Source organism: Panulirus ornatus, chromosome 18 (assembly GCF_036320965.1).
Source record: "Panulirus ornatus isolate Po-2019 chromosome 18, ASM3632096v1, whole genome shotgun sequence".
NCBI lineage: Eukaryota > Metazoa > Arthropoda > Malacostraca > Decapoda > Palinuridae > Panulirus > Panulirus ornatus.
The window spans coordinates 54,267,111-54,411,289 of NC_092241.1; the positions used below are offsets into that span (position 1 = coordinate 54,267,111).

Consider the following 144,179-nt stretch of genomic DNA (forward strand, 5'->3'; position numbering starts at 1 on the left):
ATACAAATATGTAGTTCTAAGTGCTCAGATCGATCTGATTGTTGGTGTACGTCCTGACGTTAACATGTATCAATGATTTTGTACTATGAGGATTTTCTTCACCTGAAAACTTTTAACCACTTTATCGAAAGCTGTTTATCATGCAGTCAGTGATACGAGCACGCACGCACGCACACAGAGTGCTAGAAATCGTTCGCGATTGGTTTAGACTTTTATTTGTATTCGGCAAAAAAACGTACGTAATGAATCCTTCTTCTCCATCATAGATTCACCCTTTTATAAAAGGAAGAATAGTTGATTCGTATCGTTCTATGAGACAGATGGCCGTCATGAACAGCTTCCAAGAATAAGAGCTGATAGAGTTAGGTTAGGCTTGGAAGATTTTTCTCTTTTAATATGTCAACTGGAGTGGAACACTAAGACAAATGTATATTTTTCTCCAATCAGAAGTAAATGGTGCTTGAAAATGAGTAAGCTGATTCATTTTGAACTGAAGTGTTCGGTGATGTCATTCGCTCACCGCATGAGTTCTAAGAAATTATTGATGTGTAGCGGCCACTCTTGCTTCTGACTGATGCTATCAGGAGGATATTAGACGCTATGTTGAGACCCCTCTCTTCTAAATAAATGAAGATGCTGTATCATTTCGGTTTTTTCTTAAAACTTTGTTTCAGTGGACTTATTTCCTCCGAGAACTTTAACTCCAATATTTTATGAGCAGTGGATATTGCTCGGTGTACGTCTGATATGGCCTCGATCGGTAAAAATGACAAATCGCTCGTGCGGGATATTCCTGTGTAACCTGTATAACAAAACCTCAACTTTTATGGAAGAAAATCCCGATCGCGGTTAACAGAACAATACAGCTTGGTATTTTATTGCAGTACGATTACTGTGGTAGTGGACTTCCTGGCGTATTACCATTAAGAGACTTCATTCTTCGTAAATATGATTTGTAGGTCACAGAGCTTAACTTTGTAGCAACCTGTATTGGGCTCAAGAGTTTAACAACAGTCGGATACTGGTTTTCCCTCGTTATTAAGGTCAGCCATGTGATACACGCGGTCCCACGTTGTTGAATCTAAAGCCACAAGAGCCATATTTCATGTCATATCTTGGTATTAGCTAAAGGGCAAATTTGAAGGATGAGGGGAAAGGCCGGAGTGGGCATGTAGGTAGGTAGGTAGGTAGGAATAGGGAGAGAGGATGGGATGGGATGGGGGCCGTTAGGGAGGTCCGTCGTCTGGTCGTGGGAGGATGGGGGGAGGGGGGAGGTAGGCGTAATAATAGAGGGCTGTGGAATGTTCAGGGTCGCAGGGGAGGAGGAAGCTAGCTATCTATGTCAGGGTCACGGACGTGGAGCCTCATTTTCCCACCAGTACAAGCGCGTGTTCAGGATTCAGTTGATGGAAGGAGGGCGATCCATGAACTCGCCAAGATAATGATACAAGATGAAACAAAAGTGTATGTAAGAACACACTGTAACTTAAAGAGAACTCAGCACTTTTTGAATTATGTGGATGATAGATTCAACGACTGTAGTTGTAAAATTCTCATGAAACCAAATACAGCTGTTGCAGAGAAATATTATCAGTCCGGATACCATTTCCATCATAAATTTATGATATTTGATAACAAAACAGCTGATGGCTTTTATTAAGAAAGTTTTGTTTGTTAAACAGATTAACATCAAATAAACACCAGGATTGCAAGAAATGCCACATCAAACTGAATGTAAAGTAAATGTCTAAGCTTATAACAAGTAAAAAATCAAACCCACATTATCCTGATTAGCATAACCCAGAATTATACAATACATAACTAATCTCACTTTATCTCAAATAGTAAAGGATTACAAGCATACTATCCCATGTGAGTAGATCCAGATTATCCCAGACAGTATGATTTTAATCGTACATTAAGCAAATCGAGAAGCGAATAATCAGTTCATATCAAACTACTGAATAAGTTCTTGAATACCCTAAACTTCATAAGATTTTTCCTACGTTACCTCAATTAATTTAAAGTTAATCCAAGATTGCTCCAAACAATACTAGATTAATGCCAATCCAAATCAGTAAGTTAATTAACATCCCAATTAATACGTATTAAAGTAAGATTAATCGAATCAATGCAAAATTAGTCCTAGATCATTACATCTAATGCAAGATTAGTCTCAAAATTTTAAATCTAATACAGGATTCATCCTAAATTTTTCCAGTCAGTACAAAAATAATCTCAGATTATTCCAACTTTATCAACATTGATACCAGACTATCCGAAGAAGTACAAGATTACTCTCATATTACTCCAGTTAATACAAGATTACTCCTAGATAATCCCATTAAACGCCATATCAGTCTCGGATTACTCCAGTTTCTACAGAATTATCGTCAGATTATCCTAATTAGTACAGGATTAATCCTGGATCACCTCACCCAATGCAAGCTTTATCCTGCATTATTCCAGTTTATACAAGGGTTTTTCTTGGGTATTTTATGATTAATTTCAGACTAACCCAACTCATACGAGATTAATACCAGATTATATCAACTGACACAAGCACAATACAAGATTATCCCAGTTAAGACATTAATCCAAGGTTAATCTGAAAATGCAAGATAAATCTTATTGGCTAAGCTTTATTCATAGATCATTCCGATTAATACGTTAATCTGAGATTATCCCAGTTATCAAAATTAATATCAGATTATCGCAGCTATCAAAAAATATTATCAGTTTTCAAACTGAATAGCAGATTATCCCAGTTATTACAAAACTAGAACAAGGTTATCCAAGATTATAATGGATTATTCCCAGATTCTTTCTTAATCCTAATTCAATCCAGATTACTCCAGTTAATACAACATTAAGCCCAGATTATCTCCGTCAGTTCATATATCCCAGATCATCCTTAGTGAGAGAGGACTAGGTTATACCCATACAGGATTAATCAAGGATTGTCCCTGTTAAGACAAGACTAATCCCGAATTATCCCAACTGATGCAAGATTAACCAAGATTATCCCAATTAATACAAGGCTAATCGTAGATTAATCAAAATAACGAGATATTCCCCCAAATTATCCTAGATACTAGAAGATTATCCCTGCTAACACAAAATCAATCCCAGACTATCCTAATTAATACAAGTTTCATCTAGATTAACCCAATCTATACGACTAATCCTAGACTATTTTAGCACACCAAAATATTTCAAATATTCACTCAAGACGTCGAAACTGAACATCGGAAAGTCTTACCTAAAGACTAACACCAAAAAAGTGAACACGGGAAAGTCTGAACAAGTGTTCATATTGAACACCAAGTGAACACCAGGTGAACACCAAGGAACTGAACACGGGAAGATCTAACCTAGAGCATGAACACCGATAAACTGAATATGAAGTTCAAAGTCAAATATATGAACAGCGATACTGAACAGGAAGAGGGTGAACATCAAGTCCCTGAATACGAAATGAACACTGACAGACAACTAAACGCAAAGAAGTTAATGCTAGGAAGCAGAAAAAACTGAACATCGAGAAATTCAACACGGAAGAGTATAAAAGAAAAACTGAACACGATGCTGAACATAAACTGATCACAAAGCTAAACACTGTATAACCAAACACGATGGTGATCGAAAATCAGAACTCCACATGGAATGGACATTCCGCGTCAACACATCAACGTGGACATTGTAATCATCTCCAGAAAAATAATCTTGACATCAGCTTATCTGAAGGAAATTCAAACAAAAATAATTCTTGACTCACATGTGAAACGATTTATTTTTTATTCACATACGAAAAGCTTCATTGACATGCTGCTTCGCCCCCACATATTATGTAAATGCAAACATATCTCAGCATGTATATTTACCTTTTAAAACCAGCCTAGCTAGATTACTCATTACTATATAAAAAAAAAATCTAGCCTAGTGCAGAAGGCCAGCGTTTTATGCAAGCCTAGCTATACAACCTACCTTAGTCGACTAAATTCAAGCTACTCAACTATGACAAGAGTTTTACGCTAGTCTAGCCTGTCCAGGGTTGACGCTTGCACGCAGGGTTTTCCCATTACTGGGGATCAAAGTGACTGGGAGGGGCCGTCTAAAGACAAGGGACCCGTACCACATTATGGCCTGGTGAATCTCTAGTAACGTCTTCCATCAGCTGTGCTTAACGCAATGTTTTCCCTTCATCGTTTGCATATATATATATATATATATATATATATATATATATATATATATATATATATATATATATATATATATATATATATATATATACGAATAAAGTGTATATATATCCCTGGGGATAGGGGAGAAAGAATACTTCCCACGTATTCCCTGCGTGTCGTAGAAGGCGACTAAAAGGGAAGGGAGCGGGGGGCTGGAAATCCTCCCCTCTCGTTTTTTTTTTTTTATTTTCTAAAAGAAGGAACAGAGAACGAGGCCAGGTGAGGATATTCCCTCAGAGGCCCAGTCCTCTGTTCTTAACGCTACCTTGCTAATGCGGGAAATGGCGAATAGTATGAAAGAAAAAAGAAAAGATATATATATATATATATATATATATATATATATATATATATATATATATATATATATATATATATATATATATATATATATATATATATATATATATATATATATATATATATATATATATATATACATATATATATAATCACACTTGAACGCCTTTTCCCATGTACCGAGATAGCGCCAGGAACATCTACTGTCAAGCTGTCATGCATATTTGATACACTGTGCGTGTTGCGTGCATGGTATGTGGAAGTTATCTGTTTCCTATGATTGTTTATTGGAAGCCATACTGATAGACGGTTACACGATTCTGAAACACCGAAAACTCTGGAAAAGTTATATAACTACAATGATACTACGTTGGTAGTATTGTAATTTGATCTATTGATGCAGACCATTTACAACTTTTAACCACGATCAAGCGGTAAATGGCAACCAAGAAAAAAATAATAATCTCCATAGTCACGTTACGAAAACTCTGTCTATCGGATTGTTATGAAATGAATGGAATGTTATTATAATCGACTTCTGTTTAGATCGGTGGAGGGAACTGTGCCTCAAGCTAGACCAAACCGTTGGGCAGTTATGACTGGACAGGTAGAACAAGCCATTTTCTAGCTCTTATCTAACAAGATGATGAGTGAGTAATATTTCCCCCCTGAATCTTCAGCCCTCTACCATGTTGCTACGTGCAGCAGTTTTCGATTAGTCTCCTGGATTCGACTGAGAACAGAACTACTCGGTTGATTAAAACAAGTGGGTCAACAATTTACTCACCATGGGTAGACAACTCCCCCCTGACCTTGGGTCCGCAACTTTACCGCCATAGGTAATCGTCCCCTTTTACTTATCGAAATGTTGTCACACCTGAAAATCTTTGCAGAACCCATCCGTGCGCCTGGGAGTAGTACAAGTGCCGCCGCTGGGGCTTCAGAAAGAACTACTGAACATCTGTAACAATGAAGCGGAGCGGAGTTCTGATGGTGCATGATTAATAATTGATCGTGCGTTTGATTGAGTGGTTACACCTATCGATTTCCGGGGTCAATGAGGCCCTCAGCGGTGTTGTAAACATCCGAAAATCCTGACCATCTCCTTCAGGTGTTTAAGATAATTCTAAGACCGTACACGGTCTCACTGCATATATGACCGTTCGTGCACACAGGGCGGGTATTCATACCACTTTTAAGGTATACCCGTGGGCGGTAGTTTACCAACAAAGGTGATAATTCCGGCGTACAGCATGTTCCGGCATAAACAGTTTTGGGACTAGCTGCATTTTTGTGTGTGCCCTTGAATAGATGGAGTCGCATATACTGCACATTCTTTTGTTAAAGTAGGCTACGCTGTGTGCTTGTGGTGTGCCTAACAAGCGAAGATTTTTGTTTTATGGTGTGTGAATGGTGTGTTTCTTGTGAATGAATGTGCATTTTGACTGTTACTTGCATGTACACCTTGAAATATGTACATGCCGGCACCATGAATAAGTGATTTTATCTATGTTAACAATAACCAACGTGAATGAAAGATTTTAATAACAGTGATTAAAGTCTTTTTTTTGTGTTTATCTTTTTTTCCGACACAGACGTTAACTCATTCAAAAAGCCAGACCTTTTGGCTCCTTGGCCAAGAGCTGAGTTCCGAGAGCGGGACTAGTAACAGCAGATGTTATCTGTTCTACCTTTTCTTGTACCTTCACTTCTCGAAATCCAAAGGATGCCAGACTCGGTCATTTCATATTTTCTACCTTTCTAGGGACGGAACTGAATAATACCATGTAGCTCCGTAACCTTGTTCGACCTTTGCAAAGTGACATTTCCCTGTTACCTTTGCACGGATCGCTTTATCTGGGTGGCCTTTGCACAGTGACCTTTCCATAAGTGATCTTTGCACAGTGACCTTGACCTGTGTGACTTTTGTCTGCTAGATATTCAGCAAGTAATGGTCATCCGCCCTCTGAAGCTTGTACCGCTGATCGAGTGATGAACGAGCGTGTCTACACAGGGTGTCCTAAAAGTCTGGGTTCAGAATTCGGTTTACTTTAGTACAACAAATTGTGTCATGGGCTAGTATGCACATTATCACGAGTACTCCGTCTTATTGTTATTATTTCTATCATTATTATTATTATTATTATCATTATCATTATTATTATTATTATTATTATTATTACTATTATCATTACTATCATTATTATCATTATCATCATTATTATCATTATCATTATGATTATTATTATTATTATTATCATTTTTATTATTATTATCATTATTATTACCCAATGACCCAATTTTTGATAGGGTTCTGCAACTAATTCAAGACCTCTTTTCCTGGACCTCCTATTGCTTCAAGACTGCGCTACTTCCAGTAGCAGGGAAAGGATGGAATCCTATGGAGTAAGAAATTTCTCAGAGACATAATCCCCATCGTCAACAGACGGTGTTAAAGCCTCATTAAATGTGAATTTTCACTCCAGGTATAACCAATAGTAGGTAGAGTTCGGTACCTCCCGAATACTCTTGAATTCATGGCTATGTGTACACTAGTTCGTGATATGTAAAGAATTAACCATAAGTTGAACTAAAGGTAAACTGAATTTTGCATGATTCCGAACTTTTAAGCTACCGTGTGCAGTATAAGATCTTTTATGTCCCGAACCTCTGACTTTTCCCTACAGACCTTGACTTTAGATATTTTAAGCACGCTGGTGTTTGAAAAGCCTCTGAATTCCATGTCTCAGACGCATGGTATAGTCACAACACAATACGGTTTTTACGTGATCTCAACCTTTCGCTTTTGTACTGTGATCTTGACCTTGTAAACCTTGTGCACGTCTGCATTCGATTATCAGAGTTGCCAGGCATCAGTAGTTCAGACCGCAAGCTCATCATGGGATGTAGTTGCCTGGGGCTTGTTTGTTTGGTCACTTTTTTTTTTTTTTTTTGCCTTGGCTCTAGATAAAGATTCGCCAGACTCGAGCCCAGCATGGGCCAGAGGCTTTAAGACGGCTCGCCCTTCCTTAACCCAGTTTTCTTTTGGCCGTAAGAAAGTAACTTTGGCCTCGGAAACCATTTACTGGCTGATACTCAGAGACTAAGAAAATTCAGCGTTTGAAATTCGCATCACTCAGGAGTCTAGGTACGGACACAGTTAAGCAGCAGGGTGATATGTTCAAGTATCCTTAACCTCTGACCTTCACATGGCGACACTTCGCGTCTATATTGACTTCAGGAAGTTAGGTTTCAGTAAAACGTATTTCAAGCTTATCTAAAAACGTAGCTAAGCAACGTGACTTTTTTCCTATTCCTGTCTCTCCCTGAACTTTTTCGCCTTTGCTCGGTGACCTTGGCGTACATAACTGTAAGCGTCATTCCTTGAGCGGGCGACCAGCCTAGCCCCGACTGCAGGGCTGATATGTGGCTGGATATATTACTGTTTTGATTGTCTTACTGTTACCGTAGTTCTTACCTATACTGTGTTTTTTTTTCCCCTGAAAATATAAATGCTACGATCTGACTGAACTTCATCGTCAAACTATTCATCTACGTTATATCATTCTAGATGTATAAATGGGATGTGGAAGATACAGTTGTATATCTAATTCTTTCATTATGAACTACAATTGAAAGAAAACGTTTTAACTAACAGTGTAATTGAAGGAGGTTAGGCAGGTTGGGCAATATTTGCAAAAGAAGTTTATAAACTGATGAGGTGGGCGTGTCCGTCTACTCATTCACAGAGTTTATTTACTAAACAGTACCAGGGCCGCAAGCTTTGAACAAGGCAGATTAACCTGTATTCGTGCCTTATCATAACTTAAGTATTTTCATTCGTTTCATTGGTTTAAACATTTTGAACATTACTAGAAACAATTACAGTACACTGCCACCTGAAATTGTTTGTAAACTATGTGAATGTTAAGCGGTGCGAGCGTAGTAATATGAATATAGTGATATGAATATCGCACGATTAAACCTTTTATCTTGGTGCAGTCATACTCCATATCTCAAACAACGACAAGTATGACTTCAAGAAACAAGAATAGATATACATGTCAGAAATACCAAACAAAACTCTGAAAATAAAAAAAAATAATTCTAGCTCCTTCAAAAACCTGAATAACCATTCATGCAGTTCACTTTCAGCAAAGAACATCAAAGCAAAAGTTTAATACAGATCAATTAACCCGAAAAAAATAGGCAATTAACCCTATTCTATGATGAAGATATCCCTACTAGTAACTCACTTCAGCGGAACTAGTAGCATCAACGCCAGAATCCATGGGGTAATCTATCGTCATGTGACAACACAATAGAATAAAAGTCACATTTTTTACTCAAAATGACTCATACGCAATACTACAGGTGTCCAAAAAGTATTGCTAAATCAGGAGCTACTTCCTACGGTTTACACTCGTGGAAAAGAGAACTAAAGAGATATGAGAGACAAGTAAAAAAAGAAAGAAAAAATGGACTTAATACGATGATTCCACTGGACACACACACACACACACCACAGAGGAATACAAAGACGTTACCACCTAAAAACAGGGGTTCTCTACCTTATTTCTACGACCCAAGGTTATTGCGAGCTCAACCTGGGATAAAATACTTTACCCATAATTACGCATTTATTGAACATGAACACTAGGGTATCTGAGAGTGCTAGTGAGTTTAAGAAGCAGAGCAAAATAACTCAGGCTAGATGATGCTTTCAAAATATACGCTGAGATATGTTTTGACGGCTGTGAAAACGACTCGGTGGCCTTACAACCCCAACAAGCTTATGAACCCATTACCTAAGTCATAGACTTCACCCTTTGGAGAAGATACAGAAGGTCTAACAGCTTCGTCGGATATAAGATACTAGGAAGAGGAAGGGAGGGATTATAGTATCTTTTTACAAATGTTATTTCGTTGAGGCAAGTTTGGATGTAATAAAAAGGCTTTGAAGATGGGGCTGTGCAGAAATTTAAAGCGACCTACTATATAATGATGCCAGGTATGGTATGTTTGGAGTTTTAGTGATGGATCTTATAACAAAATAGAAAAAAATATATAGATGAGATGAACTAGATTAAAAATCATATGGAAAAATTGAAATTAAAGACAGTGTATGTGAACATTAGTGGCTTTTTTTGGTATTAATGATAGGCAACTTTCCAAACTGTCAACGATAGAGTTTCCTTCCGTATTTTTCCTAAGATTAGATTATTTTGGTGCATGAGCTTGACTGAATTTTTAGAAGCTTATGGAAATGAAGGAAGTTGAACTCAATTTTTACAGTGAGGATATCCATCACTTTTGTACTGAAGCTAAGGACTGAGAACATATTCACCTAAAGCCCCGAGCCCAATTGAGACCAGAAAGTTAGTGTAAATAGAGTCAGGCAAGGTCAATAATCAAGACCTACAGAGTTGTAGATAAATCTTTTAGAAGGAGGCTGGATGAAGAGGACCTTATGGTTTTTCAATAGAACAAGATCGGAGATAAGAATATTAATGGATGAAGCACCTGAAACTATGAGTGGGAAAACAAGTACGAGATTAAAAGTTACAACAAATGAGTGACGAAAGTAAGAGACAAGAATCATCTTAAAGATAATGAAAAGTGTCATTAAACAGAAGATGAAATCAAAGGATTAAGTCATATGAACAAAGATCATAAAACAAATTCAAAGAGAATAAAGGAAAATAAGTAAAGGAAATAATGTGCATCTGTTGGGAGGCGTCAGAGGAAAAGGTCAGGAAAGTCTTTTCAGGACATCCCTGAAATATATTTGGAAAAAAAGTTTATAGCACAGACCAGACCTGAATATAGGTGGCTTGAAACGAATAAATCTTAGTGGTGAAATACAGAACCAAAAGGTATTAAATGACGCTAAAGAACAGGAATAGGGACAATGAGATAAAGGGATATAACAAATTATCAAATGGAAGTACAGCAAGGGTAACATACACTGTCACATACAAGACAATCAGGAAAGCATTTGCCTAGTTCGATGGAAGATTCAGAAAGGTGCAGTGTGTTCAGGATCTGTGCATAATAGCGAAAGGAACAGCCCGAAATATGACGGTTGATGTAGCAACAGTGCCGAACTTAGCCGACAAGAGGGTAGCACTTAAATTAAGAGCACTGTTGAAACAAGAAGTAAGTCAATGATTTTTTTGAACTGGAAGACGATAGTACTTCGGCTTATGAAGATAGGTTGGAAAATAGAGACTTGCTGTTTAAAAGACTATAAAAGGCTATAAACATGCCATGAGCAATTCCTGAGATGAAAGGAACAAAGTGTATAGGAAAATATAGCATAGATATACAGGGATGTCCAGTACCACCTTTAACAAAGTGTCTATTAAGCAAAGTTATGAAACTTGGAAGCGAGGAAGGTTTCAGAGGAGTATACACACGACCGAAGGAAATACGCGAAAAAAGTAAGGAATATAGTCAGAGGGGAAACAATAGAGGATATCAAAAGAGGCTTGAGAGGTCAAGAATATTAAGAGAACTTGATGGTGGACTTAAGATGATGTATATGAATGCGAATGGACTGGCAGCAAATAGTAAAGAGCTAGGCTTCAAGGACCGAATCAGGGAAAACAAATCTGACACTGTTGAGAGAGTTGAGATAGAACTTTGCATGAATAAAATATGACATTTTGTCTAGAGGGACAAAGGGAGGGTGGCTGAATGGCCATCTTAACAATACAATATTGTTTCAAGTAATATCTATGGATGATCTATTCAAACAGTACATACATGAACATGTTTGTTGATGAGGGAAGTTGAGATGAAAATTGCATCATCTTACGAAGGGACCTAGACAAACACCAAAGTTGGCCTAATACATGGTTTATGGGATTCAACCCGAATAAATGTAAGGAAGCTGCATAGTGAAGAAGGCCTTGATTCGAGTATCACCAGAGACACACCTATTATTGTAAAGGAGATAAACTGCTTGCTGATAAATATTAGAAGCATTCAGGGGACATGGATAAGCGAGAAATTCAGCAAAATGTACACATCGTATATCAGGCCAGAACTAGAACATGCTTCTCAGGTTTGGTCGCCCTGTTCGGAGCTGTACTAAGAACTATCAAGAGAAGATATACAAGAGGACAACAAAGATGTTACCAGAGATAAGAGAGCTGAGTGACAACGAGAGGTTGAGACCATGGATTTGTTCACCATGGAAAAAGAAGAGCAAGGGATGACTTGTGACTTGTTCTCATTCTTCAAGTCTTTGAACCGATTTGTTGATATCAAATGATCAGGACTACGAAGGATGTAAAGGTAGGACAATCAGAGAATATAACATAGAATCAAGCAAAAACAATTTGTTAGTAACTAAATAGAATACTTTTATAGTATAAGGTGAAGGGTAGGACAAAACAAAGTGATGAAATTGTGAGTGTTGACGGCTTACTGGAGTTGCTAAAAGTTGTTACAGAAAATGGAGCCAAAAAGTATAGAGCACCCTTGCCGTAACATATGTGTAAAGAATTACATGACAATTTAACTAATCAGCTAAGACTGAGGGCATTCAATCAAGGCTGGCGTAACAGGTCAAAAGAAATAAGAAAGAGAGAGAGAGAAGGGGAGAAAGAGGACATAGTGGAGACGAAGTAAGAAAGAACGGAAGATAACAAATCAAAAGACGAGACACCAAACACCAACCACAAACACAGGCTGAAGGGCTCGCGACAGTTGTAGCAAGATTTAATCACCACAGCAGGATGGATGACCCCCCCAGCTTTAATCCTCGCACTCTCCCTTAACCTCGCACTATCTTGCCAAAATGACTAACCCCTCTTCACGCGTTAGCTCCTAGAAAAATATCATCCTTAGTTTTTTTTATTTTCTTTTAACGTTACCCTAGTTATTACTGAACCATCGTCTCAATCAAGTGGACACTCCACCTACTTTTTACTTCCCCGTATTCAGTTTCTAATATTTTTGCTCTGTCAATCTTATTCCTTTACCTTCCAATTTGTCTGAGGGGGCTGCATATTTTCTTGCCTGTGAATTCAGTCAGTCATGGTCATTCGACTGCGTGGAAGCGCATCTGATTTTCTCACTTTTCCTCCACGTTATATCTTTAACACCAACAGCAACGAAGCCTAACGCCTCAAGGTTCGTTCACCTTACAGCAACATCCCACGCTTTTATCTTACATATTCTTTACAGTCCATCCATGCAGCATATACCATTCATTAGGTTAAATGAAACATGGAATGGTTCTGCGAGCCTGTCTCGAAGGAGACAGACGCCAGAGATACTGTCTAAACAACGGACTGGTACCGCACAGACAACAGAAATGTTTAATCTTTCAGATTTGGAGACCAGAGAGAGCTACGCTACACTCAGCCCATCCCTCGTTCAGCAAATTGAGAACAGCAAGACTGCTACGAAAACTACATATCAAAGCACGGCAACCTGCCCACCTATATGCCAGCCACTCCGAGCCTGTAACTGTACAAGGCTGAGTTCTTCACCGTGAACATCGCAGACATCGTTGTCCATGTACTCGCGGCACTGCCTTCTGACTGGAAGACGTCTGCTGTATCACGAATAGTTCACCTGCTATCAACTCGTTCGACACCTCCAAGAACACCCTCTTCAAAACTACGAAGCCGACAGGTACTCAGACACCATCACTAGGAGACGCATATTCCCCAGAGCTCCTCCATATGCAGGGCTTCTGCATACGACCCGTTCCTTCCTGCTACCCTCTGCATGACGTCCTTCTATTCTCGGCCTTCACAGTCAGCGGCGCTTATCGCGACTGACTATTCTACGCGGTTGACAACCTTAGCTGCCTTGGCAGATCGTATCGACCAGATTCAAACGCGCCGCTTGCCACTTTATTCTGTTGAAGGAGCGGATAGCACCTTGGAAGTCACTCAGCGTCAACGCACACAACGAAACGGCTTTCAGTGCTATCAAGGACCCCTAGGTCTACACCCATTCTCAGCTCCAGCAGCAGACTGATGGATCTTCCGCGAAAACGTTTAGCCGCCAGCTTCCATCATGATCCTCTGTTCCGGCCACCAGTTCTTTTGGGATTCCATCCTCACGGGGGGGGGGAACTGTCAGAATTTCCTACTCCGAATACCCTTCCTCCTATCAGCCAGGTCCCCTTTTCTTCGAGTGTCATCAATCTGTTAATCGAACCGCGTTAACTAGTCAAACTAACTAGCGGTTAGTGTTCAATCGACCAACATTTTAATAATCATTATTATGTCCATGCCTGTGGCTACCATAGGCTGATCAGCTTTTAGAAGCATTTTCATAAAAACCTAACCTAACCTAAAGCTAACGTAACCTAACCTGACCTATAATCATCAGCAAGATTAAGTCACCTATCAATTCATATCACCTCAAAATATTGATCAACCTATTACAGCTTAAATCATTGTCATAACAGCGGTTGGTAAAATTTTGGACTGCAGAAGAGTCACCATTGATCAATTGATCAATACCAACTGGTGTACAGAATGGTCATACCTGTTTAAAAGTGTGACTTCTGTTGACTAAACTGTACTGACCAATTGACCAGTGGTGACCGCACTTGATCGAGGTCTCATTGACTTATGGTGTCCATGCTTTTGGATATGGTAGGTTGATAAATGTTTTTGACAAAATGTGTTAAAATTAGTGACTTGCCAAAGTTTCGATATGGTTTTACAGTGCAACAAAATCTTACTGTTTATTGTGTTACTAGTTTTAGTACAACATTCTAACATGAAAGGCAAATTGTGATTGATTAGGTTAGTACTCTATCCAAAGATTTTTTTTTTAGACATCAAACTATCGCATCCTAGGATGAAAATAAATGGTGGATAAAATCTTGGTCAACTGGACGTTGATCAATACAGTATGATCATCAGAAATCACAGCCACTTCTTTTTTTTTATATTTAATCCGCTCATCCGTCTGCTGACCCAACTGGCTCTGCCAGGGCTGGTCCTGCCTTCCAACTGTCGATCCTGTCAAGGTCATGGCTAAAAGAGAGCGTTGTACTCGGCTGTCAACATATTTCATAGTGATGAGTATCTGTGAAAGATGTCTATTTAGCATTACGAGTGTTAAACAATTTCAGTAATATATTGGCTTAGTGAGTACAACGATCGTGACGTAATCAGAATAATACTAGGTGTCTACGATTTATATTCGCTCCCAACACCTCTCTGGCCTTTTTTTTTTTTTTTTCTAAAGCGTAGTGTACTTTGACAAGTAAAACCAGCTATGATACTCCGTTTAAATTTAGTCACTAACGCCGTCTTAATCAAAATTACCTCATATCTTTGTACTCTAACCTTTGTACTAATTTCAAACTTGCTGACGTTATCTATAATGCATTTATATCAAGACTAGGCCTTCCTGTAGCAATGGTGTAGGAAAATATTTAACCCCGAAAATAATATCAACTATCTCAGCTGGAAAATAAATATAGAAGTGAGGTAGACAATGATGTGCTCATAGCCGAGTTCTGAAGTGTGAATATCCTCTCTTGTTTCATTTGAATAGTAGTACTTGGATTAACATTTTTCTTTGATAGACCACCGGAAACAGGAAATTATTGGATAAAAAAACAGGGAAAAGAATATGTTGGAAATGAAATGTTTGAGGACATTTTGTGGTGTGGGGATGGTAAACCGTATCAGGAATGACTGTAAGTGCGAAGTGTGACAATAAATGCAGTTTGAATGAGAAAACTGATCAGGTTGTGTTAAAGTGTTTTGGACTTGAGGAAAGGATGGGTGAAGAAAACTTAAAGGAGCTATGTGGCAAACGTGCAGGGAGTAAGAGGGAGGGGAAAGACTAAGAAAGATGAAAGAGTAAAAAGAGACTTTTTAGGACTGAATATTCAAGTGGGTGAGAGATGTGCATGGGACAGAGAAAATAGGAGTCATGTTGTATACGAGGGTGAGGGGAAATGACGTGCTATCAGTGGGATGAACCAAGAAGACAAATGAAGTGCTGTGGACATCTCTGGTTTCATTTCATTACACATAATAGCTAGATAATGCATGCAAGCATATGAGGTCGTTATTTGGCCTGTTCCCGGTACTAACTCATAAACCGAAAAATGGCGAACAGCATAAATACACATACATACCATGCACACATCACTACATTTTATGATCTATAGTCCCGCCTTGAAGATGTGATCTGCTTCCTGAGTGGTATGTCATCCAACCCCAGAACCCACTGTATGGGGCTCATGCAACAACTTCTAGACTGCACTTCATTCAATGACATGGAGGGTGGAGGCGGGGGGAGGCTATTGTTTTCCACCCGCTTGAGCTATCCATTATATGATATACAGACATATACTAATAATGTTATACTAATGATTTACATTAATAAACAATTTTCTTTATGGTTCTAATCTCTTTAGTAATCTACACTTGTAATCAATAAATGAAACTATGTTATCACCACTTTTCTAAAATTGTTTTCTCTATAAAAAAAAGAATATTGATTTATAACACCGAACAAGATCCCCTTGATTATTGCAATTAACAGTTTTATATTATCAAATACCATTGATATCATTCTATCAAAATACGGTCACTAACTTCTGTACAATGGTTGTGTTAAATTCCATGAAAAATGGTCTAGTATTAGTGATTCAGCCAAACGTTAAAGTAGCCCCAAAAGCACGAAGTTCTGATATGCTCTTACATGTAACACTTGTTGAGATCTTTTCATTACTATCTTGACGAGTTCATCCCCTCCCCCACACACTGAGAAATCAATGATACGCACCCACACGAGATTGTAATCTTTATCGTCCATTGACAATGAATTCATTCACGGTGTAATCTTTTGCAGGGAGAATCCGATAACTATATATTTTTCAATTTATTCCATGACAGGAATTACTGGTCTCTCCATGAAAGTGCAAACATGGCGAGGCTATTTCATGTCAGCAGACGTCAATAAAGATCCAGCGCCGCTCAGGGCTTTGTCGCCCCAGAGGAACTCCTGCGTAGAAAAGTAGACAGAAACACGCTGGCAGGAGCACTACAGAGGGCCTCGGATGATACAATAATATCCCTTAACACTAGTTTGTAGAATTACTTATAATACTTTTGCCGGTTCACATAAATAGAATCGAAATCGGCCAATGACTGCGTCTCCGTAGTTTTAAAGTTTACAGATATTCTAAGTCATCTGTAGGGCTCTGCTACTTTTTCCCAACTAATCTGTATTTTTCATCTCTACTGTTACGGATAATCTCGAAACCACCCTTTGGTCGACTGATGTTTGGATAATATGTATCATATGTATTACGCATTATTTCTTTATATTCTAAGTGAACATCGTTAGTAATAACACAATGAGAAAATAGTTTCATTACATTCATCATAGGTTTAATACTTCCCTCCATTAGATATCTGTTAAACACTAGGATTTCGACCATTCGCGTTATCATATTTGTAAGGTTAAAGAAACTATGTAAGGATTACAGTCATTTGTATGTTAGATGTAAACTGCAGACGGTCTCGAGGTCAGGTTTCGTGCCCTACATGTAAGTAATAAATATATGAATAAAATGAAAATAGTCTACAATCATATTTCAACAAGTTCTGCTTTCTGAGAATGATTTCCATGTATTTTCGAAGGTAATACTGTGTCGCCGCAACACCAATAGACTGGAATATATCGAGATAAAGTCAACATTTGCATGTTATGCTTGATCGCCAATGGGTTAACCATGTTGAACCCGAGAACCTAATTTCCCTCATTTCCACATCTTTTCCCTTATTTCTCCTTCTCTTCGTATTCCCAAGAATTCCCCCTCATTCTTCCGGACACCTACCACACTAATCTAAAATCAATAAACATACCAATGGTTTTAAATCAAGCGACCTAGTTCTGAAACTACAAACAACTTTTGTGCGTTGGAAATGTGGCGAATGCTAAAGATTGTACGAGATTAATGAACTGGAGGTATCGAGAGCCATTAAATCTACCAACAGACACACATGATGAGATTATTGAAAGGTGTGTCGAACACGCATGTGAGTAACTTTGTGTTGACGACCGTCCAACAAATATAGCGACATAGTTATGCAGAAAAAAAAGCAAAAAACCTTCATCTTTACGTTGTCGGACTAGATCTTCACTTAAAAAGATTAACTGCCTCGCAAAACAACTTGAATAACAGCACAACACTATACCATCACAGTAAGTCTACCTTAATCTGCATGTCACAGAGTCGGCTGAATGGCAATACAGACCTGAATAATGTGCATTCAGTCGCAGACAAACACACAAACAGCGAACCATGGCATCAGCCCTCACGGGAAGACGTCACGTCGCCATACACCCTCACCCGAATTTGAATACGAAATACAACAGAAAATCTAACTTGCATTCAGACACGCACCTGAGCTCTCGCACGGAGCCAGACAAATAAAGATATTCGTACATGAATACATATAGACACAGACACACACACACATACACACACACGCACACACAAACACAAGCTGTGTGCGCGTGCGTATATGCGTATTTATACTCACAACTCAGAGACGCACAAAGGTTCACGGATTCTTAGGTACTGTCACTCACACATGCCGGTATCCTGTTCAACAAGACGGCTATTGTCCAGCATACTTGTTTGCTCACGTGCAATTTACCGTGTTGTCCGACTTGCCGGTAATCTTTTACATTAAGACGAAAAGAAAAGAAAAGAAAAGAAAACGGAATAAATGTCATAACTGGATAGGAATTCTATTTTTGAGCATTACAAACACACAAAATATACAATCATTTTAATTATATTTCATAAGTTACCGTACGTCACTTAAAAGAGGCGTAACCTTGAAATACGTAGAGGCGGAAAACTGAAGCAAGCGAGCGATGAGCGAGGAACGTTCTCTCGCTGATTTACAGTTAAAATCAATTATTCTTGTATTGCCACACGTCTCGTAGATAGAATTAAAATGACTTTACAGATATGAAGAAAGGGATTGAGGTATTATGCCGTAGGGTGTGGAGTTAAGATGCTTTGTCGTTTGTGAACGTAACGGTGTGTTATTTGTTATTGTTTACTTGGTGTACTGGAGGCAGGATATGTAAATAGTGCTACGCGTAAGTGATCTGAGCAATATAAAAAGTGATATATATGAAAACATGAACGCTCAAAGTGTGCGAGTATCTTTGAAATACAAATGGCTACTCTCTAGCCCGTGAAGTGTTAAAAATAACATGTTAAATTACATGTCCTGTTGCGATATTAATCCTTCAAAATAAAAATATCAACAATAGTGGCCATAAACTGGTCTGTTTAGCATGTATAACTTTGTTGTGAATGGTGTTTGACATTAGGAAATAGCAGAATGAAAACAATCACATTTTGATTCGTAAATAAACAGGTACCAGTTGTAAAATAGAACCATCAAACCAGCTCATGTCATTTGGGCCCAAGCGTAAATACGTACAACAACAAAGCCAAACAAACTTATTTTTCAGAAATGTAAATGTTTTCTATGGATAGATGCCATTTGTTGAATTTAGTCGAATTATTAAAGGGACATAAATATGGAAAAAATAGAAAATATATCCTTATTCAAGGAGTGTTTGATCATTGTTGTACGCATTCGACATTTGGCCTGAATGTCCGTGACGTCACGATAACTAGTGGAAAAAGTGAAGATGGCTGCCTTGGATGACAGCCTTACAAATTTTGAAGGACAAAAATGGTCCTTATGGGCCGAAAGGCTTGGCATGAATAGCCCCACAAGTAAGTGCGATAGTTTAGATTGATTGTCAACCTATTTTGATGGCTATCAAGGCGCTAGGAACGTCAAATTTTGAGATTGAAAGTGAGTGTTCGCACGTGAAATCTGTGAAAATACGAGGATTGTTGTCCTAATTTTAATGTTATTATTCGTTCTAGGTGACTCAGAAGATGAGGAAAATACGAAAACTAGGCGAGAATCGACGACAACTCGTCTTAAAAAAGAAGGTAAGAGTGTGTCAGCTGTTTAGAGAGCAGGAAAAATAAAAAAGAGTGGAGGTCGGATGCTGGGAGCGAAGCCTGGTCGCTGCGCCCCCCGAACCGCTCGTAAACAACACTAACAAAAGATCACCTTGTTTACCTTCTTCGCCTCTAACATGTTTCTATCACTCCTAGTTTGCTGTGAGCGCTCTTGCCACAAGGGTTGATCAGAGCCGAAGGCCTGTTTGGCCAGGAATGTCTGGGATGCAGTTGAAATGGGGTACACTTTTTTTTATAATGAATACCAACAGTAGAAATTGCCCCATCTGGGTATTTAATGTTATGCCAAGGACATTTTAAGCATCTGTATGTCATTTAGTACAATGGGGAGTACTAGTATTTCCTATTAATAATTGTCAAGATGATTGACACACTGTAGGCATCAGATCATAGGGGTGGCCCAACAATTTGAGCCATGATTGTATGCTATTTTAGTAGTTTCCAAAATAAATCAAGTTGTGTTGTGTGCTATTTAGTTTTGATAGTGCATTTTCTAAGAGAATTGCTAGTGAATGCAGGGTATATTTACTTTTAAGGAAAAATGAAATCAGATGTTTTGCTGAGCACATGGTAATTGTGCCTACAAGGGTATGCTGCTGTGTTTTCAGAAAATTAGTTAAAAAAAAATTGAATGTTTATTTTTCTAGAGAATAAGTAGCAAGTATACATTCAAATAACAAAAGCCTTCCCTTTTTGTGGAAGGTGTGTGATGTACATGAATGAAGATTAAAGAGAATTTCTAGTAATACTCATGGACAGACAGCAATGTTTTTTAAATATGAAAATTTATTATAGTAGTAAAACTTAAAGTCGTGGTGTATATAAAGCAGCTGTATCTGTTTTGTATAACTGAATAGAGGATGCTGGAATGAATATAAAGGGTCTTTGAAAAGCTGGTGTTAGGGATTATTCAAACTACAAAAAAAGAGGAACTCATAGTTTTGCCAGTGATCATAGAATCCAATGACTAGATCTTAGGATGTTTAAGAGTTCATTCTTTTTGGTTTTCAGTTTATTTTGAGGTTCCAGTTGAGAATCTTTTCATCATTCTGAGGCTTTACTCTGTATTACTCACAAGAGTTTATTTGAATATATTTGTCAGGCCTTGTTACTTCACATAGTGTATGCAGGATGTTACATTCTACATGCATATGCTTGTGTATGTGTCTGTCTGTGGAAACATAAGTGTTGTAACATTATTTTAAAAACTATACTTGTCTTAAACTTTATACTGTCATCATAGATACTCCCTGTGGAAGTGATGAACAGATTAGATTTTGGGCTTGTGATTATGTGAATTTGCTTATTTATTAGGAATTTCTTTGTGTAAGTGGTTAACTCAGAATTGCTGAATGATTGGGAAGCTCGTGTTTACAATACACATATATTAAGCTTTGACAAGTATTGCAGCCTACAGTTTTTGCAAATTTGTTTTCTTTTGCTTTATATATATGATTAATGGCAAGACATGAGGCAATATAAGTGCCCTTTGTGGATTCTTATATATTATAGACATGTTAAGCAGTAGTATTTCTTATGAAATGTACATGTATGTGCATTTGTCTTTATGTATGATCACCCAGGACCAATGTTTGGTTTTACCTTTCTAAAGGCTCTAGCTGTTCAAGGCTATGCTACTTCCAGCTGGCATCAGGGAAATGTCACCTCCTTTGGAGAGAGCTTGCAGTAATAATGTCTAACAACCCAACCTTCAGTGAACACAAAAGAATGGTTGTGTCATGCAGTAGGATGGCAGGGTGAATCCTGTGGACATTCAAGACATGGGAAGAAAAACCAGTGATGATATAATTCAATGCACTAATTCTTTCACAAATTGAATATTGTTGCATTCTAACATCACCCTACAAGGCAGACAAAAATGTGGATTTAGAAAGTGTCCAGAGATCTTTCACAGCTCTTATTAATGTGGTAAAGGAATTGAATTACTGGTGATGACTGAAATCACAGGGTATGCTCTCTGGAGCATAGATTGAGTATTTATATCATCATCTATACATGGAAAATCCTGGAAGGTATGTATCCCAACTTACATTTGGAAATAACATCCTTCTAGCATAACAAGCATTATAGACTTTATGAAATACTACCTCTGAAATCCAGTGGCATGATATACATGAAATGAGAGAACACTATAAACATCTGAGGTCCAAGAATCTTCAACGTCCTGCCATCTACTGGTAGAAACAGCATGGGATGCAAGGTACAGAAGTTCAAGAGAGCATTGGATTAGTTAATACCTAATTATTACACCAGACCAGCTAGGCCGAGGGGACTATGTTTGGCTTGAGGGCTGCTGCCTCCAACAGCTTTGCTGACTGGTGACCCAATCCAGCAGCCTGGTTCCAGCTTGTGCTGCTGTCCGGGACAAGATCTCCGAAGACTACTTGGCAGAAAGTTCTTTCATAAGTCAATACTCCTTATGACATATATGCTGTATGTAGCGGATGAGAGGGTCTAAGAAGTGAGTCAGTCATTGTTTGCTGATACAGCACTGGTGGTGGATTCAAGTGTGAAACTGCAGAGGTTAATGACTTAGCCTGGAAGAGTGTGTTTAAGGAGAAAGTTATAAGTAAATGTGAATAAAAGCAAGATTATTAGGTTCAGCTGGGTTAAGGGACAAGTTAGTTACAATGTACAATTAAGTGGAGAAAAATCAGAGGAAGTGAAATGTTTTAGATATCTGGGAGTGGAAATGGCAGTGAATGGAACCATGGAAGTGGAAGAGAGTCATAGGGCAGGGGAGGGGGCAAAGGTTCTGGGAGCGATGAAGAATGCGTGGAAAAAGGGAACGTTATCTTGGAGAGCAAAAATGGGTGTGTTTGCAGGAATAGCAGTCCCAACAATATTATTTGGTTCCGAGGCATGGGCTATTGATATGGTCATGTTGAGGAGGTTGGATGTGTTGGAAATGAAGTGTATGACGACAACATATGGTGTTAGGTGGTTTGATTGAGTAAATAATGATAGGGTAAGAGAGATGTATGGTAATAAAGGCCCCAACTGCTCAAAATCTTTTTCACTCCAACCTTTCACCTCCAGTGTGGTCTCCCACTTCTTGTTCCCTCCACCACTGACACATATATCCTTTTTGTCAACCTTTCCTCACTCATTCTCTCTATATGTCCAGATCATTTCAACTCACCCTTTTCTTGCTCAACCACTCACTTTTTATTACAACACATCTCTCTTACCCTTTCATTACTTACTCGATCAAACCACCTCACACCCCATGTTGTCCTCGAACATTTCATTTCCAACACATCCACCCTCCTCCGTACCACCCTATCTATAGCCCATGCTTCACAACCTTATAATATTGTTGGAACTATTATTCCTTCAAACATACCCATTTTTGTCCTCCGAGATAATGTTCTCTCTTTCCACACATTCCTCATCATTCTCAGAACCTTTGCCCTCTCCCCGACCCTATGACACACTTCTGTTTCCATGGTTCCATTCGCTGCGAAGTCCATTCCCGGATATCTAAAACACTTCCTTCAATTTTTCACTTGCCCCTCAACCCTACTGAACCTAATAACCTTTCTCTTATTCACTTTTACTCTCAACTTTATCCTTTCTCACACTTTCCCCACTCACTCACCAGATTCTGCAGTTTCTCATTCAAATTAGGCACCAGTGCTGTATCGTCAGCAAACAACAACTGACTGACTTCCCAGGCCTTCTTATCCCAACAGACTGCATACGTGTTCCTCTCCCCAAAACTCTTCCATTCACCTCCCTAACCACCCCATCCATAAACAAATTAAAAAGCCAAGAGGACATCACACCCCCCCCCTGCTACAGACTGACCTTCACCAGGAACTAATCACTCTCTTCCTGCTCTTACACATGCTTTACACACTTGATAAAAACTTATCACTGCTTCTCGCAGCTTACCACCTGCACCATATTTTCTTAATACCTTCTACATAGCATCTCAATCAGCCCTCTCATATTCCCTCTCCAGATCCATAAATGTTTTTCTAAGTATTTCTCACACACATTCTTCAAAGCAAACACCTGATCCACACATCCTCTACCACTTCTGAAACCACACTGCTCCTCCCCTATCTGAATCTGTGTACTCGCTGTAGCCCTCTCAATTGATATATATCAATATGTGTTATATTTTTTTATTATACTTGATTGCCATTTCCCGTGTCAGCGAGGTAGCTCCAGGAAACAAACAAAAAATGACCCATACACTCATATACACATATGTAAACTTAAATGCTCGTACATGTACATTTACATGCATATACGTATACATATCAACATATATAGAAACACTGACATATACATATAAATGCATGTATGTATTCATGCTTGCTTTGAGTCCAATCTAGTGCCACCCTGCCCCACAGGAAACAACATCACTACCCCCTGCTTCACCAAGGTAGTGCCAGGAAAACAGACAAAAAGGGTCACAATCATTCACATTCTTCAGTCTAGCTGTTATGTGTAAAGCACAAAACCACAGCTCCCTGTCCACATCCAGCCCTATGGACCTTTCCATGGTTTACCCAAGACGTTTCACATGCTTTGGTTCAGTCCATTGACAACACGTCGTCCCTGGTATACCACATTATTCCAATTCATTCTATTCCTTGCATGCCTCTTACCCTCCTGTATGTTCAGGCCTCAATCACTCAAAATCTTTCCACTCTATCCTTCCACCTCCAATTTGGTCTCCTGCTTCTCCTTATTACCTCCACCTCTGACACATATATCCTCTTTGTCAACCTTTCCTCACTCATTTTCTCCATATGTCCAAACCATTTCAACCCATCCTCTTCTGCTTTCTCAGCCACACTTTTTATTACCACACATCTCTCTCACCCTTTCATTACTTACTTGATCAAACCACCTCACACCGCGTAGTGTCCTCAAACATTTCATTTCCATCACATCCACCTTCCTCCATACAACCCTATGTTTAGCCCATGCCACGTAACCATATAATATTGTTGGAACTACTAATTCTTCAAGCATACCCATTTTTGCTCTTTGAGATAATGTTCTCTCTTTCCACACATTCTTCATCGCTCCTAGAACCTTCACCCCCTCTCCCATCCTGTGACTCTCTACCACTTTCATGGTCCCATTCACTGCTAAGTCCACTCTCAGATATCTATAACACTTCACTTCCTCCAATTTTTCTCCATTCAGACTTACATCCCAATTAACTTGTCCCTCAACCTTGCTGAACCTAATAACCTTGCTCTTATTCACATGTACTCTTAACTTTCTTCTTTCACACACTTTTCCAAACTCAGTCACCAACTTCTACAGTTTCTCACTCAAATCAGCCGACAATGCTGTCTCATCGGCGAACAACAACTGACTCACTTCCCAAGCCCTCTCATCCAGAAAAGACTGCATACTTGCCCCTTTCTCACTCTTATATTCACTTCCCTAACAACCCTATCCATAAACAAATTAAACAACCATGAAGACATCACGCACCCCTGCCGCAAACCAACATTTACTGGGAACCAATCAGTTTCCTCTCTTCTTACTTGTACACATGCTTTACATCCTCGATAAAAACTTTTCACTGCTTTTAGCATCTTGCTTCCCACACCATATACTCTTGATACCTTCCACTGAGCATCTCTGTCAACTCTGTTATATGCCTTCCCCAGATCCATAAATGCTACATACAAATCCATCTGTTTTTCTAAGTATTTCTCACATACATTCTTCAAAGCAAACACCTGATCCACACATCCTCTACCACTTCTGAAACCACACTGCTCTTCCCCAATCTGATGCTCTGTACATGCCATCACCCTCTCAATTAATACCCTCCCATATAATTTACCAGGAATACTCAACAAACTTATACCTCTGTAATTTGAGCACTCACTCTTATCCCCTTTGCCTTTGTACAATGGCACTATGCACGCATTCCGCCAAGCCTCAGGCACCTCACCATGAGTCATACATACATTAAATAACCTTACCAACCAGTCAACAATACAGTCACCCCCTTTTTTAATAAATTCCACTTCAATACCATCCAAACCTGCTGCCTTGCCGGCTTTCATCTTCCGCAAAGCTTTCACTACCTCTTCTCTGTTTACCAAATCATTTTCCCTAACCCTCTCACTTTGCACACCACCTCGACCAAAACACCCTATATCTGCCACTCTATCATCAAACACATTCAACAAACCTTCGAAATACTCACTCCATCTCCTTCTCACATCACCACTACTTGTTATCACCTCCCCATTTGCGCCCTTCACTGAAGTTCCCATATATATGTATGTGTATATATATATATATATTATCCCTGGGGATAGGGGATTAAGAATACTTCCCACGTATTCCCTGCGTGTCGTAGAAGGCGACTAAAAGGGGAGGGAGCGGGGGGCTGGAAATCCTCCCCTCTCTTTTTTTTTAAATTTCCAAAAGAAGGAACAGAGGGGGCCAGGTGAGGATATTCCAAAAAAGGCCCAGTCCTCTGTTCCTAACGCTACCTCGCTAACGCGGGAAATGGCGAATAGTTTAAAAGAAAGAAAGATATGTTCTTTCGTCTGTTTCCTTGCGCTGCCTCGCTAACGTGGGAGACAGCGACAAGGAATGATAAATTTTTTTGCATACTATTCGCCATCTCCTGCATTAGTGAGGTATTGTCAAGAACAGAGGACTAAGCCTTTGAGGGAAATCCTTACTTGGCCCTCTTCTCTGTTCCTTCTTTTGGAAAATCAAAAACAAGAGGGGAGGATTTCCAGCCCCTGCTCCCTCCCTTTAGTCGCCTTCTACGACACGCAGGGAATATGTGGGAAGTATTCTTTCTCCCCTATCCCCAGGGATGATGATAAATAGATATATATATTTTATTATACTTAGTCACTGCCTCTCGTGTTAGCGAGGTAGCTCAAGGGAACAGATGAAAGAATGGCCCACCCCTTCCACATGCACATGTATATACATAAATGCCCACACATGCACATATACATACCTATACATTTCAACGTATCCATACATATACATACACAGACATATACATATAAACACATGCACATATTCATACTTGATGCCTTCATCCATTCCCATCACCACCCAGCCCCACATGAAATGTCACCCCACTTCCCCCACACGCGTTCGAGATAATGCTAGGAAAAGACAACAAAGGCCACATTCGTTCACACTCAGTCTCTAGTTGTCATGTATAATGCACCGAAACCACTGCTACCTTTCCACATCCAGGCCCCACAAAACTTTCCATGGTTTACCCCAGATGCTTCACATGCCCTGGTTCACTCCATTAACAGCACGTCGACCCCGGTATACCACATCATTCCAATTCACTCTATTCCCTGCACGCCTTTCACCCTCCTGCATGTTCAGGTTCCGATCGCTCAAAATCTTTTTTACTCCATCCTTCCAACTCCAATTTGGTCTACCACTTCTCCCCATTCCCTCCACCTCTGACACATATATCCTCTTTGTCAATCTTTCCTTATTCTCTCCATGTGACCAGACTATTTCAATACACCCTCTTCTCTCTCAACCACACTTTTTTTATTACCACACATCTCTCCTACCCTTTCATTACTTACTCAATCAAACCACTTCGCACCACATATTGTCCTCAAACATTTCATTTTCAACACATCCACCCTCCTCCGTGCAACCCTATCTATAGCCCAACCTCACACCTATATAACATTGTTGGAACCATTATTTCTTCAAACATACCCATTTTTGCTCTCCGAGATAATGTTCTCGCCTTCCACACATTCTTCATCGCTCCCAGAACCTTCACCCTCTCCCCCACCCTGTGACACCTCTGCTTCCATGGTTCCATCCGCTGCTAAATCCACTCCCAGGTATCTAAAATACTTCACTTCCTCCAGTTTTTCTCTGTTACCTCTGAATTAACTTGTCCCTTAACCCTACTGAACCTAACAACCTTGCTCTTATTCACATTTACTCTTAGCTTTCTTCTTTCACACACTCTACCAAACTCAGTCACCAACTTTTGCAGTTTCTCACCCAAATCAGCCACCAGCGCTGTATCATCAACGAACAATAACTGACTCGCTTCTCAAGCCCTCTCGTCCCCAACAGATTGCATACTTAGAGGGAATACCTCTCTTGGCCTCATGTCTGTTCCTTCATTTGGAAAAGTAAAAGTTAAAGTGAGGATTTCTGTCCCCCTTGCTCCCAACCTTTTTCGTCGCCTTTCACAACAAGCAGGGAATACGTGGGAAGTATTCCTTTTCCCCTATCCCCAAGGATAAATTTTTGATTTGTAATGTCTAAATTTAAAGATGAACTTTACTACTGATAATCATTTTCACATTAAACTTTTCTCTAAGTACAAAACATAACTACATACAGTATCTATCTCAACACATACAAGAATGAATTATAGTCTAAGAATTGCATTTTGGCAATATGTGAAAATGAAATTAAAATCTACCTGTATATTTACACATGCGCACACACACACACTTACACACAGGCGCGCACGCATGTGCTCACGTATACAGTGGCTGCCAATGAAGTAGGCAGTTTTATTGATGCAAATCACTTTACCTAAAATATTGTTGGTGTCCGTCAGTGCGTCCCTCTGCCACCTGTTATAGTTTTAAATACTCATGTTACATGTGAAAACATAGCTTCTAAAGTTACACTTTATAAGGGAAATAAGCAACTGAAGGAAGTTGCTTATATTACCGGTATGAACTTGAGATTATTACAGTGACTGGTGCAGAACTTTAATGACGATGAAGCCTCTACACTGACCCATGTAAAACACTTGTCAGCTGTTATGGTAGGTGGAAATGCCTTTTCTGGCTCCCTGCATATGTCCTGAATTTTCAGTTTTTTTTTCCTTTCCGTACCTCTGCCACTTACTGTGGTTGGAAATATTCCCCTTGCAAGAGACAAAATAGCTTCTAGAGTTGCATATTACAAGGGAAGTAAGCCACTTAGTGAAATTTCTCTTGGTACTGGTATGAGCATAATATCAGCACAACAATGGATGAAGAAAAGTAATGATAGCAGCGGACCCATTACACCAACCCATATGAATCACCTTTAGAAGGCCAGAAAATACTCGTCACATGCTCAGAATGTTCTTAAAATTCATGTAGATGTAGGGCAGTGCTTGAGTGGAAAAGAATCAAAAGACAGTACCCTAAATTGCTCTGCGCAAAAGAATCAAAAGACAGTACCCTAGACTGCATTATGATATGTCGGTAAGGACACTGCAACACTGCTTGCATGATGACCTAATGTACTGGAACTGCAGGGTGTGTCTCAAGCCACTTGTAACTCATTGGCAGTGGAAGAAAAGTGTCAATTTTTGCAAAATGTAGAGTGCGATACAGCTAAGTTCAGAAGAGTTGTGGAGTGATGAGTCTACCTTTTTTGTGACAGATGGCAGTGGAGGGCATGTGTACAGTTGAACAGGCTGTGATTTATTAGACCCCAAGTACGATGCAAACACTTCAAAGTTCCCTGCTTCACTGATGGTATGGGCTTGTTTTAGTTATTATGGTGATGCCAAAAAATGAAACTATAACAGGCATCATTAACTCGAGCTACTGCCTGACCATCTTCCAGATCCATTCAGAAAGTGTAAGGCTGGAGTGTTTATGCAGGATGGGGTTCCCTGTGACATTTGCCAAACTAGTTACTGATTGGTTTAAGGACTGTGCGGTGCAGTTTTTCAGAGACTATCCTGGGAATTCACCGAAGTAGAATCCAGTAGAAAACATAATAGGGATACTTTATTGTTACTTAAGCTGGAGGCAGCAATTTATGAAATGTAGGCAAAGATGGACTCTAAATGGCTTCAGAACCTTGTTGATTCAGTTCTTGACTGCTTCAAGGAGTGTATAGAGAGGAAAGGGAAACCAATAAAGTGCTAGTTGGTGTTCAATACACAATTTTTATGGCTTTATTTCATGTTTATCCTTGGTTGTACAGCATAGGACAAGAATACCTTAAACATCTTGAGACTAAGACTCTTCAGCACCTTGACTACAATCATCAGAAACATCATAGGACCAGTGGTAAAGCTTAAGAGTGCCCTGAACATGAATTCACAAAGTGTACCAGACCAAGCCTTACCCTTCAGCTCAGCTGTCTAATGCTAATGCCATCATTGTTACCCTTTTCTGGATCTTCTATATTATCTGCTTTTTTTGGTATGGTGATCATACTTATGAAGCATTTCAGATTTTCTATGTAGGATGTGAACGGCATGCTGAATATTTCTGTGTTCATGGATTTAAATGCAGTCGTATTAGTTCCCTGCAGACAGTTGGGACAGTGGCAAGTTTATGACAGTTTTGACACCTGTGTCTGTGCTACATGAAGAGGTCTTCTGCATATTTCTTGCTAAATGATATTCGTTTTAAGGCCCTTCTTTGCTCTTACATATCTTCATCATTTTACATTTATTTGGGTTGAATTTCATCAGCCATATATCAGACCAACTATGGAGTCTGTCTAGGTCCCTTGTTAGTTGCTGCAATCCTCCTTGCAGTTCATTTGCCTCATGGCTTTGCATCATTTGCAAAAATATTATTTCCCTGTGGCTCATGTAGTAGAGGCAGTATTTCCATCATAATTGTTTTTGTATGGGAGTTTGTCTGTCTCCCTGATCATCAGTGTTAGTTATGGTGGTGCTTGTCTATTTATCAGCTGTAATATAAGTGAAATAGCGAACCATGGAAAGTGTGTGGGGCCTGGATGTGGAGAGGGAGCTGTAGTTGTGGTTTCGGTGCATTATTACATGACAGCTAGAGACTGAGTGTGAACGAATGGGGCCTTTGGTGTCTTTCCTAGCGCTACCTCGCACACATGAGGGGGAAGGAGGTTTTTATTCCATGTGTGGCGAGGTGGCGATGGGAACAAATAAAGGCAGACAGTATGAATTATGTACATGTGTATATATGTATATGTCTGTGTGTATATATATATGTGTGTACATTGAGATGTATAGGTATGTATATTTGTGTGTGTGGACGTGTATGTATATACATGTGTATGTGGGCGGGTTGGGCCATTCTTTCGTCTGTTTCCTTGCGCTACCTCGCTAACGCGGGAGACAGCGACAAAGCAAAATAATAATAAGAAATATTAAGGAAATGCACAGGTAGCTTGTCAGGTACCAAGATCTTGAAGATCACCGACCCATTGATCCATCTGTTTCAGATGGAAAAGGTGGGAGTTGACCTAGCATAACAGGCAAGAGGTGTATGGTGTTCAGGTTTAATAAATTTTGTGCAAATTCATTTTCTTCGTATTAGTCTGTAGCCTATTTTGTAAGCAGGACATGATAGCACTTTCTCTCTATTTTACATAGATTACTATCACTGCAATGTCTGTAACTGTCTCCTTCTGCAGGTGTATCATTAATGATTTTTTTTATAGCGTTAGTGCATTTATAATGTTCATTAACGGAGGATGGTTCTATCAGTTTCACAGTTTGTAATGATTATCTTTTCTAGGCAGTGAATCATAGAATACTTAAGATTCATCTGCTTTTGAAGTATGTTTAACTGAATATTATTGCACTGACCATGAGTGTACAAAACAATTTGTCTCTGTTTGCACTCTTGATAAGTAAATCACCGGACTTTACAGTCTGTTGCTGCTGTATTATAATTGATTGTTTTTTGTTGCAGCAGTTCCTGCAAGCCACTAAAACACCAGACAGGCTGTGATATTTGAATATTTTGCTTCCACTTTTAAGTTATTCACAAGAAAAACAAAAAGATGTTCGTGTAATTTTAATGTCAAAGCCCATGTTGCAGGGTTTTGTTATGTTTGATATCTTTAATCATTTCATGTATGTACCTCTGTCATTTCATCTAACATCATAAACCAGACACCACAATGAGAGTTATCACCAGCTTCTTAAAATTCATAGCTCATTTACACCTATTAAGGACCACAACCCATTTGATTATTTTATGTTATTAGGATAGATAACTAGAGTACTCCTTATCTTGTTGTCATGCTAAAGATTAAGAACTAATCATGAAAGAACAAACATAATTGGAGGCAGTTAGAAAGGTGTTAACAGTTGCCTTTAGATCCATTGTTCATTTTACTGAAATACATTATATCAAGTAAAACTTATTTGTTAAGAAAGTAACAAGATCAATAGATTACAATATCGTCACTCCTAAATAAAAGCTATGTTACAGGTGCCAGTGGCTGTTTAGCTTGAACACAAGTGGTGATCATATAAAGTGTAAAATGACATTCACCATAACAGTTTTAGATTATGAGAAAATTCATTTATTTATATATGGATTTTAGTAAAACCTGGAAATAATGGCACTGCACCAATTTAGCTGATGATAAGATGCCAGAAATTTTGATATTGTATTCCTTTTTTTGCATGAGGTAAATGAGTTATTAAGTTGATAGAATAAATCACCCTCTAAATTTTCATTACAAGACTTATCTATTCATTGGAGTGCAACAAATACCCTTCATTTCCCCTGCAATTGATTTGCCTTACTGCTCACAAATGGAACATTGGGTTCATTACAAGGTATTCACTCATATTTGCAAAATTGAATGGAATTGGAAAATCACTTCATGTATATATTCTTTCTGTTCTGTATTTCATTATAAGTATGTTGTTTTTTCACTCAGTTGGGAGAGGGAATTGCATGCTACATCTTTTGAACAATATACTGTATATCCTGTAAATGTCCTCTAGGGTACTACCTCTAGCTATCTTATTGAGGAATTCTCTGATGTTATTGTATTCTTAACATATTTCTACATTTACTATGAAAGAATGAGAAGAATTTTCATGAATTTTGACTGACAGCTTTTTTTTTTTAACATTTCAGAAATGCCCATATATGGATATTGTCCTCGCTGGGAAGACTTCTACTTGGTGGTTTGTGATGTTTGTGGACATGCCATAAAACCACAAGCCCTTAAACAGCATATAGGTAATAAGGAAGATCTCAGCATATTTAGATTTTCCTTGTCAAGAATACAACTTAAGATTTGATTCATATACACTCTTTGCCATGGTGTTAATATTTTGGTGTTGGATTGTTTTAACCTCAGGTAAATCTGATGCAACATCACTATCAGCAGCATTTCCTTTTTTATATTACACAACAGTATATCACAAAATCTGTCATATCCAGGATGTATCCTTCAATCAGAAGACACTAGATATTTTACTCCATAACAATTCCTTCTCTCAACTCTCATAGAAAATCACTCATCATGACCACACTGTTTGACCTGTGGTCCTGGCCATTGGACAAGGAGCTTCTTGTGTGCTGGGTGGGAAAGAGTGCCGAAAGGTGCCTGACAAATATTAGAATATTAGGAGAGATTTGAAGACTTCTGTAATCTTTGGACATATGAAGAGAATGGGTAAGGAAAGGTTGACAGAGAGGTAGTGAAAGCTTTGGGAAAGATGAAAGCCGGCAAGGCGGCGGGTTTGGATGGTATTGCAGTGGAACTTACTAAAAAAGGGGATGACTGTGTTGTTGACTGGTTGGTCAGGATATTCACTGTATGCATGGTTCATGGTGAAGTGCCTGAGGATTTGTGGAATGCATGCATAATGCCATCGTACAAAGGAAAAGGGTATAAAGTTGAGTGTTCAAATGACAGAAGTATAAGTTTGTTGAGTATTCCTGGGAAATTGTATGGGAGGGTATTGATTGAGAGAGTAAAGGCATGTATGGAGCATCAGATTGGGGAAGAGTGGTGTGGTTTTAGAAGTGGTAGAGGATGTGTGGATCAGGTGTTTGATTTGAAGGATGTATGTGAGAAATACTTAGTGAAACAGATGGATTTGTACGTAGCATTTATGGATCTGGAGAAGGCATATGATAGAGTTGATAGAGATGCTTTGTGGAAGGTATTATGAGTATATGGTGTGGGAGGTAAGTTGCTAGAAGCAGTGAAAAGTTTTTATCAAGGATGTAAGGCATGTGTACGAGTAGGAAGAAAGGAAAGTGATTGGTTCTCAGTGAATGTCGGTTTGCGGCAGGGGTGCATGATGTCCCCATGGTTGTTTAATTTGTTTATGGATGGGGTTGTTAGGGAGATGAATGCAAGAGTTTTGGAGAGAGGGGCAAGTATGCAGTCTTTTCTGGATGAGAGGGCTTGGGAAGTGAGTCAGTTGTTGTTTGCTGATGATACAGCACTGGTGGCTGATTCATATGGGAAACTGCAGAAGCTGTTGATTGAGTTTGGTAAAGTGTGTGAAAGAAGAAAGCTGAGACTAAATGTGAATAAGAGCAAGGTAATTAGGTTCAGTTGGGTTGAGGGACAAGTTAACTGAGAGGTAAGTTTGAATGTAGAAAAATTGGAGGAAGTGAAGTGTTTTAGATATCTAGGAGTGGATTTAGCAGTGGATGGAACCATGGAAGTGGAAGTGAATCACGGGGTAGGGGAGGGGGCGAAGGTTCTGGGAGCATTGAAGAATGTGTGGAAGGCGAGAACAATATCTCAGAGAGCAAAAGGGTATGTTTGAAGGAATAGTGGTTCCAACAATATTATATGGTTTCGAGGCATGGGCTATAGATAGGGTTGTGTGGGGGGGGATGGATGTGTTGGAAATGAGATGTTTGAGGACAATATGTGGTGTGAGGTGGTTCGATCGAGTAAGTAATGAATGGGTAAGAGAGATGCGTGGAAATAAAAAGAGTGTGGTTGAGAGAGCAGAAGAGGGTGTGTTGAAATGGTTTGGACAGTGGAAAGATTGAGTGAGGAAAGATTGATAAAGAGGATATATGTGGCGGAGGTGGAGAGAACAAGGAGAAGCGGGAGACCTATTTGTAGGTGGAGTGAAAAAGATTTTAAGTGAATGGAGCCTGAAAATACAGGAGGGTGAGAGGTGTGCATGGAGTAGAGTGCATTGGAATGATTTGGTATTGTGGGGTTGATGTGCTGTCAATGGACTGAACTACGGCATGCGAAGCATCTGGGGTAAACCATGGAAAGGTCTGTGGGGCCTGGATGTGGTTAGGGAGCTGTGGTTTCAGTTCATTACACATGACAGTTAGAGACTGAGTGTGAACAAATGTGGCCTTTTTTGTTTCCTGGCACTATTTATTTATTTATTTATATGTTTATTTTTGGAAATGTCTTAGTAGTATAGTTAGGGGTTGATGATAAGACAAGAACTAAGTAAGGAGTAGCTCTACTCCTGAAGCAGCAGTTGTGGGAGTGTGTGATTGTGTGTAAAGAAGTAAATTCTAGACTGATATGGGTAAAACTGAAAGTGGATGGTGAGAAATTGGTGATTGTTGGTGCTTATGCACCTGGTCAGGAGAAGAAAGATCATGAGAGGCAGGTGTTTTGGGAGCAGATGAGTGATTGTGTCAGCAGTTTTGGTGCATGAGACTGGGTATTAGTGGTGGATGATTTAAATGTGACAGTAAGTAATATGACATTGTGGGTATAACTGGTTTGCTTAGGGTATTCAGTGTTATGAATGGAAATAGTGAAGAGCTTGTGGAATTGCGTGCTGATTAAAGACTGGTGATTAGGAATACCTGATTTAAAAAGAGATATACACAAGTATACATATGTGAGTAGAACAGATGGTCAATGGGCATTATTAGATTATGTTTCATTTGATAGGAATGTTAAAGAGAGGCTTTTGGATGTAAATATTGCTGAGAGGACCAGCTGGTGGGATTCTCACCGCTGTCTTGTGAAGGTGATAGTGAAGATATGTGAAAGTTTTTGAAAAAGAGGAAACAGTGTCAGGGAGAAGAGTGTGTTGAGAGCAAGCGAGCTTGAAAAGGAGACTTGTATGAAGAAATACTAGCAGAGATGGAGTGTTGAATGGGAAAAGATGAGAGTAAATGAAGTGAGGGGAGTGGATGAGGAGTGAGATGTATTTAGGGAAGCAGTGATGGCTGTGGAAAGAGAAGAGAGAGGTGTCAGGGTGATACTTACTGGGAACGAGTGCAAGTGATTGGGAGATGCATGAGAGGAAGCAGCAGGAGCTGAAGAGGAAGTTGCAGAGGTTGAAAAAGAGGGCAAATGAGAATTGGATTGAGAGAGTATCCTTAAGCTTTATGGAGAGCAAAAGATATTTTGAATGGAGACGAATGTGCGAAAGACAATAGAATAAATGGGAATGTTGGTGAAGGGGGCAAAGGGGGTAGTGATGAAGTGAGGAGGCAATGGAATGAGTATTTTGAAGGATTGTTAAATGTGTTTGATGATAGTGTGGCAGATGGAGGGTGTTTTGGTGGGGTGGTATGCAAAGTGAGAGAGTCATGGAAAGTGGTTTCGTGAAGAGAGAAGAGGTGGTGAAAGCCTTGCGGAAGATGAAATGTGGCAATGCAGCTGGAGTGGATGTTATTGCAGGTGAGTTTATTAGAAAGGGGGTTACTGTTGTTGACAAGGATATTCAGAGTATGTATGGATCATGGTGGAATGCATGTATAGTGCCATTGTATGAAGGCAAATAGGGTAAAGTTGAGTGTTCAAACTACAGAGGTAGAATTTGTTAAAGGGGTCAGAGGGATGAAAATTTAGATGGATGATTGAAGGTTAAGAGTTAAAGGGATGAATGTAAATAATACAAGACGTTTTCGGATTGTAAGAAAAGTACCCTGATTATGTTTCTTATATTACCAAATTTTTTAGCATTATATAAACTCATGCATTGCACTTAATGGTATTCTTGTGTTTTTCACATAATGACATAATGGTGACGTGTATGTGAAAGATGAATTTTCTCTCTACATGGCCACATGTATAGCAGGGTGGTTGAAGTGTAGGCTGTGTATACTTATGTGTTGACATCCATCATAACCAGATGGCATTACTCACTGGATGCAATGCAGGGGAAGAAGAAACAAGGTATACTCCAGCAAAGTGATGCACTTTTTGACTGGAATTGACAAAAGTTGGGAAAAACCATCTCAGCTGCAGTTGAGCCTTGCATTTAAAGGTTAAAGGTGATGGGATGGTGCAGGTTGAATGCATGTCTGTATGAGGTGAAAAGAGTAACTAAAGACTACTATGGAAATGTGGACATAATTTCACAGTTGGCCACTTTTCCATTTGTGTTATGTCATGTTTCTGTGGTGTCAGGGTGCTGTGATATGCATTAAGATTCTCTGCATATGAGAGGACCTTCAAACTGTAGTCTACAGGAGGTAATTGCAGTTTAAAGAGGATTGAAGAAAAAACTGCTCCTTGGTGCATTCCATAGTGGACCTGTTTATCTATCTTTGTATACCTGATGCCAATTCCGTCTGGGAACTCCCATTAAGGGGATGGCTACAGCAAAAGAATCTCCAATTATCCCTGTCCTTACATGCCTCCCTTGCATACACTGTTTCATGCATTCTTCCATCATTTCTCTACCTCAGGTAGTCTTCCGATATATATTTTCAAGTTACAGGTGGTCTTCCTCTCACACCAACCATTTTGGTTTTACTGTGATGTACTCTCCTTGTAAACTTTCTCTCTTGCATCCTTTCCACATGTCCATACCAGTTCAAAGTATTGTGTTTCTCCCACTCTGCCATTCCACAATTCATTTCCTTTGCATTCCCCACCATACCACATCTTTCATACACCCCCTCATTTTTTATTCATTCCATTTGGTCCTGCCACAAGCTCCTTTCAAATAGCTCATTTCCACAGCATGGATTCCTTACCTCTGTGACTCATTCCATGTCCATGTTTTGGCTATATTTGTCTGGGTTAGGAGGAATATGTTGTCCCTTAACCATTTCTTTATTTCCATACGTAAACCTCTGCCCTTCATTATTCTATTGAGGGACCCTTTACTGCTCTTTCCCTTGTCTTTCCTTCTATATCACCAAACTATCCCAAGATAACTCCTAAACCCCAAAAATCTTTCACCTCTTCCAGTGTTTCTCCCTTTGTATCTATATCACAGTTTAGTACACTCTCTTTTTTCACTGTGTAGGGTTTGACGAACTCTATACTTTCACTTTGTTTCTTTTCAAACATCATTGCTTTACTTTTACTTGCATTTACTTTCAGTTGCCTATTCTTACACACATCATGAAACAACTACAGCCTTCTGCTACCGTTTTCATTCTCTGGAAACAACACAATATTATTTGCAAACAGACTTGTCACTATATACCATACCTTACCACTGCACTTCTTGTCTGGCAGGAAATTATCATCCAGTCAGCTTATTGTCTGTTGCTGGTAAACTTATGGAAACCACCATTCATATTAAGATTGTAAACCTAAATATTTAGAAGACCGCCACTTGATAAGTGACTCTGTGCATGGTTTTCAGCTAAACCTTTCATGTCTGTCAGATCTGGATTTCTTTCACAATATAATCAACATGTATGATGAAAGTAAAGCAATTGATGTCATATATCTAGATTTTCAAAAAGCATTCTGCAAAGTTCCACATCAAAGGTTACTAATGAAAGATAAGTCACTTTTATGAATGTAGTTGTACTTTGGTGGCTGTAAACAAAGAGTTGTGATTAATGGTCAAGCCATAGAATGGTTAAACACAACAAATGGTGTACCCCAAGGATTGTCAGCAGCTTTGATGCATGAGACTGGGTAGTAGTGAAGGGTGATTTAAATGTGAAGATGAGTTATGTGGCAATTAAGGGTATAATTGGTGTACATGGGGTATTCAGTGTTTTGTATGGAAATGAAGGGCATGTGCATTTGTGTGCTGAAAAAATACTGGTGATTGGGAATACTTGGTTTAAAAAGAGAGGTTATATTTGTATATTTATTACACTTAACCGCCATCTCCTTCATCAGTGAGGTAATGCAAGGAAACAGACAAGGAATGGCCCAACCCACCCACATACACATACGCGTATACATACATATACTTACACAGACATAAACATATATACACATGTACATATTCGTACTTGCTGCCTTCATCCATTCTCGTCATCACTCCACCACACATGAAATAACATCCCCCCCTCCCCTCCAGTGAGGCAGCACCAGGAACAGACAAAAAAGGCCACATTTGTTCACACTCAGTCTCTAGCTGTCATGTGTAATGCACTGAAACCACAGCTCCCTTTATACATCCAGGCCCCACAGACCTTTCCATGGTTTACCCCTGATGCTTCACATGCCCTGGTTCAATCGATTGACAAGGCATTAATGGATTATGTGTTAATTGATAGGCATGTAAAAGAGAGACTTTTGGATGTTAATGTGCTGAGAGGGGCAGCTGGAGGGATGTCTGACCACTATGTTGTGGAGGTAAAGGTGAAGATTTGTTGAGGTTTTCAGTAAAGAAGAGAGAATGTTGGTGAGAAGATAGTAATGAGAGTAAGTGAGTTTGGAAAGGAGTCTTATGGGAGGAAGTACCAGGAGAGATTGAGTGTAGAATGACAAAAGGTGAGAGCAAATGATGTGAGGGGAGTGGGTGAGGAATGGGATGTGTTTAGGGAAGCAGTGATGGCATGTGCAAAAGGTGCATGTGGTATGAGAAAGGTTGGAGGTGGGCAGATGAGAAAGGGTAGTGAGTAGTGGGATGAAGAAGTAAAGTTGTTAGTGAAAGAGAAAAGAGAGGTATTTGGACAATATTTTCAAGGAAGGAGTGCAAATGACTGGGAGATGTATAAATGGAAGTGGCAGGAGGTCAAGAGGAAGATGCAAGGGTTCAAGAAGGCAAATGAGAGTTGGGGTGAGAGAGTCATTGAATTTTAGGGAGAATAAAAACATGTTTTGGAAGGATTCTGTAAGACAAGAGAACAAATGGGAACATTGGTGAAGGGGGCAAGGGGGAAGTAATAACAGGTAGTGATGAAGTGAGAAGGAAATGGAACAAGTATTTTGAAGGTTTGTTGAATGTCTTTGATGATAGAGTGGAAGATGTAGTGTGTTTTGTGTTGATGATAGAATGGCAGATGCAGGGAGTTCTGGTTGGGGTGGTGCGTGAAGTGAGAGGGTCAGGGAGAATGGTTTGGTTAAAAGAGAAGAGGTGGTGAAAGCCTTGTGGAAAATGAAATTTGGTAAGGCGGTGGGTTTGGATGGTATTGCAGTTGAATTCATTAAGAAAGGGGGTCACTATGTTGTTGATTTGTTAGTAATAAGATTTGATGTATCTATGGATAGTGGTGAAGTGCCTAAAAATTGGCAGAATGCATGTATAGTGCCATTGTACAAAGGCACAGGGGATAAAGGCGAGTGTTCAAACTACAAAGGCATAAGTTTGTAGAGTATTCTTGGAAAATTGTTTGGGAGGGTATTGATTGAGAGGGTGAAGGCATGTACAGAGCATCATATTGAGGAGGAGCAGTGTGGTTTTAGAAGTGGTAGAGGATGTGTGGATCGGGTGTTTGCTGTGAAGAGTGTGTGTGTGAGAAATACTTAGAAAAACAGATGGATTTGTGTGTGGCATTTATGGATCTGGAGAAGACATGTGATAGGGTTGATAGAGATACTTTGTGGAAGGCCTTAAGAGTATATGGTGTGGGAGGTGAGCTACTAGAAGTAGTGGAAAGCTTTTGTCAAGGATGTAAGGCATGTGTATGAGTAGGAAGAGAGGAGAGTGATTGGTTCCTAGTGAAGGTCAGTCTGCATCAGGGATGTGTGATGTCACCATAGTTGTTTAATTTGCTTATGAATGGGATGGTGAGGTAGGTAAATGCAAGAGTCTTGGAGTGAGGGGCTGGTATGCAGTCTGTTGGGGATGAGAGGGCCTGGGAAGTGACTCAGTTGTTTGCTTATGATACAGCACTGGTGGTTAAGTAAGAAACTGCTGAAGTTGGTGACTGAGTTTGGAAAAGTGTGTGAAAGGAGAAAGTTGAGAGTGAATGTGAATAAGAGCAAGGTTATTAGGTTCAGCAGGAGTGAGTGACAACTTATTTGCGATGTAAGTTTGAATGGAGAAAAATTGGAGGAAGTGAAGTTTTTTTTAGATATCTGGTAGGGGACATGGCATTGAATGGAACCATGGAAGTGGAAGAGAGTCATAGAGTGGGGGAGGGGGCGAAGGGTCTGGGAGCGATGAAGAATATGTGGATAGAGAAAATGTTAGTTAGGAGGGCAAAAATGGCATGTTGGATGAATAGAGTGTGCAGCGAAAGGGTTAAGTAATGTTGTTCTATACATATATGTCATATGCAGCATGGCAAAAGATTACCTATTGTGAAAAGCTGTTTCAGAAAACATAGGAAGAGAGCTACATTTTCACCTACAACTGGCATCAGCTTGCTACAGAAGTGTGGTGATTAAATACAAAGTATACTGTTAAAGCATTAAGGGATACTATTCTATGCCTGTGTGCCATATCATGTCAGTAGATTACTTGAAATGAAGATATTTATCAGAAAACGTAGCAGGAGGACTACATTTTCACGTACAACTGGCATTGCTAATACTAATTGCATTACAAACACTTCTCCAAGTGTAGGTAGCTTGTTCTTGTGTCTATAAATATTAAAAAATATTGAATCTTGTATTTTTTCCATGTGCAGATTCATTGAATACTTGGCATATTAACACCTGTCTTTTATTTTGAAGTTACCATAGAATACTGTTTTATTTATTGGTGTTTTATTAAAGTAGTCTTATCAGACCAGTATATTTTGTGATGTTGCAAAAATTTCCAACTTAACGTGTTAGCACAAACTCCCTTTCAAGAGTACGCCAGTGATCATTTTTCTATGCTATAGACATTCATGTGATCCTAAGTAATTCAGACCTCAGCATTGTAGTCATGGTTGTGGTCACTGTTTGTCATTATTTGTCTGAATTGGCAGTAACAATTAGTAAATTTTTTAAGCTTAGGTTTGCAATTTAGCTTTACTTCCTTCTGATAGCACACACTCATTGTGTAACAGTCTCATGAATGATCTTTTTTTTTTCCGGATTGTATGCCTTTGAATTTATGACATTTCATAAAGTAATATGATTTTTCTTTGTCACAAATGCAACCAGAATTTCATTTGTTACTAAGATTTGATAGAGTTCCCACTTTTTGTGTATCTTTTATAAGGATTTCATGAATGAAAACTTCTTTTTCATCCTCAGAGCTTCGTCACGGAGGATTGGTCACTCCTGTCAAGTCCTCTGGAGGAGCACGAGCATGTGTGTCATCAGGCAGCAAAGGGTCCAGAAGTAGAAATCGAATTCATGCCACAAATCCTGTTGTGAAGCTTGAAAGAAGAATTGACAGCAGAGATTCACTAGGGGGAAGCCGCACCTCTCATGTTGCTGGCGAGTCTGGCGCCAACAGCAGCAGCAGTAACAGTAGCTGCAGCAGCACTAGTATAAGCAGCAATAGCATCAGCAGTAGTAGCCGGGTTGGGGGATTGCCAGGCTCTCCAGGGTGTGAATTGTTACCCTCCCCTGGTGGTATGCCTGTGACTTCCCTTAAGACTGAGGTCAAGACAGAAGTACCTTCCCCTTGTGGTATATCAATGACTTCCTTCAAGAATGAGGTGAAAATAGAAGATGGTTTAGATAGTGGGTTAGATGTGGTGCCACCACCCCAATCTTTGCCAACAACTTTACCCCCTCCAGCCCCACCTGAGCCTCCACATCACACAGTGATGCACACTCCAACACACTCAGGACCTCCACCTACCATTGGACCTCCAAGTATAGGCCCCCCTAGTGTTGGACCTCCTAGTGTTGGGCCTCCAAGTATTGGCCCACCTAGTGTAGGACCCCCTAGTGTGGGGCCACCCAGTGTATCATGCCCAAGTGTAATGCACCAAGGAATGGTGACTATAAGTGGAACTCCAGCAAGTATGGGAGGAACTTCTGTTGTTGGGGTTCCTCTTTTAACTCAGAATGCATCCACGGCAGAAGAGGAGGTCAACAAGATATCAGCAATGCTTCAAGCAGAGGCAGAGGCTCTTACTGCTTCACAAAACCTTATAGCAAGTTCCTCCATGGAGTTAGATGCAGGACTGGTTGGGTCTCATGACATAGTGGAGGCCCAGGGTCAAGCTGCTGGCAGTGTGACCACCAATAGCACCAGTGTTGGGGGCAGGCAGGGGATGATGGTAAATTCTCAGACTATGGGCTCTGTACCAGTGCCAATGAGTCACATGTCCATGGCAACACTGAACCAGATACAGGCAGACTTGCTAGCCACTGTGAGTGAGTCAGACCTTAATGCTGTGCTCAATGCCACACCAGAAACCTCAGACCTAGCACAGACAGTTCTTCCCAATAATTCTCAGTGCTACATAAATGAAAGTGGTAGCTTGACATATATTGATCAGCAAACTGTAAATACTAATAGTTATGTCGAACCTACTGAACCCCCGGAATTAAGTATTGAGAAGGTGTTACCACAACGGTATAATAGTGATCAGTTATCAATGCCCGTTCTAGAACAAATAACAAATGAAGTTTTTTCTGAAGCTGATGCTTGTGCACACAATCTTGAGGGAGTGACTGATGTACAGGGGCAGTATACAAATAGTACTCAGTCTGATCTTATTGAAGTACCTGTAGAGTCATTTAGTTTTGATGAAATTGAAAAAATATCATCTCAGTGTGATGAATTAACAAATGCAGTGAACTCGATTACTCAGTTATATCAAGGTAGGAACACTGGACTTGAGTCACAGCTGGCGGGTCTGTTGCAACAACCACCATCTACCCCAGCACCATCCCCTTCTGTAGGTGCACCAACGGCCCCCACTGGCAATTCTATCAGTGCTGCTCCCACCTTAGGAACTTCCAGCCAGGGCATCACTGTGGTCATAGGAAGTGGGGCACAGCCAACAGTTAGTACTGTAGCATCTCAGCCCTCACTTTCTATGCCTACTTTAGCTGCCACACTAAAGAAACCAGTGGTATCCACAGGAGGGCCTCATCTTGTGTCCCCAGGTGCTGCTACTTCAACACAGGCACATACCCCATCCCACACACCAACTCATACTCCTGCTCATACTCCAACACACACACCAACACAACACACTTCATCAGGGTCTTCTGCCCTCACGCCTGCCCCTCCTACACCTTCCCCTAAGAAATCAAGTAAAAAGAAAAAACCTGGGGAGAGAAAATTTTTGCCCCTCAAAGACAGAGAATATGACCCTGAGGTTCATTGTGGTGTGGCAGTGGCAGAGACTGGCAAGCCTTGCACTCGTTCCCTTACATGTAAGGCACACTCTCTCTCGCTACGAAGGGCTGTACTTGGACGGTCTAAAAAGTTTGATGATCTTCTGTTAGAGCACCGAGCAGCCAAGGAAGCTCAAACCAGAGCTGCAAAACCACCGGATGCAGCTACAGGCCTCATACAGGTAAGTCACTAGCACTTTATCTCCCTCAGATTGCCCATCCTGCCTGGTGTGCTCAGTGTTTGGTGCTGTAATGAGCCATCCATGCATTGTACCCATCAAAGTTGTTGCCTTATCAACCCCTTGCTAATACAGTATGCGTTGGACATGTTTTAAACATGATGCTCACTGGTTTTGAATTACCTGGGTAAGAAATTATTATGTCTGATTTTCACTGTTTATAAATTTTTTTCTTAATAGGTAATTTCTTCTGCAATTCACAGATAAGAAGTGCCATTGCAGATGTACTTCTCATATTAATACTGATTATTTTTATGTCACAGACAACATTCTCTCTTTTGGTTGAGAGATTGTATGTCAGTTTGTGTTGTGTGTTGTGTTGGTTGGCATGTAACTGTGTGTTGCAGGGTACCCCACCCCGTGGCCCGGTCATGGCCACAACTGGCAGCGGAGGGATGGTGGTAGGGGGGGCTGCAGCTACATCCCCTCTCCTGGTTAAATCTTTGGGGAGCACCGCGTCCACATTAGTGACTCCGGGTGACCCTTCTCCCAACCCACCCCTACATCATCCAATGGATCCCCCCAGCACCCCGTCGCACACCCATGCCACGCCCCCCTCTCCTGCATATTGGCCGCCTACTTCTAGGATTCCTCCGGCCCTCGTACCTGCAGATAATTTTTATGTTCGAGAGCCGCCCAAGCCTCTTGCTGTGAGTTACTTACGTGTTTCCACAAAATGTATTTAGTCATTAACAGTTTTCCATATTACTAGTCATATAACCTGAGTATTTTTCTGAAATAATTCCCTTTTAATGTACTGAAGCTTTGTGTTGTTCAGCTTTCTTTGTATATGAAATTATATTATGTTGAAAGACTAGATTAGTAAATAGCATCTGGCTTGAATTGAATTCTTAAATTTTGTTACAATGTTGTTATTAAGTTTCTCACATAGAACACATTTCATGTAAATAAGGAATGTTGGTGCCTTATAAAAGTAGTTACTACACCTTGGATATTTTTCAGACTTGTTCGTACAACTGTAGAAGACTAGGTGGATACTTGGCGTCTGATCACCGGGCAGACTTATTACGCAGTGCATTCCGTAATGCTCTGAAGAAGCCCCACCCAGGCTCTGTACTCACTGACTCTAGCATCAGCAATACTTTGAATATTGGTGGTACTCAAGAGAGATTTGTCAATGTTAAACCCCTGCTAGCTAAAAAGTTGCAGCTGACTGTCCCCTCAGGGTCTGGCAGCAAGGACGGCATTAGTGTGAGCACAGGGTACAATGGGCACATCCATGTGGGAAATAGCATGGGAATTGTGAATAGCAATGCAGTGGCGGCAACACTAAAAAGACCCACGCAAGCTGAAACCTTGAAAAATAATACTACTCCCATTCCTAGTGCCAAAAATAAAAATAAAAAAGTGAAGACAAATGATGGTGCTATCAATATTGTGGGAAATGTGTTGCAACTTGATGCCAGTGGAAACAAGAACCACATTCCTGTTGTTGTCAGTTTGCAAAATGGCTTGTCGAATAATCAGACTATAACCCTGAGTAATGTTGCAATTGCAGGAGTGAGAAACTCAACTACTCAGCCAATTCGAATAAACCCATCCACACCTACCAATTTTGGGAGAGACACATCTGTGACGGACACCCGGCCAGGAAGTAATGATAACCCAAACATTTTTCTGGGGTCTAGCTTACCGAGTGGAATTGTGATATCTGACGCTTTAGCTAAATCGTTCAAAAGTGATGGTGCTGGGAGTATTCGATTAGAACTTCACAGCAATACTTTCGGGGATGCATCAAGATTGGTCACAAATACTGCCAAAGGTAAGACAATTTTTGGATGTTTATGTTTCTTTTCATATAATGTCTGTTGTCATATTTGTACAAGAAAGGCTTAAGAGAGAAATATATGAAATCCATTGTAGAGATGGTACATTCCTTATAATTGCTGTCGGGAACTTTTAAGTTTGTACATGTACATGCAAATGGATTTGTATGTAGCATTTATGGATCTGGAGAAGGCATATGATAGAGTTGATAGAGATGCTCTGTGGAAGGTATTAGGAATATATGGTGTGGGAGGCAAGTTGTTAGAAGCAGTGAAAAGTTTTTATCGAGGATGTAAGGCATGTGTACGTGTAGGAAGAGAGGAAAGTGATTGGTTCTCAGTGAATGTAGGTTTGCGGCAGGGGTGTGTGATGTCTCCATGGTTGTTTAATTTGTTTATGGATGGGGTTGTTAGGGAGGTGAATGCAAGAGTTTTGGAAAGAGGGGCAAGAATGAAGTCTGTTGGGGATGAGAGAGCTTGGGAAGTGAGTCAGTTGTTGTTCGCTGATGATACAGTGCTGGTGGCTGATTCGTGTGAGAAACTGCAGAAGCTGGTGACTGAGTTTGGTAAAGTGTGTGAAAGAAGAAAGTTAAGAGTAAATGTGAATAAGAGCAAGGTTATTAGGTACAGTAGGGTTGAGGGTCAAGTCAATTGGGAGGTAAGTTTGAATGGAGAAAAACTGGAGGAAGTAAAGTGTTTTAGATATCTGGGAGTGGATCTGGCAGCGGATGGAACCATGGAAGCGGAAGTGGATCATAGGGTGGGGGAGGGGGCGAAAATTCTAGGAGCCTTGAAGAATGTGTGGAAGTCGAGAACATTATCTCGGAAAGCAAAAATGGGTATGTTTGAAGGAATAGTGGTTCCAACAATGTTGTATGGTTGCGAGGCATGGGCTATGGATAGAGTTGTGCGCAGGAGGATGGATGTGCTGGAAATGAGATGTTTGAGGACAATATGTGGTGTGAGGTGGTTTGATCGAGTAAGTAACGTAAGGGTAAGAGAGATGTGTGGAAATAAAAAGAGCGTGGTTGAGAGAGCAGAAGAGGGTGTTTTGAAATGGTTTGGGCACATGGAGAGAATGAGTGAGGAAAGATTGACCAAGAGGATATATGTGTCGGAGGTGGAGGGAACGAGGAGAAGTGGGAGACCAAATTGGAGGTGGAAAGATGGAGTGAAAAAGATTTTGTGTGATCGGAGCCTGAACATGCAGGAGGGTGAAAGGAGGGCAAGGAATAGAGTGAATTGGATCGATGTGGTATACCGGGGTTGACGTGCTGTCAGTGGATTGAATCAGGGCATGTGAAGCGTCTGGGGTAAACCATGGAAAGCTGTGTAGGTATGTATATTTGTGTGTGTGGACGTATGTATATACATGTGTATGGGGGTGGGTTGGGCCATTTCTTTCTTCTGTTTCCTTGCGCTACCTCGCAAACGCGGGAGACCGGCAAAGAAAAAAAAAAAAAACATGTACATGAACAGAGCATTTTTTTTTTTGGGAGGGGTCCAGTACTTAGAAAATCAGAAATTAAGGTTTTGGAAAGATGTGAAATTTTATGACTATAAGGGTAGAAAGAGTGAAGGATTGTACAATATTAGGCAAAGTGGCATTGTTAAAGATATAGTTGCTAAAGTGGTTGAAAAAGAAGCAGTTGATAAAGCAAACACTGATGTACAGTATTTAGATGGTACAGGTACAATCTTTTCATGGATTCAGTCTTGCACAATTTATTTTCCATTGTCCAAAATTCACTCAGCTTGAGGTTGTCTTGCACAGAAGTGGATTGAATGGGTCAGGTTTAGGTTTCAAGCCCAGGTGTGGCTGAGTTTTGATGTCTTTGAATTACTATTCATTTATATACTTATTGCTTTATTGATGATGTTACCATGTTAAGTTGATATAAAAGAAGCAGGTAGAAAGGCAGAATTTTACTGTTTTCTTTGTTTATATATTTATTTATATATATCTCTGATGCCTGTTCCCACCTGAAATTTCCCCAAGGGGTAGCCATGGCAATAGTCTCCAAACTAGTGAACTTTAGTGCCACATCTTAGCCTTTAGTGCCTCAACCTTGATGGGCCACTGGCAGAGGGCAAGTCTAGTGCAGTGTTTGCAGAGGCTTCTTGCAAATGTTCCTACTGCCTACTTGTACCTAATACTCCTGCCAAATGTTCCTACCTACTACTTCTACTTAATGTTTATACATAATATTCCTGCCTAAATGTTCCTAACTACTGTTTCTGTATATTGCTTCTAACCTTTTGCCAAAAGGTAGGGCTAGTGCATAGTGCTCACCACGAGAAACTCTTAAGTTGTAAAGAATGAGCTGTTTGAGTTAACTGTTTCCAAATGTTATGTACGACAAGAAATATTGTATATTTGTGGACAGCATGCCAGTAATCCATGTGTGAGTAAGGCAGAAAAAAAGACACCTAACTAGCTTAGCTAGAGGAGTGCAACTTAACAATCAATAAAGTGCTGGCTCACTACTCAGCTGTCCTTAACCATTCTGATACCCAGGTGGATAGTAATGGTAAAATACCTCCCTGGTTGTTAGCTGCTTACCAACTACCACCTACTACTATTTTTTTTCTGTGGCCAATTTTGCATTGGTGTAGCATCTCTGTAATAGCATCTCTGTAATAGCATCTCTGTAATGACTACTGTCATCATATGGTATATGTCACTGTGCTGTGTTTAAATAATTATCAAATGTGTGGAAGGTGAGAACGTTACCTCGGAGAGCAAAAATGGGTATGTTTGAAGGAATAGTGGTTCCAACAATGTTATATGGTTGCGAGGTGTGGGCTGTAGATACGGTTGTGGGTAGGAGGGTGGATGTGTTGGAAATGAGATGTTTGAGGACAATATGTGGTGTGAGGTGGTTTGGTCGAGTAAGTAATGAAAGGGTAAGAGAGATGTGTGGTAATAAAAAGAGTTTGTTTGAGAGAGCAGAAGAGGGTGTATTGAAATGGTATGGTCACATGGAGAGAATGAGCGAGAAAAGATTGACAAAGAGGATAAATGTTTCAGAGGTGGAGGAACGAAGAGAAGTGGGAGACTGAATTGGAGGTGGAAAGATGGAGTGAAAAAGATTTTGAGCGATCGGGACCTGAACATACAGGAGGGTGAAAGGACTCAAGGAATAGAATGAATTGAAATGATTTGGTATACAGGGGTTGACATGCTGTCAATGGATTGAACCAAGGCATGTGAAGCATCTGGGGTAAACCATGGAAAGTTTTGTGGGGCCTAGATGTGGAATGGGAGCTGTGGTTTTGGTGGATTGCACATGACATCTAGAGACTGAGTGTGAACGAATGTGGCCTTAGTTGTCTTTTCCTAGTGCTACCTCACCCATGCATGGGGGGAGGGGGGGTGCCATTTCATGTGTGGGGGGGTGGCAACGGGAATGGATGAAGGCAGCAAGTACGATGTGTACATGTGTATATATGGTTATGTCTGTGTATGTATATGTATGTATACGTTGAAATGTATAGGTATGTATATGTGCGTGTCTGGGCGCATATGTATATACGTGTGTATGTGGGTAGGTTGAGCCATTCTTTAGTCTGTTTCCTTGCGCTACCTCACTAACGCGGGAGACAGTGACAAAGTATAATAATTAAATAAATTAGAGGTGAAAGGATGGAGTGAAAAAGATTTTGAGTGATTGGGGCCTGAACATGCAGGAGGGTGAAAGGCGGGCAAGGAATAGAGTGAATTGGATCGATGTGGTATACTGGGGTTGACGTGCTGTCAGTGGATTGAATCAGGGCATGTGAAGCGTCTGGGGTAAACCATGGAAAGTTGTGTGGGGCCTGGATGTGGAAAGGGAGCTGTGGTTTCAGGCATTATTGCGTGACAGCTAGAGACTGAGTGTGAACGAATGGGGCCTCTGTTGTCTTTTCCTAGTGCTACCTCGCACACATGAGGGGGAGGGGGATGGTATTCCATGTGTGGCGAGGTGGCGATGGGAATGAATAGGGGCAGACAGTGTGAATTGTGTACATGGGTATATATGTATGTGTCTGTGTGTGTATATATATGTGTACATTGAGATGTATAGGTATGTATATTTGCGTGTGTGGGCGTGTGTGTGTGTACATTGTGTATGGGGGTGGGTTGTGCCATTTCTTTCGTCTGTTTCCTTGCGCTTCCTCGCAAACGTGGTAGACAGCGACAAAGCAAAATAAATAAATAAAATATATATATATTTATGTATTTATTCTTTTTTTTTGCTTTGTCGCTGTCTCCCGCGTTTGCGAGGTAGCGCAAGGAAACAGATGAAAGAAATGGCCCAACCCACCCCCATACACATGTATATACATATGTCCACACACGCAAATATACATACCTACACAGCTTTCCATGGTTTACCCCAGATGCTTCACATGCCCTGATTCAATCCACTGACAGCACTTCAACCCCGGTATACCACATCGATCCAATTCACTCTATTCCTTGCCCTCCTTTCACCCTCCTGCATGTTCAGGCCCCGATCACACAAAATCTTTTTCACTCCATCTTTCCACCTCCAATTTGGTCTCCCACTTCTCCTCGTTCCCTCCACCTCTGACACATATATCCTCTTGGTCAATCTTTCCTCACTCATTCTCTCCATGTGCCCAAACCATTTCAAAACACCCTCTTCTGCTCTCTCAACCACGCTCTTTTTATTCCCACACATCTCTCTTACCCTTACGTTACTTACTCGATCAAACCACCTCACACCACACATTGTCCTCAAACATCTCATTTCCAGCACATCCATCCTCCTGCGCACAACTCTATCCATAGCCCACGCCTCGCAACCATACAACATTGTTGGAACCACTATTCCTTCAAACATACCCATTTTTGCTTTCCGAGATAATGTTCTCGACTTCCACACATTCTTCAAGGCTCCCAGGATTTTCGCCCCCTCCCCCACCCTATGATCCACTTCCACTTCCATGGTTCCATCCGCTGCCAGATCCACTCCCAGATATCTAAAACACTTTACTTCCTCCAGTTTTTCTCCATTCAAACTTACCTCCCAATTGACTTGACCCTCAACCCTACTGTACCTAATAACCTTGCTCTTATTCACATTTACTCTTAACTTTCTTCTTTCACACACTTTACCAAACTCAGTCACCAGCTTCTGCAGTTTCTCACATGAATCAGCCACCAGCGCTGTATCATCAGCGAACAACAACTGACTCACTTCCCAAGCTCTCTCATCCCCAACAGACTTCGTACTAGCCCCTCTTTCCAAAACTCTTGCATTTACCTCCCTAACAACCCCATCCATAAACAAATTAAACAACCAAGGAGACATCACACACCCCTGCCGCAAACCTACATTCAGTGAGAACCAATCACTTTCCTCTCTTCCTACACGTACACATGCCTTACATCCTCGATAAAAACTTTTCACTGCTTCTAACAATTTGCCTCCCACACCATATATTCCCATTACCTTCCACAGAGCATCTCTATCAACTCTATCATAAGCCTTCTCCAGATCCATAAATGCTACATACAAATCCATTTGCTTTTCTAAGTATTTCTCACATACATTCTTCAAAGCAAACACCTGGTCCACACATCCTCTACCACTTCTGAAACCACACTGCTCTTCCCCAATCTGATGCTCTGTACATGCCTTCACCCTCTCAATCAATACCCTCCCATATAATTTCCCAGGAATACTCAACAAACTTATACCTCTGTAGTTTGAGCACTCACTCTTATCCCCTTTGCCTTTGTACAATGGCACTATGCACGCATTCCGCCAATCCTCAGGCACCTCACCATGAGTCATACATACATTGAATAACCTTACCAACCAGTCAATAATACAGTCACCCTCTTTTTTAATAAATTCCACTGCAATACCATCCAAACCAGCTGCCTTGCCGGCTTTCATCTTCCGCAAAGCTTTTACTACCTCTTCTCTGTTTACCAAATCATTTTCCCTAACCCTCTCACTTTGCACACCACCTCGACCAAAACACCCTATATCTGCCACTCTATCATCAGGCACATTCAACAAACCTTCAAAATACTCACTCCATCTCCTTCTCACATCCCCACTACTTGTTATCACCTCCCCATTTGCGCCCTTCACTGAAGTTCCCATTTGCTCCCTTGTCTTACGCACTTTATTTACCTCCTTCCAGAACATCTTTTTATTCTCCCTAAAATTTAATGATACTCTCTCACCCCAACTCTCATTTGCCCTCTTTTTCACCTCTTGCACCTTTTTCTTGACCTCCTGTCTCTTTATTTTATACATCTCCCACTCAATTGCATTTTTTCCCTGCAAAAATCATCCAAATGCCTCTCTCTTCTCTTTCACTAATAATCTTACTTCTTCATCCCACCACTCACTACCCTTTCTAATCAACCCACCTCCCACTCTTCTCATGCCACAAGCATCTTTTGCGCAATCCATCACTGATTCCCTAAATACATCCCATTCCTCCCCCACTCCCCTTACTTCCATTGTTCTCACCTTTTTCCATTCTGTACTCAGTCTCTCCTGGTAGTTCCTCACACAAGTCTCCTTCCCAAGCTCACTTACTCTCACCACCCCCTTCACCCCAACATTCACTCTTCTTTTCTGAAAACCCATACCAATCTTCACCTTAGCCTCCACATTTCAAAACACCCTCTTCTGCTCTCTCAACCACGCTCTTCTTATTTCCACAGATCTCTCTTACCCTTACATTACTTACTCGATCAAACCACCTCACACCACCTATTGTCCTCAAACATCTCATTTCCAGCACATGCACCCTCCTGCGCACTACTGTATCCATAGCCCACGCCTCGCAACCGTACAACATTGTTGGAACCACTATTCCTTCAAACATAGCCATTTTTGTTTTCCGAGATAATGTTCTCGACTTCCACACATTCTTCAAGGCTTCCAGGATTTTTGCCCCCTCCCCCACCCTATGATTCACTTCCGCTTCCATGGTTCCATCCGCTGCCAGCTCCACTCCCAGATATATAAAACACTTTACTTCATCCAGTTTTTCTCCACTCCAATTTACCTCCCAATTGAGTTGACCCTCAACCCTACTGTTCCTAATAACCTTGGTCTTATTCACATTTACTCTTAACTTTCTTCTTTCACACACACACATATATTTATTTATTTATATTTATTTTGCTTTGTTGCTGTCTCCTGCGTTTGTGAGGTAGCGCAAGGAAACAGACAAAAGAAATGGCCCAACCCACCCCCATACACATGTATATGCATACACGTCCTCACATGCAAATATACATACCTATACATCTCAATGTACACATATATATACACACACAGACACATACATATATACTCATGCACACAATTCACACTGTCTGCCTTTATTCATTCCCATCGCCACCTCGCCACACATGGAATACCATCCCCCTCCCCCCTCATGTGTGCGAGGTAGCGCTAGGAAAAGACAACAAAGGCCACATTTGTTCACACTCAGTCTCTAGCTGTCATGTAATAATGCATTGAAACCACAGCTCCCTTTCCACATCCAGGCCCCACAGAACTTTCTGTGGTTTACCCCAGACGCTTCACATGCCCTGGTTCAATCCATTGACAGCACGTCAACCCCGGTATACCACATCGTTCCAATTCACTCTAATCTTGCACTCCTTTCATCCTCCTGCATGTTCAGGTCCCGATCACTCAAAATCTTTTTCTTTCCGTCTTTCCACCTTCAATTTGGTCTCCCACTTCTCCTCGTTCCCTCCACCTCTGACACATATATCCTCTTGATCAATCTTTCCTCACTCATTCTCTCCATGTGACCAAATCATTTCAAAACATCCTCTTCTGCTCTCTCAACCACACTCTATTTATTACCACACATCTCTCTTACCATATTTATACTTACTCGATCAAACCACCTCACACCACATATTGTCCTCAAACATCTCATTTCCAGCACATCCACCCTCCTGCGCACAACTCTATCTATAGCCCACACCTCGCAACCATATAACATTGTTGGAACCACTATTCCTTCAAACATACCCATTTTTCCTTTCTGAGATAATGTTCTCGACTTCCACACATTCTTCAACGCTCCCAGAACTTTTGCTCCCTCCCCTGCCCTATGATTCACTTCCGCTTCCATTGTTCCATCCGCTGCCAAATCCACTCCCAGATATCTAAAACACTTCACTTCCTCCAGTTTTTCTCCATTCAAACTTACCTCCCAGATGACTTGTCCCTCAACCCTACTGTACCTAAATAATGTTTCTCTTATTCACATTTACTCTCAGCTTTCTTCTTTCACACACTTTACCAAACTCAGTCACCAGATTTGGCAGTGTCTCACCCGAATCAGCCACCAGCGCTGTATAATCAGTGAACAACAACTGATTCACTTCCCAAGCTCTCTTATCCACAACAGACTGCATACTTGCCCCTCTTTCCAAAACTCTTGCATTCACCTCCCTAACAACCCCATCCATAAACAAATTAAACAACCATGGAGACATCACGCACCCCTGCCGCAGACCAACATTCACTGAGAACCAATCACTTTCCTCTCTTCCTACACGTACACATGCCTTACATCCTCGATAAAAACTTTTCACTGCTTTTAACAACTTTCCTCCCACACCATATATATATATTCCTATGAGTCCACGGGGAAAATGAAACACGAAAAGTTCCCAAGCGCACTTTTGTGTAATAATCACATGTTTACCAAATGGCGTCCTAGCTTTGTCTCTTCGATGTATATCAACTGACTGTTATATTTCTCTCTTGTGTCTCCCCTGATGATGTGATTATTACACGAAAGTGCACTTGGGAACTTTTCGTGTTTCATTTTCCCTGTGGACTCATAGGAATATCTTGATCACGCGCAAAATTGTGATCCTTTCCAATATATATATAGGGGATAGGGGACAAAGAATACTTCCCACGTATTCCCTGCGTGTCGTAAAAGGCGACTAAAAGGGGAGGGAGCGGGGGGCTGGAAATCCTCCCCTCTCGTTTTTTTTTTTTTTTTTTTTTTTTTTTTTTTTTTCCCAAAAGAAGGAACAGAGAATTGGGCCCGGTGAGGGTATTCCCTCAAAGGCCCAGTCCTCTGTTCTTAATGCTACCTCGCTAATGCGGGAAATGGCGAACAGTTTGAAAGAAAGAAAGAATATATATATATATATATATATATATATATATATATATATATATATATGGGTTTTCAGAAAAGAAGAGTGAATGTTGGGGTGAAGAGGGTGGTGAGAGTAAGTGAGCTTGGGAAGGAGACCTGTGTGAGGAAGTACCAGGAGAGACTGAGTACAGAATGGAAAAAGGTGATAACAATGGAAGTAAGGGGAGTGGGGGAGGAATGGGATGCATTTAGGGAATCAGTGATGGATTGCGCAAAAGATGCTTGTGGCATGAGAAGAGTGGGAGGTGGGTTGATTAGAAAGGGTAGTGAGTGGTGGGATGAAGAAGTAAGAGTATTAGTGAAAGAGAAGAGAGAGGCATTTGGACGATTTTTGCAGGGAAAAAATGAAATTGAGTGGGAGATGTATAAAAGAAAGAGACAGGAGGTCAAGAGAAAGGTGCAAGAGGTGAAATAAAGGGCAAATGAGAGTTGGGGTGAGAGAGTATCATTAAATTTTAGGGAGAATAAAAAGATGTTCTGGAAGGAGGTAAATAAAGTGCGTAAGACAAGGGAGCAAATGGGAACTTCAGTGAAGGGCGCAAATGGGGAGGTGATAACAAGTAGTGGTGATGTGAGAAGGAGATGGAGTGAGTATTTTGAAGGTTTGTTGAATGTGTTTGATGATAGAGTGGCAGATATAGGGTGTTTTGGTCGAGGTGGTGTGCAAAGTGAGAGGGTTAGGGAAAATGATTTGGTAAACAGAGAAGAGGTAGTGAAAGCTTTGCGGAAGATGAAAGCCGGCAAGGCAGCAGGTTTGGATGGTATTGCAGTGGAATTTATTAAAAAAGGGGGTGACTGTATTGTTGACTGGTTGGTAAGGTTATTTAATGTATGTATGACTCATGGTGAGGTGCCTGAGGATTGGCGGAATGCGTGCATAGTGCCATTGTACAAAGGCAAAGGGGATAAGAGTGAGTGCTCAAATTACAGAGGTATAAGTTTGTTGAGTATTCCTGGTAAATTATATGGGAGGGTATTGATTGAGAGGGTGAAGGCATGTACAGAGCATCAGATTGGGGAAGAGCAGTGTGGTTTCAGAAGTGGTAGAGGATGTGTGGATCAGGTGTTTGCTTTGAAGAATGTATGTGAGAAATACTTAGAAAAGCAAATGGATTTGTATGTAGCATTTATGGATCTGGAGAAGGCATATGATAGAGTTGATAGAGATGCTCTGTGGAAGGTATTAAGAATATATGGTGTGGGAGGAAAGTTGTTAGAAGCAGTGAAAAGTTTTTATCGAGGATGTAAGGCATGTGTACGTGTAGGAAGAGAGGAAAGTGATTGGTTCTCAGTGAATGTAGGTTTGCGGCAGGGGTGTGTGATGTCTCCATGGTTGTTTAATTTGTTTATGGATGGGGTTGTTAGGGAGGTAAATGCAAGAGTTGTGGAAAGAGGGGCAAGTATGAAGTCTGTTGGGGATGAGAGAGCTTGGGAAGTGAGTCAGTTGTTGTTCGCTGATGATACAGCGCTGGTGGCTGATTCATGTGAGAAACTGCAGAAGCTGGTGACTGAGTTTGGTAAAGTGTGTAGAAGAAGAAAGTTAAAGAGTAAATGTGAATAAGAGCAAGGTTATTAGGTACAGTAGGGTTGAGGGTCAAGTCAATTGGGAGGTGAGTTTGAATGGAGAAAAACTGGAGGAAGTGAAGTGTTTTAGATATCTGGGAGTGGATCTGGCAGCGGATGGAACCATGGAAGCGGAAGTGGATCATAGGGTGGGGGAGGGGGCGAAAATTCTGGGGCCTTGAAGAATATGTGGAAGTCGAGAACATTATCTCGGAAAGCAAAAATGGGTATGTTTGAAGGAATAGTGGTTCCAACAATGTTGTATGGTTGCGAGGCGTGGGCTATGGATAGAGTTGTGTGCAGGAGGATGGATGTGCAGGAAATGAAATGTTTGAGGACAATGTGTGGTGTGAGGTGGTTTGATCGAGTGAGTAACGTAAGGGTAAGAGAGATGTGTGGAAATAAAAAGAGCGTGGTTGAGAGAGCAGAAGAGGGTGTTTTGAAGTGGTTTGGGCACATGGAGAGAATGAGTGAGGAAAGATTGACCAAGAGGATATATGTGTCGGAGGTGGAGGGAACGAGGAGAAGAGGGAGACCAAATTGGAGGTGGAAAGATGGAGTGAAAAAGATTTTGTGTGATCGGGGCCTGAACATGCAGGAGGGTGAAAGGAGGGCAAGGAATAGAGTGAATTGGAGCGATGTGGTATACCGGGGTTGACGTGCTGTCAGTGGATTGAATCAAGGCATGTGAAGCGTCTGGGGTAAACCATGGAAAGCTGTGTAGGTATGTATATTTGCGTGTGTGGACGTATGTATATACATGTGTATGGGGGTGGGTTGGGCCATTTCTTTCGTCTGTTTCCTTGCGCTACCTCGCAAACGCGGGAGACAGCGACAAAGCAAAAAAAAAAAAAAAAAAAAAAATATATATATATATATATATATATATATATATATATATATATATATATATATATATATTATTATTATTATTATTATTATTATTATTATTTTACTTTGTCGCTGTCTCCCGCATTAGCGAGGTAGCGCAATGAAACAGACGAAAGAATGGCCCAACCCACCCACATAAACATGAAAATACATACTTAGACATATACATATATACACACGTACATGATTCATATTTGCTGCCTTTATTCATTCCCTTCGTCACCCTCCCACATATGAAATGACAACCCCCTCCTCCTGCATGCGTGCGAGGTAGCACTAGGAAAAGACAACAAAAGCCACATTCATTCACACTCAGTCTCTAGCTGTCATGTATAATGCACTGAATCCATAGCTCCCTCTCCACATCCAGGCCCCACAAAACTTTCCATGGTTTACCCCAGACGCTTCACATGCCCTGGTTCAATCCATTGACAGCACGTCGACCCCGGTATACCACATAGTTCCAATTTACGCTATTCCTTGCACGCCTTTCACCCTCCTGCATGTTCAGGCCCCGATTGCTCAAAACTTTTTCACTCTATCCTTCCACCTTTAACTTGGTCTCCCACTTCTCGTTCCCTCCACCTCTGACACATATAATCTCTTTGTCAATCTTTCTCACTCACTCTCCCCATGTGACCAAACCATTTCAAAACACCCTCTTCTGCTCTCTCAACCACACTTTTTTTTTATTACCACACATCTCTCTCACCCTTTCATTGCTTACTGGATTTAACCACCTCACACCACATATTGTCCTCAAACATCTCATTTCCAACACATCCACCCTCCTCCACACAACTCTATTTATAGCCCACACCTCGCAACCATATATGCTCAAAATTCCAGACAATTTCATGTCTTTTCAAGATTATGCATAGGTGATAGTTCAGTGCTGGGTAGAGGTTGGGCATGTACTGGTCCGAACACAATGATGTATTTGAATGCATAGAGTAAATTTCAAGGATCTTGAATGTTACTTTTCACATTAATTTTTTTTCCATACTTGTTCACCATTTTCCATGATAGAGAGGTAGCACCAGGAACAGACAAAGAAAGGCAACATGTGGTAGCATCCATTCTCTAGCTGTCATGTGTAATTCACCAAAACCACAGCCCCCCTATACACAACCAGTCTGTGCAGACCTTTCCATGGTTTCCTCTGGCAGCTTCATATGCCCAGTCCATTGACAGTGTGTCGTCGGATGTATACTATGTTGTTCCAGTTCGTTATTGTGCACACCATTCATCCTTTTGCATGTTCAGGCCTCAATCATTTGGATTCTTTTTCACTCCATGTGTGAATATCCAATATGGTTCCCCATTCTCCTTATTCCCACCACTTCTGACACATGTAACATCATTTTGTCAATCTCTCCCTCATTTTCTCCGCATTTCTGAACTATTTCATCACACCTTCCTCAGCTCTCTCAACCACACTTCTAATTACCACACCTCTCCCATATCCTTTTATCTCTTAATCAGTCAGATGAGTATTTTATATTGCATAGAATAGTTATACATACCAAGTTATTACTAAACTTTCACAAGAAAATTATGAGTGGAAGCAACAGATCTTGCTGCTGTATCATGCATCTGGCAGGACAGAGAGACCTGTTGTTATTACTAGAAATATTTATGGTGAATGGGTAAATATTTTTATTATGCAGTTCATTATTAGTATATGAATTAGTTATGAACCTACTAAGGAGAAATGTGTATAAAGATGTATGAAAAAATTGATCTTATTCTCCGAGTGAAATACAAAAGTCATGAAAACAAGCAATGTATATCCAGTTGCTAGGTAAGTTTTCCTATAAATGTTTTTTTTTTTAATATGTAGATGTGTTAGTTCATGCATTAGGTAAGAACATAAACAAAAGAACTGTGTAAAAAGATAATACATAAAAAGAATACAATATACTGTATCATTCACTGAAGAAGATGTACGTGTTTAAGTGTGACACGATTGAGCATGCACCTCCCTGAACTGGAAACATGCTAAGCTGTAAACTACCATACTGTCCCTATTTCTCTTACAGCATTTTTCTAAGTATTGTTCTTAAAGTAATTCAGTTTTATTGTATAACATAGACAAGAGCATATTGAGTAATATCAATGCCATGTGTTGCTTTTGTATATGAATTAGGCCAGTATAGTACTTGTGAACAGCTGCTGTGTGAGATGGTTGGTGATGTAAGGTGATGGTGATGCTCGTTCCTTGTGGTATATTGTGCACCTGTGTTGTCATAAAGTGGTGCTTTAGCCTCTTATTTCAATCTCAGTGGGTTAGGAGAGATTGAATGACAGGTAGGATGTGTTGAGGAAGATGAATTTGAATTAAAAGATGAAAAACAGTGCTTTTCCCTTTTTATGATAAATGTATGAAATTTTATTCATTGTTTGCCTTGCACTATTGCTAAACTAATAAACAGTAGTCATGTGCGATATTATTTTTTCATCTTTTTTCTCACGAAATGAACAGTATTGATAAAATGGAGAAGCACAGTAAGTTAAACTGAACAGTAATAGAATGGGGAAGCACAGTAAGTTATGCTAAACAGAGATGACTTAAGGAGTCTCTTGACTAGTTGGCTGTTAGGACGAAGTACCCTTGTGACCTTCAGATGATGCTATCCATACATCAGATCATGTTTCTCAAAAGTATTACTTGCAATTGTGTGAGAATTGTGGTTTTGTATGAATCATAGTTAGAAAAGCTCATTGTGCAGTATTAAAGTGAAAGTAGCAATAAATTTCATATTAAGTCAGACATAACTGCTAAAAAGTAATGTTTACTTTATAGCAAGCATATATCTAGTGATGTTAAACATAGCTGTGTAGGAGAATGCGCCAGATGATTGCCTGATACTTTTTTAATTATGCAGTTAGGCTTGAGCCAAAATTATTCCTTTACTTGTTTTGTTCTTTCTGTAGAGCGAATATTTCTTTTATGGATGTTGAAAGTGAAGCGGAAAAGCCTTCTCCACCTTCATGTATTTTTGCATCGTAGAAATAGATGGCTGTGAAAAGGCTTTCCTGATAGTAGCATACCATAAAGAAGAAAAATGAACCTATCATTAGTTTCATGATGGGGAGCAATTGCTGAAGTGCTAGACCCACACTAAAGTTCATACCGTATCTTGAACAGGCTTACTTGTAGTAGGAGTACTTGCTTGACACTTTAGCATTGTGGTGACTGGTTCAAGTGGGCAGAAGTGTAGAAATATACGAGTGGCAATGATGTGTTCTTACTCTTTGAATGCTTGCAGAGAACTGATGTAGAGGGCACAGCATTGGCATCTCGAGGTGAGTGGCCAGCTGGGCTTGCAGTATACTGCAATAGATATTGTTATAATAAAAAAATGGGAGTAATTTAGGTGCCTGCACTATATTGAAATTGTTATATCAAATTATGCTATGTCATGATTCTACTATATCTATATTAGAGTTGGAAATGCCAATCTTCGCAACCCTAGATTTTCCTGCTGTGGGCACTGTGCATTACTCCTGCCTTTTGACAAAATGGAAAGAGCAATTGAAAGAAGTGGTAGGTGGGAATGTTAGGCAGAAGTAGTAGGTAGGAACATTAGCTAGGAGCATTAGGAAGAAGGTTGGAACATTAGGCAAGAATATTTGGTAGATTTGGTAGAAGTAGTTAGTGGAAACATTAGGTAGGCGTCTCTGAAAACACTGTTCTAGAGTTGCCCCCTGTCAGTGGCCTCTTAAAGGTGAGGCACTAAAGGCTAAGAAGTGGTGGTGGAGTTCAACAGTTATGGAGACTCTTTTTGCCATGACCACCCCCATCAGGGCATCAAAGATATAGATAGATAGATATCAGAAGTGTATTTGCAAGATACTTCACTACTTATGTACTCCTTCAAAAAATCTAAATTTCTTACCGAGTAAATTGAGGACTATCACTTGTTTCTTGTTGGTTTATTATTTCTATATGATCTTTTATTTCATTGGAGAGAAATAGTTTTTTGCTCTACTATAATGGTAATTACGATGTATCTTTGTTTGGGAGTCTGATCTGGTAAGAGAACTATGGCAAAATGAGTGTTTATTTGATTTGACACAAATCTCTTCTAATTTTGTATCAAGCATTGTTCCCCTAGCTCATTTGAACACAAATGATGCAATTTTTATAGCAGGCACTGTTATACTGGTATATTTGGGCTGTTGTTGAGGTTTTGTCTTAACGAGGAGATGGAATCCTTATTCAACTTTTGACCTGTCTTAATTTTAAACTTATAATGAATGAAGTGATACAGTAAATTGCATTTTTCATATATTTTTGTATACATTTCTCTAAAGTAGGTTTATACTTAATGCATGAATAGATGATCTGCATATGCCGAAAATTAAAGGAGATTTAATTGGAATAGATAGGGTGGGGGAGGGGGCGAAAATCCTGGGAGCCTTGAAGAATGTGTGGAAGTCGAGAACATTATCTCGGAAAGCAAAAATGGGTGTGTTTGAAGGAATAGTGGTTCCAACAATGTTGTATGGTTGCGAGGCGTGGGCAATGGATAGAGTTGTGCGCAGGAGGGTGGATGTGCTGGAAATGAGATGTTTGAGGACAATGTGTGGTGTGAGGTGGTTTGATCGAGTAAGTAATGTAAGGATAAGAGGGATGTGTGGAAATAAAAAGAGCGTGGTTGAGAGAGCAGAAGAGGGTGTTTTGAAATGGTTTGGGCACATGGAGAGAATGAGTGAGGAAAGATTGACCAAGAGGATATATGTGTCGGAGGTGGAGGGAACGAGGAGAAGTGGGAGACCAAATTGGAGGTGGAAAGATGAGGGAACGAGGAGAAGTGGGAGACCAAATTGGAGGTGGAAAGATGGAGTGAAAAAGATTTTGAGTGATTGGGGCCTGAACATGCAGGAGGGTGAGAGGCGGGCAAGGAATAGAGTGAATTGGATCGATGTGGCATACTGGGGTTGACGTGCTGTCAGTGGATTGAATCAGGGCATGTGAAGCGTCTGGGGTAAACCATGGAAAGTTCTGTGTGGCCTGGATGTGGAAAGGGAGCTGTGGTTTCGATGCATTATTACATGACAGCTAGAGACTGAGTGTGAACAAATGTGGCCTTTGTTGTCTTTTCCTAGCGCTACCTTGCACACATGAGGGGGGAGGGGGATGGTATTCCATGTGTGGTGAGGTGGCGATGGGAATGGATAAAGGCAGACAGTGTGAATTGTGTGCATGGGTATATATGTATGTGTCTTTGTGTGTATATATATATGTACATTGAGATGTATAGGTATGTATATTTGCGTGTGTGGACGTGTATGTATGTACATGTGTATGGGGGTGGGTTGGGCCATTTCTTTCGTCTGTTTCCTTGCGCTACCTTGCAAACGCGGGAGACAGCGACAAAGCAAAATAAAATAAATAAATTATAAGATAGAAATCTTACTGAGCTTTAGCAATCATCTCTCTTTGAAAACATTTAGCATCTGATTAGTTTAATGATACCGTAAATTGTGATGCAGATCTCTTCAGTAGTTCGTACCTAATCCCAGAATGAACGATTACCTAAATATTCAGGAAAGTATTGGAGAAAGTGAAATAAGTGGGTCTTACCGAGTATTATTGATCATTTTTGGTTCAAAACATTCAACATATAATCAATAGAATGATGTGGTAAACTGAATTTTTCATTTACTTTTCCTTCGAAGTTCTTTTAAAGAGGTTTTTAACTCAGGGGAAAGATTACTTCTCATGTAGTCCTTGCATGTCATAGAAGTCTACTAAAAGGGGAGGGAGCTGGGGGCTGGAAATCCTCCCCTATTGTTTTTAATTTTCCAAAAGAAGGAACAGAGAAGGGGGCCAAGTGAGGATATTCCCTCAAAGGCTCAGTCCTCTGTTCTTAACACTACCTCGCTAACGTGGGAAATGGCAAATAGTATAAAAAAAAAAATGAATTAAGAATCATATATAGGTAGGTAGAGTTGGTAGGCAGCCACTGGTCAGGGAGGTATATTACCAGTACTACCTGCCTGGGTATCAGGAAAGTTAGTGATAGCTGCATAATGAGCCAACACTTCATTGGTTGTCAAGTTGTTATCCTCTGACCCAGGTAGCTGTCTTTCCTTTCTGCCTCACCTACTTATGGACTGCTGTCCACATACTTAAAGTAGTATACCCTTCCCTGTCATACATGATACTTGACAACACTTAATTCACACAGCTCATTCTTTGTATCTAGATTTTCCTGTGGTAAATGCTATGTGCTAGCCCTGATTTTCGACAAAATGGTAGGAGCAATAGATAAAGGTAGTAGGTAGGAACACTTAGGTAGGACTGTTAGGTAGAAACATTCAGTAGAAAGGTAGAAGTAGTAGGTAAGAACATTAAGTAGAAGTCAGTAGGAACATTAAGTAGAAGTCAGTAGGAATATTAGGTAGGAGCCTGTGCAAACACTGTGCTAGATTAGCCCTCTGTCAGTGGCCTTTTAAAAGGGTGACACTAAAGCCTAAGAAGTGGCACTGGATTCGCCATGTCCACCCCATTGAGGGAGTCGCTGAAGGGAGCAGGCATCAGAGATATGGATAGATAGATAGATAGATAGAGAGATAAAACAATCATATACATGTATAGAAAAATATAAGAGAAAGTAGTTGAAACAAATGGGAGTCCTGCCTGGCATTTCTGATCATTTAGTGCATGTGCCAGGTTGGCCATGCAAAATTGAGAGTTTTCATATTCTTAATATGATGGGGTAATTAGATAAGATGAGATAGGAAAATTGAATAAAAGGTGTACAACGTTGTGACATCAGTGTCCTTTGTTTAAATAGAAGGATGTATACAAATATACATATGTAGGGTAATTGGGTTTAATGGTTAGTTGGCAGTGAGGATTTGAATTACAGAGGTATAAGTTTGTTTTGTGTACCTGTTAAGTTGTGACTGAGATTGTGGTGGTATGCACAGAACATCTGAGTGGGGGAGGAATAATATGGTGTTAGGAGTGTTAAAGGGTATATGGATCAATTGTTTGCTTTGAAGAATGTGTATAAGAAGTATAGTGAGAAACAGGATTTGTTTGTGGCATTTGTGGATCTGGAGAAAGTATATGATAATTTTGATAGAGATGCTTATGGAAGGTGGTACAAATGTATGATGTGGGAGGAAAGCTACTAGAGCTTTGAGAAATTTTTATTAAGAGAGTAAATGAGAGTGCAATAAGGTAGATAGGAGGGTATAGATGGAGGGTGAGTAGTTCCAGGTGAAGGTGGGTCTGTTGCAGGAATGTATGGTCACTATTGCTGTTTACTCTGTTTATCAGAAGAATGGTGAGGGAGGTTAATGCAGTAGTTTTGGTGAGAGTAGCAGGTATGCCATGTGTTGGAGTAGGAGGGCATAGCAGGTGGTGAGTCAGTTGTAAGCTGATGACACAGCACTGGTAGTAGATAAAAGCGAGAAACTGCTGAAACAGGTGTCTGAGTTTGTGAGAGTATGTGAAATAAGAAAATAGGAAGCACTTGTGATTAAAAGCAAGGCTATTAGGTCTAACATTGAAAAGAGGTTACTTAGAGTGTGAATTTGAATTGAGAAAATTTGGAGGAAGTTAGTGTTCTAGATATCTGGGAGTTGATTTGGCAGCAAATGGAAGCAAATGGTGTGACTTATGCTTTTCTGAGGAGTGTTGTTTTAGGGATATGTCTCTGGTGGGGTGGTGTTGAAGACTGAGTTGGAACAGCAGTTTTTTAATGCTTGCTTACTCATTTTATTATGCATGCATTTTGTCAGTGTTACTTTTGCTGGTGCTGGGAGGGATCTCTGAGTAGAGGCTACTGGGGTGTGGGGCAGGGGTATGCTTTTCATTTCTACTTGAGGTTTGTGGTTAGTTATTGAGTGTTTGGGTGAGAGGGGTCTAGTGCTGTTGCGAAGAATTGAGTGTCGAACATGTTGAGGTGTGATTGTATTGGGATGATCTTTGTTTCATTATGTAAGTGTTGAGTTTGTGTGGTTGGTAAGTATCCAGTGATTATTCTGAGTGTTCTGTTGTGTATGTTTTGCAACTTTGTTCTATTTGTTTTTGAGGACCAGTAGGTGAAGCATACTTTAGAGAGGAGTGGATGCATTGGTTGTAAAGGATGTTAAGAGATTGTTTCGTTTGTCCAAATCTGGTGGCAGTTAGTTATGTGACATCATGTATTTGCGTGTTGCTTTTGTGTTGATGCTATTGGTGTGGGGAGTGGATGTTGTGTGTGTCATATGTGATGCCTATAATGGTTGGTGTTTTGTCAGTTGGGAGTGATTGTCCATTTAAGGGGACTGGAAGGTGTGAGCTGGATCTCTGAGTAGAGGTTACCGGGGTGTGGGGCAGAGGTATGCTTTTCATTTCTACTTGGGGTTTGGGGTAAGTTATTGAGTGGTTTGGGTGGGAGGGGTCTAATGGTATTGCTAAGAATTGAATGTTGTACATGTTGAGGTGTGGTTGTATTGGGATGATCTTTGATTCATTATGTAAGTGTTGAGTTTGTGTGGTTAGTAGGTATTCTGTGATTATTCTGAGTGCTCTGTTGTGTATGTTTTGCAGCTTTGTTGTATTTGTTTTTGAGGACCAGTAGGTGAAGCATACTTTAGAGTGGAGTGGATGCATTGGTTGTAAAGGATGTTAAGAGATTGTTTCGCTTGTCCAAATCTGGTGGCAGTTAATTATGTGACATCATGTATTTGCGTGTTGCTTTTGTGTTGATGCTATTGGTGTGGGGAGTGGATGTTGCGTGTGTCATATATGATGCCTATAATGGTTGGTGTTTTGTCAGTTAGGAGTGATTGTCCGTTTAAGGGGACTGGAAAGTGTGAGCTGGATTTGTGTTTGTCCAAGGTCAACAGAGTGATTGAAGACTTCTGTAGAGATGCAGATGTTATGTTGTAAGTAAACCACTGTTTCATTTGTGTAATGTGTTTCTTGTTTGTTGTTGCTACTGTGGTGTCAGGGTGTTGTGATGTGATTGTAAGGTCATCTGCATATTAAAGGAACTTCATGTTGTGGTTTGCTGGAGGGAATGGAAGGTCATGTAGGAAGAGATTGAAAAAAGGTTGGAGAAAGTACTGCTCCTTGGGAAACACTACAGTAAAGTTTGAAGGTTCCAGAGATTAAGCCATTGCAAGTGACTCTGATATGGCTTCCAGCTATGAAAGTGGCCAGCCACTTTCAGTATTTTGTTTGAGGATGTATCAGTTGACATGGTCAAGTGGTTTGCTGATATCTGTTAGCAATAGTATTATGAAGCAAGGTGGTTGTTGTTAGTCGAAGCCGTGTAGGTTGTGTTGTGTGAGGTAGTTGTGTAGAGTTGTGGTGGAGTGGTCAGGTCTGAAGCCATTTTGTGTAGGTGAGAGTGGCATATTTTGTTTCATTCTGCTCTGGATCAGTTTTCACAGAGTTTGGATGCTTAAGACAGAAGTGATTATGGCAATTGGAGGTTGGGGAGTTGGCTGTTTTGGAGTGCTCTTGAATTAGTGATATGTAAGGAAGTTTCCAGATGTTAGGATTTTGTTTTGTAGCCAGGATTGGTGAAGATGCCTGTTTGTATTTGGATTGCATCTGGGCTGAAGTGTTTGATGTGGAAGTTCGATATGTTGTCATGGCATGTTTCAAGAGAGTTCTTTCAGGTTTTAATTGCATTATTTGTATCAGTGGGAATAAAGAGAGGGTAGGCAGTTATTTCTGGATGGATTTTGTATTAGTTTTTCATGACTTCCCAACTTGAAGGTTGGTTTGTGGCTGATTACTGAGTTGCGTTTCATGAATATGTTTGTGTGTTCAACGGGAGAAAGAATGTCGTTGAAATGGGTTAGAAGTGCTTTTTTTAGTTGGGACTGGATTAATGTGGTGAGTGTGGATCATCTTTGATGTGTACTAGAGTTGGTAGCTTTATGTCTTGCAGTTCATTATGTTGAGGAAGAAGTGTCATTTTGTAATTTTTGATGGTGTTATTCAGAGATTAAATTTGTTCTTAGATTTTTATTGATGATTAGTGGCATTGCTTGAGGAGTGTACTTATGGGGGAAAGTTTGGGTTTATATTTCTGTCCTTTTGATTAGAGCTTTTGTACATTTTGCTGGTTTGGTTGAAAATGTTGAAGAAGTGTGAGATAGCAATATTTAAGGATAGGCCATGTATAGTGTGAAGGCTGGCCAGTCTGCTTTCCTTTAGTCTGTTTATGCCGCTTTGATAGTTGTGTAGATTGAATGGACTAGGGGAGTGTTCTCAGGATGGGCAGATGGAGAGTTTATGTAGTATGCTCCAGCCGGTCCATGTATATACGGTTGATGGGCTGAAGGTGATGTCTGGTGAGGTTAGTTACTAGAGGTGGTGGGATAGGAGTCTAGTTGGTGGGTTGAGCAGGTGAGGGATATTGAGATGTTGCATTTAGTTTATGAATTGTTCACCTAAGGAATCATATGTGTGTTCTGATCCAGTTGGGATAGAGAACATTGAAGTCTCCACAGAGATAAGTGTTGGGTATGCTGGATATAGATAAAGGCGGCAAGTATGAATTATGTACGTGTATATATGTATATGTCTGTGTATGTGTATGTATGTACATGTATGTATAGGTATGTATATGTGCAAGTGTGGACGTGTATGTATATGCATGTATATGTGGGTGGGTTGGGCCATTCTTTCGTCTGTTTCCTTCCGCCACACATGAAATAAAAACCCCCTCCCCCCTCATGTGTGCGAGGTAGCGCTAGGAAAAGACAACAAAGGCCACATTCGTTCACACTCGGTCTCTAGCTGCCATGTAATAATGTACCGAGACCACAGCTCCCTTTCCACATCCAGGCCCCACAGAACTTTCCATGGTTTACCCCAGATGCTTCACATGCCCTGATTCAATCCATTGACAGCACGTCAACCCCAGTACACCACATCGTTCCAATTCACTCTATTCCTTGCACGCCTTTCATCCTCCTGCATGTTCAGGCCCCGATCACTCAAAATCTTTTTCACTCCATCTTTCCACCTCTAGTTTGGTCTCCCACTTCTCGTTCCCTCCACCTCTGACACATATATCCTCTTGGCCAATCTTTCCTCACTCATTCTCTCCATGCGACCAAACCATTTCAAAACACCCTCTTCTGCTCTCTCAACCACACTCTTTTTATTACCACACATCTCCCTTACCCTATTATTACTTACTTGATCAAACCACCTCACACCACATATTGTCCTCAAGCATCTCATTCCCAGCACATCCACCCTCCTCTGCACAATTCTATCTATAGCCCACGCCTCAACCATATAACATTGTTGGAACCACTATTCCTCCAAATATACCCATTTTTGCTTTCCGAGATAATGTTCTTGACTTTCCCACATTCTTCAACGCTCCCAGAACTTTCGCCCCCTCCCCCACCCAATGATTCACTTCCACTTCCATGGTTCCATCTGCTGCCAAATCCACTCCCAGATATCTAAAACACTTCACTTCCTCCAGTTTTTCTCCATTCAAACTTACCTCCCAATTGACTTGTCCCTCAAGCCTACTGTACCTAATAACCTTGCTCCTATTCACATTCACTCTCAACTTTCTTCTTTCACACACTTTACCAAACTCAGTCACCAGCTTCTGCAGTTTCTCACCCGAATCAGTCACCAGCGCTGTATCATCAGCGAACAACATCTGACTCGCTTCCCAAGCTCTCTTATCCCTAACAGACTGCATACTTGCCCCTCTTTCCAAAACTCTTGCATTCACCTCCCTAACAACCCCATCCATAAACAAATTAAACAACCATGGAGACATCACACACCCCTGCCTCATACCTACATTCACTGAGAACCAATCACTTTCCTCTATTCCTACACATACACACGCCTTACTTCCTCGATAAAAACTTTTCTCTGCTTCTAACAACTTGCCTTCCACACCATATATCTTAATACCTTCCACAGAGCATCTCTATCAAATCTATCATATTCCTTCTCCAGATCCATAAATGCTACATACAAATCCATTTGCTTTTCTAAGTATTTCTCACATACATTCTTCAAAGCAAACACCTGATCCACACATCCTCTACCACTTCTGAAACCACATTGCTCTTCCCCAATCTGATGCTCTGTACATGCCTTCACCCTTTCAGTCAATACCCTCCCATATAATTTACCAGGAATACTCAACAAACTTATACCTCTGTAATTTGAGCACTCACTTTTATCCCCTTTGCCTTTGTACAGTGGCACTATGCAAGCATTCCGCCAATCCTCAGGCACCTCACCATGAGTCAGACATACATTGAATAACCTTACCAATCAGTCAACAATACAGTCACCCCCTTTTTTGATAAATTCCACTGCAATACCATCCAAACCCACTGCCTTGCCGGCTTTCATCTTCTGCAAAGCTTTTACCACCTCTTCTCTGTTTACCAAATCATTCTCCATAACCCTCTCACTCTGCACACCACCTCAACAAAAACACCCTATATCTGCCACTCTATCATCAAACACATTCAACAAACCTTCAAAATACTCACTCCATCTCCTTCTCACATCACCACTACTTGTTATCACCTCCTTATTAGCCCCCTTCACTGAAGTTCCCATTTGTTCCATTGTCTTACGCACTTTATTTACCTCCTTTGAAAACATCTTTTTAATCTCCCAAAAATTTAATGATACTCTCTCACCCCAACTTTCATTTGCCCTCTTTTTCACCTCGTTCACCTTTCTCTTGACCTCCTGCCTCTTTCTTTTATACATCTCCCAGTCATTTGCCTTATTTCCCTGCAAAAATTGTCCAAATGCCTCTCTCTTGTCTTTCACTAACAATCTTACTTCTTCATCCCACCACTCACTACCCTTTCTAATCTGCCCACCTCCCACGCTTCTCATGCCACAAGCATCTTTTGCGCAAGCCATTACTGCTTCCCTAAATACATCCCATTCCTCCCCCACTCCCCTTATGTCCTTTGTTCTCACCTTTTTCCATTCTGTACTCATTCTCTCCTGGTACTTCCTCACACAAGTCTCCTTCCCAAGCTCACTCACCACTCTCTTCACCCCAACATTCTTTCTTCTTTTCTGAAAACCTCTACAAATCTTCACCTTCGCCTCCACAAGATAATGATCAGACATCCCTCCAGTTGCACCTCTCAGCACATTAACATCCAGAAGTCTCTCTTTCGCATGCCTATCAATTAACACATAATCCAATAACGCACTCTGGCCATCTCTCCTACTTACATACGTATACTTATGTATATCTCTCTTTTTAAACCAGGTATTCCCAATCACCAGTCCTTTTTCAGCACATAAATCTACAAGCCCTTCACCATTTCCATTTACAACACTGAACACCCCATGTACACCGGTTATTCCCTCAACTGCCACATTATTCACCTGTGCATTCAAATCACCCATCACTATAACCCGGTCTCGTGCATCAAAACTACTAACACACGTACTCAGCTGCTCCCAAAACACTTGCATCTCATGATCTTTCTTCTCATGCCCAGTTGCATATGCACCAGTAATCACCCATCTCTCCATCCACTTTCAGTTTTACCCATATCAGTCTAGAGTTTACTTTCTTACACTCTATTACATACTACCACCACTCCTGTTTCAGGAGTAGCATTACTCCTTCCCTTGCTCTTGTCCTCTCACTAACCCCTGACTTTACTCCCAAGACATTCCCAAACCACTCTTCCCCTTTACCCTTGAGCTTTGTTTCACTCAGAGCCAAAACATCCAGGTTCCTTTTCTCAAACATACTACCTATCTCTCCTTTTTTCTCATCTTGGTTACATCCACACACATTTAGACACCCCAATCTGAGCCTTCGAGGAGGATGAGCACTCCCCGCATGACTCGTTCTTCTGTTTCCTCTGTTAGAAAGTTAAAATACAAGGAGGGGAGGTTTTCCAGCCCCCTGCTCCCGTCCCATTTAGTCGCCTTTTACGACACGTGAGGAATGCATGGGAAGTATTCTTTCTCCCCAATCCCCATGGATATATGTATTATATTTATTTGCTTTGTCGCTGTCTCCCGCATTTGCGAGGTAGCGCAAGGAAACAGACAAAAGAAATGGCCCAACCCACCCCCATACACGTGTATACATACACGTCCACACACGCAAATATACATACCCATACATCTCAATGTACACACATATATACACACACAGACAGCTACATATGTACACATGCACACAGTTCACACTGTCTGCCTTTATTCATTCCCATCGCCACCTCACCACACACGGAATACCATCCCCCTCCCCCCTCATGTGTGCGAGGTAGTGCTAGGAAAAGACAACAAAGGCCCCATTCGTTCACACTCAGTCTTTAGCTGTCATGCAATATATATATATATATATATATATATATATATATATATATATATATATATATATATATATATATATATATGTGTGTGTGTGTGTGTGTGTGTGGAAGTCGAGAACATTATCTCGGAAAGCAAAAATGGGTATGTTTGAAGGAATAGTGGTTCCAACAATGTTGTATGGTTGCGAGGCATGGGCTATGGATAGAGTTGTGCGCAGGAGGATGGATGTGCTGGAAATGAGATGTTTGAGGACAATGTGTGGTGTGAGGTGGTTTGATCGAGTAAGTAATGTAAAGGTAAGAGAGATGTGTGGAAATAAAAAGAGCGTGGTTGAGAGAGGAGAAGAAGGTGTTTTGAAATGGTTTGGGCACATGGAGAGAATGAGTGAGGAAAGATTGACCATTGTCGGAGGTGGAGGGAACGAGGAGAAGAGGGAGACCAAATTGGAGGTGGAAAGATGGAGTGAAAAAGATTTTGTGTGATCGGGGCCTGAACATGCAGGAGGGTGAAAGGAGGGCAAGGAATAGAGTGAATTGGAGCGATGTGGTATACCGGGGTTGACGTGCTGTCAGTGGATTGAATCAAGGCATGTGAAGCGTCTGGGGTAAACCATGGAAAGCTGTGTAGGTATGTATATTTGCGTGTGTGGACGTATGTATATACATGTGTATGGGGGTGGGTTGGGCCATTTCTTTCGTCTGTTTCCTTGCGCTACCTCGCAAACGCAGGAGGCAGCGACAAAGCAAAAAAAAATATATATATATATATATATATATATATATATATATATAAATATATATATATATATATATATATATATATATATATATATATATATATATATATATATATTATCCCTGGGGATAGGGGATTAAGAGTACTTCCCACGTATTCCCTGCGTGTCGTAGAAGGCGACTAAAAGGGGAGGGAGCGGGGGGCTGGAAATCCTCCCCTCTCGTTTTTTTTTTAATTTTCCAAAAGAAGGAACAGAGAATTGGGCCAGGTGAGGGTATTCCCTCAAAGGCCCAGTCCTCTGTTCTTAACGCTACCTTGCTAATGCGGGAAATGGCGAATAGTTTGAAAGAAAGAAAAAAAAATATATATATATATATATATATATATATATATATATATATATATATATTTTTTTTTTTTTTTTTTTTTTTTTATACTTTGTCGCTGTCTCCCGCGTTTGCGAGGTAGCGCAAGGAAACAGACGAAAGAAATGGCCCAACCCCCCCCATACACATGTACATACACACGTCCACACACGCAAATATACATACCTACACAGCTTTCCATGGTTTACCCCAGACGCTTCACATGCCTTGATTCAATCCACTGACAGCACGTCAACCCCTGTATACCACATCGCTCCAATTCACTCTATTCCTTGCCCTCCTTTCACCCTCCTGCATGTTCAGGCCCCGATCACACAAAATCCTTTTCACTCCATCTTTCCACCTCCAATTTGGTCTCCCTCTTCTCCTCGTTCCCTCCACCTCCGACACATATATCCTCTTGGTCAATCTTTCCTCACTCATTCTCTCCATGTGCCCAAACCATTTCAAAACACCCTCTTCTGCTCTCTCAACCACGCTCTTTTTATTTCCACACATCTCTCTTACCCTTACGTTACTTACTCGATCAAACCACCTCACACCACACATTGTCCTCAAACATCTCATTTCCAGCACATCCATCCTCCTACGCACAACTCTATCCATAGCCCACGCCTCGCAACCATACAACATTGTTGGAACCACTATTCCTTCAAACATACCCATTTTTGCTTTCCGGGATAATGTTCTCGACTTCCACACATTTTTCAAGGCTCCCAAAATTTTCGCCCCCTCCCCCACCCTATGATCCACTTCCGCTTCCATGGTTCCATCCGCTGACAGATCCACTCCCAGATATCTAAAACACTTCACTTCCTCCAGCCTCTCACCATTCAAACTCACCTCCCAATTGACTTGACCCTCAACCCTACTGTACCTAATAACCTTGCTCTTATTGACATTTACTCTTAACTTTCTTCTTCCACACACTTTACCAAACTCCGTCACCAGCTTCTGCAGTTTCTCACATGAATCCGCCACCAGCGCTGTATCATCAGCGAACAACAACTGACTCACTTCCCAAGCTCTCTCATCCCCAACAGACTTCATACTTGCCCCTCTTTCCAAAACTCTTGCATTTACCTCCCTAACAACCCCATCCATAAACAAATTAAACAACCATGGAGACATCACACACCCCTGCCGCAAACCTACATTCACTGAGAACCAATCACTTTCCTCTCTTCCTACACGTACACATGCCTTACATCCTCGATAAAAACTTTTCACTGCTTCTAACAACTTTCCTCCCACACCATATATTCTTAATACCTTCCACAGAGCATCTCTATCAACTCTATCATATGCCTTCTCCAGATCCATAAATGCTACATACAAATCCATTTGCTTTTCTAAGTATTTCTCACATACATTCTTCAAAGCAAACACCTGATCCACACATCCTCTACCACTTCTGAAACCACACTGCTCTTCCCCAATCTGATGCTCTGTACATGCCTTCACCCTCTCAATCAATACCCTCCCATATAATTTACCAGGAATACTCAACAAACTTATACCTCTGTAATTTGAGCACTCACTCTTATCCCCTTTGCCTTTGTACAATGGCACTATGCAAGCATTCCGCCAATCCTCAGGCACCTCACCATGAGTCATACATACATTAAATAACCTTACCAACCAGTCAACAATACAGTCACCCCCTTTTTTAATAAATTCCACTGCAATACCATCCAAACCTGCTGCCTTGCCGGCTTTCATCTTCCGCAAAGCTTTTACTACCTCTTCTCTGTTTACCAAATCATTTTCCCTAACCCTCTCACTTTGCACACCACCTCGACCCAAACACCCTATATCTGCCACTCTGTCATCAGACACATTCAACAAACCTTCAAAATACTCATTCCATCTCCTTCTCACATCACCACTACTTGTTATCACCTCCCCATTTACGCCCTTCACTGAAGTTCCCATTTGCTCCCTTGTCTTACGCACCCTATTTACCTCCTTCCAGAACATCTTTTTATTCTCCCTAAAATTTACTGATAGTCTCTCACCCCAACTCTCATTTGCCCTTTTTTTCACCTCTTGCACCTTTCTCTTGACCTCCTGTCTCTTTCTTTTATACTTCTCCCACTCAATTGCATTTTTTCCCTGCAAAAATCGTCCAAATGCCTCTCTCTTCTCTTTCACTAATACTCTTACTTCTTCATCCCACCACTCACTACCCTTTCTAAACAGCCCACCTCCCACTCTTCTCATGCCACAAGCATCTTTTGCGCAATCCATCACTGATTCCCTAAATACATCCCATTCCTCCCCCACTCCCCTTACTTCCATTGTTCTCACCTTTTTCCATTCTGTACACAGTCTCTCCTGATACTTCTTCACACAGGTCTCCTTCCCAAGCTCACTTACTCTCACCACCTTCTTCACCCCAACATTCACTCTTCTTTTCTGAAAACCCATACTAATCTTCACCTTAGCCTCCACAAGATAATGATCAGACATCCCTCCAGTTGCACCTCTCAGCACATTGACATCCAAAAGTCTCTCTTTCGCACGCCTGTCCATTAACACGTAATCCAATAACGCTCTCTGGCCATCTCTCCTACTTACATAAGTATACTTATGTATATCTCGCTTTTTAAACCAGGTATTCCCGATCATCAGTCCTTTTTCAGCACATAAATCTACAAGCTCTTCACCATTTCCATTTACAACACTGAACACTCCATGCATACCAATTATTCCCTCAACTGCCACATTACTCACCTTTGCATTCAAATCACCCATCACTATAACCCGTATATATATATATTTTTTTTTTTTTTTTTTTTTTTTTTTTTTTTATACTTTGTCGCTGTCTCCCGCGTTTGCGAGGTAGCGCAAGGAAACAGACGAAAGAAATGGCCCAACCCCCCCCCCATACACATGTACATACACACGTCCACACACGCAAATATACATACCTACACAGCTTTCCATGGTTTACCCCAGACGCTTCACATGCCTTGCTTCAATCCACTGACAGCACGTCAACCCCTGTATACCACATGACTCCAATTCACTCTATTTCTTGCCCTCCTTTCACCCTCCTGCATGTTCAGGCCCCGATCACACAAAATCTTTTTCACTCCATCTTTCCACCTCCAATTTGGTCTCCCTCTTCTCCTCGTTCCCTCCACCTCCGACACATATATCCTCTTGGTCAATCTCTCCTCACTCATTCTCTCCATGTGCCCAAACCATTTCAAAACACCCTCTTCTGCTCTCTCAACCACGCTCTTTTTATTTCCACACATCTCTCTTACCCTTACGTTACTTACTCGATCAAACCACCTCACACCACACATTGTCCTCAAACATCTCATTTCCAGCACATCCATCCTCCTGCGCACATCTCTATCCATAGCCCACGCCTCGCAACCATACAACATTGTTGGAACCACTATTCCCTCAAACATACCCATTTTTGCTTTCCGAGATAATGTTCTCGACTTCCACACATTTTTCAAGGCTCCCAAAATTTTCGCCCCCTCCCCCACCCTATGATCCACTTCCGCTTCCATGGTTCCATCCGCTGCCAGATCCACTCCCAGATATCTAAAACACTTCACTTCCTCCAGTTTTTCTCCATTCAAACTCACCTCCCAATTGACTTGACCCTCAACCCTACTGTACCTAATAACCTTGCTCTTATTCACATTTACTCTTAACTTTCTTCTTCCACACACTTTACCAAACTCAGTCACCAGCTTCTGCAGTTTCTCACATGAATCAGCCACCAGCGCTGTATCATCAGCGAACAACAACTGACTCACTTCCCAAGCTCTCTCATCCCCAACAGACTTCATACTTGCCCCTCTTTCCAAAACTCTTGCATATATATATATATATATATATATATATATATATATATATATATATATATGAGAATGAGTGAGGAAAGATTGACCAAGAAGCTATATGTGAGAGGTGGAGGGAACAAGGAGAAGTGGGAGACCAAATTAGAGGTGGAAGGAGGGAGTGAAAAAGATTTTGAGCGATCAGGTCCTGAACATACAGGAGGGTGAAAGGCGTGCAAGGAATAGAGTGAATTGGATTAAAGTGATATATGGGGTTGATATGCCGTCAGTGGATTGAACCAGGGCATGTGAAGCATCTGGGGTAAACTATGGAAAGGTCTGGTTGGCCTGGATGTGGAAAGGGAGCTGTGGTTTCAGTGCATTACACATGACAGGTAGAGACTGAATGTGAACGAATGTGGCCTCTTTTGTTTTTCCTAACACTGCCCCTAGGGTTGAACATACAGCTGTGTTGACTGCGGACCGACTGCCGCAACCAATATTTCAACCTGTGCGCTCAACCCCAGGCCGCCCATGAGTGTGTCACTGTCTGTAACGCTAACTGCTACAGCACAGTTGGGTGCCCAAGTAAATTAAGTTGAATTGAGTGTATGAACTACCATGAAAGATGGGAAGGGCTTGAACTCTATAGTCTTTAGAGACATAGAGAAAGATGTATGATAATGTGTGCCTAGCAACAAATAAAAGGTATAAAGAGTTATACCCTAAACCTGGAAGTAAATCAGCATGGCAAAAACAGAATCATCATATCAAGGGTAACACCTGTAAATGTATTAAAAAGGCACCAAGTAAAGGTATATGAATGTCTGAGCATCCTAATCCAAAAATCCAAAATCCTCCAAAATCTGAAACTTTGTGTAGCATCATGATGGTACAAGTGGAAAATTCCACACTTGACCTCACTTGCCCATGTTGGGCTCTTTACGCTCTGTTGATGCCAGTTTGTTACAAACCATTGTCACCACTAGACCTACATGTATTACTCTCTGTGTTTTTTGCTTATTCTCTGCTCTGTGGTACAAAGATGTTGATATGTCAAAATGGCCTGCAGATACCCCTATGACTTACACTGATAAGAAAAAGAGGAAGCAAAATTATCAGAAACATTGTATAAATTATCTTCAGGCTTTCCGTAAAAGTTTATATGAAACTTAAGTGGATTTTGTGTTTAGACTTGGGTACCCTCCCCCAAATATCTCAATAGTTATATGCAAATTTTCCAAAATCCAAAAAAATTGAAAATTCAAAACACTTCTGGTCCCAGGCATTTCGGATAAGGGATACTCAACCTTTACTTATTTACTGCACTACCAAGAAAACCAGAGAGCTCCAGAGAGTGATTACACAATCACTCAGAAGAATGCTAGTCTCATAGATAAAGACATAACCAAATAAGCCTAGAATAAGACTGTGACCTCTGGAGAGTAACTTTCAAAAACACATCACACAGTAGACAAGATAATTAATGAGTGAAGGAGTGATGGTTGAGGGAGAAAATGATAGCCATCATGACAAAATCTTGTTGAAGGTACTCATAGGTCAGTATTTTTTAGTGGATCCTGCCTTACAGTAGTATTACCAACTACAGTTTTGATTATACACTGTTATGATAATTTTTTTTTTTTTTTTTTTCATACTATTCGCCATTTCCCGCGTTTGCGAGGTAGCGTTAAGAACAGAGGACTGGGCCTTAGAGGGAAAATCCTCACCTGGCCCCCTTCTCTGTTCCTTCTTTTGGAAAAAAAAAAAAAAAAAAAAAAAAAATAATGTATATCGTTTTTCAATATGAGGCATGAAGCTTTGAGTAGCTTTGGTATTTTTTCCACCTGTTGGGCAAGTGTTACAGGTTGCATTTAGCCAGTCCTGGCAGGATTCAGGCTGTTGGTGGCATAGAGATGATTACAGTGATGCGCGAGTGATATAACCATGTCACATAAGCTTTTTATTGCTTTCACTCTGCCTGCTTGTGTCATTCTGTCTACCTTTGACTCTCATGTAGTGAGGAACTCCATAAGTTATCTTGATACATAACATACTTTTGATAAATTTAACTTTGCCTGGATTTTGCCCATAGTGTTGCATCTAGTGCTACCCCAAAAAGTGTAAGGAAAGTAGTGTCTTTGGGGAAAAAGTAGACTTATTTGATTGCCTTGCATGTTGTGAAAGTGCAGCATCTGTTGGGAGACATTTTGTTGTGAACGAGTCAACAGTGTGAATCATTGAGAAAATTGTGGCAACCTTGTGTGGGGCACAGATGGTTGGCTACTTTGTGGCCAGTTGCATGGTATTATGGATGGTGTACTAGCATCATACTCTATGGTATTGTTTCTTTAATATGTGACTGTACATTTTTGAACATAATTTCTTTGTACTTTTATAGAGCAGCATGTTTCTGTGGTAAACCATACTGATTTTTAACCTGGAAGTGTTCATGATAGGATTTAAGGTATTATCTCATAGGGGTCACTCCCTCTGACCCCCTATTTCCCTGAAGCCTAGTTTCTTGGCAACCATGGTTTTGCCTGCCACTGGGTCTTCCAGGAATGAACTCCTGCAGTTGCTATGGAGCCTTTATGTAGCTGCACTGTTTCTGCCCCATAGGGTCTTCCTATCATTAATCTTAATTGGCTATATCCAGCTAGGCACATTCACCACAATTCCCATATCAAGATGCCAACTTTAGCACTTTAGAGAGGCTCATTGTCTTTTGCAAATTTGATAAGTCTCCTCTGGATTGATGCTGATTCTTTCTGGGAGGCTTTCTTTTGAGATGACCACATAGTAGAAATCATCTTGGCATGGATGGTTTTATGAATTTCTTCTTCTGTTAAAGTTTTAAACCTTTGGTCATGGCTTGATTTGCTCTTGCTATGGTAATTGTTGCATCAGGCACAGAGCACGTAGGGCCATTGAACTTGAATGATTTATGGAAATATACCCAAAAAGCTTAAGACAAAGATATATAAATGCCGAACAAGGAAAGTGGAACTTTTTTCATTTAATATAATACTAGTTGATTTAAGAAATCTAAATGAGTGACTACAGAAATGTTCATAAGAGGATTAGATATATGGTTGAAGACAGTTCTAGATGAACCTAAAATATATAACTATGCCAGAGGAGTAGCTTCAGAAGAAAAAATGTATTTTGTAGCAAGCAAGTGATGGGACTAGAAGAGTTGATCTATAGAAATGTCATTCATCATCATATGAGTCAAGTAGTGAGTGCAACTTGAAAGTCATGCTGCCGAGAGAGAATTACATTGTATGTACTAGCATGTAAGCAGGTACCTTCTCCTGCAATTTATCTTTCTAGGAAATGTTGCAAAGCTGCTCTCTGTTGAGTGAAGTACACTTAAACTTTGATGAAAAGGAAATGTGCTTGTTTCACCTTTTTTCTTCAGTTGATAAATCATAACCAAAGGTGTCTCCAATAGCTTCTGTAATTCATCCTTCACTTCTCTTGTCTGATCTGATTCATTTATAACATACTTTCCAATAGATAAAACAGTCCTTCTCAGCATCTCATTTTCCTTTAACTCCACTTTAGTTGTTTCCACTTTTAGTGCTCCCTCCACCTTCTAGAAAACTTATACCCTCTCCCTTATTTTCTTCTCCCAGTGTTCATCTCTTCTATGTACAAATGGACTGAATGGCATACCTCCATGTCTTTAAGGATTGTGCATGTCAGCTTGTTTGGATCCATGCTTGCTTAATTTCTTTTTGTCTTAAAACCCCAAAATTCCTTTCTTTTGGAGACAAGCTTTAGTGCAGGCCACCCCAAAGACAGGAGACCACTCCAATCCATCTACCACCCCATTTCTCTCTCTTCTGCTATTTCCAAAGTTTTCAAAACTTTTCTTAAATCTCACTTTCATATTTTCATAGAATGTCTTTCCTGTCTTTCAGATCACCAATACTGCTTTTGCAGTGCAGGGTTTGTTAGTGATCTTTTTTCATATATGGCCCACCTTTGGCCCTTCACTTGTAAGGATTTTGGTGAATCTTTAGTTGTGACCTGAGACATCCCGAGAGCAGTTGACAGGGCACATAAATAACCTTTACTTGCTAAACTTCCTTCCTTTGGTTTCCTCTGGATCTCTATGTTCACTAATGCATATATTTGTTTCCCTGATTGGGAACACCTGTGTTACCATACCATCATTGGTGTCCTTTAGTTTTTGTCGTATTGCTCACCCTCTTTCTTCTTGGTGTAAAGATCTTCCTATGCTGACAACTCCACCCTACACACCTCACCTGATTTTCTCTCCTACTCCAATACTTCTTTTTTTTGTACTGAACATATTTTCTCTCTTAAGTCAGACCTGTAGAACATTGTGTAATGGGGAAGCAGTGATCTGATTAAATTCAGGAGTGCCAAAGCACATTTTGTGTTTATATTTCTTTCAAAATCTCCCTCATTTTTTACTATTCTGTTACAAAACACATCAATTTGCCCTTACAAAAATATAAACCTGTTAGGCATAACAATACCTTGTACTTTATCCAGAATTCTCATTATAAAGATTTGCTAGATATGCTTCCCAAAAGCTGGGGCTGTTGTAATAGGTGCTGAAGTTATTTTCTTCTAAGCAGCTATTCCATTTTTACAAGAGCTTCCTTTTGCCTCCGTATTGAGTACTGCTTTTACACCTCTTTCTTAGCCAGAATGAAATGGAAGGCTTCAGCCTGATTAACTTTCATGCTATCACCTTTCTTCAACTATCTCTTTTGTCCACTGTAATGCTACTGCCCACTCGGTTCACTGATATTATTCTGGCCAATGCTTTCATGAGCATGTGTATGCGCTCATTCCTACTGTGTGTCCCAGCCTCCATGAATCAGACCTGTGGCATGTATTTAGCTGCTTCTTCCCATAACTTCTGTGTGGAGATATGATGATTAACCATTATATCATAATGTTTAATCATCATATGCCTCTCATGATGTAACAAAGCTTTGGCATTCTTTTTCATCATTTGTCTTTCTTTCTTCCTATAATCTTTCCTTTTTTAAGATTTGGGCCCAGATACACTGGAGGAGCGAAAGGTAATGCTTTCTTCATTCTTTTTTTATACACCTATTATCTCACCTTTCATTTGAGAAGGCTATGATTGGGACATGACTTTGCCCGTCACATTTCTTTTGCTATGATTTAAAGAATGTGAAGCACATATGACAAAAATGAGACACTTTAAAGTGTACAGTGAATTTTTGCAGGGATCAGGTACACTGATCATGGAAATACTTTCCTTCATTAGACTTTCTTTCAGCATTTATCACTGCCCATAATCCTTGCAAGTATGTTATTCATGAGGCAAAGCATTCCTTCATCAGATGAAGTGCAGCAACCTCTCCTCTTCATTCACTGTTAGGTCTATCTGTTCTTTAGCTAAGGGCATGGCTAACATCTGTCATTCTGCCTTTCCTTCTCTTTTCTGTTCTGACATTGAGGATATGCAAGTTGAAACATTGAGTAGGAATTCAGATGAGGGTAGGAGCAATTAAACCTCATATGAGGGTCGAATTCATTAAACCTCATTTGAGGATTAATGCCTAATAATGAAAAGATTGGCAGGTATGAGAGCCTTTGATGTGAAGATGGGAGGTCAGTACTTATGAAAGTAGTTTCAGTGTCCTGAGGATGTACAGTATCAGCCGAACCCTTATCGGCCTCCATATATTTTTAAAGGCAATTTACGGCTGAGGCTTATTGTGAGTACAGGCATATAACATTCTCAGGGTGAAATCATTATGCATTTGGTCACTGAGACTAGTGTTTCTAACACTTCAGGCTATCTTGAGGGAGTGATGCTCTTTCTGTAATCTTCCAGGCAGCCACTTTATTTTGGTAATACCACTTCAGAGGACTATATCTCATCTGTCCATGCTTCAAGATGGTTGGCTTTTACCCTTTTAAGGAGGAGAAAGCTGAATTCTTGCCTGGAATAAAGAAAGTAGGGTTTATATGTGAGGTTTCCTGGTGCAGTGGGTGCTCAGAATATGTGATTAGTTGGCTGTCTCTTGTAAAACCTCATCATTGCCTTGCCATGTTCAGGAGATCAAGACCCTAAATATGGACTGCAGTACCCCAGGAATCTTGCCAGTTCCATGTCCAAATGTCTGCAGAAGGTAATCAAGGCCAAAGGGGAGATGACAAAGTAATACAATGTAAGTGTGACAAAGCCTTTGAAAATGTATGGAGAAGCAGACAAGGTTTTTTCTGGACCCTGTAGATCATTACCATTGTAGTAGTGAAGACGCTGAAGGAAGTACTAGGAATGTAAACCAAAGGACTCCATTGCCTTAATTTTGAACACATCTTGGAAGTATGGAAGAGGAAGGGTGCCAGAAGTGAGATTGTAAATAAACTCTTCAAGTTTTTAAGTTTTATTGATTCTCTCAGCTCTGGGGTAATGGTAAGACTTATGGATATCTTTGATTAATACAGTGATTAGAAATGTTTAATGAACTTTTCATATGGTGTAGATGAAATTGATTTTTACTGATATGCAAAATGTATTTGGCTAACATTCTTAAAGTGAGACACACATTCAAGAAAGCAATAGGATTGTAGCCTTTATATATTAATTCAGAATGACTTTGTATTTCAGTAAGTGGCAGTGGCGTTACAAATACAGTAGGTTCAGGCAGTGGTAGTGTTGGTGGTGGAGGCAGCAATACTGTTGGTAGTGGTGTGACGAGTGGCACTACTGCTGGCTTAGCCCCTGGCCCGGTTACGTATCTCACTTCAGCAGTTACTGGTAGTGGGGGAACTACTGGCCTCACCCTTCATCAGGTGCAGCAGGTAAACTCTTTGTCTCATTAACAGTTAAGGCTTTATGGCCACCATGTGTACAGTTGTGTGACACACACAAGTTCACTTAGGCTGACAGACATTACAGATTAGGACTCTTCTGTAATTGCCATTTATTCTTGTATGTTATTTTTTGCATTTCTGTATTTGCCAGTTATTCTTGTATGTTATTTTTTGCATTTGTGTTTAGAGCAATATGTTATTCATAGGAAGGTAAACAAGTCACAGTGTGTTTTGAAAAGGCAACAATTTGAAACTTGGTAGTTAGTAATACCTGTAATGGTTATTAGACCTTACCACTTTTTGAAACATGATATACCCATCCCTTGCTTTATGTGGTGGTTATGTTCAGTGGAAACTTTACAAAAAGAGTATGCATATAGCAAACCAATAAACATATTGAGAATATGGGTTATGTGCGGAAGCTTCATGGTCAGCATGGGCGGATTCTCCTGTTACCTGTACATTGTGTAGCTTCTGAAGTCAGGTTAACTTGTCTAGCTATCCTTAATATGCTTTCAGTGGCTCTGGTTCATCTGCATTATCTTCTTTTACATAATGCTCATAACTCTTCAGAGCTACATAATGCTCATAACTCTTCAGAGCTTTAAACCTGAGCTTAAGATACTAAGGCTGTTTTTCTTTTTCATCTCACGCTCTGTTCGTAATAAGAGCATTTTCTCTATCTTCTCCATACGTGGATTTCTAACTGTTGTGGTTATCTTAGCAGACAGTGAGATGAATGGACCACAGCACTTTGTATATCTGTGCATTCTTCTTTATGTTGTGGATTGTAGATTCATCCATGTTGTAAGCACATCCAAAAGCTGATGCTCCATCACCAGCATCAGTTTGTAGTAAGATTTCTAGTTTCTTTTCTAAGATCAGAGAGGTTCTCTTCTGTTTAAGTGCTGTTTCTGGAGTAGGAGGGTAGAAGATGTTGCTGGACGTTTGGATGATATATTAACAAATACAAACACAGCAATTTGCAGGTAAATCGCATTAGCAGGTGTACCCAGATCACATAAGAAGCACAGATCTGCACACAGAGGTGGAAACTGTGAGACAGACTTGCTGGCAGGAACATGGTATGCTTGATCGAGGACCCATGCTTACTCAGCATGCCAACCCTTACTGAGGTCTTGGCGCACTCTTTTCTGCACTGACACGCCCTCACCGGTATCAGCAAGTCGTTAGATTTCAAGCTTTGTTTTTGAGGTCAGGGAAGTTTTCTTCTGTTTAACTGCTGGTTTTGGCAAAGGAGGTGTTGCTGGGCATTTAGATGCCATGTCAGGTTGCAGGAAAATCACTTTAGCAGGTATAGCCAAATTGCACAAGTAGCACGGATCTGTACACAACAGTGGTAATTGTGAGACTGACCCACAAGTGGGAATGTGGCATGCATCACCCAGAACCTGTCCTTCCTCTACCCATCAACTCTTACTGAAGTTTTGGCCCACTTTCTGCCTCACGCATTTGTATAGCAGGGAATTTGGACTTCATGAAAAGAGGGACTGTTAGAAGTATGGCCCTCACATAAGAGCAAGTTCACACACATATAGTGATTCCACATGAAGTGAAGACTTGGTGTCCTTGCTCTCAGAGCTACGTATATATTTTCTTGTGTGTATTTTCTCAACTGTGAGTTGATCACCATAGAGGCAAAAAAAATAGATAATTTTCTCAAGTGGGGGTCCTTCCATGGTAGGTGACATGTTTTCTTTTTTCTTTTCATTCTTGTTTGCCATTTTTCATGTTTGTGAGGTATTGCCAGGAAGTGATGAAAAAAAGGCCCTGATCACTCCCAGCCATTCTTTAGCTGTCATGTGTTATGCACTGAAAACAGCCACCTATCCACGTCCAAGCCCCACAGACCTCTAAGCTTCATATAGCAGAATAGCATTTCCTGTATAAGTACCATGTTGCTTCATTGAACTCTCTCCCATACATGCCTTTCACCCATCTGTGGATTTAGGCCCTAAGTACTAAAACCTTCATTCACTCCATACATCCATCTCCAATTCAGTCTCCCTCTTCTTTGTCCTGTCTACTTTTGACAAACATATCCTCAATTGGGAGGTAAGTTTGAATGGAGAAAAACTGGAGGAAGTAAAGTGTTTAGATATCTGGGAGTGGATCTGGCAGCGGATGGAACCATGGAAGCGGAAGTGAATCATAGGGTGGGGGAGGGGGCGAAAATTCTGGGAGCCTTGAAGAATGTTTGGAAGTCGAGAACGTTATCTCGGAAAGCAAAAATGGGTATGTTTGAAGGAATAGTGGTTCCAACAATGTTGTATGGTTGCGAGGCATGGGCTATGGATAGAGTTGTGTGCAGGAGAGTGGATGTGCTGGAAATGAGATGTTTGAGGACAATATGTGGTGTGAGGTGGTTTGATCGAGTAAGTAATGTAAGGGTAAGAGAGATGTGTGGAAATAAAAGAGTGTGGTTGATAGAGCAGAAGAGGGTGTTTTGAAATGGTTTGGTCACATGGAGAGAATGAGAGGAAAGATTGACCAAGAGGATATATGTGTCAGAGGTGGAGGGAACGAGGAAAAGTGGGAGACCAAATTGGAGGTGGAAAGATGGAGTGAAAAAGATTTTGAGTGATCGGGGCCTGAACATGCAGGAGGGTGAAAGGCGTGCAAGGAATAGAGTGAATTGGAATGATGTGGTAAACCGGGGTAGACGTGCTGTCAATGGATTGAACCAGGGCATGTGAAGCGTCTGGGGTAAACCATGGAAAGTTGTGTGGGGCCTGGATGTGGAAAGGGAGCTGTGGTTTCGGTGCATTATTACATGACAGCTAGAGACTGAGTGTGAACGAATGGGACCTTTGTTGTCTTTTCCTAGCACTACCTCGCACACATGAGGGGGTAGGGGGTGGTTATTCTATGTGTGGCGAGGTGGTGATGGGAATAAATAAAGGCAGACAGTATGAATTATGTACATGTGTATATATGTATATGTCTTTGTGTGTATATATATGTGTACATTGAGATGTATAGGTATGTATATTTGCGTGTGTGGACGTGTATGTATAAACATGTGTATGTGGGTGGGTTGGGCCATTCTTTCGTCTGTTTCCTTGCACTACCTCGCTAACGCGGGAGACAGCAACAAAGCAAAATAAAAAAAGTAATAATCCTCTTTGTCAACATTTCACTCATTCTTTGCATATGTTGAAACCATTTCAGCACACCCTCTTCAGCTGTCAACAGCACTCTTCTTATTACCACACTTCTCTGTCTTACCCTATCATTTCTTACTTAGTCAACCTTCCTGACACCATATATTTCCCTCATACATTTCATTTTCAACACATTCATCCTCATACACTCACATCAGTAGCCCATTCCTGCATCCATACAACACCATTTGAACTACTATACTTTCAGACATACTAAACATACCCAACTTTTCACCCCTAGGTAGTGAACTATCTTTCCACATGTTCCTTAGTGCACCCAGGCTTTGCCCTCTCACCCACCTTGTAACTTACCTCAGCTCCCATGGTTCCATTTGCTGCTATTTCCACTCCCAGGTATCCTCTAATTTTTTTTTCCATTCAAACTCACTCCCCAAGTAACCTATCTCATTGCACTGCTAAACCTAATGATTTTGCTTTTACTCATGTGCTTTCAAGTTTACCTTACACACGCAATTTCCCAAACCAAACTTAGACACCAGCTTCTGCAGTTTCTCTCTCAAATCTTCCACCTGTTTCATGTCATCGGCAAACAACAACTGATTCACCACCCAGGCCCCCATAAGTTCCCATGGTTTCATATTTCTCCAAATCTGCTCCCAGGTATTTAAAACACACTGCTTACTCCAAGTTCTCTCCATTCAAAAATCACGTTCCACATAACCCCTCTCTCTTCACTGCTAAACCTACCAACCCTAATTTTATTCATGTTTATTCTCAGCTTTCTACTTTCTACTTTCACACACTAACCCACACTCAGACACCATCTTGTGCAGCTTCTCTCTTGAATCTGCCACCATTGCTATTTCATGGACTGTATACTTGCTCCCTTGAAGACCCTTACATTCATCTCCCTAACTTCTCCATCCACAAACACAGGTTAAACAGTCATAGTCACATCACACCCATTATGTAGAACCACCACCTTCTTGTGGAACCATTCACCCTCCTCTCTACCTACTTGCACACATAGCTTAAGCTCGTGGCAAAACTCCTTAAGGCTTTTCATAGCTTTCCTCCCACACATAATATTCGTAGCACCTTCCACAGAGCTTCCCTGTCAACCTTGTCATATGCTTTTTCCAGATTCATAAATGCGTCATACAAATTCTGTTTTTAGAGCAGCTAAGTGAGTGTGTCAGGGGTTTTGATAGGTGATTTAAATGCGAAGGTAAGTGATATGGCAGTTGAGGGTATTATTGCAACACATGTGGTATTCTGTGTTATTCTGTGGATATAACTTATATAATAGAGATACTTTTGGATGTATATGTGCTGAGATGGACAGCTTATGGGATGTCTGATCATTATCAAGAGGAGGCAAGGATGAACATTTGTAGAGGTTTTTGAAAAGGAGGAAACAATATTGGGAAGAAGAAAGTGGGGAGATTAAGTCAGCTTGGAAAGGAGACTTTTGTGAAGAAAAACCAGGAGATTGAGTGGAAAATGACAAAAGGTGAGAGTAAATGAATGAGGGGAGTGGATGAGGAATGGAAGGAATTTGGGGAAGCATTAATGGCATGTGTAAGAGATGCATGTGGATGCAAAAGATGGGAGGTGGGCAGATTAGAAAGAGTAATGGGTGATGGGATGAAGAAGTTAGTGAAAGAGAAAAGATTAGCATTTGGTGGTACTTACATGGAAGGGGTACAAAGGATTGGGAGATGTATAAGAGGTCAGGAGAAAGGTGCAGGGGATGAAAAAGAGGGCAGATGAGAGTTGGGGTGAGCGGGTATCAGTAAACTGTGGGGAGAAAAAAAGATGATTTGGAAGGAGTAGATAATAGTGTGTGAAAGACAAAGAGAACAAATGGGAGCATTGGTGAAGGGAGCAAAAGGGAATGTTAACAGTTAGTGATGGAGTGAGGAGGAGATAGAATGAATATTTTGAAGGATTGTTTGATATGTGATGAAAGGTGGCATGTGTAGGATGTTTTGTTTGGGATGGTATGCAAAGTGAGGTAGGTATGGAGAGTGGTTTGGTGAAGCACCACAAAGCTTTGGAACTGTCTGCCCTCTCTTTCCCAATAATTGTGTCAACACATTTTAAAAGACAGGTTTTTCACTTCCTCCAAAATTTGTGAATAATTTCCTTTGACTCTTCTTTTTCCCCTTCTCTATATCTCAGTCAAGGCCCAGCCTTGATGTGGACTTTCGTCCATGACTGGAGCTTCCAACATAAAAAAACTATATCTCAGCTAAGGTCTGGCCTTGTGGACTTTTGTCCTTGAATGGAACTTCCATCGTTAAAAAATAATGATAAGAAGTGGAACTACAACATTTAGAGATGCTAGGTGATGAAGATTGAGGTGTATGGTATTTTAATGTCTAGCATTATTTATAAAGCTTTGTATAAAGAACAATATTTCAAATGAGCCAGGTGTAAATCATGGAAAATACCTAGATGTGACAAGGAAGCTGGAATGATTATGTAATGCACCAAGTACACAACTAACAAACATGCATGAATATTTGAAAGAAGGTTAAACAAGTTTGAAAATAGTGGCTGAGCCTTGAAATGACAATTAGGCTAAAGGAGTAGCCACCAATAGAAGTAGCTTTATACAAAAAGCAAAAGATGTAATTACAAAAGGAGAGGCAGTTCTGAGAAACAGTATTATTCAACTCAATTCAGGTGGTGAGCACTGAACACTAACCCTACCATTATGGCAAGATCTTTTCTTCGGCCCCACAAACATCTAAAGAAAGGTCATATCAAGTAAAATGCCTTTAGTATGCTTACTGGTATCAGATTTGGACAAGGTAAAGAATCGCTTAGCATCCTTTACAAACAATTTATCTGCTTCACCTGCAGTAGGGGGTGATAACCCCCCTTGGGGCATACAGTATACAGTGAATTTAATGATACTGATGATATTGTGTATATATATATATATATATATATATATATATATATATATATATATATATATATATATATTTTTTTTTTTGCTTTGTCGCTGTCTCCCGCGTTTGCGAGGTAGCGCAAGGAAACAGATGAAAGAAATGGCCCAACCCGTATATATATATATATATATATATATATATATATATATATATATATATATATATATATATATATATATACAGCGACAAAGTATAAAAAAAATATATATATATGCGGACGTGTATGTATATACATGTGTATGGGGGTGGGTTGAGCCATTTCTTTCGTCTGTTTCCTTGCGCTACCTCGCAAACGCGGGAGACAGCGACAAAGTATAAAAAAAAAAGAAAAAAAGAAAAATATATATATATATATATATATATATATATATATATATATATTTTTTTTTTTTTTTTTTGCTTTGTCCCTCTCTCCCGCGTTTGCGAGGTAGCGCAAGGAAACAGACGAAAGAAATGGCTCAACCCACCCCCATACACATGTATATACATACACGTCCGCACACGCAAATATACATACCTACAGCTTTCCATGGTTTACCCCAGACGCTTCACATGCCATGATTCAATCCACTGACAGCACGTCAACCCCGGTATACCACATCGATCCAATTCACTCTATTCCTTGCCCTCCTTTCACCCTCCTGCATGTTCAGGCCCTGATCACACAAAATCTTTTTCACCCAATCTTTCCACCTCCAATTTGGTCTCCCACTTCTCCTCGTTCCCTCCACCTCCGACACATATATCCTCTTGCTCAATCTTTCCTCACTCATTCTCTCCATGTGCCCAAACCATTTCAAAACACCCTCTTCTGCTCTCTCAACCACGCTCTTTTTATTTCCACACATCTCTCTTACCCTTACGTTACTTACTCGATCAAACCACCTCACACCACACATTATCCTCAAACATCTCATTTCCAGCACATCCACCCTCCTGTGCACAACTCTATCCATAGCCCACGCCTCGCAACCATACAATATTGTTGGGACCACTATTCCTTCAAACATACCCATTTTTGCTTTCCAAGATAATGTTCTTGACTTCCACACATTCTTCAAGGCTCCCAGGATTTTCGCCCCCTCCCCCACCCTATGATCCACTTCCGCTTCCATGGTTCCATCCGCTGCCAGATCCACTCCCAGATATCTAAAACACTTTACTTCCTCCAGTTTTTCTTCATTCAAACTTACCTCCCAATTGCCTTGACCCTCAACCCTACTGTACCTAATAACCCTGCTCTTATTCACATTTACTCTTAACTTTCTTCTTTCACACACTTTACCAAACTCAGTCACCAGCTTCTGCAGTTTCTCACATGAATCAGCCACCAGTGCTGTATCATCAGCAAACAACAACTGACTCACTTCCCAAGCTCTCTCATCCACAACAGACTTCATTTTTGCCCCTCTTTCCAAAACTCTTGCATTCACCTCCCTAACAACCCCATCCATAAACAAATTAAACAACCATGGAGACATCACACACCCCTGCCGCAAACCTACATTCACTGAGAACCAATCACTTTCCTCTCTTCCTACACGCACACATGCCTTACATCCTCGATAAAAACTTTTCACTGCTTCTAACAACTTGCCACCCACACCATATATTCTTAATACCTTCCACAGAGCATCTCTATCAACTCTATCATATGCCTTCTCCAGATCCATAAATGCTACATACAAATCCGTTTGCTTTTCTAAGTATTTCTCACATACATTCTTCTTCTTCTAGGGAAGGAGTAGCAATACTCCTGAAACAGGAGTTGTGGGAGTATGTGATAGAATGTAAGAAAGTAAATTCTCGATTAATATGGGTAAAATTGAAAGTTGATGGAGAGAGGTGGGTGATTATTGGTGCATATGCACCTGGGCATGAGAAGAAAGATCATGAGAGGCAAGTGTTTTGGGAGCAGCTAAATGAGTGTGTTAGCGGTTTTGATGCACGAGACCGGGTTATAGTGATGGGTGATTTGAATGCAAAGGTGAGTAATGTGGCAGTTGAGGGAATAATTGGTATGCATGGGGTGTTCAGTGTTGTAAATGGAAATGGTGAAGAGCTTGTAGATTTATGTGCTGAAAAAGGACTGATGATTGGGAATACCTGGTTTAAAAAGCGAGATATACATAAGTATACTTATGTAAGTAGGAGAGATGGCCAGAGAGCGTTATTGGATTACGTGTTAATTGACAGGCGTGCGAAAGAGAGACTTTTGGATGTCAATGTGCTGAGAGGTGCAACTGGAGGGATGTCTGATCATTATCTTGTGGAGGCTAAGGTGAAGATTAGTATGGGTTTTCAGAAAAGAAGAGTGAATGTTGGGGTGAAGAAGGTGGTGAGAGTAAGTGAGCTTGGGAAGGAGACCTGTGTGAAGAAGTATCTGGAGAGACTGTGTACAGAATGGAAAAAGGTGAGAACAGTGGAAGTAAGGGGAGTGGGGGAGGAATGGGATGTATTTAGGGAATCAGTGATGGATTGCGCAAAAGATGCTTGTGGCATGAGAAGAGTGGGAGGTGGGCTGTTTAGAAAGGGTAGTGAGTGGTGGGATGAAGAAGTAAGAGTATTAGTGAAAGAGAAGAGAGAGGCATTTGGACGATTTTTGCAGGGAAAAAATGCAATTGAGTGGGAGAAGTATAAAAGAAAGAGACAGGAGGTCAAGAGAAAGGTGCAAGAGGTGAAAAAAAGGGCAAATGAGAGTTGGGGTGAGAGACTATCAGTAAATTTTAGGGAGAATAAAAAGATGTTCTGGAAGGAGGTAAATAGGGTGCGTAAGACAAGGGAGCAAATGGGAACTTCAGTGAAGGGCGTAAATGGGGAGGTGATAACAAGTAGTGGTGATGTGAGAAGGAGATGGAATGAGTATTTTGAAGGTTTGTTGAATGTGTCTGATGACAGAGTGGCAGATATAGGGTGTTTTGGTCGAGGTGGTGTGCAAAGTGAGAGGGTTAGGGAAAATGATTTGGTAAACAGAGAAGAGGTAGTAAAAGCTTTGCGGAAGATGAAAGCCGGCAAGGCAGCAGGTTTGGATGGTATTGCAGTGGAATTTATTAAAAAAGGGGGTGACTGTATTGTTGACTGGTTGGTAAGGTTATTTAATGTATGTATGACTCATGGTGAGGTGCCTGAGGATTGGCGGAATGCGTGCATAGTGCCATTGTACAAAGGCAAAGGGGATAAGAGTGAGTGCTCAAATTACAGAGGTATAAGTTTGTTGAGTATTCCTGGTAAATTATATGGGAGGGTATTAATTGAGAGGGTGAAGGCATGTACAGAGCATCAGATTGGGGAAGAGCAGTGTGGTTTCAGAAGTGGTAGAGGATGTGTGGATCAGGTGTTTGCTTTGAAGAATGTATGTGAGAAATACTTAGAAAAGCAAATGGATTTGTATGTAGCATTTATGGATCTGGAGAAGGCATATGATAGAGTTGATAGGGTGTGGGAGGCAAGTTGTTAGAAGCAGTGAAAAGTTTTTATCGAGGATGTAAGGCATGTGTACGTGTAGGAAGAGAGGAAAGTGATTGGTTCTCAGTGAATGTAGGTTTGCGGCAGGGGTGTGTGATGTCTCCATGGTTGTTTAATTTGTTTATGGATGGGGTTGTTAGGGAGGTAAATGCAAGAGTTTTGGAAAGAGGGGCAAGTATGAAGTCTGTTGGGGATGAGAGAGCTTGGGAAGTGAGTCAGTTGTTGTTCGCTGATGATACAGCGCTGGTGGCGGATTCATGTGAGAAACTGCAGAAGCTGGTGACGGAGTTTGGTAAAGTGTGTGGAAGAAGAAAGTTAAGAGTAAATGTGAATAAGAGCAAGGTTATTAGGTACAGTAGGGTTGAGGGTCAAGTCAATTGGGAGGTGAGTTTGAATGGAGAAAAACTGGAGGAAGTGAAGTGTTTTAGGTATCTGGGAGTGGATCTGTCAGCGGATGGAACCATGGAAGCGGAAGTGGATTATAGGGTGGGGGAGGGGGCGAAAATTTTGGGAGCCTTGAAAAATGTGTGGAAGTCGAGAACATTATCCCGGAAAGCAAAAATGGGTATGTTTGAAGGAATAGTGGTTCCAACAATGTTGTATGGTTGCGAGGCGTGGGCTATGGATAGAGTTGTGCGCAGGAGGATGGATGTGCTGGAAATGAGATGTTTGAGGACAATGTGTGGTGTGAGGTGGTTTGATCGAGTAAGTAACGTAAGGGTAAGAGAGATGTGTGGAAATAAAAAGAGCGTGGTTGAGAGAGCAGAAGAGGGTGTTTTGAAGTGGTTTGGGCACATGGAGAGAATGAGTGAGGAAAGATTGACCAAGAGGATATATGTGTCGGAGGTGGAGGGAACGAGGAGAAGAGGGAGACCAAATTGGAGGTGGAAAGATGGAGTGAAAAGGATTTTGTGTGATCGGGGCCTGAACATGCAGGAGGGTGAAAGGAGGGCAAGAAATAGAGTGAATTGGAGCGATGTGGTATACAGGGGTTGACGTGCTGTCAGTGGATTGAATCAAGGCATGTGAAGCGTCTGGGGTAAACATGCTTTGTCGCTGTCTCCCGCGTTTGCGAGGTAGCGCAAGGAAACAGACGAAAGAAATGGCCCAACCCCCCCCCCCATACACATGTATATACATACGTCCACACACGCAAATATACATACCTACACAGCTTTCCATGGTTTACCCCAGATGTCTCACATGCCCTGATTCAATCCACTGACAGCACGTCAACCCCGGTATACCACATCACTCCAATTCACTCTATTCCTTGCCCTCCTTTCACCCTCCTGCATGTTCAGGCCCCGATCACACAAAATCCTTTTCACTCCATCTTTCCACCTCCAATTTGGTCTCCCTCTTCTCCTCGTTCCCTCCACCTCCGACACATATATCCTCTTGGTCAATCTTTCCTCACTCATTCTCTCCATGTGCCCAAACCACTTCAAAACACCCTCTTCTGCTCTCTCAACCACGCTCTTTTTATTTCCACACATCTCTCTTACCCTTACGTTACTTACTCGATCAAACCACCTCACACCACACATTGTCCTCAAACATCTCATTTCCAGCACATCCATCCTCCTGCGCACAACTCTATCCATAGCCCACGCCTCGCAACCATACAACATTGTTGGAACCACTATTCCTTCAAACATACCCATTTTTGCTTTCGGAGATAATGTTCTCGACTTCCACACATTCTTCAAGACCCCCAGGATTTTCGCCCCCTCCCCCACCCTATGATCCACTTCCGCTTCCATGGTTCCATCCGCTGCCAGATCCACTCCCAGATATCTAAAACACTTCACTTCCTCCAGTTTTTCTCCATTCAAACTCACCTCCCAATTGACTTGACCCTCAACCCTACTGTACCTAATAACCTTGCTCTTAATCACATTTACTCTTAACTTTCTTCTTCCACACACTTTTCCAAACTCAGTCACCAGCTTCTGCAGTTTCTCACATGAATCAGCCACCAGCGCTGTATCATCAGCGAACAACAACTGACTCACTTCCCAAGCTCTCTCATCCCCAACAGACTTCATACTTGCCCCTCTTTCCAAAACTCTTGCATTTACCTCCCTAACAACCCCAACCATAAACAAATTAAACAACCATGGAGACATCACACACCCCTGCCGCAAACCTACATTCACTGAGAACCAATCACTTTCCTCTCTTCCTACACGTACACATGCCTTACATCCTCGATAAAAACTTTTCACTGCTTCTAACAACTTTCCTCCCACACCATATATTCTTAATACCTTCCACAGAGCATCTCTATCAACTCTATCATATGCCTTCTCCAGATCCATAAATGCTACATACAAATCCATTTGCTTTTCTAAGTATTTCTCACATACATTCTTCAAAGCAAACACCTGATCCACACATCCTCTACCACTTCTGAAACCACACTGCTCTTCCCCAATCTGATGCTCTGTACATGCCTTCACCCTCTCAATCAATACCCTCCCATATAATTTACCAGGAATACTCAACAAACTTATACCTCTGTAATTGGAGCACTCACTCTTATCCCCTTTGCCTTTGTACAATGGCACTATGCACGCATTCCGCCAATCCTCAGGCACCTCACCATGAGTCATACATACATTAAATAACCTTACCAACCAGTCAACAATACAGTCACCCCCTTTTTTAATAAATTCCACTGCAATACCATCCAAACCTGCTGCCTTGCCGGCTTTCATCTTCCGCAAAGCTTTCACTACCTCTTCTCTGTTTAATAAATCATTTTCCCTAACCCTCTCACTTTGCACACCACCTCGACCAAAACACCCTATATCTGCCACTCTATCATCAAACACATTCAACAAACCTTCAAAATACTCACTCCATCTCCTTCTCACATCACCACTACTTGTTATCACCTCCCCATTTGCGCCCTTCACTGAAGTTCCCATTTGCTCCCTTGTCTTACGCACTTTATTTACCTCCTTCCAGAACATCTTTTTATTCTCCCTAAAATTTAATGATACTCTCTCACCCCAACTCTCATTTGCCCTTTTTTTCATCTCTTGCACCTTTCTCTTGACCTCCTGTCTCTTTCTTTTATACATCTCCCACTCAATTGCATTTTTTCCCTGCAAAAATCGTCCAAATGCCTCTCTCTTCTCTTTCACTAATACTCTTACTTCTTCATCCCACCACTCACTACCCTTTCTAGTCAACCCACCTCCCACTCTTCTCATGCCACAAGCATCTTTTGCGCAATCCATCACTGATTCCCTAAATACATCCCATTCCTCCCCCACTCCCCTTACTTCCATTGTTCTCACCTTTTTACATTCTGTACTCAGAATATATATATATATCCCTGGGGATAGGGGAGAAAGAATACTTCCCACGCATTCCTCACGTTTCATAGAAGGCGACTAAAGGGGACGGGAGCGGGGGGCCAGAAACCCTCCCCTCCTTGTATTTTAACTTTCTAAAAGGGGAACAGAAGAAGGAGTCACGTGAGGAGTGCTCATCCTCCTCGAAGGCTCACATTGGCGTGTCTAAATGTGTGTGGATGTAACCAAGATGAGAAAAAAGGAGAGATAGGTAGTATGTTTGAGGAAAGGAACCTGGATGTTTTGGCTCTGAGTGAAACGAAGCTCAAGGGTAAAGGGGAAGAGTGGTTTGGGAATGTCTTGGGAGTAAAGTCAGGGGTTAGTGAGAGGACAAGAGCAAGGGAAGGAGTAGCACTACTCCTGAATCAGGAGTTGTGGGAGTATGTGATAGAGTGTAAGAAAGTAAATTCTGGATTGATATGGGTAAAACTGAAAGTTGATGGAGAGAGATGGGTGATTATTGGTGCATATGCACCTGGGCATGAGAAGAAAGATCATGAGAGGCAAGTGTTTTGGGAGCAGCTGAATGAGTGTGTTAGTGGTTTTGATGTACAAGACCGGGTTATAGTGATGGGTGATTTGAATGCAAAGGTGAGTAATGTGGCAGTTGAGGGAATAATTGGTATACATGGAGTGTTCAGTGTTGCAAATGGAAATGGTGAAGAGCTTGTAGATTTATGTGCTGAAAAAGGACTGGTGATTGGGAATACCTGGTTTAAAAAGCGAGATATACATAAGTATACATATGTAAGTAGGAGAGATGGCCAGAGAGCGTTACTGGATTACGTGTTAATTGATAGACGTACGAAAGAGAGACTTTTGGATGTTAATGTGCTGAGAGGTGCAACTGGAGGGATGTCTGATCATTATCTTGTAGGGGGGAAGATGAAGATTTGTTGGGGGTTTTCAGAAAAGAAGAGAGAATGTTGGGGTGAAGAGAGTGGTGAGAGTAAGTGAGCTTGGGAAGGAGACTTGTGTAAGGAAGTACCAGGAGAGACTGAGTACAGAATAGAAAAAGGTGAAAACAAAGGAGGTAAGGGGATTGGGGGAGGAATGGGATGTATTTAGGGAAGCAGTGATGGCTTGCGCAAAAGATGCTTGTGGCATGAGAAGCGTGGGAGGTGGGTTGATTAGAAAAGGTAGCGAGTGGTGGGATGAATAAGTAAGATTATTAGTGAAAGAGAAGAGAGGGGCATTTGGACGATTTTTGCAGGGAAAAAATGCAAATGAGTGGGAGAGGTATAAAAGAAAGAGTCAGGGGGTCAAGAGAAAGGTGCAAGAGGTGAAAAAGAGGGCAAATGAGAGTTGGGGTGAGAGAGTATCATTAAATTTTAGGGAGAATAAAAAGATGTTTTGGGAGGAGGTAAATAAAGTGCGTAAGATAAGGGAGCAAATGGGAACTTCAGTGAAGGGGGCTAATGGGGAGGTGATAACAAGTAGTGGTGATGTGAGAAGGAGATGGAGTGAGTATTTTGAAGGTTTGTTGAATGTGTTTGATGATAGAGTGGCAGATATTGGGTGTTTTGGTCGAGGTGGTGTGCAAAGTGAGAGGGTTAGGGAAAATGATTTGGTGAACACAGAAGAGGTAGTAAAAGCTTTACTGGAGATGAAAGCCGGCAAGGCAGCAGGTTTGGATGGTGTTGCAGTGGAATTTATCAAAAAAGGGGGTGACTGTATTGTTGACTGGTTGGTAAGGTTATTTAATGTATGTATGATTCATGGTGAGGTGCCTGAGGATTGGTGGAATGCTTGCATAGTGCCATTGTACAAAGGCAAAGGGGATAAGAGTGAGTGCTCCAATTACAGAGGTATAAGCTTGTTGAGTATTCCTGGTAAATTATATGGGAGGGTATTGATTGAGAGGGTGAAGGCATGTACAGAGCATCAGATTGGGGAAGCAGTGTGGTTTTAGAAGTGGTAGAGGATGTGTGGATCAGGTGTTTGCTTTGAAGAATGTATGTGAGAAATACTTAGAAAAGCAAATGGATTTGTATGTAGCATTTATGGATCTGGAGAAGGCATATGATAGAGTTGATAGAGATGCTCTGTGGAAGGTTTTAAGAATATATGGTGTGGGAGGCAAGTTGTTAGAAGCAGTGAAAAGTTTTTATCGAGGATGTAAGGCATGTGTACGTGTAGGAAGAGAGGAAAGTGATTGGTTCTCAGTGAATGTAGGTTTGCGGCAGGGGTGTGTGATGTCTCCATGGTTGTTTAATTTGTTTATGGATGGGGTTGTTAGGGAGGTGAATGCAAGAGTTTTAGAAAGAGGGGCAAGTATGAAGTCTGTTGTGGATGAGAGAGCTTGGGAAGTAAGTCAGTTGTTGTTCGCTGATGATACAGCGCTAGTGGCTAATTCATGTAAGAAACTGCAGGAGCTGGTGACAGAGTTTGGTAAAGTGTGTGAAAGAAGAAAGTTAAGAGTAAATGTGAATAAGAGCAAGGTTATTAGGTACAGTAGGGTTGAGGGTGAAGTCAATTGGGAGGTAAGTTTGAATGGAGAAAAACTGGAGGAAGTAAAGTGTTTTAGATATCTGGGAGTGGATCTGGCAGCGAATGGAACCATGGAAGCGGAAGTGAATCATAGGGTGGGGGAGGGGGCGAAAATTTTGGGAGCCTTGAAGAATGTTTGGAAGTCGAGAACATTATCTCGGAAAGCAAAAATGGGTATGTTTGAAGGAATAGTGGTTCCAACAATGTTGTATGGTTGCGAGGCGTGGGATATGGATAGAGTTGTGCGCAGGAGGGTGGATGTGCTGGAAATGAGATGTTTGAGGACAATATGTTTTTTTTTTTTTGCTGTCTCCCACGTTTGCGAGGTAGCGCAAGGAAACAGATGAAAGAAATGGCCCAACCCACCCCCCATACACATGTGTATACATACGTCCACACACGCAAATATACATACCTACACAGCTTTCCATGGTTTACCCCAGACGTCTCACATGCCCTGATTCAATCCACTGACAGCACGTCAACCCCGGTATACCACATCGCTCCAATTCACTCTATTCCTTGCCCTCCTTTCACCCTCCTGCATGTTCAGGCCCCGATCACACAAAATCTTTTTCACTCCATCTTTCCACCTCCAATTTGGTCTCCCTCTTCTCCTCAGTTCCCTCCACCTCCGACACATATATCCTCTTGGTCAATCTTTCCTCACTCATCCTCTCCATGTGCCCAAACCATTTCAAAACACCCTCTTCTCCTCTCTCAACCACGCTCTTTTTATTTCCACACATCTCTCTTACCCTTACGTTACTTACTCGATCAAACCACCTCACACCACACATTGTCCTCAAACATCTCATTTCCAGCACATCCATCCTCCTGCGCACCACTCTATCCATAGCCCACGCCTTGCAACCATACAACATTGTTGGAACCACTATTCCTTCAAACATACCCATTTTTGCTTTCGAGATAATGTTCTCGACTTCCACACATTCTTCAAGGCTCCCAGAATTTTCGCCCCCTCCCCCATCCTATGATCCACTTCCGCTTCCATGGTTCCATCCGCTGCCAGATCCACTCCCAGATATCTAAAACACTTCACTTCCTCCAGTTTTTCTCCATTCAAACTCACCTCCCAATTGACTTGACCCTCAACCCTACTGTACCTAATAACCTTGCTCTTATTCACATTTACTCTTAACTTTCTTCTTCCACACACTTTACCAAACTCAGTCACCAGCTTCTGCAGTTTCTCACATGAATCAGCCACCAGCGCTGTATCATCAGCGAACAACAACTGACTCACTTCCCAAGCTCTCTCATCCCCAACAGACTTCATACTTGCCCCCTCTTTCCAAAACTCTTGCATTTACCTCCCTAACAACCCCATCCATAAACAAATTAAACAACCATGGAGACATCACACACCCCTGCCGCAAACCTACATTCACTGAGAACCAATCACTTTCCTCTCTTCCTACACGTACACATGCCTTACATCCTCGATAAAAACTTTTCACTGCTTCTAACAACTTGCCTCCCACACCATATATTCTTAATACCTTCCACAGAGCATCTCTATCAACTCTATCATATGCCTTCTCCAGATCCATAAATGCTACATACAAATCCATTTGCTTTTCTAAGTATTTCTCACATACATTCTTCAAAGCAAACACCTGATCCACACATCCTCTACCACTTCTGAAACCACACTGCTCTTCCCCAATCTGATGCTCTGTACATGCCTTCACCCTCTCAATCAATACCCTCCCATATAATTTACCAGGAATACTCAACAAACTTATACCTCTGTAATTGGAGCACTCACTCTTATCCCCTTTGCCTTTGTACAATGGCACTATGCACGCATTCCGCCAATCCTCAGGCACCTCACCATGAGTCATACATACATTAAATAACCTTACCAACCAGTCAACAATACAGTCACCCCCTTTTTTAATAAATTCCACTGCAATACCATCCAAACCTGCTGCCTTGCCGGCTTTCATCTTCCGCAAAGCTTTCACTACCTCTTCTCTGTTTAATAAATCATTTTCCCTAACCCTCTCACTTTGCACACCACCTCGACCAAAACACCCTATATCTGCCACTCTATCATCAAACACATTCAACAAACCTTCAAAATACTCACTCCATCTCCTTCTCACATCACCACTACTTGTTATCACCTCCCCATTTGCGCCCTTCACTGAAGTTCCCATTTGCTCCCTTGTCTTACGCACTTTATTTACCTCCTTCCAGAACATCTTTTTATTCTCCCTAAAATTTAATGATACTCTCTCACCCCAACTCTCATTTGCCCTTTTTTTCACCTCTTGCACCTTTCTCTTGACCTCCTGTCTCTTTCTTTTATACATCTCCCACTCAATTGCATTTTTTCCCTGCAAAAATCGTCCAAATGCCTCTCTCTTCTCTTTCACTAATACTCTTACTTCTTCATCCCACCACTCAGTACCCTTTCTAGTCAACCCACCTCCCACTCTTCTCATGCCACAAGCATCTTTTGCGCAATCCATCACTGATTCCCTAAATACATCCCATTCCTCCCCCACTCCCCTTACTTCCATTGTTCTCACCTTTTTACATTCTGTACTCAGAATATATATATATATCCCTGGGGATAGGGGAGAAAGAATACTTCCCACGCATTCCTCACGTTTCATAGAAGGCGACTAAAGGGGACGGGAGCGGGGGGCCAGAAACCCTCCCCTCCTTGTATTTTAACTTTCTAAAAGGGGAACAGAAGAAGGAGTCACGTGAGGAGTGCTCATCCTCCTCGAAGGCTCACATTGGCGTGTCTAAATGTGTGTGGATGTAACCAAGATGAGAAAAAAGGAGAGATAGGTAGTATGTTTGAGGAAAGGAACCTGGATGTTTTGGCTCTGAGTGAAACGAAGCTCAAGGGTAAAGGGGAAGAGTGGTTTGGGAATGTCTTGGGAGTAAAGTCAGGGGTTAGTGAGAGGACAAGAGCAAGGGAAGGAGTAGCACTACTCCTGAATCAGGAGTTGTGGGAGTATGTGATAGAGTGTAAGAAAGTAAATTCTGGATTGATATGGGTAAAACTGAAAGTTGATGGAGAGAGATGGGTGATTATTGGTGCATATGCACCTGGGCATGAGAAGAAAGATCATGAGAGGCAAGTGTTTTGGGAGCAGCTGAATGAGTGTGTTAGTGGTTTTGATGTACAAGACCGGGTTATAGTGATGGGTGATTTGAATGCAAAGGTGAGTAATGTGGCAGTTGAGGGAATAATTGGTATACATGGAGTGTTCAGTGTTGCAAATGGAAATGGTGAAGAGCTTGTAGATTTATGTGCTGAAAAAGGACTGGTGATTGGGAATACCTGGTTTAAAAAGCGAGATATACATAAGTATACATATGTAAGTAGGAGAGATGGCCAGAGAGCGTTACTGGATTACGTGTTAATTGATAGACGTACGAAAGAGAGACTTTTGGATGTTAATGTGCTGAGAGGTGCAACTGGAGGGATGTCTGATCATTATCTTGTAGGGGGGAAGATGAAGATTTGTTGGGGGTTTTCAGAAAAGACGAGAGAATGTTGGGGTGAAGAGAGTGGTGAGAGTAAGTGAGCTTGGGAAGGAGACTTGTGTAAGGAAGTACCAGGAGAGACTGAGTACAGAATAGAAAAAGGTGAAAACAAAGGAGGTAAGGGGATTGGGGGAGGAATGGGATGTATTTAGGGAAGCAGTGATGGCTTGCGCAAAAGATGCTTGTGGCATGAGAAGCGTGGGAGGTGGGTTGATTAGAAAAGGTAGCGAGTGGTGGGATGAATAAGTAAGATTATTAGTGAAAGAGAAGAGAGGGGCATTTGGACGATTTTTGCAGGGAAAAAATGCAAATGAGTGGGAGAGGTATAAAAGAAAGAGTCAGGGGGTCAAGAGAAAGGTGCAAGAGGTGAAAAAGAGGGCAAATGAGAGTTGGGGTGAGAGAGTATCATTAAATTTTAGGGAAAATAAAAAGATGTTTTGGAAGGAGGTAAATAAAGTGCGTAAGATAAGGGAGCAAATGGGAACTTCAGTGAAGGGGGCTAATGGGGAGGTGATAACAAGTAGTGGTGATGTGAGAAGGAGATGGAGTGAGTATTTTGAAGGTTTGTTGAATGTGTTTGATGATAGAGTGGCAGATATTGGGTGTTTTGGTCGAGGTGGTGTGCAAAGTGAGAGGGTTAGGGAAAATGATTTGGTGAACACAGAAGAGGTAGTAAAAGCTTTACTGGAGATGAAAGCCGGCAAGGCAGCAGGTTTGGATGGTGTTGCAGTGGAATTTATCAAAAAAGGGGGTGACTGTATTGTTGACTGGTTGGTAAGGTTATTTAATGTATGTATGATTCATGGTGAGGTGCCTGAGGATTGGTGGAATGCTTGCATAGTGCCATTGTACAAAGGCAAAGGGGATAAGAGTGAGTGCTCCAATTACAGAGGTATAAGCTTGTTGAGTATTCCTGGTAAATTATATGGGAGGGTATTGATTGAGAGGGTGAAGGCATGTACAGAGCATCAGATTGGGGAAGAGCAGTGTGGTTTTAGAAGTGGTAGAGGATGTGTGGATCAGGTGTTTGCTTTGAAGAATGTATGTGAGAAATACTTAGAAAAGCAAATGGATTTGTATGTAGCATTTATGGATCTGGAGAAGGCATATGATAGAGTTGATAGAGATGCTCTGTGGAAGGTTTTAAGAATATATGGTGTGGGAGGCAAGTTGTTAGAAGCAGTGAAAAGTTTTTATCGAGGATGTAAGGCATGTGTACGTGTAGGAAGAGAGGAAAGTGATTGGTTCTCAGTGAATGTAGGTTTGCGGCAGGGGTGTGTGATGTCTCCATGGTTGTTTAATTTGTTTATGGATGGGGTTGTTAGGGAGGTGAATGCAAGAGTTTTAGAAAGAGGGGCAAGTATGAAGTCTGTTGTGGATGAGAGAGCTTGGGAAGTAAGTCAGTTGTTGTTCGCTGATGATACAGCGCTAGTGGCTAATTCATGTAAGAAACTGCAGGAGCTGGTGACAGAGTTTGGTAAAGTGTGTGAAAGAAGAAAGTTAAGAGTAAATGTGAATAAGAGCAAGGTTATTAGGTACAGTAGGGTTGAGGGTGAAGTCAATTGGGAGGTAAGTTTGAATGGAGAAAAACTGGAGGAAGTAAAGTGTTTTAGATATCTGGGAGTGGATCTGGCAGCGAATGGAACCATGGAAGCGGAAGTGAATCATAGGGTGGGGGAGGGGGCGAAAATTTTGGGAGCCTTGAAGAATGTTTGGAAGTCGAGAACATTATCTCGGAAAGCAAAAATGGGTATGTTTGAAGGAATAGTGGTTCCAACAATGTTGTATGGTTGCGAGGCGTGGGCTATGGATAGAGTTGTGCGCAGGAGGGTGGATGTGCTGGAAATGAGATGTTTGAGGACAATATGTTTTTTTTTTTTTGCTGTCTCCCACGTTTGCGAGGTAGCGCAAGGAAACAGATGAAAGAAATGGCCCAACCCACCCCCATACACATGTGTATACATACGTCCACACACGCAAATATACATACCTACACAGCTTTCCATGGTTTACCCCAGACGCTTCACATGCCCTGATTCAATCCACTGACAGCACGTCAACCCCGGTATACCACATCGCTCCAATTCACTCTATTCCTTGCCCTCCTTTCACCCTCCTGCATGTTCAGGCCCCGATCACACAAAATCTTTTTCACTCCATCTTTCCACCTCCAATTTGGTCTCCCTCTTCTCCTCATTCCCTCCACCTCCGACACATATATCCTCTTGGTCAATCTTTCCTCACTCATTCTCTCCATGTGCCCAAACCATTTCAAAACACCCTCTTCTGCTCTCTCAACCACGCTCTTTTTATTTCCACACATCTCTCTTACCCTTATGTTACTTACTCGATCAAACCACCTCACACCACACATTGTCCTCAAACATCTCATTTCCAGCACATCCATCCTCCTGCGCACCACTCTATCCATAGCCCACGCCTTGCAACCATACAACATTGTTGGAACCACTATTCCTTCAAACATACCCATTTTTGCTTTCCGAGATAATGTTCTCGACTTCCACACATTCTTCAAGGCTCCCAGAATTTTCGCCCCCTCCCCCATCCTATGATCCACTTCCGCTTCCATGGTTCCATCCGCTGCCAGATCCACTCCCAGATATCTAAAACACTTTACTTCCTCCAGTTTTTCTCCATTCAAACTCACCTCCCAATTGACTTGACCCTCAACCCTACTGTACCTAATAACCTTGCTCTTATTCACATTTACTCTTAACTTTCTTCTTTCACACACTTTACCAAACTCAGTCACCAGCTTCTGCAGTTTCTCACATGAATCAGCCACCAGCGCTGTATCATCAGCAAACAACAACTGACTCACTTCCCAAGCTCTCTCATCCCCAACAGACTTCATCCTTGCCCCCCTTTCCAAAACTCTTGCATTCACCTCCCTAACAGCCCCATCCATAAACAAATTAAACAACCATGGAGACATCACACACCCCTGCCGCAAACCTACATTCACTGAGAACCAATCACTTTCCTCTCTTCCTACACGTACACATGCCTTACATCCTCGATAAAAACTTTTCACTGCTTCTAACAACTTGCCTCCCACACCATATATTCTTAATACCTTCCACAGAGCATCTCTATCAACTCTATCATATGCCTTCTCCAGATCCATAAAAGCTACATACAAATCCATTTGCTTTTCTAAGTATTTCTCACATACATTCTTCAAAGCAAACACCTGATCCACACATCCTCTACCACTTCTGAAACCACACTGCTCTTCCCCAATCTGATGCTCTGTACATGCCTTCACCCTCTCAATCAATACCCTCCCATACAATTTGCCAGGAATACTCAACAAACTTATACCTCTGTAATTTGAGCACTCACTCTTATCCCCTTTGCCTTTGTACAATGGCACTATGCATGCATTCTGCCAATCCTCAGGCATCTCACCATGAGTCATACATACATTAAATAACCTTACCAACCAGTCAACAATACAGTCACCCCCTTTTTTGATAAATTCCACTGCAATACCATCCAAACCTGCTGCCTTGCCGGCTTTCATCTTCCGCAAAGCTTTTACTACCTCTTCTCTGTTTACCAAATCATTTTCCCTAACCCTCGCACTTTGCACACCACCTCGACCAAAACACCCTATATCTGCCACTCTATCATCAAACACATTCAACATATATGTATATATGTATATATATGTATATTCAGTTATTTTGACCCTTTCATTTCCTCTAAAGAAAAAATAAAATAAATGTATATGCAAGCAAAAAGCACATATCACAAGGAAATAAAAAGCAATAAAACCCAGTCATTTCCCCACAAGTTACATATCTCAAAAAGCATAGAAACCAGCTCAGACAGAATCATTCACTATCATTGGAAATCAGAGAACAGATCCAAACTCTAAAATACACCATCACTAATGTGATCACTGACAAAAAATTGAAAACACACTCCATCTTCAACTAAAGGAACCACAAAACCCACAGCACCCAACTTTGGCACATGTTTACGAAGATCCACACTTGCTGCACCAATCCAGCCCCCACTTATAAAACAGTCTTGACCCATTCCAATAAAATCCTTTCTCCCAGTGAAAACAATTATACTTATAAGAAACTACTTAAAAATTAGCCAGAAACTAAGCTCACACCTAAATTGGAAAGTCCCAAAAAATGTACATGAAATCCATCCTGAAACAACTGTCCACCTTCTCTTCACCCTCCCACTGTGATACAAGCAATGCAATTAAAACTGCAGAACTCTCCTGGTAAAGGCCTTGACAACATGATAAACTTTCACATAAAACACTGGCCAGTTGGCTAATTTGAAATCTTAGTGGCAATTTACATCTCTAGAGTGGCTGTGGTCAGTTTCATGAGAATTTGAGCAGTATTAGGGATTCAGTTTAACATGAATTTTCTCAAAAAGTGTTAAGTTTTCTAAGAATTAATTTATTTTTACGTAAACTCTTTCTGAGCTTTTCATCATTATATTGAGTTCATAATTCACCCCACTTTTGGCTAAATCATGGAAGCATTCCTATTGGCAACCCAGTCGTAAACTCCACTCCACTAGAAATAAACCCATCTGAAACAACACTCAACAAACCAGTTTACATTCTTGATACCAACTCCCCAGCGTTTTGTACAAGCACTGTTTCAACCTATCACAAGATCTTTTGTGCCTTTGATGCAACTTTCACACTGCAGATAACACCTACTCCTTGGTTATCCTTTGCTAACCCCACTAAGGTGTGCACACATCACCACTCTTTTTTACCTTGTGGTCATGTTGGGTGGTTGTGGCCAGCTTCTTAAGTGACCCAATAGACAGGAATCATGGGGCAGGAATGTGAAGATAAAAGGCATATATATACCTTTTCTTACCTCTTTGCTGCAAGAATCTAATTATAGGGCTCCCGTAGCTCACTGGAAACTGGCCACTTCCTCTGGGTGTGACCACAAGTAGTGTGACAATGCTATTTATGTGTATCTTTGAGGGGTATGTGCAAAACAATGAAGGGTTAAGTGTTTCCTGTCTTCAGGTGGAAGTATAGGTTAGGTGTGAGGGGTCCAGTAATGTGTTGATTTAGTGTTTGTAATGTAGAGATAGGTGGTGTTCAGAACACAGATGAGGAAGTGTAACTTGTGTGTCTAGGGAGTGTAGTATCAGATGGGTGTGTGACTGTTGGAATGGAGTTTTAAGACTAGGTTAGCATGGCAGTTGGTTAGTGTTTGTTAGGGAATGGGAGATCTGGTAATATATATTGGTGAAATGTGAAACAAGGGTGAGGTTTTTGTTTCTTCCTGGGGTTTGGTATTTGGTTATGATGCGGTTTGGGTGGTGCTTGTTTCCAAGGATGTTAGAGTGAGATTGTTTTGGAAGTATTTTTTTTTGTGTGTGCATGGATTGAATGTTCGTGGTTGCAGTGCAACTGGTGATTGTTCCTGGAACCTTCATTTTTGTGGTTTTCAATTTTGTTGTTTGCTTTGTTAGGGTGGATGACTAAATAGGTACCCAAGGGTATATAGTTTAGGGTGGAGCAGATGAAGTGTTTTTAGATTATACTAAGGGATTCTTTTTCTTGTCCAAAACTGGTACTGCTATATGCTTTGAGGACATTTAGTTTGTTGATGATGTTTGGTGTATGGGGAGTAAATGTCAGGAATGTGTCATATGTGTCCATCACTCAGGTTGGGTTCATGTCTCTCCTGCAAATATGTATATTTTTATTTTCAACTTATAAAAATTTGATGCACAGGAGGTGGGTGCATGTTTAGAAGCTCACTACAATGAGAGGGTTACAGAGCAGGAAAATGTGAGTAATTGCTCACATCCCACGGGGTACGTGAATTGGCAGTGAAGCTTGATTCCAAGGCTGGGATCAGAAAAGGTTAACTTGAATGATAAGCTAGATGGGACTTGGAAGCCCAAAAGCACGAAAATCTGTAAAAGATAAAAATGGATGTTGAAATATGGCATTCCTTCCTCAACAAGAATTGCTGTTTTGTGACAGTTCTTTGTTGATTTACTTTGTTGCCTCACAATCACTTAATAGAGAGGAAATGTGCCCCAATATATTGTACCTGCAGTGACAGCATTAACATGGAATGTGTGCAAATTGAATGCCAAAAATCTAGTAGTTTTAGGATCAAAAATGAATTATATAACGATGATGGAGGAAAGTAAGTACTGGAGAATGCTTAGAACTTCAGGCTAATGTAAATAGACTGATGAATATTTGAAAGGAAGCTAATATAGATAATTCTATATAATGTAAATATGTTTTAGTTTTTAGATAACTTTTTTATTCCTAAAAGCACTGAACAGCCATTAGGTAGAATCTAGAACTCTATAGATTTCACAGACTCAGTCAGTTCAGTGGATTTATAGCTATCAATCAATGCAGGAGCACTTGTTAGGGAAGCTTTTTCCAACTTGGAAAGGGTATGAAGTGGGTTCCCACTGGATTTACTTGTTAGCAACACTTGTCTTTGTTACTGTTTGAAACATTCACTTGTTGGGAAGGAATCACCCTTGATTATGTATGTGTTTATGGTATTCAAAATTTTGAGAGATGTGGGTTGGTAAGAAAAGTAAAGAGTTTTCGAGGCCGTCAAACTTCAACTGCGGTTTATGAGCTCTGTCACCATCTTGGCATTTATAAAGTAATGAAAGTGGGAAGAATTGAACAGACCAGACTACAACTGCCATATTGGGAGTAACAAGTTAGAAGAATCAAGCAGTGAGAGGAACCCTGGTGTTGACATACTGTGTAGCATTTCTCACCAGAAGACCATGTGAAGTGGATAGTGTGGCTAGGAATTGAAATTTATTCAGAATTTCTGTCAAGCATATGGATACAGAGATATACAGAAAGATATATACAGCATATATATGAACAGAGTCAGATGTCCCATTTCTCTAGTCTTTTCACCTGAAGAAACAGATAGAAGGGGTGGAAAATATCCAAATGAATTAAGTGAGGATTACACTTATCAAAAATTGAATGGTATGAGTTGCAGAAAGAGGAAGGAAGCCCTTAGCATACCAGTTTTGGAGGGAAGGAGGATAAAAAGGACATGGTAATCACCTTCTAAAGTACGAGGGTCAGTTTCTCAAGCTAGAACAGGTATTTGAAGTCAACGGAGAATCAGTCCAGGGATAGGAGGTTATAACAGGAAGCTAGTACAGGTACTCTACTGATTTTCTGGCACTCTTGGTTCCAAAGCCTTGCCGGATTAACCATTTTGCCGGACCAACTGTGGTCACGTAATGAAATTCATCAACACACCTCTAACCCACTAATTATACATCTCCCATGTGTCTAAAGTATACCATGGACTGCTAGAAATTTAAATTAAACATATATTAAATGTTTGAGCACCCTGAGATGGTAAGTCTGTCCTTAGATTGTTTGAATCCTGTGGGGTCTTCTTCATCTTCTGTTGTTAGTGTTTTCCTAGGTGTGCATTGCCAGAATATGCAGTTTTATCTGCATTATACACCTGCTCAGGACTGAGGTGCTCGTCTGCTACAAGTTTTGCAAATTTGTCCACATACTAGGCAGTTCCTTCGTGATTTGCAGGCCGCTTTTCTCTGCACACTTTATTCATGGAAATCCCATGACACTTCTTGAATCTTGGAAGCCATCCTACTCCATAGTCACACTCATGTTGTAATTTAAGGTCTTTATGGAACAACTTAGCCTGGTCCATTATCATGCTACCTGACAAGTTCAATCCATCACTCCGACGCTGTGGAAACCATTCCATCATCACTCAATCGTGCTCAGTGCTCTTACCATCTTTCATAGTTTATCTTATCGTCACTTGCTTCTTGGAATTGCTGTCAGCATAGATTTTCAATATATTTTCTCCCTTGCTTCTTTATATCATAAACAGTTGAACCAGTACTGTAGATGTCACACAGCTTACACACCGAAACACCACAGTCCATTTTTTTTGACAGTTCTACTTTATCTTGGATTGATATGGACTGGTGCTTACGTTTGACACCATGACTGACACTCTCATGTGTCTTAGAAGCCATAGCTAGGGTTAGATTTAAGCAAATAAGCTAAGAATCTCATAGAATGGCAGTATCACCACCAACAAGTGCAGTGTAAAGAATGAAAATAAGTGCGCCCTACACACAGTGCCATCTGTGGTCGCCCAGTAAACTAGTCTGGTGGCCTCGATAATTTCAAGTTCCCTCATGTAATTTTGTCCAGTCTAAAGGAGGTGCCAAACCATCAGTTGTCAGAAATTCGGTGGTGTACCTGTATTTGGAAGGATATAAAGAGCAAGATCAGTGTTAGGATGGATATGAGGAAGCATTTCAACAAACTAAACAGTTATGGGGTTTAAGTGGATTGCAGAAAATTCAAAAGGCTGTATGACAGGAAAGAGACTTTGAGAGATGGGGGCTCAGAAGTGTTGAGCTCCCTCTCTGCATTCACATATATGTTATTACTTATAGTTAATTACACACATTCGTGATTGCCATTGCATGCATGAAAATGGACTCCAATAATTTTTTTTTTGGAAAAAAGAAAGGAATATGAAAGTACCTTTATATTACAATCAGCCATTGTTGTCATGACCATGTAGTTGATCTCATCACCCTGCTGAAGCTCAGATGTGTACTATGTCACTTTGGTTGTAGTTTGTTGGAGACCTCGCTAAATATATAATGATAAGCTTTTAATAACTCTGTCAAGAGTTGTAGTCCTGTTGCTTTTTTGATTTGCTATGATTTTCAGGGGGTATCATTATACCTAATAAGTTTTATTTACATATGTTAATTATGGATTTGTGGAAAGAAAAGGTAATGTAACTGTGTTGTATAAGTCATATGACTCAGCTGTATAGGTTAGATAATTCTACTGATTTTTTTCCACATGGATTAGTATCTTTCTTTTTATTTCAGGTAATAAGCCGACTTCAGGTGCAAGGGAAAAGTGGTGGAGGGTCAGTTGGTGGTGGAGGTGGTGGCCTGTCTCTAAAGTTGCTTGGGTCTGGTCAGGCTGGGGTTGCAGGTGCAAGATCCACCTTTGTTCTACAACAAGAGAAAGAACCCTCCTGACCTCCTGGGGCAGGGGGTCAGCCCTCATCAGCCCTGCCCATAAGCCTATCACCAGGGGGATCAGAAGGGTTCCAGGGGGTTCCAACTCAGCCCTCACCCTTGCCTCAGGTGGCAACTGTTGCCGTACCCTTCTGGAGCAATAGGCCTGTGTGCCACAACAATAACAACAATAACAACAACAACTATGTAAAAGTACGTCCAGCTGGTGTCTGGCCTCCTACCACTGGTGGAACTGTGCGAGTGTCCCAGGTGGAACCTTCAGCCAAGTCCAGCATAGCCATGGCCACCAGCGGAGCCAATGTGACAATGACTGGGGTGACAGACATTGGGGAGATGATGCCCTCAGTAGCCACATCTAATGCTCAGGTTCTGGTACCCAGTGATACCCCACTCATAACCCAAGATGGACCATTGTACAACAGTGGCACAAAGAGCCCATCTCTGTTATGTGTAGTTCTTGACGATTGAGGGGCCACATATTTTGGTTGTTCAGTAATATTAATTACGTAATTTGTTATAGGTAGGCAAGTGTTGCTCCAGCGTGCAGTGATATTGTGAGACAATATCTGTTCTTGTGTGATATGTAGCTCTTCACTAGTGTGCGCTAGTGAACCATGACAAAAACAGAGACGAACAGAGGCAATAGTGCAGTTATATAGCAGGCCCTCCTATACGCTTAAATTTCGTCTCTTGTGTGATACAAATGCATGCTGAAGAGACTTTTTTTGTATTTATCTGTGATGTTTTGTACTCTGGTGAGCTCTGGCAACCAGACTAGGGAGTGGGGGACGTGTGGCTGGGCAAGAGCCTGGCTAGACCGTGCAGCTCACGTGTTGGTGCTCGGCCCGACACTCATACATGGTTCACACTTGGAAATTTTTTATGTTTCAAGTACTTGGTGGTTCTTTTTACCACACAATGTAATATATTCTAGTCTTGTTTGTTAATACTTGTTTTCTCTCTCTTTGTATAGGTGTTTTCCCCTTTTTTTTTTTTCTTTCATACACACTGCCATCCTCGCCATCCAATCTTTCCTACATAATACCTGATAAAAATGTTGATGGTGGTCTGCACACGAACATTCCCTTCAAAGGTGGTGCTGTACCACTTACATGTCACTTTTTTTGCATTCATCATATATGCTAAGATTATTCTCAGTACTTATTACCATTATAGTTTCTTACCACAGTCATGGCTGATTCTTCAACAGTTGTCACATTTCTCTCCCCTCATAACTGTTTGTGCAATGTTATTTTCTTCTTGAACCTGTGCATGTTGTGGTAATTCATCCTCTTTCCCTTACTACTATCAGAAAACTGCATTGTAGCAAACAATTTCAAGCATATATTTATTTTCATTGTTTGTGCTATCTTCTTTTTTACTTAAAGCAAAATGACTATGAAAGATCACTCATTTTTTTTTTGAGATTAGCTTGCTACAGCGCAATTTGTAAGTCAAAAGAATCGTAAAGGATTCTTTCCACTAGACTGATCACCAATGCCATTGTTGCACATGTATTAGAGGTGTGAGTAGCTACCATAGAGACAATTGTAATCATTCCACGACAATGGTACATAAATGAGACATTCAGTTGGTGCAATGTGGGGCTTCAGGTAGACAATGTAGTGAGATTTAAGCAGGTCTGTGGGAAAATGTCACAAACAGCAGTTGACTAGTTTTACACTCATTAACTGCTGAATGGGTCTATGGAAAGAGGTGCTAAACTAATGACTTACTTATTCCAGACAACCTTAGTGTGCATGTTTTATGCTTGTACGAATTGCCCAGGCTTTGACTGAAAATTTATTCTGACCATTGTTAAATTATGTTCTGTTACCCACCGACCTGCAGAATTTAGGGAGCTTCCCAACCTGTGTTTTCCCCTTTTTATCTTAATTTTTATATTTTCATTGTTATTTTCTGGTAATTTTGATTTCATTTTTTTGATTATTTATTTTTTATTATTATTAATATTATTATTATTATCATTATTATCATTATTATCATTATTATTATTATTATTGTCAGTGCTAAAGTTATCAGAACCATATATATATCATTACATAGATTTATGCCCTTTTTTCCGTCTTATTCTACCACTTTCATAATGTTGGCTCAGGGACCAAAATAGATGACAATTGTTTGCTGGACCGCCACCCTTTCAACATTTTACTGATTTTCTTCTTACTCAGATTTTACTTCTATTCATAGAATTGTTTGTATGACCTCATCAAACTTAGCAGCCACAGTGAGTTTATGAAAGACATTGGAAAAGCAATGTTTACCTAGGGTTGAGAAACATTTCAAAATGCAGCATATAAATTTGTTTAAAACCAAATAGTGTAGCCAATCAGATGTATGATATAGCATTTTGTGGTGAACTTAGAGTACCTGCTCGTTAGGTCATGAAGATGTTTGACTTTCAAACAAGGGTAAGCTAGGCAATTTGGAGTTATATAGTGGTTTGCAAAATATTTATTTCAATGTTGAATAAATTTTTTGAATTGCCTGTAATGTCTGTAGTGGTTGTAGTTGGAAGCTTCAGTTTATTTTTAAAGCTGAATAGGAAATTACTATTTTGAGTAAATTCGGTGACTTACATCATAATTTATCTTAAATTTTGCATACAATGTGCACTGTATGTTCTCTGTGTCCATAGTATTCCTAAAATACCTTTCATAAAGGTACGGTGAAAGTAATAATTAGGATTTATAAGCAGGATAAAGATTTTTAGAGACAGTGGAAGTTTTGGTTGTGTTTGAGGCAGTGAGAGTTGTGTTGTTGTGCTTATGTGTCTAGAATCTCAATGTAGAGGACCAAGGTGATGTCTGCTGCGCTTCAGGTTGGCATGTGTGTTTTCTGAAGAATCCAGACTTCCTGGTTCTCATAAGTTTTGTTATGGTAATGAAGAAGCTACCTGACATCCTCTCAGCTGATGTAGGGTTAGTAAGCCAAGGCATTTTATCTTTATAGTCTTGAATGAGTTATGTTGGCATTAGGTTTTTACATTGTCTACCCATTAATATGTGTTCAGCAATAATTAGTTTGAAAGTAATTTATGAATTTTATAACTATTTGAATCTCAGTGAACCTTTGCATGAGTATTTTGATAGTCAGCACATTGAATATTATATGTGGTATGTTAACCTTTGTTCTTTGTGGTATTATGATAGATTCCTTGAAAGTTTGGCTGATAGTTTTATCCTCGTTTCTGAAAGTTGCAGTTTGCTCTGTGTCATATAATGTGACTTACTGCTCTTGAGGTATTTGAAACATGAACATTTAGTTCCTGGTAGTAGTATGTTTGCATTTGGTGTATACAGAGTAATCAGTAATTTATATAAATTTTTAATTCCTGTTAACCGTTCATTAAAATTGCTATAAAAGACTTATTTTGATGAGCGATTTTATGATTTCTTCCGATTCTTAATTTGTCATTGTGCTTACTGCCCCTAGCATTAGAGAGGCTGAAGACAGCACCAACTTGTAGTTTTGTACATGTATTTGCAACTGTTTTGATTCTTCATGTTCACCTTTTATCATGTTGGTGGCTGCTCTGTAGTTTCTTCAGATTTTTAGACAAACTTTGATTGAGCGAATATGTATTCTGGAAAGAGTTTATGAAGTGTAATGCAGTGCTGAGTTGCTACAACTAGGCTTCTTGTAGTATTATGTGATAGTTCGTTTCTGAATGATACTTCATTCACACTCATGAACAACAAAGTCATTAATCATTATCAAAATTGTTAATATGTATACACTCAACTTGTAATTTTTACTTTCATATCCGCAATGAATAGAATTATAGACAAGGTACAAATGTGACATGATGGACAACTTTGAACTCCTACTGTTAGTACTTAAAAAGGTATGTTATGTGAGTGTCAGTTGTAAAGGAAACTATATTATGAGTACTCTCTTGGTGCTCAAAGTTGCCAATTCTGTTACACTCCCAGTATTATCTACCACTTGTTCTAAACTCTCGTTACTTCCATCTGTTTATTGTAATATATCTGCATCATAGAAAACATATGTCTTTGCCAAAATTTAGAGAGAATCTCTTCCTTTCACCTTCTACTATCCTTTGCCCTCTTCTGTTTCTGTTCGATTCACTTTTGCCTTCTTCCTTTTTCTACTCATCTAACATCTTTCTTACTCTGTCGTTTCACTCTTTTCAGTTCTCCCAGTTCTTTCCTCCTTCAATTTATCCATATGACCACCTTTAGTCTCTCATCATCCATCCATCCTACCTCTCTCATATTTCTCCTAACCCTCGATCTTCAACTGTCTTACCCCAGCCCACATAGAAACCTATCTTTTTTTTCTAGATTTCCTTGGGTGAATATGAGTAAATTTGAGCTCTGAAATCTTTAATCAGTATATTCCAGTTAAAGACTGTCCATAATGAGTAAATGGTCATGTAATATCTTATCAATATTCTGTGTAAGGTGACATTGTCCTTTTGATTTTAGCAGTGAAAATGAATGATGAAAACTTTATGAAAATAACCTGGTCAATTGTTTTTTCATGAATACACTGACACACACACACACACACACACACACACACACACACACACACACACACACACACACACAGAAGGGGGCCAAATGAGGATATTCCTTCTAAGACTCGGTCTTCTGTTCTTAACGCTACCTCGCTAATGCGGGAAATGGCGAATATGTATAAAAAAATGTGTATATCCCATGGGATAGGGGAGAAAGGATATTGACCTGCGTGTTGTAGAAGATGACTAAAAGGGGTGGGAGCGAGGGACTGGAAATCCTACCCCCAGTTTTACTTTTCCAGAAGGAACAGATAGGTGGGCCAAGTGAGAACTTTTCCTCTAAGGCTCAGTCATCTGTTCTTGATTCTACCTCGCTAATGCGGGAAATGGCGAATATGTATAAAAAAGTATATATATATATATATATATATATATATATATATATATATATATATATATATATATATATATATATATACACATACATACATACTTGCAGCTTTTACTCTAAACTTGGTCTTTTGTTTTCCTTAGATGGTACATGGTATAATGTACCCCAGTAAATTGCAGTGGTGACTCATATCCTTTGAATCCATGGTCATTATTTATTGTTCATTACATTGGCATGAGGTAGGTTTTTGCACTCCTTCCTCAGTCCTGTTAATGAGTCCTCTGCAAGGCTGTGCAGTATTGCTGTGTAGTGCATCCAAGTAACATGAAATTGATCAAGGTTGTCCACCTGTTTTTTATTGAATTATTAAAAGGTAGGAGTATGTAGCTAAAATGAAATTGTCACATATATCTTATGCTCCTTATACTGTGGATATTATGTGAGCCTTTCTTCTGAGAAGTATAGCATAGTGTGAAGGTCCAAAACCATGAAATTATTTTTGTCATCTCATTGGATATTTTAAGTCTAAGAGGAGCCAGCAGTTAAAATGAAATTAGATATTTTTGTCTCAGATTAACTCATTTTTGTTGAAAATTATTTTAATGGGAAAGTCCAGCAAACACTGTATCTTACTTTTGAACATTGCCTTAGGTCACCATACCTGGTTATGCATTTATGTTTGGTTTATGTTATATTGCATTGTAATTAGTGCAAAGGGATCTCTTTATTATTTTCATTATTGTAAGTTGTGTAATTAGATATCATGTTTAATTTTTTATTATTATTATTATGATTATTATCCATCATTATTATTATTATTATTAGTATTATTTTCATTATTATTATTTACTTCTTTCTTCTGCTGTGGCGAGGTAGCACTTAGAATAAAACACACATAATCTCTGTCATTTATCACAATTATTATTATTATTATTATTATTATTATTATTATTATCATTATTACAAGGGGTCAAGAAGGAGGAGGAGTCAGGATGGCAGTGATATATTGTGAGACATTTCTTATATCCTTATATCTTTTAGGTCAATCTAAGCCTAAAGATAACAGGTAGACATCAAGTAATAGGTTGTGTGAAATTTAGCTTGATATTTTGGGTTGCAGCTCTGACATATTGCTATCACTTTCCTCAGGTATTTATTTATATTTAGTGATATGCATGCGACTCCATGGTTACTTGTTAGCGCCTTTTTTGGTACGCTCCTTTGCCCAGTGTATAGTGCTGTTTCCCTCTTTTGTTAATTTATGCCTATGTCTTATATCTGTTTTTGTGAATACATATAGTACATGAATGATAATTCTGACAATTGGGAAAATTTTGGGAAGGAAAAACTTAAAAATGGATGGCATATGAAGAATATAAGCTGGCTCCTATTTTTTTGGAAGGCTGACTAGTTGGATAATGAATTGGTGCACAGGTATTTTCAAGCAGTTAAAGGTAAATGTTACTGAATATAACAGATTTTTAAAAGATCATGTCATAATCAAATTTATATGTATACGATTTCATCCTTTCAAAATCAAGTTCAAATTGCCCATGTCTCTCCATGTAGACTGACTGACCTAGCCCAAGTTTTCCTCTTGAGTAGTGTAGTGTATGTATTCTGAAATATCACTTGAGGTTATTAATGAACAGTCCTTCATGAGCTGTTTTTGTACTCTGCATTGGGGTTGTACATGATGTGTTTGGAAGTGTATTTCAGAATGCAGACATATTATAGGCCTTGCTTACTTACCCTTAATACTTCTCATTTTCATAACTTTTTTCACCATGGCAGTGTATTTTCATGTAATTTTAAAGGAGAAATACTTAATATATTTCTGACAATGCATCTTGGCATTTTTTGGAATAATAACTTTTAACAATGTTGAATTGTTGTATTGAGACTAAAAAAATCATAAAAAAATTGTACATTGCAGTTACTGCTGTTCACCATCTGTGTTCACCAAATGTGACGTGCTTAGCGATTCTGAGCTTGAGATAGCCAAGATATAATGCATTCAGTTGGTATTTTGTAGACAGGAGAGCTGAACTGCATCATAGTCATGTCCAAGGCTCACAATGGCTGATCCCGTGGTAAAAGTTCAATCCCTGTTCCTTCATTCATATCTAGTTCCAGATGTCTCATGTACAGTATATGGTAAAGGACTATGACTGAAGTGAAGACCTTCTCTGGATAAAGACTTTTAATTTGTGGTAATGGAAGCTAAGGGAGGAGGATGGATGACAAATTCTTAAGTAGTCTATCATCATTAAGTAGCAATCAGTGATCATACTATAATTATGCTTGTAATGTACAATTCATGTTGTTGAATAATTTTGACATGTATCTACTACAATCATTGATGAAAAATTCCACAGTACGGTTGTTAGTTGTACTGTTTAAATCCCTTAGTCTTCGGAAGCTTTTTTTTATTATCATTATGCTAATCTGGACATAAGCGACAGCTCTCGATGACTAAGGGATTACATACCGTGTTGATGTTTCAGGTAATTTGGAGAGTCTTCAGGTATTTCCTCACTGATTACATATTTTGTGGGATGTGTTTTTAATAATAACCCGCCTGATGTTAGACCAAAATGAATCCCGAGATGTCAGTACCTTTCTATGAAAAGGAATAAAAATATGCTGTGTAAGAATGTAAAAATAGAAATAATTGTATTAAATGCTCAGAAACCAATCTCATTAACAGTGTGTATGGTTGTAAATTATTGTAAATGAATTAAATAATTTATAAATAAACTGATTCTCATTTCTTCTTGGTTTTGATTTCAGTGTGCTATTTCTATATCCATTAATTGGGCTTTTTAAAGTGGGGCATTACAAATATAATATTAAGATATTTCTAATACTGCAAATCTCCACCAAATTTTTCCCCATACATTTATTAATTAGTCACCATCATTTTCTGCTAGTTCCTTCATCAAATCAATCTGAACAGTCACAGATATGTACAGAAACTCACTTCTCAAACAGACATAACACTGATAAATTGTATTCACATCTTTGTGACAAGAACTAAACTACTACCCTCCCAATCCAGTCTTAAACTCCACCCAACCAGACATACACCCATCAGAAACTACACTCCCTTGGAATTTTTGAATTATATGCTCTTGTCTGCATTCTGGACACCACCTAGCTCTCCATCAATATAAACACTAATCCAATGTGCAAAATCCCGCTAACCCTTGAAGCAGCTTCCATAGTAAAGATACTCCTCATTTTCTGCTAGTTCTTTCACTGAACAATTAAACATCTGCAGAACATTCAGATCAATCACAGACATACAGAAACCCCATCTCCCGACAAATTTGACACTGACAAAACATATTCACATCTTGATATCAAGCTCTAAACAACTTTCCTCCCATTCCAGCCTTAAGTTCCACCCAACCACATAAACACTCGTATGAAACTACAGCCCCCAGGCATTTACAAATTACATGCACTCATCATTCAGTATAAACAATGATTCGACGTAAAGACTCTACATGCCCAAGATGCAGTTTTTTTAGTGAAGTTACCCCTCAATTGTATAGCATTCGCTTCACAGAGGTATACTGTGCATAGTATCATTATTGTATCATCTTGACGTGGAAGATGGGTGATATCCAGAACTCATGAGAAAAAGGGATTCTTACATGCCTGGGAACCATAGTTATAGATGGGTCCTCAGTTGTCTAGCATTCGCTTCACACAGGTACAAAGTATCATCATTATATCATCATGATGTGTGGAAGATGGATGGTGTCCAGAACACATGAGAAAATGTGATTCTTACATGCCTGGGGACAAAAGTTACAGATGGGTATAAGTTTGGTGGAGTTTAAGATTGGTTTAGAAAGAAGGTTGATGGTGCATATTGAGTCATTACTGTCTTATTATGCTTTGTCAGTGTCTTTTATCTCGTGAAAGGAGGGATATATTGGGAAATGTTGATGAAATGTGAAGCAGGGGTAAGTCTTTTGTTTCTATTTGGGGGATGATGCTTTTGATGGTAGTGGTTTAATGGTGTTGCATTGAAATGAATGCATAGCATGTTGGAGTGAGATTGTACTGGAACTATTTCTGCTAAATTGGATAGGCTTTGAATGTTTATGGTTGCTAGGTAGCCAAAGATTGTTCTGAAAGTCTTATTTTGTTGGTTTCATTGCTTTGTTTGTTAGCTTTTGACAGGGTTGGCGGCCAGGCACAGCAGAAACGGTTAGGGCAAAGCAAATGAGTTATGTGTACAGGATACTAATTGATTCTTTTTCTGTCTCAAACTTCTGCTAGTGAGTTTGAGGGCATTAAGTTTATTTATGGCCTTTTTGTTGATGTTTGGTTTGGGGAGCAAATGGCATATGGTATCCATTCTGGTGGAGTTCTGTAGACTGGAAGTGTTTGACCATTCAGTATTATGAGGGCATTGGATTCATGTCTGTCTTGGTTGGGGATGCAGACCTGTTTTAGGTGAGCCAATATTTTAATTGTGTCATGTAATCTTAAATGTTTCTTGTTAGTGTTATGATGCTATGGTATGATTTTAAGATTATTTGTGTACAAGAAGACTTTCACACTTTGATCTGCAGGAGGTGATGGGAGATTCTGGAATGTTTGAGCGTTTTTGAGGCAAGATCCTTGTGAATGGCTCCAGCATGAAAGTTATGTATGAAGTTAGCTATCCACCTGTTATTTTGTTGAGGGTGCAGTCAAGTATTATTTACATGTCATAGGTTGATAGCTTTTGTCACCAGTACCATGCAGGAGGAGGTTTGTGGTTGGTTGAAGTCACCTTTTTGTAAGGTTCATTACAGTTTGGTAGTGGAGTGATTGGGTGTAAAGCCATGCTTTGTGGATGAGAATAGGACATTCTGTCATTTTAAGTGTTAAAGAAAATTGGATTTTGATGATAGCTTTGTTAAAGAGCTGTAGTTGGAAGGTGAGTTAAGTATCTCGAAGGGTTTCAGGATGGATATTGTGTTAGCAAGTTACCAGATGTTTAGGAGATATCTTTGAGCAATTAGGTTGAAGTATTTTATATGAAGTTCGATATATTGTCAGGGGTAGTTGTAGGGATTTCTTTTAAGAGGTTGAATTGCATTTTGAACATTTGTGGAGTGAAGGGTGTAAGAGCATTTGTTTGAGGGTGGATTTTGTGTAGGTTTTCTTGACTGCTTTGTGCAGGGGCATGGTTGGTTGTCAGTAATATTTTATGAGTATGGTTGGGTGGTCCTTAGGAGAGGGGACGTTGTTATTTTGAGACAGAAGTGCTGTGTGTGTGGGAACTAGGGTGGTATCATGTATAATGCATTGATACCAAAGCCAACGTCCGCATTAAAACACAATGGACTGTTCTATAGTTTCCACTGACTGCTTTACATGACCTAGATCAGCTCACTGACAGCATGTCAGCCCCTGTTTAGTACATCAATTCAATTTCTGTCCTATGCATGCCTTTCACCCTTCTTGTTCAGTCCAGTTCAGCACACTCTCTAACCATCCTCTTTTGCCCCTTTGCTACACCTCATTGTTATACATTTGTTGAGATGAACTCTCAACTTCTTCCATACACACTTTCTCTCAAATTCAGACAACAGTTTTTGTTTTTTCTTATTTGTCACCAGAGCCATGTTATTTGCAAACAGCAAATGACTTAAAATCCAGGCCAACCCCACCCCAGCATACTGTAGACCCACCCTTTGCCCTAAGACTTGTGCAATTACCTTCACCATGCCGTACATGAACAAATTTAACAGCCATGGTAACTTCATACACCCTTGATGTAGACCTAACTTCACCTGAACCACCCAATCTTCCGTCCTTCCTTCTTGCACACTTACCCTACTCTTCGAGTAAAAACTTATTGCACTTTGTTGTTTTTTATCCTGCATCATATATATGCAATATCTTTGACAAGGCATCTCTGTCATTCCTATTATGCACTTAACCAGGTCTATGAATGGTAAATACAAATCCCTCTCTCCTCAAGTGTTTATCAAATAAATTCTTCAAAGCAAACTCCTGGTCCACTCATTCTATATCACCTATCTGTGACTTCTTTTTATACACATTCTTCAATGCTCCCAGAATGATCGCCCTTTTACTCAACCAGTGACTCGCTTCCATGGCTCTAACTGCTGCCATGACCACTGCCAGGTACCTAAAATACTCCACTTTCTCCAAAGTTTCTCCATTCAAACTCACACCCCCATCAACCTCACATTTACTCTAAACTTCCTTCTTTCACACACTCTTCCAAACTCAGACATCAACTTTTGCAATTTTTCACTTGAATCTACCTCCACTGGTGTGTCATCAGCAAACAACAAGCGATTCACTTCCCAGAGTGCAAATATGTTCCTTTTTCCAAGTTTCTTGCATTAACTCCCTTACCACCAATCCATAAACAAATTAAAAAGCCATGGTGACATCACACACCTCTATCGCAGACTCATGTTCACCTGAAACTGCTCTCCTTCCTCTCAACTTAATCGCTCACATGCCATGCACTATTGATGAAAACTTCTCTGCTCCTAGTAGCCTTCCTTCCACATCATATATTCATAAGACATACAAGCTTATTACATGCTTTTTCTAAATCTATAAATTTTTTTTTTTCTTTTTTTTTGCTTTGTCGCTGTCTCCCGCGTTTGCGAGGTAGCGCAAGGAAACAGACGAAAGAAATGGCCCAACCCACCCCATACACATGTATATACATACGTCCACACACGCAAATATACATACCTACACAGCTTTCCATGGTTTACCCCAGACGCTTCACAAGCCTTGATTCAATCCACTGACAGCACGTCAACCCCGGTATACCACATCGCTCCAATTCACTCTATTCCTTGCCCTCCTTTCACCCTCCTGCATGTTCAGGCCCCGATCACACAAAATCTTTTTCACTCCATCTTTCCACCTCCAATTTGGTCTCCCTCTTCTCCTCGTTCCCTCCACCTCCGACACATATATCCTCTTGGTCAATCTTTGCTCACTCATTCTCTCCATGTGCCCAAACCATTTCAAAACACCCTCTTCTGCTCTCTCAACCATGCTCTTTTTATTTCCACACATCTCTCTTACCCTTACGTTACTTACTCGATCAAACCACCTCACACCACACATTGTCCTCAAACATCTCATTTCCAGCACATCCATCCTCCTGCGCACAACTCTATCCATAGCCCACGCCTCGCAACCATACAACATTGTTGGAACCACTATTCCTTCAAACATACCCATTTTTGCTTTCCGAGATAATGTTCTCGACTTCCACACATTCTTCAAGGCTCCTAGAATTTTTGCCCCCTCTCCCACCCTATGATCCACTTCCGCTTCCATGGTTCCATCCGCTGCCAGATCCACTCCCAGATATCTAAAACACTTCACTTCCTCCAGTTTTTCTCCATTCAAACTCACCTCCCAATTGACTTGACCCTCAACCCTACTGTACCTAATAACCTTGCTCTTATTCACATTTACTCTTAACTTTCTTCTTTCACACACTTTACCAAACTCAGTCACCAGCTTCTGCAGTTTCTCACATGAATCAGCCACCAGCGCTGTATCATCAGCGAACAGCAACTGACTCACTTCCCAAGCTCTCTCATCCCCAACAGACTTCATACTTGCCCCTCTTTCCAAAACTCTTGCATTCACCTCCCTAACAACCCCATCCATAAACAAATTAAACAACCATGGAGACATCACACACCCCTGCTGCACTGAGAACCAATCACTTTCCTCTCTTCCTACACGTACACATGCCTTACATCCTCGATAAAAACTTTTCACTGCTTCTAACAACTTGCCTCCCACACCATATATTCGTAATACCTTCCACAGAGCATCTCTATCAACTCTCACCACACCATATATTCGTAATACCTTCCACAGAGCATCTCTATCAACTCTATCATATGCCTTCTCCAGATCCATAAATGCTACATACAAATCCATTTGCTTTTCTAAGTATTTCTCACATACATTCTTCAAAGCAAACACCTGATCCACACATCCTCTACCACTTCTGAAGCCACACTGCTCTTCCCCAATCTGATGCTCTGTACATGCCTTCACCCTCTCAATCAATACCCTCCCATATAATTTACCAGGAATACTCAACAAACTTATACCTCTGTAATTTGAGCACTCACTCTTATCCCCTTTGCCTTTGTACAATGGCACTATGTACGCATTCCGCCAATCCTCAGGCACCTCACCATGAGTCATACATACATTAAATAACCTTACCAACCAGTCAACAATACAGTCACCCCCTTTTTTAATAAATTCCACTGCAATACCATCCAAACCCGCTGCCTTGCCGGCTTTCATCTTCCGCAAAGCTTTTACTACCTCTTCTCTGTTTACCAAATCATTTTCCCTAACCCTCTCACTTTGCACACCACCTCGACCAAAACACCCTATATCTGCCACTCTATCATCAAACACATTCAACAAACCTTCAAAATACTCACTCCATCTCCTTCTCACATCACCACTACTTGTTATCACCTCCCCATTTGCGCCCTTCACTGAAGTTCCCATTTGCTCCCTTGTCTTACGCACTTTATAAATGCCACATATAATTCAATGTTTCTCTATTTTTTACATTCTGTAAAACAGACACCTGATCCACATATCATCTAGCACATCTGAAACCACAATGTTACTTCCCAATCTGATGCTATGTATATGTCTTTATCCTCTTAATCACCACCCTCACATATAACTTACCAGGTACACTCAAACTTGATCTTTGTAGTTAGAAACTCAATATACATGTACCCTGCCACTCCTCAAGCATTTCACTGTGATCCTTACATATATAGAAACTCTTAACTCACAAATCAACAATACAGTCACCCCTTTTGTAAGAAATTCAACTGCATTACCATCCACTCCAGTCACCTTACCACATTTCTTGTTATGCAAGTCTTTCACCACCTCTTTTGTCTTTACCAAACCACTTTTTATGACCCTTCCACTTCACTCCTCAACACAAATACCAGACATCTGCCACTCTATCATCAAAATTATCCTACAGTCCTACAAATACTTGCTTCATCTCTTCACCTTATCACTCACTGTTGCCATTTCCCACAAGCCCACTTCATCGATGTTTCTATTTGTTCTCTTTATTTTTCTCATAGTAACCTGTTAATAAAACCTCCTATTCTCCCTGAGGTTTACTAATACTCACACACCCAACTCTCGTTTGATCTCTTTTTCAACCCCTGCACTTTCTTGACCTTCTCCCACTTTCGTACATCTCCCAATCATTTGTACTCCATCCCTGTAAACAACGTCCATACACCTTTTTCTCTTTTACTAGCAACTGTACTTCATCCCACTTCTTACTACCCTTTCTATTCAGCCCACCTCTCTTCTTCTGCATGCCACATACTTCTTTCGAATATGCCAGCTCTGCTTCCCCAATTATTTTCCATTCCTCACCCATTAGTCCTGCTACCCCTACTTTGTGTACTTTCACTTTTTGGAATTCTACACCCGATCTTTTCTGGTGTTTCTCCTCACACGTTTCTTTTTCCAAGCCCTTTTTCACCACCCTCTTCTCACTCATAGCATTTCCTCTTTTCTAAAAACCTCTACAAATCTTCGCCCTTGCCTCTACCAGGTAATGATGCGACATTTCACCAGCTACCTCTCTCAACCCATACAGCCTAAGAGCCTGTGTTTTGCACGCCTATCATTAGTATTTGATCCCAAACCTCTTATCATCATTCCCATGTATATTCATGCGTGTCCCTCTTTTAAAACCAGTCCTTTTCAGTACAACTCTACAAGATCTTCACCATTAACTTTCACTTCATTGAATACCCCATGTCTCCCATTTATATTCTCACCTACCACATTACTTACATTTAGATGACCCTTTCCTCATCTGTTTCCTTGCACTACCTTGCTAATGCAGGAGACGGCGGTTAAGTATAATGAAATAGATAAAAAATAAGTATACATATATATTTTATTTTTATTTTGCTTTGTCGCTGTCTCCCGCGTTTGCGAGGTAGCGCAAGGAAACAGATGAAAGAAATGGCCCAACCCACCCCCTTACACATGTATATACATACACATCCACACACGCAATATACATACCTATACGTCTCAATGTACACATAGATATACACACACAGACACATACATATATACCCATGCACACAATTCACACTGTCTGCCTTTATTCATTCCCATCGCCACCTCGCCACACATGGAATACCATCCCCCTCCCCCCTCATGTGTGCGAGGTAGCGCTAGGAAAAGACAACAAAGGCCCCATTCGTTCACACTCAGTCTCTAGCTGTCATGCAATAATGCCCGAAACCACAGCTCCCTTTCCACCTCCAGGCCCCACACAACTTTCCATGGTTTACCCCAGACGCTTCACATTCACTGATTCAATCCACTGACAGCACGTCAACCCCGGTATACCACATTGATCCAATTCACTCTATTCCTTGCCGCCTTTCACCCTCCTGCATGTTCAGGCCCCGATCACTCAAAATCTTTTTCACTCCATCTTTCCACCTCCAGTTTGGTCTCCCACTTCTCCTCGTTCCCTCCACCTCCGACACATATATCCTCTTGGTCAATCTATCCTCACTCATTCTCTCCATGTGCCCAAACCATTTCAAAACACCCTCTTCTGCTCTCTCAACCACGCTCTTTTTATTTCCACACATATCTCCTACCCTTACATTACTTACTCGATCAAACCACCTCACACCACACATTGTCCTCAAACATCTCATTTCCAGCACATCCACCCTCCTGCGCACAACTATCCATATATATATATATATATATATATATATATATATATATATATATATATATATATATATATATATATATATATTCGTTCACACTCAGTCTCTAGCTGTCATGTAATAATGCACCGAAACCACAGCTCCCTTTCCACATCCTGGCCCTCAGACCTTTCCATGGTTTACCCCAGACGCTTCACATGCCCTGGTTCAATCCATTGACAGCACGTCGACCTCGGTATACCACATAGTTCCAATTTACTCTATTCCTTGCATGTCTTTCACCCTCCTGTTGTTCAGGTCCTGATTGCTCAAAATCTTTTTCACTCCATCCTTCCACCTCCAATTTGTGCTTAAGCTTCTTCCCTCCACCTCCAACACAAAATTCTTCTTTGTCAATCTTTCCTCACTCATTCTGTCCATGTGTCCAAGCCATTTCAACACACCCTCTTCTGCTCTCTCAACCATACTCTTTATTTCCACACATCTCTCTTACCCTTTCATTACTTACTCGATCAAACCACCTCGCACCGCATATTGTCCTCAAACATTTCATTTCCAACACATCCACCCTCTGCACAACCCTATCTATAGCCCATGCCTCACACCTATATATCATTGTTGGAAACACTATTCCTTCAAACATACCCATTTTTGCTCCGAGATAACGTTCTTGCCTTCCACACATTCTTCAGCGCTCTCAGAACCTTCGCTCTCTCCCCCACCCTGTGACTCACTTCCACTTCCATGGTTCCATCTGCTGCTAAATCCACTCCCAGACATCTAAAACACTTCACTTCCTCCAGAATTCTCCATTCAAACCTACCTCCCAATTTACTTGTCCCTGAACCCTACTGAACCTAATAACCTTGTTCTTATTCACATTTACTCTCAACTTTTTTCTTTCACACACTTTACCAAACTCAGTCACCATCTTCTGCAGTTTCTCACCTGAATCAGCCACCAGCGATGTATCATCAGCAAACAACAACTGATCTCTTCCCAAGCACTCTCATCAACAATAGACTGCATACTTGCCCCTCTGTCGAAAACTCTTGCATTTACCTCCCTAACCACCCCATCCATAAACAAATTGAACAACCATGGAGACATCACGTTAACAAGGTAGCGTTAAGAACAGAATAGAGGACTGAGCCCAAGAGGGAAAATCCTCACTTGGGCCCCCTTCTCTGCTTCTTTTGGAAGAAAAAGATGGGAGGGGAGGATTTCCAGCCCCCTGCTTCCTCCCCTTTTAGTCACCTTTTACAACACACAGGGAATACGTGGGAAGTATTCTTTCTACCTTATCCCCAGGGATAAGGCAGCGGGTTTGGATGGTGTTGCAGTGGAATTTTTTAAAAAAGGGGGTGACTGTACTGTTGACTGGTTGGTAAGGTTATTTAATGTATGTATGACTCATGGTGAGGTGCCTGAGGTCTGGCGGAATGCTTGCATAGTGCCATTGCACAAAGGCAAAGGGGATAAGAGTGAGTGCTCAAATTACAGAGGTATAAGTGTGTTGAGTATTCCTGGGAAATCATTTGGGAGGGTATTGATTGAGAGGGTGAAGGCATGTACAGAGCATCAAATTGGGGAAGAGCAGTGTGGTTTCAGAAGTGGTAGAGGATGTGTGGATCAGGTGTTTGCTTTGAAGAATGTATGTGAGAAATACTTAGAAAAGCAAATGGATTTGTATGTAGCATTTATGGATCTGGAGAAGGCACATGATAGAGTTGATAAAGATGCTCTGTGGAAGGTATTAAGAATATATGGTGTGGGAGGCAAGTTGTTAGAAGTAGTGAAAAGTTTTTATCGAGGATGTAAGGCATGTGTACGTGTAGGAAGAGAGGAAAGTGATTGGTTCTCAGTGCAGCAGGGGTGCGTGATGTCTCCATGGTAGTTTAATTTGTTTATGGATGGGGTTGTTAGGGAGGTGAATGCAAGAGTTTTGGAAAGAGGGGCAAGTATGCAGTCTGTTGTGGATGAGAGAGCTTAGGAAGCGAGTCAGTTGTTGTTCGCTGATGATACAGCGCTGGTGACTGATTCGGGTGAGAAATTGCAGAAGCTGGTGACTGAGTTTGGTAAAGTGTGTGAAAGAAGAAAGCTGAGAGTAAATGTGAATAAGAGCAAGGTTATTAGGTACAGTAGGGTTGAGGGCCAAGTCAATTGGGAGGTAAGTTTGAATGGAGAAAAACTGGAGAAAATGAAGTGTTTTAGATATCTGGGAGTGGATTTGACAGTGGATGGAAATATGGAAGCGGAAGTGAATCATAGGGTGGGGGAGGGGGGGCGAAAGTTCTGGGAGTGTTGAAAAATGTGTGGTAGACAAGAACGTTATCTTGGAACGTAAAAATGGGTATGTTTAAAGGAATAGTGGCTTCAACAATGTTATATGGTTGCGAGGCGTGGGCTATAGACAGAGTTGTGCGAAGGAGGGTGGATGTGCGGGAAATGAGATGTTTGAGGACAATATGTGGTGTGAGGTGGTTTGATCGAGTAAGTAATGAAAGGGTAAGAGAGATGTGTGGTAATAAAAAGTGGTTGAGAGAGCAGAAGAGGGTGTTTTGAAATGGTCTGGTCACATGTAGACAATGAGTGAGGAAAGATTGACCAAGAGGATATATGTGTCAGAGGTGGAAGGAACGAGAAGTGGGAGACCAAATTGGAGGTGGAAAGATGGAGTGAAAAAGATTTTGAGTGATCGAGGCCTGAACATGCAGGAGGATGAAAGGCATGCAAGGAATAGAGTGAATTGGAACGATGTGGGATATTGGGGTCTACGTGCTGTCAATGGATTGAACCAGGGCATGTGAAGCGTCTGGGGTAAACCATGCAAAGTGTGTGGGGCCTGGATGTGGAAAGGGAGCTGTGGTTTTGGTGCATTATACATGATAGCTAGAGACTGTGTGAACGAATGTGGCCTTTGTTGTCTTTTCCTTGCGCTACCTCGCGCACATGCGGAAGGAGGGGGTTTTCATTTCATGTGTGGTGGGGTGGCGACGAGAATGAATAAGGGCAGACAGTATGAATTATGTACATGTGTATATATGTATATGTCTGTGTGTATATATATGTATACGTTGAGATGTATAGGTATGTATATGTGCATGTGTGGACGTGTATGTATATACATGTGTCTGTGGGTGGGTTGGGCCATTCTTTCGTCTGTTTCCTTGCACTACCTCGCTAACGCGGGAGACATCGACAAAGTATAATGAATATAAAATGAGTAATGTGTGTGTGTGTGTGTGTGTGTGTGTGTGTGTGTGTGTGTGTGTAGTAAATAAAAAGCGCTTGAGCATACAGGAGGGTGAAAGGCGTGCACGGAATAGAGGAGTTCTTCAGTTCCCTGCTTCTGTAAACTGCATAACCTTGGAGTTCTTCGAAAAGGCATCCTGGAGTAACTCGAGGACCCCTACAAGAAAGGGGTCTTGGAGTAATCATGGAAGAGGTACAGTCTCTCTAGGAGTTCTCTACAATCAAGACATCCCCTCCTCTTGAAACCATGCCTCTCATACCTAGTCTTCAACCCTCTCAAAACCAGATGTAACAAAGCTGCAAAATCACACAAAATAGCAACCTTACCACGCAAACAACTTCATAACTAGCCTTCACTCGTCACACTGTAACCTCTACTCACAGATTTCCTTCACCTCCATCAAAGACACAACACATACACACCGATATTGACCCGACAAACACAAAGCAACAACACTCCCAACTCAAGTCTTAAAACTTCAGATCACTAGACATAGCCACAAACTACAGACAACCTCTGTTTTAACATTGTTTCGTCTACATCCAGGGCGTCAACCATCACTACATTACTACAAACACCGATTTAGCATATTCCAAGACCCTTAATATGCACAGTGCACTTTAAGAGTTATTTCTTGGTACATTCCGACCTGAGATTACTAGGAAAAAAAAATAATCTAGCCAGGTAATGAGTGGGTGCTTGAGTTGCACCGAAACTGGAAAAGAAAACGAATACAATAAAATCGTCTTCACATGATTTGCGTGTATATATCTGTGCATTTTAAAATAACTGCCGAATGCGTTCTCCCAAAATAATTGGCGGGTGCGTTCAGAGCGCGGTGCCACTTTTTCAAAATCGTCAGATATTTCAGCGAATGGACGCATATATAAATGTTCCTCCAGCGTCGTGATATGATAAGATACCAGCGTAGGAAGGCTCGTCGCAAAATGATGATATTTTTCTCCAAAATGGTAAAATGTACCAGTTGAATTTCAGGAAATATCGTATTGGTTGCTGAAAAGGTATTTCACCTTTCCGGATATAGCCACCTGATTGGTATGCCAACCAGCTGCTTGTTCCAGTAATATCGCCCACCAGAAAAACTTGCGCAAAAAAAGATAAAGTATTATGAAAAAGAAAAATTGACTTTTTTGATAATAATAATAATAATAATAATAATAATAATAATAATAATTATAATGATAATGATATTAATAATAATAATAATAATAATAATAATAATAATAATAATTATAATGATAATGATATTATTAATAATAATAATGATAATAATAATAATAATAATAATAATAATAATAATAATAATAATTATCATTATCATCATTATCATAATAATGATAATTATCATAATAACAGTAATAATAACAATGGATACTAGACTTGGGCTATGGATAGCGTTGTGCAGAGGAGGGTAGATGTGTTGGATGTGAAATGTTTGAGGACAATATGTGGTGTAAGGTGGTTTGATCGAGTAAGTAATGAAAGGGTAAGAGAGATGTGTGGTAATAAAGAGAGGGTGGTTGAGATAGCAGAAGAGGATGTATGGAAATGGTTTGGTCACATGGAGGGAATGAGTGAGGAAAGATTGACAAAGAGGACATATGTGTCAGAGGTGGAGGGAACGAGAAGTGGGAGACCAAATTGGAGGTGGAAGAATGGAGTTTAAAAGATTTTGAGCTATGGGGTCCTGAGCATGCAGGAGGGTGAAAGACGTGCATGGGATATAATGAACTGGAACGAGATGGTATACTGGGGTCGAGGTTCATATGAAGCGTCTGGGGTAAACCGTGGAAAGTGCTGTGGCGCCTGGTTATAGAGAGGGAGCTGTGGTTTCGGTACATTATACATGACAGAGAATGGATGAGAGTGGATATGGCTTTTCTTGGTCTGTTCCTGGTGATGCGTCGCTAACACAGGAAACGGCAATCAAGTTAAAAAGAAAAGAAAGCTATGTAATTTTCCTTTTTGCAGTCATCAGTCTTGGGTCTGTCGAGTAAACAAGAGCAAACATGATGACAGTAGTTACCATTCTGAGGGTTGACATAATTGGAAGTAAACAAAATGGGAAGTGGACGAAATGAAACGTTACCAGACCACTAATTTACGATTACCTACGTAGAGATTTTGCCCCCCCCCCCCCCAAAAAAAAAGGGGGCCGGGCTAACGCGTTGTCCTCACCACAGGAAAAGTTAGACTTACGAAGTCATGTGCGTTACGTGTTGTCAAGTGTTATGTGTGTGTGTGTGTGTGTGTGTTAGAGAGAGAGAGAGAGAGAGAGAGAGAGAGAGAGAGAGAGAGAGAGAGAGAGAGAGAGAGAGAGAGAGAGAGAGAGAGGAGATTTAAACCTACTCACCCACACCAACTTTCCTCACCTCCAAATCACGCACCCTCAAGTTACAGACGATACGAAATAAAGCTCTAAGATTCGTCACAAATAAAATAAAGAAAACACCTTCATGTTGGAAACAGTGTAAAATAGCACGAACGATTACAGATTATACGATTCGCTACTTTACAGAAGCAGCCCAGAAGGCTTGGCAGAGACTTGAAGACAACGATGATATAAACTACAGATAAATCTGGACAACAGTACAGATATGGAACCCCCTTGGTTCCCTCGAAGCCTCAAAACACCTAAGGTCGCTCCTCCGGTCTTCCATCGATGTACACAATGAAAGAAAATGTTTAAGCTAGGCTTTCCCATACCGAAAGATACAAACTTAGTTTCACACCCATAACCCAAGTCTGCCGTAGGTATTTAGATGAGATACAAAAAAAAACACGCTTTCAGGACATTCAAAAACTAAATCATACCAGTTTTGTCTTCCATTTCCAACTATTCTTCTCTAACGAAAGAAATCATGAAGTAGAAGAGTGGGCTGCGTGGCGCCTTCATTATATTTTACGCTTCCCAAGGTCCACAAGTCACCCGGAAGGGTCTTACGACCCAACGGGTCTGTTGGACAAACACACATATATATAAGCTTACAGGAGGCCCCCCACCCCCCCGTAAGGGAACAGGAACGAGCAAGAATCAATCGGCTTCTGCCATAGAATAATCCGACTCGGTTTGGCTTCGTTCCCGTCGTGGAGGAGACAATTGTGTGCCTCCCCTCGCTGGAGCGGACCTAAAGAAACGCCTACAAAGAGACGGTTGAGATGGTCGAGGCCGGAAGAGGATTACTCAACTCTCGACTGTTTTGTTGGCCGGGGGACCAACACCAACACCCCCAGGCCCCTACACCCAGCCGAATCCCTGGGACTACCAGTAGTACTAAGCTCGCTCTAGTCATTCTATTGTATCATTATATATATATATATATATATATATATATATATATATATATATATATATATATATATATATATATATATATTGGAAAGGATCACAATTTTGCGCGTGATCAAATATATTCCATAGAGTCCACGGGGAAAATGAAATACGATAATTTCCCAAGTGCACTTTCGTGTAATAATCACATCATCAGGGGAGATACAAGAAAGAGATATAATAGTCAGGTGATGTACAACGAAGAGACGTAGCTAGGACGCCATTTGGTAAACAAGTGACTTGTTTACCAAATGGCGTCCTAGCTACGTCTCTTCTATTACCACAGGTCTCATGTTTGCTCTTACTGTCTACCTTCCCCAGTCTTCACCCACTATCTATCGTAACGTTTCACCCAACGTCTACTTGTTCTAAATCAACGACTCACGCTCCCGCCTCATCTTTCTCTTCCCCTCCTGTTTGGAATTGTTTCTCTTGCACTCAAGACGTGGCGGAGGGAGCCTGTTCCTTCTTTCGGAGAGAGAGAGAGAGAGAGAGAGAGAGAGAGAGAGAGAGAGAGAGAGAGAGAGAGAGAGAGAGAGAGAGAGAGAGAGAGAGAGATGCGGAGGGATGTGGGCCTCCTGGGAAAAATCGATATCAATCAGACTGATGCAAGAGTTACGAAACTTGAGAGTTGAGTTCGGTGGAACTATTGCACTGCAGTGATACACATGAGAGACCCGAGGCACAGGATGATACACACTGCGTGAGACAGACGAAGAACATTCTCGAGGAAGGAAGATATAAGTTGTCTTTAATCCGTCTCTTTAAATATCTGATGCCCTCATTCCCCGTGGATTGAGGCAACGGTGTAAAGTCTCGTGGGCTACTACTGATAATTATCCACACTGGCCCTAGCTCCTCCCGCCCGCCACCTATCTCCAATACGTTTCCCTCAAAACTCCTCCCCCAAGATGCGCGGTTCTGTTCCCTTCACTCTTGCTTCCTTCTGCCTCGCTCTTACACACCTCCTTCAACCATTCCAAAGCCACGCACTCTCTCTCTACACATCACTTAATCAAGGGACTTCGTACAACGCACTCAGTGACATCACGCACCTATCCGCCATTCCACGCCTCCTATACACTTGGGTATCAATTACTCCATCATCTTTGCTATCGCCACAAGCCTCCCTGAAATAGCCGAGTTTATAACAGGCTGAATCCCAGCTGTTGTTAGTCTATTCCGTAGCCAAAATTCACATTCGTACGGGTAAGTAGGGTTGGCGGAACTAAGCCAACACATTACCCATTTTCCACTTTACATTTGAAGTAAAATTTCCTCTCACGATTCTCCTCAAAGTCTCTCACACATCTCCCTCTCTCTCTCTCTCTCTCTCTCTCTCTCTCTCTCTCTCTCTCTCTCTCTCTCTCTCTCTCCTTCGCTTCTCTCATTGTCCCGTGCTTCCACTATACTGGACTTCCATACCAACACTCTAAGGTCTTCCCATCATTCACTATCTGTTCTAACCTAGCACTTCAGCACAGTCTTTTACTTATATATGGCATTACCACCTCACACTCTCTCTCTCTCCTTGCCCATAACAACATCACCTTACTGTTAATGACACCATTCGTTCTCACGCCTCATGGTTCATTCATTACCCATAGTTCTCTTCACACTCTGCTGGCAAAGCCATATTGTCACCAACGACCAGGTCTCTTCATCCGCTAACTCGAGCACAGTTCCTTTTCTTCCTAATCTTGCTTTCATTTCTCTCACTGTCGCCAACACACACACACACACACCCACATACACACACACACACACACACACACACACACACACACACACACATAACACACACACACACACATACACACACACACACATAACACACACATAACACACACATAACACACACATAACACACACACACACACACACACACACACACACACACACACACACACACACACACACTTGGTTGCAGGGTAGGGCTGGAGGTTTTTAGTTTGCCCATCACTGAGGAGGCGGGGGTGTTGAGGGTCAGCCTGGTCACTGTCTATAGGTTTTTGAAACAGATCGATGACGTGGACAGTGAACCGTTCTTCGAGAGATGTTGGGGTAGAGGGTGGGGGTGGGGGGGGGGGGGGTCGGAACAGCTAGGAGACATTACGTGGAGTTGAATATGGAAACTTATTAACTGGGTTGTAGAGGAGAGAGAGAGAGAGAGAGAGAGAGAGAGAGAGAGAGAGAGAGAGAGGGGTTAGGTGGGAGTCTATTTGTAACGTGGGAATGGTAGATGAATAAGATAAGATGGCTGAGGACATGGTTAATGCACACAGCCTACGTAATAGATTTTGATTCGAATGTACATAACATAACATACTGGATAACCTCCCACCTCTCCTTGAACACATTCTGCATCCCATCCTGTTACTACACCACCTCCGATCCTCAACATTTCTCCTCTTACACAGTCCACTCCGTGACTGCCAGCTGCTCTTGTCTCATCTTTAGATTCTGTCTTATGTACTGGACGAGTCACTCTTCTCTCTCTCTCTCTCTCTCTCTCTCTCTATTAGCACTGGTTCAAACTACATACTTCCGTCTATCGATGATCTGCTCCTGTCTGGGTGGTAGAGTATATCACACCCGTGTCTGAAGCAGCACTTTGAGGGGCGTCTTGAGACGTATATATTTTTAAGGATTGATGAACTCGGTAATGTTTACCCCTCCACACGATCTACCAAACCTGTCCGGCCTGCACGTTCCCCTATGCATAATATTTACATACATTGACACCAGCATTGTGTGTGTGTGTGTGTGTGTGTGTGTGTGTGTGTGTGTGTGTGTGACCCCACTAGTTTTGAACGGCGTCTTCCCTCGCCTCGATGCCCTTCGACGAGGTCCAGTGAAGGGTTAAAACGACGGAAGGACTATTTTGATAGAGCTGATGACACCACAGGATGGGAGTGAGGCAGTGATGTCTGGTCGAAAGAGAGAGAGAGAGAGAGAGAGAGAGAGAGAGACGCGCATACCTGGGATGATAAGAGAGGAGAACATCTCTCTATCTACCTTCTACAAACTGGAGAAGGATCTGATACCTTGCTTCCAGGCACGATGAGGAATCATCGAATTCAATGATCGATCAACACAGTAAAGAGAAAACGGAAAACTTCATTGAAAATCCCCTCGAACAATTATACAACAACATCAGCGTCCTTCAACACCGGCAGTTGAGTCCCACACACACAGAGTCAACAGTCTCCTTTTATAAGCGGTTTACTGACCGAGACGAACACACCATTTTGAAGCCTTCACGGAAACTCAGCACAGCGCTGTCCACGCGAGATCCCTCCTGATTTTGTTCAATACCTGAGGTTCCCCTCCCTGTCCAATTAATGTATGACACAGCTGCCAGAGAGAGAGAGAGAGAGAGAGAGAGAGAGAGAGAGAGAGAGAGAGAGAGAGAGAGAGAGAGAGAGAGAGAGGGTTCAGGTAGCAGGCCAAGACCCCTGCTCATCTAAAGCATATTGTTTCAACCATACATGTCCTCGGATCAACCCTGTAGCAGGTGGTAGGCTGTAGACAGCAACCATCCAGGTGGTAGGCTGTAGACAGCAACCATCCAGGTGGTAGGCTGTAGACAGCAACCATCCAGGTGGTAGGCTGTAGACAGCAACCATCCAGGTGGTAGGCTGTAGACAGCAACCATCAGAGGTAGAAATACCTTGCTGTACGTAGGAGTGGTTGCCAGAACCATCTCATACCTTCTGTCTTAGGACTGCTAGACTGCAAAGCTAGTCTTAACATCTTCCTATTTCCACTAGACACATATCCTTCTCACGTTTACATCCCATCTTCCCACATTTATCCCTTTCCCTTCCTTTCTCATACTTAAACCTTTCAATACAAAAAAAGAGACGAGTCTATCTAGCAAACTTAGTTCCCCAAAATATTTAGGCGCGAATAATCCTCGGAGTTCTGCGCCTTTCCACCACCCTGGACCGTACCAGACCTGACTTTATCCACTCAGTTCCCAACAATTAAGGTCTTTCGACAAACTTCTCTTCCGGAGAAAGACATCTGGTCAATACCTTTTCTAATATCTGACTTTTCTCTCTTAGAAACTCAACCATCTGGTGATGTTGTCAGTAAACCCCTCCCACATCTCTGGTTATAATCATCACACAATTCTGCTTGAGAGAAGTCTGTGTTTATCCCAACACACAAACACACTTGTTGCACGCATCATGGATCTTGAATCTTCAACCTCTGTGTTTATCCCAACACACGAACACACTTGTTGTACGCATCATGGATCTTGAATCTTCAACCTCTAACGTCATGTGGCTTAACATTAACTACCAACTGGTATTACTTTCCTCAAGTCTCGCCAACTGTCGCCTCTACAAGCTTTGATTGTTACAGTGATCTTCATGGCTCTGGTCAGGGTAATCTCAGACGAGAGGAAAGGATAGATTAAGCCAGGTAGAGTGTAGGGATTAATCAATGTACAACGGGTGTTTGTTAACCCGGATTTCGAAGGTGGATAGGTAATGAGTAGGACGAAAGAGAGAACTCCATACAAGAGGAACAAAAGGCGGTATCATAGCGGTCAATCCTTGAGTGACCAGTGTATCTTTCTTTCTTTAGACTATCCACATTCCTCTATCTCTTTCTTTACCTGTTTCCTCTCCATCCTTCTCTTATTCTCTCCATTCCTCCTCGTCTTGTTCCCCTACGCATCTCCATGTCCTCCATCCTGGGGATATTCTACCCACCCTGCACATAATAACGAGGCTGTGGTATTAATTATGTTAGGAGGGAAGCCGAAGCTCAGGAGAATTTTAATATCATCAACTTTGGTTGTTGGAGGGAGAGTCTTTACCTTACCCCCTCTCCACTGACGCATCTCCGGCCAGCCGCTCCTCATTACTCATCTAACCTCATAACAGACTCGAATTCGTCTCAAACTCACGGGGGTCGAAACACGGTTCAGAAAAGTAAATGATCCATTTCGGCTGAATCAACATGAATCATCATTCAACCTAAGTCAAACACAGCAATGTTACAGCTAAACTCGCCTCAAGCAGCTTCGAACAAAGCCACTTGAACACGGCTCAGAGAGGTTCGAGCATGGATGAACTGAGCTTGAATACATCTCAGTCAGCGAAGAACACGATTAAACCTAAGTTCTTTAAGTAGAAAAAAACTAGATTATAACGGACGCACCAATCTTTAACTCGGTCATATATATACTGTATAGTACTTGTCGTGGAACTCCTTTTGATACTATATATATATATATATATATATATATATATATATATATCACCTCTATGTCCTGTATAGGGAGGGAGCATTACACTTGTGGGGCCCATCTCTTGAAGAATCCCTACCATCGCACTGATTGCATTCAATATGTACTCAGTCATTCTGTGTATGTGTGTATGTGCGTGTGCGTAATTGTGGGAAAGAGGCTTGTATACAGAGATACCGGGAGAGATTAGAAGTAGAATGGTGAAAGGTGAGAGTAAATGAAACTAAGAAAGTCTGGCGAGGAATAGATGGTATTTAGGGAAGTCGTGCTTATATGAGCGTGAGAGGTGTGTGGCATGTGGAAGGTGTGAGGCTGGCATGTGAGGGAGGGTAATGAGCGTTGCGATGAAGCTAACTCGCTGATGAAAATGACAAGAGAGGTGTATAGACGATAAAGATGACAAATGAGAGTCGGGAAGAGTGAGTATTAGCAAACTTCAGGGAGAGTATGAGAACGTTTTGGACGGAGGTTAACAGGTGAGGAGAACAACGGAACAAATAGGAATATCAGCGACGGTGAAAAAGTGGTAACGGGAAGATAAGTGAAAAGGAGATGGAGCGAGTATTTTGAAGGATCGTTGAAAGTCTTCAATGACAGGGTGGCAGATATGGGATGCTTTGGACGAGGAGGTATACAAAGTGAGCGAGTCATGGAAGGTGGTTTGGTGAAAAGAAAAGAGGTGGTGAAAACCTTGCATAAGGCGAAATATGACACAGCGGCTTGAGTGGATGGCATTGCAGTTGAAACTGGTGTGTAGAGTTTGTCTGGAGGATCTCTCTTATTTTGCTGCCACTAGAAGAATTTGAAAATCCATTGCTCACTGCGACTTGTTTCAGTCTTAGAATCTTATGATGGAAGAAGTCCCAAAATGTTGAACATTTCTATGGGCTGTGTTCAGATATGCACTGATAACGTTAAGTTTGTAGCTATATAGGCATCCACTGTCCACATTTGCCACCTTCTCATGTAAGTGGGCTTGCGGCACACGCTTGCTCTATGTTCCTCACTATGAGCTTTGATGTAGAGAAGGGGAACTTCTTATTCACACTCATCTCATACTTGAACTTAAGCACTGACGAATCATTCATGATTTGCTCTGTTTTTAAGTGATCCGTGTTTCTAACTGTTAGATAAGTGTCTTCAGCGTGAGGGCAATTAGATGTTGGGTCGACGGGTATGATTCAGTCGGACTGTATTTTCAAATGGCAGGAGTACAAGTCGGCGAAGGACCTCCTCTCCTGTGAAGGAGGACCCTCCAAAGCCATCTCTTCATCTTGGTAGAGTAGTTGTCCACCAGGGCTACGGAATGGGGACGTTACAGGCGCGCACGCTCGGGGGTAGTCCTCTAAGTTATCACGACTGTATCCTTTAGGGTGGTCGGGTGGGGTGGCTGAAGACATTCTGTAGAATGATTTTGAACTGTAGTTTCCACGGGAAGGCTGGCAAAGTCTCTCTCTCTCTCTCTCTCTCTCTCTCTCTCTCTCTCTCTCTCTCTCTCTCTCTCTCTCTCTCTCTCTCCATTCAAGAATGCAAAGGACCCCATCGGAACGGGTGCTGTGAAGGCCATGAATCAATTCATGAGTGGATTGGAGCCAAAAGATGTCTGGTATGTTCGGGATTTTACCATTTCATTGATCTGTTTGGCTACGTGGGATGTACGAGGTGTTACTTGGAGGATCGTACAGGACAACGGAGCGGGCAGACATTTCAGCGGGACTTAGCATCACCGTAAATACAAGCGGGAGTGTACAATGTTCGGTGAGGAGTGGAGGAAAGATGAAGTTCGCCAAGCCCTACCACCGTCGCTACACCTCTATCACCCTTCATTGCGACTTCTTTTCCCTGACGTCTTATGTTCAGTCATCACCACAACTATTACTACTACTACTACTACTACTACTACCATCATCATCATCTCATAGTGTCCTCATCACGAGATGATGATCTTGAAAAGCCGACCAATCAACATGGTAACCAATCCATCCAGGTTGTATCACCAGCCTGAATGAGACTTCCGCCAGCTCGTTTGGGATTATTTCTTTCCCTTTCTCTCGTCTCTCCCATAGAAAAGAAAATGGACCGTGTTTTTCCCCTTTTTCTCTTTTTTCTCTCTCCTTTCTTCCTTCTTTTCTGATTTATATATATTTTTTTCTTTCATGTTAGCTAAGACGGGACGGGGAGCAACTGAATGCCCAATTAAGGTTACCTCGTTTAAACACTCTCTCTCTCTCTCTCTCTCTCTCTCTCTCTCTCTCTCTCTCTCTCTCTCTCTCTCTCTCTCGGGTCTCAATGGAGCATTATTCTTTTTTTCTCTCGGGTCTTTTCCTAATATTGTCCCGTCGCCTTAATTAACTCCCACATCCCATGTTCTTCTACCCTGAACGTCATAAAGATATTATCACACAGAGAAAGGATTGCTTCACGAGTCTTATAGATCATGTGACATTATAGCAAAGTCTTTTACGTCAGGGAGATGTAGAAGGAGCAACAGACTCTATGAACGCATCCAAATGATAATGCTAAAGCGACCATTATTTCTGCTAACGACCGAGAATTAATCAATTTAAGGTAACGAAGATGATCATGGCAAGTCTTGATGCCGTCACCGCTCCCTGGGCCGCGAGGGGAAACGGAGTCAGACGACGAGGCTCAGCATGTCTGTGTGATCTCAGATTATCTCTCATCAGGAGAAGGTTCGTCACAGAAGAATGGAATCGGAAAACGATGAGTCGATATGCCACCGTGAGTCACTGCAAGAAAACGGCAAGCCGTGTCCTCACTGCTGCGGGACAAATATAATTTCAAAATATCTGAAAAGAAATCTTTTCCTTCTTTCTTTCATACTTACTCGCCGTTTCCCACGTGAGCGGAATAGCATCAGGAATAGACAGAGGCAAGGCTGACTCATTCGCTCACATCCAGTCTATGGTGTCATGTATAATGCTTCCTCTCCACAACCAGGCCTTACACACACCTTTCCGAGGTTTTTCCCAAGTGTGTCCTATGCCCTGGTTCAGTCTACTGAGAGCACGTCGCCCCCTGTATACTACAACGCTCCAATTCATCCAATCTCGTGCACGCCTTTCACTCCCCAGCATGTTCAGGCCCTAAGCACACGAAATCTTTTCTTTGTTTCATCTCTCCATCTCCAATTTTGTCTCCCCCTTCCTCCTTTTGTGAACATCTCCTCGCTCATTCTCTCCATATGTCCAAACCATTTCAGCACATCTTCTTCAGCTCTCTCAACCTTACTCTTCTTATTACCACACATCTCTCTCTCTCTCTCTCTCTCTCTCTCTCTCTCTCTCTCTCTCTCTCTCTCTCTCTCTCACACACTATCACTACTCACCGCCGGATCAACCCTCCTCACACAGCACATCGCCCTGAACCATTTCATCTCAGACACGTCCACCTTCCTCCGAGCATTCTCCCGACTTGAGCTGTTGGAGCTGTACGTGGAGGGAGTCTTACACTCACAGTGGCCACCATGTCTTGGACTTTATAATCATCCAACGTTATAAACGCTTCTATGCTGTTCGCATGGACCCTAACCCCATTCAGGCTATTCCATTCATCCACCAATCTTATAAGAGTATTCTATTACATCTTTTTTAAGCAAATATTTTGTTGAACTTCAGGTCAAATCCTCCGGTTGTTCTACCCCTGTGTGTGTGTGTGTGTGTGTGTGTGTGTGTGTGTGTGTGTAGGCAGACTGTCCTGAAATCCTAAATGCCATTTAGACAAAAATGTTTTCGAGATATGTTATAGCAACATGACTCGTTAATCTGAGCTCCTAAGAGTCATACAATTCCCTTAAGAAAGAAAAGAAAAGAAATCTAACACAATAATGCTCTTGGGAAATGGAAAGTACGTAACAATACAGCTTAAAAATACAACGAAGACAATGAACCATCAAATATACATTAGGAAAGGAGATGGTCGTTATCCACTAGAACACCTTCAAGTTATGAAAGAAGAGTATCTGAACCTTTAACGAAACCTTCAATAAACTCAGAAATAAAAAAAAAAAAGAAGAGGTTCAGAAGAAGAGGATCTAACGCGAAATAACTGTCTCTTTCTATAGGATATGAGACGACAGCATCCTTTTCAGGGAGACTCGATCCTCATCATGTATGGAAAAGGGGAATCGTCCCGCCTCATTGAATCCCCCCCTCACCCTCAACCCACTGCCGAGCAATTACATTACAGACGGGCATCAGAATAGGATATAGTCAGCTTCACGTGATGATGTACCGAGTGGAAGCGCTTCAATAGGCCAATCTTCAGGCCTCGTGTGTGTGTGTGTGTGTGTGTGTGTGTGTGTGTGTGTGTGTGGCGGGGGGGGGGGGGGGGGGGATGTACGCACTCCGCGTTGAGGCAGCGATGTGATTGGTGCGGTGTGAAAGGTCGTCCTCTCTCTCTCTGTCTCTCTCTCTCTCTCTCTCTCTCTCTCTCTGTCTCTCTCTCTCTCTCTCTCTCTCTCTCTCTCTCTCTCTCTCTCTCTCTCTCCCACCTCGTAATCTCTTAACTTCCACTCACCTCACAGCCAGACACCTACCTAATCACCATATAATCAACGTTTCTGATTTAAGATCAGAGTAAAACTCTCATTCAGCCCTCGCATCTCTGATGTTTTCAATCACCATCTTATATCCCCTAATGACTTTTGAATCGAGTTTGAAAAGAACGCCCAAATGAAGACAGAAAACGCTTATAAGGTTCGTGTACAACAAAGGTGTTACGTGTCATATTAAACTAAGCGTTACCACTGCCAGCACATAGTCTCGACCCTGTATGATGGATATAAAGTAGTCTGTCTATAATTCCTTGAACGTCTGTGAGTCCACGATCTAAGGGTCTGTCAGTCTCGCCCTGTCGTATGATGTAGTGTGAACGATTAGCGTAGTTGGAGTTGCTGAATTCTAATCCACTGGTTCGGGTTCGATCCCCTGCGCGAGCAGACGGAGGGAGGAGGCAGGCCCAAAGTTCACCCACCTGTTCATCCTTCCTCTCGTTTGCTAAAGGAATAGATACAAACTGCAGTTAGGGTGAAGCACCACAGATGTGACAGGCCCAGTTAAACGACCGCTTATAACTCGGCTTAAGTTAACGCAGGGGTGTTCATGTCCCTTGACATGGCCCTCACTGACAG

The 144,179-nt window shown here is 40.9% G+C and overlaps 1 protein-coding gene across 2 annotated transcripts; it reads left to right on the forward strand.

The window, feature by feature from the left end:
* The first annotated feature begins 19,170 nt into the window (after positions 1–19,170).
* Positions 19,171–119,128, forward strand: LOC139755109 (uncharacterized). Of its 2 annotated transcripts, XM_071673242.1 has the most exons (8): positions 19,171–19,320; positions 19,477–19,545; positions 32,442–32,546; positions 41,602–43,832; positions 44,237–44,539; positions 44,853–45,672; positions 83,198–83,391; positions 111,301–119,128. In XM_071673242.1, exons 1-8 carry the CDS (start codon positions 19,233–19,235, stop codon positions 111,454–111,456), a joined length of 3,966 nt encoding a protein of 1,321 aa, XP_071529343.1. In that variant the 5' UTR covers positions 19,171–19,232; the 3' UTR covers positions 111,457–119,128. The 2 variants fall into 2 exon arrangements, with proteins under 2 accessions (XP_071529343.1, XP_071529344.1); XM_071673243.1 differs by lacking the exon at positions 44,237–44,539.
* Positions 119,129–144,179: the final 25,051 nt, after the last annotated feature.

What these genes read in the sequence shown, in the direction of transcription:
- LOC139755109 (XM_071673242.1), top strand. Translation starts at nt 19,233, where the DNA reads ATGGCTGCCTTGGATGACAGCCTTACAAATTTTGAAGGACAAAAATGG. An exon ending in AACTCGTCTTAAAAAAGAAG is followed by an intron (nt 19,546 to 32,441) that starts GTAAGAGTGTGT and finishes TTAACATTTCAG; the next exon opens with AAATGCCCATATATGGATAT. An exon ending in GGTCACAAATACTGCCAAAG is followed by an intron (nt 45,673 to 83,197) that starts GTAAGACAATTT and finishes TTTGTATTTCAG; the next exon opens with TAAGTGGCAGTGGCGTTACA.